This window comes from Nannobrachium achirus (genome assembly GCF_963921795.1).
Source record: "Nannobrachium achirus genome assembly, chromosome: 24".
Classification (NCBI taxonomy): Eukaryota; Metazoa; Chordata; class Actinopteri; order Myctophiformes; family Myctophidae; genus Nannobrachium; species Nannobrachium achirus.
Window position 1 is genome coordinate 30,935,485 of NC_137831.1, and position 144,179 is coordinate 31,079,663.

The 144,179-nt window shown below is 42.6% G+C and overlaps 5 protein-coding genes and 2 long non-coding RNA genes across 7 annotated transcripts in view; 4 read left to right on the top strand and 3 right to left on the bottom strand.

Moving 5' to 3' along the window:
• Window positions 1–4,053: 4,053 nt before the first annotated feature.
• LOC308280023 lies at window positions 4,054–4,901 on the top strand. Its single transcript, XR_013961712.1, has 3 exons — window positions 4,054–4,169; window positions 4,309–4,356; window positions 4,761–4,901. It is a non-coding gene; the product is annotated as an uncharacterized lncRNA (long non-coding RNA).
• A 112-nt stretch (window positions 4,902–5,013) lies between these two features.
• On the top strand, window positions 5,014–20,527 carry LOC308280212 (NACHT, LRR and PYD domains-containing protein 3-like). The gene is made up of 7 exons (XM_080720474.1): window positions 5,014–6,537; window positions 6,642–6,812; window positions 8,678–8,848; window positions 9,510–9,680; window positions 11,813–11,986; window positions 12,169–12,221; window positions 19,591–20,527. Exons 1-7 carry the CDS (start codon window positions 5,033–5,035, stop codon window positions 20,157–20,159), a joined length of 2,814 nt encoding a protein of 937 aa, XP_080576600.1. The 5' UTR covers window positions 5,014–5,032; the 3' UTR covers window positions 20,160–20,527.
• A 13,794-nt stretch (window positions 20,528–34,321) lies between these two features.
• On the bottom strand, window positions 34,322–35,329 carry LOC308280442 (tRNA N6-adenosine threonylcarbamoyltransferase-like; the record flags this gene model as incomplete). The annotated part of the gene is made up of 1 exon (XM_080720709.1): window positions 34,322–35,329. One exon carries the CDS (start codon window positions 35,327–35,329, stop codon window positions 34,322–34,324), a length of 1,008 nt encoding a protein of 335 aa, XP_080576835.1.
• A 12,612-nt stretch (window positions 35,330–47,941) lies between these two features.
• LOC308279960 (transmembrane protein 47-like) lies at window positions 47,942–88,045 on the bottom strand (the record flags this gene model as incomplete). The annotated part of the gene is made up of 3 exons (XM_080720185.1): window positions 47,942–48,120; window positions 57,398–57,538; window positions 87,805–88,045. The coding sequence occupies 3 exons, from the start codon at window positions 88,043–88,045 to the stop codon at window positions 47,942–47,944; spliced, it is 561 nt and encodes a 186-aa protein (XP_080576311.1).
• LOC308279961 lies at window positions 58,745–63,392 on the top strand. The gene is made up of 4 exons (XR_013961705.1): window positions 58,745–59,324; window positions 59,448–59,502; window positions 60,454–60,595; window positions 62,118–63,392. It is a non-coding gene; the product is annotated as an uncharacterized lncRNA (long non-coding RNA).
• Window positions 88,046–104,322: 16,277 nt separating the features above from the next.
• On the top strand, window positions 104,323–104,823 carry LOC308280213 (NADH dehydrogenase [ubiquinone] 1 alpha subcomplex assembly factor 2-like; the record flags this gene model as incomplete). The annotated part of the gene is made up of 1 exon (XM_080720475.1): window positions 104,323–104,823. The coding sequence occupies one exon, from the start codon at window positions 104,323–104,325 to the stop codon at window positions 104,821–104,823; it is 501 nt and encodes a 166-aa protein (XP_080576601.1).
• A 17,904-nt stretch (window positions 104,824–122,727) lies between these two features.
• The window catches only part of LOC308280214 (cilia and flagella-associated protein 47-like), a gene marked incomplete at both ends in the record, with an annotated part of 113,812 nt that continues 92,360 nt past the window's right edge, over window positions 122,728–144,179 (bottom strand). The window contains 9 exons of the mRNA XM_080720476.1: window positions 122,728–122,931; window positions 125,843–126,011; window positions 127,375–127,536; window positions 130,876–131,050; window positions 132,878–133,071; window positions 136,006–136,138; window positions 138,531–138,614; window positions 139,410–139,566; window positions 140,319–140,423. Coding sequence (XP_080576602.1) covers window positions 122,728–122,931; window positions 125,843–126,011; window positions 127,375–127,536; window positions 130,876–131,050; window positions 132,878–133,071; window positions 136,006–136,138; window positions 138,531–138,614; window positions 139,410–139,566; window positions 140,319–140,423 — 1,383 coding nt within the window. The remainder of the gene's footprint in view (window positions 122,932–125,842; window positions 126,012–127,374; window positions 127,537–130,875; window positions 131,051–132,877; window positions 133,072–136,005; window positions 136,139–138,530; window positions 138,615–139,409; window positions 139,567–140,318; window positions 140,424–144,179) is intronic.

Consider the following 144,179-nt stretch of genomic DNA (forward strand, 5'->3'; position numbering starts at 1 on the left):
TGCTGCCAGTATTGCTGAATTATGGGTTTGATGGATGTGTCCAACGTAGCTACAAAATCGCCTATAGATTAAATGTTTGATCAGAACGGTTTACCGAACACGTATCACTTTCCCCTCAAATCTAGCGCATTAGAAAATGTATATCATTTTTGAAGGGCTACAATAGTTTGTTTTGTTATTTTCTCTGTAGCTATTCATTCACATCATGAGGGATTGAGGGTGACTATAATGTGTGGATTGTCCTAAAATTATAGTCGTTCTGTGCTGTAGTCGTTAGTCCTAATTAATTATTCTCCTATTCCACACCTTAAAGGAGTAGTTCACCCCCAAAATGACTTTTTTTCTATTGATTAGTCATGCCATGGAGACTTGAGTTCAATAATTATTCTTTTTTGTATTTGTCGCATTCCTAAGACAAAAAATGGATTATAGTACACTTACCCCCATTGATTCCGGATGGGGACCCGAATGCATGTGGGTCCTGAATCAATGGGGGTAAATTTATTGAAAGCAAATTATTGTTTTAGGAATGCGACAAAAAAACTAAAAATATTATTGAACTCAAGTCTCCATGGCCTGAGTAATCAATAGAACATTTTTCATTTTGGGGGTGAAATACTCCTTTAAAGGACATAGTCCTCACTAATGTTCATGATAAAATGGCAAAAAAAAAAATAGTCTTTGTCTCATAGGAGGGCTATGGGCAGTTCAGAAATCAGTCTACAGAGACATCATTGATGGGGAATCCAAGCTAATAGAAACTGTAGGCTTTCTATTCCTGAAAAGTTACAATATTATAATGGAAGCCATTGTTCTCACGATAATATAAATCGAAATATATACAAATATAAAAGAAAATCATGATGTCACTGGTAGACAATTTCTGAACTCCCCAGAGCCCTCCTCTGAGACACAGCCCGAGTAGATTTTTTTTGTTGTTGTTGCTATTTTATCAAGAACCTTAGTGAGGACCAATTATATGAAGATAGGTTGAAAAGTGGTGAAGTCGTCCATTAAGTTCCAACCGACTGATCCCAGTGCAATGCGAGCCTGGAGGAGGATTATTTCATGGTCACCTTTAAACCCAGAAGCACCTCAACAGCTGATGTGTGCATTAATGTGTGTCTAACAGGTCTTTGTGTGAGACTTGATACGGCTCTGAGTTCGGACACCTGTTTGCACCAATACAGAGTGACTGACACGACTCGTATACATTGTATACAAATATATTCCTTTTATCACAAGATAATTATGCATGTAAGAGTACATGTAAGAGTACCCTTTTCAATTCATCAATACATTAATAAAATAGCAAGCAACCTTTTGAAATCATCAAAGTAACAATGTAAAAACAAGCAACATTCAATATAAAACTGGGAGGAAGGGAGCAAAGCAAGGTTAGAAATACAGTTCAGTCCAGTCCTGCAGGTGACTCCGATCCGGTTTTGTGTCTCGCCACAGCAGTGAGGAAGTGCCCAGTCCAGTTCAGACCGGGGAATCCAGTGCGAATCCAGTGCCAGGCCGCTCCAGTGCTCCGCTGTTGGAGGAGGAGAACGGTATGAATCACAGCACTCTTAAAAACCGGCACATTCAAACTGCACAACACACGCACGCTGGCGTGATAACTTTCCTTTATGCGTTCAAACCTGGATAGTTTGAGGGGCATTTAAAAATGAACATTTTTAAATCTTGTTACAGTAAAATGACCAAACCTTGTGACTGCAGGTGGAGTTCGGCAGTGCCGGTTCTAGGACTCAGGTGGCCCTATGCAATTTCTTTTCGTGGCTCCCCCAATGAAAATGTTATTTTTTTATTTATTTTTTTATTATTTTTTTATTATTTTTGGATACGGGCGTCTTTGAATGACACCTTCTCCCTATGATATGGCTGCCCTTATAGTGGTTGTGGCCCTTGCTTATGCCAGGAACCGGCCCTGGGTTTCAGAACTGTCCACAGCCTTCCTCTGAGACGGAGTGAAAAGACAAAAAGGGTGCCATGCCATCTTATAACAAGCATTAGGATAAATAACAGTATATGAAGATAGTTTGAACAAACTGGTCAAAGTACAGTAGGCTATACACTAGAGATACATTTATTAAAATGACTAGCACAACTCGATCTGGACCCAAAAGCTGTAGCTGCATGAATCCATGAATTTGTGCCTCTTCTGAAAAAAAGTACTGGTGCAGGTGGAGCATCAAGTTGAAGGAAGTGATGGAGGTGACACAATGCAACACTCCTGGTGGAATTTATAAAAAAATGTTTTCCATAAAGGTTCAACAAGCAGTCAATCAATAGTGAAAATAGCAGAGCTGCAAGCTCACAATGCCTCACATCGAGAGCTGTGAGCTTGTAGATCTGTTCTTTATATATTTGAATAGGGCTTTAATTAATGACTGAACGGTCCTGAAGTGAAGAGAGTCTCACACTATATAATTTGAAGATGTTTTGAACAAGCTTGAAATATAAATATGAAGTGCTTCAGCAGTGGTTCTCAACCTAAATAATCATACTTTAACCCCCACCCCCACCCCCCACCCTACGAGCACTATAGAGTTGAGGAATTACATTTTGTGTAACACGGTTCTATTGTGAAAATAGCAGATCTACATACTCACAATGCCTCGCAACACACTTAAACTTTATGTCGGTTTGTTTATTGTGTGAGAAAACAATGTTGCACATTAAGTTAATCATGTGGGGACCCCCACAATAATTTGGGGACCCCCTGGGGGTCCCAACCCACAGGTTGAGAACCACTGTGCTTCAGGACCAGAGGCACCATGTTACACAACCCCTGTCATTCAACCACAATCCATATTTCTAAAGAAATAACTTTGTTTAATCTTTCACCATCTGTATCTTTCTTATTCAAATGTAGACAATGTGCAACATCTAGTGGACATATTGTAAAACTACACCACCTGATCTATGCCCATAAACACCAATTGGAGAAATTAAGTGACTGTTTATGTTTTGATAATCAGCAGCTTTTATCCATAATTATTTATGATGTATATAACATCTATTTATTTCCCTTTTATATTATGTCTAAGAGATCAATGAAGTAAGTAGATGTAAATGTGTATCAATGGGTGACAGAGTGAAGACACGTGACCAGCAGTGCTGTCCTCAGTGGAGATCCTGAACACAATGGAACTTCCTGAAAAGTCAGATGAAGACTGTCCAGGTAACAATGGCATTTGAAAAGATTAGTTTTTCTTTTTTTTTGTGTGTTAACCATTTACTCAATACCTCTGAAAGTTTGTAACATTTAATGGGATAAATTATACACAGCGAGTTTTAACACTCGGGTGACTGAAAATAAATCACTTCCACTCTGACTTTACCCGTCAATTTGACTGATAAATGCAGTCAGTGGTATAATCGTATATTATTTCATATACTTAAGAAACGTTTCAGAAGGGGGAAAAAATATATGTCTTGAGTATTTAGGAAAAGTCATGAAAGGGGAAATTTCTGAGACCTTCACGGGGAGACCCTGGAGAGTTATTGCACTTTGCGATCTCAAAATCGGCCAAAATTACCGGTTAGTCACCCTTGTGTTAAAGGACAACTTTTTTTTTTTTTTTTTTTTACAACAATGGAAATTAGAGAAAAAAGGCTTTCATTTACTGCTTTCTATCGTTTTAGCGATTTTAATGATTTTAATTTCAGGGGGTGGGAGCATGCATACAAGTGGCTAAAGATGTCTTTTTAGACACAATAAGCCCATTCCCAACATGCACTGTAACTTTCATGGGCAGATGTGACTTACGGGTGCCAGCGTTATGCCAGTGTTATTGTTAATAGTAATAAAGAAATTGCAGGCCTATTGTCTAAAAAGACATATTTAGCCACTTGAACGCATGCCCCCACCCACTGAAATAAAAATAATTAAAGTCGCTAAAATGATAGAAAGCAGTAAATGAAAACATTTTAACACTGATCTTTTCATTTCTCTAATTACAATCTAAAATATGAGCCTTGTAAAAAAAACAAAGTTGTCCTGTAACACTGTTGATTGTATTGCGCAGGTCCTTCAGTGGTACCGGCAGTTCCACCAGCTCAAGTCATAGCCCAGAGTGGAAGCATAGTGTCGAATCCTACCATCTCTGGTAACATTGGTTCTGTCAACATCAACATCAATGTCAACTCCCCTACAGACAGTATGTATATTTGTTACCAGGAAAATGCGGTATACTGGTAAAATATGAATGCATTCTCTCTGGATAATGCCAGTAGTCCCACTGCATGAATGTCACGCTCCCAGAGAGCCCACTTCATTATCCTCTTGTCTCTATGCAGGATCTGAACAGCCATCTGAAGCCTCAGCTAACAAGCCTGCCAAGAGCAGTAAGAGAGTCATCATTTACAGATTTGTCATGACAATATCGCAAAGTGATGGCAGCACATGATACATTTGAAAAACTATGTTATTGCTTAGAGATAATTAGGGGGAGGTTTGAAGGCATTCTAAATTTGATCAGTTCTGATATTACTAGCACTAACCATTGTTCCATGGCCATTTTAACCAATTGAAACCTTATGAGATGAACATTCTGTGATATGTTGTGAGTTTGTATCTTTTTTCAGCAAAACTATATTTAGATTAGCCCTTGGGAATGAGGTCAACTAAGTTGCAAGGCCATATGAATACGGTCGACTAAGTAGAGTTAACATGAGAATCACCAACCCTTCTCATTTGTGTTTCATAATTACCATAACATGCCCTTAATGATTGCTCTTTTGTCCTTTAGAAACTCCAGCTGCTGTGTATCAACAACGATTAAAGTCTATCCTGAAGAAGAAGTTTCAGGTTTTGTCTACAAAAAAAGGGAAAAAAACATTTCTGAATGACATTTTCTCAGACATCTACGTCACAGAGGGTGGGTGTGGCGAGGTCAATAAAGAACATGAGGTCAGACAGATTGCACCAGGATCCATGCAACCAGCCGAACCAGACAAGATCATCAGCATGGAGGACATGTTCAAAACGTTACCTGGAGAAAAGGGCCCAATAAGAACAGTGATGACAAAAGGTGTGGCTGGCATTGGTAAAACCGTCTTAGCAAATAAGCGTGCTCTGGACTGGGCAGAAGACAAAGCAAACCAGAATGTCCAATTCATGTTTCCATTCACTTTCCGAGAGCTGAATAAGAAGAAGGACAAGGTTTTCAGCTTGATGGAGCTTCTTCATCAGTACTTTGGTGAAACCAAGATGGAAGAAATCTGTGGCCCAGAAGGGTCCGGAGTTCAGATCATCCTTGATGGATTGGATGAAAGTCGGCTTCCTTTAAGCTTCGAGGTCAATGAGATCTTGACCGATGTGACAAAGCCGGCCTCCTTGGACGTGTTGTTGACAAACCTCATCAAGGGGGACCTGCTACCCTCTGCTCAACTCTGGATAACCACTCGACCTGCAGCAGCCGATCAGAAGATAACTGATTATGTTGACAGGATGACAGAGGTCAAAGGCTTCACTGATGCACAAAAAGAAGAGTATTTCATGAAGAGATTCAGTGATAAGAATGTGGCCAATACAATCTTCTCACAAATCAAGAAATCACTAAGCCTCTACATCTTGTGCCACATCCCAGTCTTCTGCTCTATCATTGCTACCGTTCTGGAGAATGCGTTAAGAGAAGGAAAACAGGATGAGAAAGGAGCAACACCTAACACCCTGGCTGCAATGTTCATCCACTTCACAGTGGATCAATCCAAAAAGAAAGATGTAAAGTATACCAACAGCAACCAGAACAGCGATATCATTCTGTCTCTGGGAAAAATGGCCTTTGACCAGCTGGAAAATGGCAATCTGATCTTCACAGAAGAAGACCTGAAAAAGTATGGCATTGATATCAGAGATGCTGCTGTGTGCTCAGGAGTTTTCACAAATATCGTGAAAGAGGAGTATGGGCTATACGAGGACCAGACGTTTTGCTTTGTCCATCTGAGTGTTCAAGAGTTTCTAGCTGCTCTTTATGCCTATGAGTCATTCATCAACAAAGGTGACAACGTAGTGACAGAACCAACAGCAATCTCCATGTTGACAAAGCTATTCAGAGACAATGAATTTCACTTCTACCAGTGTGCTGTAGACAAGGCCGTAGAGAGTCCCAATGGACACCTGGATTTGTTCCTGCGTTTTCTGCTGGGCCTCTCATTGGAGTCCAATCAGACTCTCTTACGACGACTGCTTGATGTGAAAACAGGAAATAGGTCCATGGCCAATAAGAAGACCATTGAGTACATCAAGGAGAAGATCAGGAAGAATCCCTCTCAAGAGAGGAGCATCAATCTATTCCACTGTCTAAACGAGCTGAATGACCATTCTCTAGTGGAGGAGATCCAACAGTCCATGAGTTCAGGAAGTCTCTCCACAGACAAGCTCTCTCCTGCTCAGTGGTCAGCTCTGGTCTACATCTTGCTGTCATCAGAAAAGGAACTGGATGTGTTTGACCTGAAGAAATACTCTGCTACAGAGGAATGTCTTCTGAGGCTGTTGCCAGTGGTCAAAGCCTCCAAGACAGCCCTGTAAGTGCATTGACAATGAGTGGTTAGATTCAAGATTATGTTGTTTTATTTTAATAGAAAATAAAATACAATAATGTTTTTTATTTCTGTTCTTTTTTCTTCAGGCTGAGTGGCTGTAACCTTTCGGAGAGATGTTGTAAGGAGTTATCGTCAGTTCTCAGCTCCAGCTTCCGTTTGAAAGAAATTGACCTCAGTAACAACAATCTACAGGATAGTGGCATGGATCTGCTCTCTGCTGGACTGGCGAGTAAGCACTGTATACTGGAAACTCTCAGGTCAGTAAGTAGGTGCACTGATAATAACTAGTTAGATGCAATATCATGTTATCGAATTTTATGATCACACAGATGTGTGTGCTGAGATTTAATGTTGGGAGTATTAGACTGCAGGGCAAAGACACAATCTGCACAATACACAACACACTGCAATACACACAAAACATAACACAGTACAATATACTACAACACACAATACACTACAATACACAAAATAAACTACACACAATACGCAACCACCATAGGGAACATGTCAGTGTAGAGGAGGCAGTGTTTATGTACTCAAGTTGAAATAAACCAAAGATTAAAGATGTGTATTGTTAAATATCATACTGTAATACGAGTGGTTTTGGTTCCTGCCAATTCCTAATCATTGTAGCAGCAATATTTACACTAACAAAGATATTTATGAATTATAACTGTAGTAAATTAAATGGTAATGAAAAATGAAGTAATGTGTACATTAATCATAACACACTCTGAGGTACTTAGAGATTCTGTGTGCATGGGTCTTACTTAAAATATTATGCATATTTGTATAGTATGTGTGCACTGTAGTGTTAATTTTGACGACTAAAACTAAGATGAAAAATGTTTGTCGACTACCTGTTTTCACTGACGAAAATGAAATAAATACAAAATTAAAAATAAGCTATGATGACTAAAACTAAGACTAAACATATTGACAATTTCCTCAACAATTAAAAACTACTAAAATGTTAGGGAGGGACTAGTGGAGAAGAGATCCAGTAGAACTAAAAGACAAGTCATTTTAAAGTTGGTTGCTCTCTGTGTTGCACTCTGAAAATAGAAGATCTAGAAGCTCACAACCATAGACTGTAGAAAAATATGGACGATGCAAAGGCATTGGTTTCTATGCAGCGCAAATGGCCCTTTTCTACCCCTTGGAATGGGTGTCGCCATCATAGAATTGTAAATACATCAGAGATGCTATTGGCTGCCAACGGTCACGTGCAACCGCAGGGATACATGGGAGAATGTGGTCGGAGTGGGGTCGGAGCCTCCCGAAATACAGCACACGAAGAAGAACACAGCCGGCTGGCGTTTAGTTTAGTTGGCCACGTCCCCCCCCGCAATTTTATAATTTATTTTAAAATAAATTGGACCACATTTCGACAAAACGAATATGATGGTGATTGAAAGGCAATTTTTAACTAGCGATAGGAACCATACAGTATTCATGAAAATGTTAATTAAGGTTAGAACACGAAAGGGGAAAATGAATGGGATCCAATGGAGAACAATTCTTTTTGCGATCGGCCGGGGGGGAAAACAGCGCAACTAGCGGCCAATCATAGGAAGTTTTACTTCCGTATTGGAGTCATTTTAAATCGGCAGAACTATGCCCCTGCTAAGCTTGTAGATCGTCTATTTTCATCATGCAACCAAGAGTAAAATCAGGCATTACGACACCATCAAGGCCCGCCAACATACATTTAAGTCGACAAAATCAACTGTAGATTTAGTTGACAAAAACTAGACTAAAACCTTTCAGATGACTAAAATGTGACAAAAACTAAATGACTAAGACTAAATCAAAATTTGCCGTAAACATTAACACTGGTGCACTGCACTGCACACATGTGTATCATGTATTATATGTGTGCATAATTATGTTTGTGTGTGTGTGTGTGTGTGTGTGTGTGTGTGTGTGTGTGTGTGTGTGTGTGTGTGTGTGTGTGTGTGTGTGTGTGTGTGTGTGTGTGTGTGTGTGTGCGTATGCGAGTGCGTGCGCGTGCGCGTGCGTGCGCGTGTGCACTGATATGAACTGGTTAGATTCAAGATTATGTTATTTAATTTTAATAGAAAATATAATACAATTATCATTCTATTTTTTTCTCCAGTCTGAGTGGCTGTAATCTTTCGGAGAGATGTTGTAAGGAGTTATCGTCAGTTCTCAGCTCCAGCTTCCGTTTGAGAGAAATCGACCTCAGTAACAACTATCTACAGGATAGCGGAGTGGATCTGCTCTCTGCTGGACTGGCGAATAAGCACTGTGTACTGGAAACTCTCAGGTCAGTAACTAGGTGGACTGATAATAACTAGTTGAATAGAATTCTAGAATAGAATTCTAGAATAGAATCTAACTAGTTAGATTCTATTACATGTCATCGAATTTTATGATCACATGTGTGTGCTGAGATTGAATGTTGGTAGTATTAGCCTGCAGCGCACAGACACAATTTGCACACACTGCACACATTTAACACACTGCAATACACACAAAACACAGTACAATATACCACACCACACAACACAACAGGAAATAGGTCTAAGGACAAGAAGACCATTGTGTGCTAAACTTCACACAATACACAGCCATCATAGGGAACATATCAGTATAGTGGAGGCAGTGTTTATGTACTGAAGGTGAAATAAATCAAAGGTTGACAGAAAGCTGTTACATCTCATAATATGAGTGGTTTTGGTTCCTGCCAATTCCTCATTATTGTAACAGCAATAATAACACTAACAAAGATAATTAAGACTGACCTGAAGAAATACTCTGCCTCAGAGAAGTGTCTTCTGAGGCTGTTGCCAGTGGTCAAAGCCTCCAAGGCAGCCCTGTAGGTGCACTAATAATAACTGATTAGTTTCAAGATTATGTTTATTTATAAAAAATAAAATAAATAAATAAAAGATAGAATAGGCATAATCATAAATCCTTTTCTTCAGGCTGAGTGGCTGTAACCTTTCAGAGAGGTGTTGTAAGGAGTTATCGTCAGTTCTCAGCTCCAGCCTCCGTTTAAGAGAAATCGACCTCAGTAACAACGATCTACTGGATAGCGGAGTGAATCTGCTCTGTGCTGGACTGGCGAATAAGCACTGTATACTGGAAACTCTCAGGTCAGTAAGTAGGTGCACTGAGTTAGATGCAATATCATGTTATCGAATTTTATGATCACCCAGATGTGTGTGCTGAGATTGAATGTTGTTAGTAGCCTATTAGACTGCAGGGCACAGACAATTTGCACAATACACAACACACTGCAATACACACAAAACACAGTACAATATACCACACCACACAACACAACAGGAAATAGGTCTAAGGACAAGAAGACCATTGAGTGCTACACTACACACAATACACAGCCATCATAGGAAACACATCAGTATAGTGGAGGCAGTGTTTATGTACTCAAGGTGAAATAAATCAAAGATTAAAGGTTGACAGAAAGGTGTTACAGAGTGGTTTTGGTACCTGCCCCAATTCCCCATTATTGTAGCAGCAATAATAACACTAACAAAGATAATTATGACGTATAATTGTGGTAAAGACAAAGGTAAAGAAAAATAAAGTAATATGTACATTCATCATAACACACTCTAAGGTACTTCTTCTGTGTGCATGGCAGTGGTGAAAGTGGTTTGAAATTCTTGCCGGAACTGTCGCAAAAAATGGGAGGCTCTAACCCCCCAAAACCCCTGAAATGCATAGAAAACTGCATTTTGGCATAGTTATACACACAATAAAAACACTACAGGTCCTACACCTGAAAGGCAACGGCATTACACTAACTGTAACATGAAACATGATTGAAATCTATAATAAGACTCTTCGTATTGTTCATTGTTCCATACAGAAGGGTAAGCAGTAGGGCTAGCAGAATCACCTAAGATAAGATAAGATGTGTATGGTCACTGTACAACAACATTTTGTTTAGTATATCCACATAAACACATACAGTAGCAGCATCAACAAAGAAAGAAATGCTGATAGAGCAACATTATTCTATCCTGTCACCATATCCTGCTCTCTTATTTGTTGTCTCCCCAGGCCCCCACACACACATGTAAAGCATGTTTGAAAGCTCTATATTCCAGATAATATAATATATTATTATTAATATTATTAGGCTATAACCAGTTATCTAAAGTAAGTAAGTAGTCTACATTTACTAAAGTACTGTATTTACAGGTTTTGAGTATAGCCTATACTTTACTGGGGTATTTCCAAAGATGCAGAATAGATCATTTCAGTCTCTCCTAGAGATGGGATTTATGGCTCTTTGAAGTGAGCCGGATCTCTAGGATCCGTTCCTTTCAAAGAGCCGTTCAAAAGACTGGCTCATTCGAAGGAACGGCTCCCTACTGTGAACTGAATCCTATATCGTTCATTTCAAAGAGCCGTTCAAACGACTCGATTCGTTCACGAACGTCCCACCTACCCGCTCCGTGTCAAACACTGAAACAAACCGAATCGATTACACTGACCTACACAAACCCACGGGAATAATTTAGAAGCACTTTATCAGAAAATATAGTCTAACTAGTAACACTTGTGTAGCCTACTGTATGTTAATGATTAATCTGACTTTAGTATAGGCTATTGTTTTCTTCCTGGACGTGCGTTTGTGGCAGGTTATTTTTAACATGGGATTTTTGACAGCTGGCTTCTCCCTTTCTTAACGGAACTCCGTTCCGGCTCCAAATGTTTTAACGGAACGGGGGTTCTGGCCGTTCCGGCTCACTTTCACCACTGGTGCATGGGTCTTACTTTAAATATATGCATAATGATGTACAGTATGTGTGCACTGCACAGCATGTACAGTGTATATATATATATGAGTGTATGTACATGTGTGTGTGCATAATTATGATTGTCATACAATAGGTAACTCTGTGTGTGTGGCAACAGACCGCCATTCCGAAACACCGCCATTCCGAAAGGGTTAGGGTTAGGTTAGGGTTAGGGTTAGGGTTAGGTTAGGGTTAGGGTTAGGGTAAGGGTTAGGGTTAGGGTTAGGGTTAGGGTTAGGGTTAGGGTTAGGTTAGGGTTAGGGTTAGGGTTAGGCTAACAATGTAAGTCAATGTTCGGAATGGCGGTGTTTCGGAATGGCGGGGTGTAACCGCGTGTGTGTGTGTGTGTGTGTGTGTGTGTGTGTGTGTGTGTGTGTGTGTGTGTGTGTGTGTGTGTGTGTGTGTGTGTGTGTGTGTGTGAGTGTGTGCGCGTGCGTGTGCGTGCGTGCGTGCAGTTTGTCAGGCTGTCTGGTCACAGAAATAGGCTGTTCTTCTCTCGACTCAGCTCTGATCTCCAACCCCTCCCATTTGAAAACGTTGAACATCTGCTACAACCATCCAGGAGACCGAGGAGCGGCGCTGCTGACTGCTAGACAGAATGATCCTCACTGCAGCCTTGAGACGCTAAGGTATTGAGGCACATGAAGCCAATCAGTGCCAATGTACTCTTCTGCTCTAGTAGGTTTACAGTACACTATCCTGTGATGGTGTATAGTATTGTTTAATGTTTAATAGAGTGAAATCCTTATCATTTTGTTTTTATTTTCAAAGGGAAAATACAGGCCTGACTATATTTCTCCCTCACCCACAGTGTTCACCATGCTGGAGAGTGTTGGCTGACACCAGGTTTGAGGTGTACATTAAGTAAGTGTGTATTCTGTTTTATTCATTGAATCTAAACAGCACATACCTCATTTTTGGGGCAAGGCCACTTGGCCTTTAGTGTTGTAAATTTTTTGAGGGCACAAAGGCCAAGTGCCAGGGCAAGAAGGCCATCAATTAAAACAATGATTTTAAGTCCACGCCACAGTCATAATTAATTTAGCTTAAACGTTAAGGTTTAACGTAATACCTTTCAATTAAATAAATATCAAGAAGCTGTTTATTTCTGGTTTTGCCATGTGCAGTGGTGTAAAGTAACTAAGTACATTTACTTTAGTATTGTACTTAATTGATATTGTAATTTTGAGTATTTCCAATTTACTTTACTTCTACTCCACTACATCTCAGATCCAAATATTGTACTTTTACTCCACTATAATTATTTGAAACCTTTAGTTACCAGTTACTTTGCATATATAAATCACCAGTAAGACTCCCTAATCGGGAGATAAGCGACCGTAGGTCTCGCTAGAAGAGGGCCATGTGAGAAACGAGGGGTGGGGTCTCCGCGTTGCCTTGGTGGACGAATAGGTACCGGCCCCGGCTCTCCCGGACGCTCCTAGGCCGAGTTAGGGCATTTTATGTGAGCTGCAGTGGAGGGGGTCCTCCACTGGGGAAGCCACCACTTTTGCTTCCGTTCTGGAGTACCAGGAGTGGGTGGTCCCCGGGAATTCCCCGTGAGCAGCCCCGTGGGGGTGGTCATTTGGTCATTTTTGCACATTTGGTATTTTTTTTACACCTGGGGGTCCCCCAGGGACCTGGGGGTCCCTGGAACTCCGGGGGTCCTTGGAGGTTGTAGTTTGGCAGGCAAGGAGTTTGTGTGGAAATTTTGGCATGGATCGGGCCAACGGTGGCCGAGATATGAGTAGGGGGAAAGTGTGACGTGTATGTGGTAATGTTTTTACACCTGGGTCCCTGGAACTCCGGGGGTCCTTGGAGGTTGTAGTTTGGCAGGCAAGGAGTTTGTGTGGAAATTTTGGCATGGATCGGGGCAACGGTTGTGGAGATATGAGCAGGGCAAAAGTGTGACTCACTGACTCACTGACTGACTGACTGACTGACTGACTGACTGACAGACAGCCCGTGGAGCTTTTGATAGTAAATAAGACCTACGGTCGCAATAATATTATAAAACATACATGAACCACTTTATCCCTATTTAGGCTGTTTGAAAATAGCCAAGCTTGTAGAATAACTAGCAGGTTTACAAGCTCAAAATGTGTTGCATAAAGACGCGCTGTGAGCTTGTAGATCTGCTATTTTCAAACATTTTGTACTTTTACTTTTGGTACTTTAAGTACATTTTGATACCAATACTTTTGTACTAACCCTAACCCTACATTTTGAATTTGAGGACTTTTACTTGCAACTGGAGAATATACATTGCAGCATTGATACTTTTACTTAAGTAAAACATTTAAGTAATTTTACCATCACTGTAGTCCAGTCATTATACGAATAAACCTAAAACAAATTGCAATAGTAGCAAACTCAACTGATTCTGTATCCTCATTATGTCCTTAGTGAGGGAAAAAAAGTCCCAAGGAATCCCATCGGGGCAAAGTTTTGAAAACGACCTACCTACCTTCACTTACTATACACTACTACACTATAAAGGAAAATATGACTCCCAAAAAATCTGCTTTAAGTGGGATGTGAGGGGTCAAACTAGGGGTTTTTAATTATTCTGAATCCATTGCAAGCATTTGTTTTGCATGAAAAACATTCCTTGGGCTAAAAACGGACCCCAAAAGACTGTGAAAATTGATGACTCATCACTAAACCATGGTTTTGAGTGGCCATTTCTTGCCCAAGGAATGTTTTTCGTGCAAAACAAATGCTTGCAATGGATTCAGAATAATTAAAAAACCCTAGTTTGACCCCTCACATCCAACTTAAAGCAGATTCTTTGGGAGTCATATTTTCCTTTGCCCTGATGGGATTCCTTGGGACTTTTTTTCTCTCACTAAGGACATATTGAGGATACAAAATCAGTTGAGTTTGCTACTATTGCAATTTGTTTTAGGTTTAGCCTAATTTTGGCCTAAAATTACTGGACTACTGGTCATGTGCACGCGCACACACACACACAAGCTCCTCCCTCCCGTTCGGTGAAGTGATCCTTTCTCAACTTGGAATAGCCTACTTGGAATAATGAATTTTCTGACAGCGCAGCCTCTTGGGGAAAGAATAGCTTTTGGTTCCCTTAGCATTGCATTTCGGTTGTTGTCCTGAGCTCAGCAGAGCTCCGTTTGAAGGCATTCATTTGCACATCGGGATTTATTCAACAGGCTGCGTTAGATTTAACTCCCATGTGTACACTCTCAGATAAGTAGTGGTACACTGAATAGTGGTATTTGCTTTTAAAAATACTAGTATTCAAAAGTACAAATTACAAAGTACATTTTATTTTTAACATCAATGTGATGCTGTAGTGAATAAAACGTTGTGGGCACTATTTTTGTCCATGCCTTACCACTTATCCGTAAACTCTTTTGTCATTTTTTACTATTTTGAAAAAATGAAGACATTTTTAAATATTTCAAATAGTTGATCTACAAGCTCACAATGTGTGATTTTAAAATATTTTTCAAAGTAAAAAAAAGGCAAAGACGTTTAGGGATAAGGGGTAAGGCAAGGACAAATATATATCTGTAAGTGTCTATGGTTATGTAGGTTCTAAGGAGTTGTTTGATGTAATCAAGCTTATCCAGTTAAAATTCATAAACAATGTCATAGTGAATTAATGGGCAACTGAGCACTGAGATAAAATGGAATGTGCTCAATCTGCTTTGATTGCGACCGTAGGTCGCATTTACTACCAAAACCTCCACCGGCTGTCTGTCCGTCAGTCAGTCAGTCACACGTCACACGTCACACGTCACACGTCACACTTTTGCCCTGCTCATATCTCCACAACCGTTGCCCCCATCCATGCCAAATTTTGCACAAACACTCCTTACCTGCCAAACTACAACCTCCAAGGACCCCCGGAGCTCCAGGGACCCCGCAGGTCCCTGGGGGACCCCCAGGTGTAAAAAAAATGTCCGTCCGTGAGTCACGTCACACGTCACACTTTTGCCCTGCTCATATCTCCACAACCGTTGCCCCCATCCATGCCACATTTTGCACACACACTCCTTACCTGCCAAACTACAACCTCCAAGGACCCCCGGAGCTACAGGGACCCCCAGGTCCCTGGTGGACCCCCAGATGTAAAAAATAACCAAATGTGCAAAAATAACCAAATGACCACCCCAACGGGGCTGCTGACAGGGAATTCCCGGGGACCACCGACTCCTGGTGCTCCAGAACGGATGCAAAAGTGGTGGTGCCCCCAGTGGAGGACCCCCTACACTGCAGCTCACATAAAATGCCATAACTCCGGCTAGGAGCGACCGGGAGAGCCGGGGCCGGTACCTATTCGTCCGCCTCGGCGGCGCGGAGACCCCACCCCTCATTTCTCACATGGCCCTCTTCTAGCGCCACCATCAGGCCGATTCTTGCAAAACACATTTTTGGACACTGCTCCTAAAAATTTTGCCCTCAAATCACGCAAATCGGTACACAGTATGTCTACACTCATCCCATCAACATGAATCTGTCCCATATAGCGCCACCTTCTGGTTGATTTTTAAAAACACATTTTTGGACACTGCTCCTACAGATTTTGCCCTAAAATCACACGAAAATCACTACACAGTATGTCTACACTCATGTCATCAACATGGATCAGGAAGATTTTGGAAAAACACATTTTTGCCCTATTTGTGGAGATAAGTCGCTTATCTCCCGATTAGGGAGTCTTACTGGTTTGTATTAGTTGAATGTGTCCATTAAAACCAGGAAATCATCTTTGTCATTTTATTTTTAAGCCGTATACTAGCACATTGGTTCTCAAAGTGGGGTCCAGGGACCCCCAGGGGTCCTTGGGGGAGTACCAGGGGGTCCCCAGAAAGATAAGTGAATATAGCGTCACAATCAATTCAACCACGTTTTATACTTTGGCTATTAAAAAATAGCAGATATACAAGCTCATAGCGCGTCACTTGGTGCCGCGCTATGAGCTTGTAGATCTGCGATTTCTGAAATTTGTTCAAATCTTTGAATATATAATATACATAATATTTAAGCAATAAACTAAATTCTTTGCTACTGGAATCCGTGGTCACATTCATAATGCCACTGCTATGCTCCATAGCATTGCTTCCCAAACTGGAGGACCACAGTAATTATTTTTGGGGGGGTCCACAGATGATTGGGGGGGGAGGGGGGGGGGGGGGGGGGGGGGGGTGTATGTGAAACCTTGATCAATATGGCTTAAGTGGTGAATGTGTTTTGTAACCAAATTCTACATTCCACAATTCTACAATGCAGTAAATTACAATATTTTCCCCTGAGACATAGTGGAGTAAAAGCAAAACAAAAAACATTTTTTGTTTATTTATTCATCTATTTATTTATTACTAAAATAGTGATTGTTCTTTGGTTAAATATTTAAACCTGCTATTTACAAATACAGCTGTAAAATGACAGAGGTCAAAGGCTTCACTGATGCTCAGAAGGAGTGTAAAATACTGCTGAAGTGGTTGATTCATGTTTTTTAATTATTAATGTAAATGCAAATAACTAGTAAAATTATTTAACATTTAAAATAAAATAAAAAGTATACAGTAAAATGGGAGTAGGCCTATCTAAGTAAAGTAAAAGTACTTCCATATTATACATACAGTACTTGTGTAAATGTATTTAGTTACTTTCCACCACTGCGTATGAGATATGGTCCATTTGGTTACATTTGTACCCTCTCAAGGTCAAATGTGACATGCTTATTTCTCATCTAACTCTTAATGTGGTGATGTGTCATTCATACAGGTTGGTTTTATTCATGGTGAAAACTCAAATCTGTTCAGAAAATGTTTTTGTTTATCGCTGCGTTATATTCATGTTCTGTGTGGATGAAATCATGACATAAACATCAGTTTTAATTCATGTGAATTAAATACCCCAAATCCACATGCAAACATTCAGAGTTATGAATGAATTAGGGTTCATTTGGTTCCAACGACGAGGTGGTTAGGAGTTAGGATCAATTTGTTTTAATTTGTACCCTCTGACAGATACAAATAGGAGATTCAGAATTATGAATGGGCTATTGTACCCACTAAGATTTATAACCCATATAATAATATGCAGGGGTGTCGCACCAAATTCTGGGCCCTGGGTACAAGGATTCACTGCGGGCCCCCCATGAATGTACTTCATAAGGGGAGGGGGTTAACCCATTGAGACTGGGAACGCATTATTACACGTTATTTTGTGCTTTAATTATTGAAAAATAGCAGATATAAAAGCTGACAGCGCGGCACCGAGTTCCGCGCTGCAAGCTTTTAGATTTTGAAAAATCGCGATAATTTGTGCAAGTCTTTGATTATTTCTAATCCTTCTAAGGTTTGTTGACAAACCTATATGTTTCTATGTGAGTGGTGCTCAAACTTTTTCATGTGAAGGACCCCCAAAATGATATGCATTTTGCCACGGACCCCCATCTCAAAATAATTAGTCCCAGGGACCCTCCAGAAGCAAAATTTGAGTTATAAATGTTCGCTTAAAAAACACATGCATTCAAAGATTTGCTCACATTTTTCTACGACTTTTCAAAAATAGCAGATCTACAAGCTCACAGCGCGGCACTCGGTGCCACGCTATGAGCTTGAATATCTGCTATTTCTTTGTATATCTGCTTGTATATGTGCTATTTTTCAATAGCTGACGGCTTCTCATTTTAATTTCTTCATTTCATTTGAAAGCTGGGGATCATAGCTACAAAATGATATATTGGTTGTGGAGATTGACCCAACAGTTTTGAAGATATGGCTTATAGAATGATGCCATGCTGAAATACTACTTTTGAGATATTCAAGTTCTAAATAAATGTCTAACCTGCAAATGACCTGACAATCTCTCACATTAATTAAAAAAAAGTCTTATTTACATGCAGAGTTAAGCTCTGGCGTTTAAGTGAAATGTAGCCTAGATATTTTGAGATGCATTTGTGGCTTTTTTCAATTTAGAAAAAAAAAAAAAAAAAAAATCATATTAGCAGTAGTGAAAAACCATGCCTTCCGAAAGTCACAAATAATTAAGGCCCCCTCCACCTTGGGCCTTAGTAACCCAGTCCCACTACCCCCCCCCCCCCCCCCCTTCTCCCCCCCTTGTGACGCCCTTGATAATATGGGTTACAGCTAGCCTGCTTCCAGACCATAGACCCCACCCACTCTCAGAGTGGACTGTTTCTCTGGTCTGGAGTACATGAATCGGCAGTTATCAGCCAACATTTCCGGCTGCTCCAATGAGCGCGGGGGGTGGGGGTGGGTCTAACGAATATCCAATTGGTAAAATGTGTACCCTTAGGATCATTTTGGTCCCATTTGTACCCTCTAACAGTTACAAAAAGATTAGGGTCCATTTGGTTCAATTTGTACCCATTTAGAGTTACAAATGGGTTTGCATCATTTGGTTACTTTTGTACACTCAAGTAAATGGGTTAGTGTGCATTTGGTAAAATGTGTACCCTCTCAGTTATATATGGGTTAGGACCCATTTGGTTCCATTTGACCCTCTCAGAGTTAAAAATGGGTTAGCATAATATTCATATGCTACTTTTTAGAGTTAAATTAAAACTGAGGATTATACAGTGTGACATGTACTGTAATATGGAAAATGTTGACAATTTACAGAAGGTAGTTCTACATTTTCAGTGTGAAAAAAATACAACAAACAGATCTACAAGCTCACAGAGCGTCGCGGTGTGACGCTCTGTGAGCTTGTAGATCGGCTATTTTTGAACAGCTTAAAGTGAACTTTTGGTCACTTTATCATCTAATCAGGCTCTTTTATGAACACCCTGGACAGTTTTTAATTTACTATATTCAGTATTAACATATTTGATGTAAATGTTGCAGGCTCAGGGCCTCTCCACATACACACCCATTGTAACTTCAAACTCCATTTTAACCATGATAGATTCATTGAAACCCATTTTTTTTTTGGTGACTCATACTACCCTCCTAATATGTGAGCAGACCGTGTTTTCTCAATAACCTTTTCATTTATTTTAATAATTTGTTGGGAAAATGAGAAAAATTAAATACAAAACTAAATTATTACAGTACAGTCGGCTTTGTGTTATGTATCTCATGCATCCTGTGGAGGACAGTCTTCCTGTTTGTGAGAAAAATTAAATACAAAACAAAAAACAGAATTATTATTAATAATAACATCTGTACGTCATTATTACGTTGTATTTGTTTGTAAACTGTTGTTGTGTTGCATCTCGTTCTCTCATCAGGTGCGTGTGAACTCACACTGGATCCAAACACGGCATGGAGAGGCCTCTCTCTGTCTGACAGCAACAGGAAGGTGACACGTGTGGGTGAGGATCAGAAGTATGCTGATCACCCAGACAGATTTACATACTGGCCACAGGTGATGTGTAGAGAGAGTCTGATTGGACGATCTTACTGGGAGGTGGAGTGGAGTGGTAGATATGTTGAGATAGCAGTGTCATACAGATCAATCAAAAGAAAGGGTGATGGTGATGACTGTAGCTTTGGACAGAATAACAAGTCCTGGGGTCTGTATTGTAATGGTGATGATAACAGTTACAGAGTGTGGCACAATAAGAAGCTCACTGTCCTCCCTGTCAGTCCCTCTGGCTCCAACAGAGTAGGAGTGTATTTGGACTGTCCTGCCAGCACTCTGTCCTTCTACAGAGTGTTGTCTGACTCACTGACACACTTACACACCGTCCAGTCCAGGTTCACTGAACCACTCTATGCTGGGTTCTGCTTGGGTTATAAAGACTCCTCAGTGTCTCTGTGTCAGAGAGAGGAGCAGCAGGAGGAGGAGGAGGGTTAGGTTAGGGTTGCCATGACAACGATGATGAGGTGGTTAGGAGTTAGGGTTACAAAACCCTCTGACAAAATGGTTAGGGTCAATTTGGTTTAATTTGCAACCTCTGACAAATGGGTTAGGATGAATTTGGTTTAATTTATGCACTCTGACAAATGAGTTAGGGTCCATTTTGTTTAATTTGCACCCTCTGACATTTACAAATAGGTTAGGATGAATTTGGTTTAATTTATGCACTCTGACAGATGGGTTAGGGTCCATTTGGTTTAATTTGCACCCTCTGACAAATGGGTTTGGGAGAACTTGATTTAATTTGCACCCTCTGACATTTACAAATAGGTTAGGATCAATTTGGTTTAATGTGTACCCTCTGACAGTATGCTTTGTAATAGTTTTATCTGTGAAGTAACTACCGTATAGGGGTGTCGCACCAAGGATTCACTGCGGGCCCCCCATGAATGTTCTTCATAGGGGGTTTAACCCATTTAGACTATGCGTTATTTTGTGCTTTAACTATTGAAAAATAGCAGATATACAAGCTCATAGCACGGCACCGAGTTCCGCGCTGCGAGTTTGTAGATCTGCTATTTTTTTTTAAATCATGAAAGTTTGTGCTAGTATTTCAATATTTCAAATCCTTCTAAGGTTTTTTGAAAAACCCTACGTTTCTATGTCAGTGGTGCTCAAACCTTTTCATGCGAAGGACCCCCAAAATGATATGTATTTATTTGGCCACGGACCCCCGTCTCAAAATATTTAGTTCCAGGGACCCCCCAGAATCAAACTTTGAGTTAAAAATGTTCGTTTAAAAAATACATATATTCAAAGATTTACACACATTTTCACGATGTTTAAAAAAATAGCAGATCTACAAGCTCGCAGCGCAGCATTTGGTGCCGCACTGTGAGCTTGTAGATCTGCTATTTTTCAATAGCTAAGGTATGAAATAATTACAGGCCCCTCCACCTTTGGCCCTAGTAACTCAGTTAGGTTAGGGTCAATTTAATTTAATGTGTACCCTCTGACAGTTACAAATAGGTTAGGATCAATTTGGTTTAATTTGCACCCTCTGACAAATGGGTTAGTTTCAATTTGGTTTAATTTGTACCCTTTGACAGTATGTTTTGTAAAAATGTTATCTGTGAAGTAACTACCGTATAGGGGCGTCACACCAAATTCCGGGCCCAGGGTACAAGGATTCACTGCGGGCCCCCCATGAATGTTCTTCATAGGGGGTTTAACCCACGCATTATTACACATTATTTTGTGCTTTAACTATTGAAAAATAGCAGATATACAAGCTCACAGCGCGGCACCGAGTTCCGCGCTGCGAGTTTGTAGATCTGCTATCTTTTTTTAACCATGAAAGTTTGTGCTAGTATTGAATATTTCAAATCCTTCTAAGGTTTTTTGAAAAACCCTACGTTTCTATGTCAGTGGTGCTCAAACATTTTCATGTGAAGGACCCCCAAAATGATATGTATTTATTTGGCCACGGACCCCAATCTCAAAATATTTAGTTCCAGGGACCCCTCAGAATCAAACTTTGAGTTAAAAAAAAATTGTTTAAAAAATACATATTCAAAGATTTACACACATTTTCACAATGTTTAAAAAAATAGATCTACAAGCTTGTCAGTGCAGCATTTGGTGCCACACTGTGAGCTTGTAGATCTGCTATTTTTCAATAGCTAAGGTATGAAATAATTACAGGCCCCTCCACCTTTGGCCCAAGTAACTCAGTTAGGTTAGGGTCAATTTAGTTTAATGTGTACCCTCTGACAGTTACAAATCGGTTAGGATCAATTTGGTTTAATTTGCACCCTCTGACAAATGGGTTAGTTTCAATTTGGTTTAATTTGTACCCTTTGACAGTATGTTTTGTAATAATTTTATCTGTGAAGTAACTACCGTATAGGGGCGTCACACCAAATTCTGGGCCCAGGGTACAAGGATTCACTGCGGGCCCCCCATGAATGTTCTTCATAGGGGGTTTAAACCACGCATTATTACACATTATTTTGTGCTTTAACTATTGAAAAATAGCAGATATACAAGCTCACAGCGCGGCACCGAGTTCCGCGCTGCGAGTTTGTAGATCTGCTATCTTTTTTTAACCATGAAAGTTTGTGCAAGTATTTGAATATTTCAAATCCTTCTAAGGTTTTTTGAAAAACCCTACGTTTCTATGTCAGTGGTGCTCAAACTTTTTCACGTGAAGGACCCCCAAAATGATATGTATTAATTTGGCCACGGACCCCCGTCTCAAAATATTTAGTTCCAGGGACCCCCCAGAATCAAACTTTGAGTTAAAAATGTTCGTTTAAAAAATACATATATTCAAAGATTTGCACACATTTCACAATGTTTAAAAGAATAGCAGATCTACAAGCTTGCAGCGCAGCATTTGGTGCCGCGCTGTGAGCTTGTAGATCTGCTATTTTTCAATATATAAAGTATAAAATAATTAAGGCTCCTCCACCTTGGGCCCTAGTAACAGTTAGGTTAGGGTCAATTTGGTTTGCAGGCCCCCCATGAATGTTCTTCATAGGGGGTTTAACCCACGCATTATTACACAATATTTTGTGCTTTAACTATTGAAAAATAGCAGATATACAAGCTCACAGCGTGGCGCAGAGTTCCGCGCTGCGAGCTTGTAGATCTGCTATTTTTTTTATCATGAAAGTTTGTGCAAGTATTTGAATATTTCAAATCCTTCTAAGGTTTTTTGAAAAAAAAAACTACGTTTCTATGTCAGTGGTGCTCAAACCTTTTCATGCGAAGGACCCCCAAAATGATACGTATTTGGCCACGGACACCCATCTCAAAATAATTAGTTCCAGGGACCCCCCAGAAGCAAAATTTGAGTTACAAATGTTCACTTAAAAAATACATAAAAGATTTGCACACATTTTCACGTTTCAAAAAATAGCAGATCTACAAGCTCGCAGCGCGGCATTCGGTTCATATGGCGTTTAACCCCTTTAGACTGTGAACGCATTATTACGCATTATTTTGTGCTTTAACTATTGAAAAATAGCAGATATACAAGCTCACAGCGCGGCACCGAGTTCCGCACTGCGAGTTTGTAGATCTGCTATTTTCTTTTAATCATGAAAGTTTGTGCAAGTATTTGAATATTTCAAATCCTTCTAAGGTTTTTTGAAAAACCCTATGTTTCTATGTCAGTGGTGCTCAAACCTTTTCACGTGAAGGACCCCCAAAATGATATGTATTTATTTGGCCACGGACCCCCATCTCAAAATATTTAGTTCCAGGGACACCCCAGAATCAAACTTTGAGTTAAAAATGTTTGTTTAAAAAATACATATATTCAAAGATTTACACACATTTTCACGATGTTTAAAAAAATAGCAGATCTACAAGCTCGCAGTGCAGCATTTGGTGCCGCGCTGTGAGCTTGTAGATCTGCTATTTTTCAATAGCTAAGGTATGAAATAATTACAGGCCCCTCCACCTTTGGCCCTATAACTCAGTTAGGTTAGGGTCAATTTAGTTTAATGTGTACCCTCTGACAGTTACAAATAGGTTAGGAATAGGGTAAATTTGGTTTAATTTGCACCCTCTGATAAATGGGTTAGGTTTTAATTTGTACCCTCTGACATTAACAAATGGGTTAGGGTGAATTTGGTTTAATTTGTACCCTTTGACAGTATGTTTTGTAATAATTTTATCTGTGAAGTAACTACCGTATTGGGGCGTCGCATCAAGGATTCACTGCGGGCCCCCCATGAATGTTCTTCATAGGGCGTTTAACCCACGCATTATTACACATTATTTTGTGCTTTAACTATTGAAAAATAGCAGATATACAAGCTCACAGCGTGGCGCCGAGTTCCGCGCTGCAAGCTTGTAGATCTGCTATTTTTTTTATCATGAAAGTTTGTGCAAGTATTTGAATATTTCAAATCCTTCTAAGGTTTTTTGAAAAAAAAAACTACGTTTCTATGTCAGTGGTGCTCAAACCTTTTCATGCGAAGGACCCCCAAAATGATACGTATTTATTTGGCCACGGACACCCATCTCAAAATAATCGACCCCCCAGAAGCAAAATTTGAGTTACAAATGTTCACTTAAAAAATACATAAAAGATTTGCACACATTTTCACGTTTCAAAAAATAGCAGATCTACAAGCTCGCAGCGCGGCATTCGGTTCATATGGCGTTTAACCCCTTTAGACTGTGAACGCATTATTACGCATTATTTTGTGCTTTAACTATTGAAAAATAGCAGATATACAAGCTCACAGCGCGGCACCGAGTTCCGCGCTGCGAGTTTGTAGATCTGCTATTTTCTTTTAATCATGAAAGTTTGTGCAAGTATTTGAATATTTCAAATCCTTCTAAGGTTTTTTGAAAAACCCTACGTTTCTATGTCAGTGGTGCTCAAACTTTTTCATGTGAAGGACCCCCAAAATTATATGTATTTATTTGGCTACGGACCCCCATTTCAAAATATCTAGTTCCATGGACCCCCCAGAATCAAACTTTGAGTTAAAAATGTTTGTTTAAAAAATACATATATTCAAAGATTTGCACACATTTTCACGATGTTTAAAAAAATAGCAGATCTACAAGCTCGCAGCGCAGCATTTGGTGCCGCGCTGTGAGCTTGTAGATATGCTATTTTTCAATAGCTAAGGTTTAAAATAATTGCAGGCCCCTCCACCTTTGGCCCTAGTAACTCAGTTAGGTTAGGGTCAATGTGGTTTAATGTGTACCCTCTGACAGTTACAAATAGGTTAGGAATAGGGTAAATTTCGTTTAATTTGCACCCTCTGACAAATGGGTTAGGGTCAATTTGGTTTAATTTGTACCCTTTGACAGTATGTTTTGTAATAATTTTATCTGTGAAGTAACTACCGTATAGGGGAGTCGCACCAAGGATTCACTGCGGAATCCCCACATGAATGTTCTTCATATATAGGGGGTTAAACCCACGCATTATTACACGTTACTTTGTGCTTTAACTATTGAAAAATAGCAGATATACAAGCTCACAGCGTGGTGCCGAGTTCCGCGCTGCGAGTTTGTAGATCTGCTAATTTTTTTTATCATGAAAGTTTGTGTATTTGAATATTTCAAATCCCTCTAAGGTTTTTTGAAAAACCCTACGTTTCTATGTCAGTGGTGCTCAAACCTTTTCATGTGAAGGACCCCCAAAATGATACGTATTTGGCCACGGACCCCCATCTCAAAATATTTAGTTCCAGGGACCCCCCAGAATCAAACTTTGAGTTAAAAATGTTCGTTTAAAAAAATACATATTCAAAGATTTGCACACATTTTCACAATGTTTAAAAAAATAGCAGATCTACAAGCTTGCAGCGCAGCATTTGGTGCCGCGCTGTGAGCTTGTAGATATGCTATTTTTCAATAGCTAAGGTTTAAAATAATTACAGGCCCCTCCACCTTGGGCCCTGGTAACTCAGTTAGGTTAGGGTCAATTTGGTTTAATGTGTACCCTCTGACAGTTACAAATAGGTTAGGAATAGGGTAAATTTTGTTTAATTTGCAACCTCTGACAAATGGGTTTGGGTCAATTTGGTTTAATTTGTACCCTTTGACAGTACGTTTTGTAATAATTTTATCTGTGAAGTAACTACCGTATAGGGGCGTCACACCAAATTCTGGGCCCTGGGTACAAGGATTCACTGCGGGGCCCCCATGAATGTTCTTCATAGGGCGTTTAACCCATTTAGACTATGCGTTATTTTGTGCTTTAACTATTGAAAAATATCAGATATACAAGCTCACAGCGCTATAACCACCGTCCTCCACTTCTTGACAGAGTAATCCTTAACTTGTTCTTCTATGTTGAAAGAAGCAAGGAGTCCGTGCTGGAGTACTTGTGGTTTTAATAAACAAAATATATTCCAGTAAGAAAACGTGAGCAGCCAAGGTTCTAACTTAGTATCACTCGTAACAAAATAAAAATAGATCACTGCTTGTAACATCCGTCACACACTGTTCTCTCCCTGACAAGAACAAAACACAACGCGCCAAGCGTATCCCATAATCCCCCTCTCAGCCCGCCAACTCTTAAAGGCAAATTAAAGGTACACTGTGTATACTGTATATAGCATAGGGTTACAGCGCGGCACCGAGTTCCGCGCTGCGAGTTTGTAGATCTGCTATTTTCTTTTTTATCATGAAAGTTTGTGCTATTATTTGAATATTTCAAATCCTTCTAAGGTTTTTTGAAAAACCCTACGTTTCTATGTCAGTGGTGCTCAAACTTTTGTGAAGGACCCCCAAAATGATATGTATTTATTTGGCCACGGACCCCTGTCTCAAAATATTTCGTTCCAGGGACCCCCCAGTATCAAGTTAAAAATGTTTGTTTAAAAATACATATTCAAAGATTTGCTCACATTTTCACGATGTTTAAAAAAATAGCAGATCTACAAGCTCGCAGCGCAGCATTTGGTGCCGCGCTGTGAGCTTGTAGATATGCTATTTTTCAATAGCTAAGGTTTAAAATAATTGCAGGCCCCTCCACCTTTGGCCCTAGTAACTCAGTTAGGTTAGGGTTAATTTGGTTTAATGGGTACCCTCTGACAGTTACAAATAGGTTAGGAATAGGGTAAATTTGGTTTAATTTGCACCCTCTTACAAATGGGTTTGGTTTAATTTGCACCCTATGATAAATGTGTTAGGGTCCATTTGTTTTAATTTGTACCCTCTGACATTAACAAATCGGTTAGGATCAATTTGGTTTAATTTGTACCCTCTGACAAATGTGTTAGTCAATTTGGTTTAATTTGCACCCTCTGACAAATGGGTTTGGGTCAATTTGGTTTAATTTGTACCCTTTGACAGTATGTTTTGTAATAATTTTATCTGTGAAGTAACTACCATATAGGGGCGTCACACCAATTTCTGGGCCCTGGGTACAAGGATTCACTGCGGGCCCCCCATGAATGTTCTTCATAGGGGGTTTAACCAACGCATTATTACGCATTATTTTGTGCTTTAACTATTGAAAAATAGCAGATATACAAGCTCACAGCGCGGCACCGAGTTCCGCGCTGCGAGTTTGTAGATCTGCTATTTTTTATTATCATGAAAGTTTGTGCAAGTATTTGAATATTTCAAATCCTTCTAAGGTTTTTTGAAAAACCCTACGTTTCTATGTCAGTGGTGCTCAAACTTTTTCATGTGAAGGACCCCCAAAATTATATGTATTTATTTGGCTACGGACCCCCATTTCAAAATATCTAGTTCCATGGACCCCCCAGAATCAAACTTTGAGTTAAAAATGTTCGTTTAAAAAATACATATATTCAAAGATTTGCACACATTTTCACGATGTTTAAAAAAATAGCAGATCTACAAGCTCGCAGCGCAGCATTTGGTGCCGTGCTGTGAGCTTGTAGATATGCTATTTTTCAATAGCTAAGGTTTAAAATAATTGCAGGCCCCTCCACCTTTGGCCCTAGTAACTCAGTTAGGTTAGGGTCAATGTGGTTTAATGTTTACCCTCTGACAGTTACAAATAGGTTAGGAATAGGGTAAATTTCGTTTAATTTGCACCCTCTGACAAATGGGTTAGGGTCAATTTGGTTTAATTTGTACCCTTTGACAGTATGTTTTGTAATAATTTTATCTGTGAAGTAACTACCGTATAGGGGAGTCGCACCAAGGATTCACTGCGGAATCCCCACATGAATGTTCTTCATATATAGGGGGTTAAACCCACGCATTATTACACGTTACTTTGTGCTTTAACTATTGAAAAATAGCAGATATACAAGCTCACAGCGTGGTGCCGAGTTCCGCGCTGCGAGTTTGTAGATCTGCTATTTTTTTTTTTATCATGAAAGTTTGTGCAAGTATTTGAATATTTCAAATCCTTCTAAGGTTTTTTGAAAAACCCTACGTTTCTATGTCAGTGGTGCTCAAACCTTTTCATGTGAAGGACCCCCAAAATGATACGTATTTGGCCACGGACCCCCATCTCAAAATATTTAGTTCCAGGGACCCCCCAGAATCAAACTTTGAGTTAAAAATGTTCGTTTAAAAAAATACATATTCAAAGATTTGCACACATTTTCACGATGTTTAAAAAAATAGCAGATCTACAACCTCGCAGCGCAGCATTTGGTGCCGCGCTGTGAGCTTGTAGATATGCTATTTTTCAATAGCTAAGGTTTAAAATAATTACAGGCCCCTCCACCTTGGGCCCTGGTAACTCAGTTAGGTTAGGGTCAATTTGGTTTAATGTGTACCCTCTGACAGTTACAAATAGGTTAGGAATAGGGTAAATTTCGTTTAATTTGCACCTTCTGACAAATGGGTTTGGGTCAATTTGGTTTAATTTGTACCCTTTGACAGTACATTTTGTAATAATTTTATCTGTGAAGTAACTACCGTATAGTGGCGTCGCACCAAGGATTCACTGCGGGCCCCCCATGAATGTTCTTCATAGGGGGTTTAACCCACGCATTATTACACGTTATTTTGTGCTTTAACTATTGAAAAATAGCAGATATACAAGCTCACAGCGCGGTGCCGAGTTCCGCGCTGCGAGTTTGTAGATCTGCTATTTGTTTTAATCATGAAAGTATGTGCAAGTATTTGAATTTCAAATCCTTCTAAGGTTTTTTGAAGAACCCTACGTTTCTATGTCAGTGGTGCTCAAACCTTTTCATGTGAAGGACCCCCAAAATGATACGTATTTGGCCACGGACCCCCATCTCAAAATAATTAGTTCCAGGGACCCCCCAGAAGCAGAATTTTAGTTACAAATGTTCGCTTAAAAAATACATATATTCAAAGATTTGCACACATTTTCACGTTTCAAAAAATAGCAGATCTACAAGCTTGCAGCGCGGCACTCAATAATCATAATTACAGGCTCCTCCACCTTGGGCCCCCCATGAATGTTCTTCATAGGGGGTTTAACCCATTTAGATTGGGAACGCATTATTACGCATTATTTAATGCTTTAAATATTGAAAAATAGCAGATAAGCTCTTTGAGTATTTTGGACCCGATTCTATAAATGTTTTCTATAAAAGTTTTTTTTTTTTTTAAACCTATGTTTCTGTCAGTGGTTCTCAAACTTTTGAAGGACCCCCAAAATGATTGGCCATGGACCCCCATGTCAAAATATTTCGTTCCAGGGACCCCCCAGAAGCAAAATTTGAGTTACAAATGTTCCCTTAAAAATGCATATATTCAAGGACTTGTACACATTTTCACGACGTTTCAAAAAATAGCAGATCTACAAGCTCGCAGTGCGGCAGTCGGTGCCGCGCTGTGAGCTTGTAGATCTGCTATTTTTCAAGAGCTAAAGTATAACATAATGAAGGCCCCTCCACCTTGGGCCCTAGTAACTCAGTCCCACTCCCCCCTTGTGACGCCCCTGGGCTGGAGCCAGACTATATGAGCCAGACTGTATAGAGCTTGTAAATGATGGTTGATATGTTGTTCAGAGCTACAACTATGTGATGTTTGCTGTTTGTTTCACATGTTCACATAAGAATCAAGCATGCATAGAGTCAATAAGACATGTATTATGCCATGCTGTTGCTTTTCAAACTCTGTCATATATAAACTACATGATGTTCTATATAAAGATGCTCTGATTTTTTTCATTCATGTGTGAGTCTTGGTTTTGGATGTATTTTTCCTTGAAGTGTCAAGGACAGTAGAAAATGGTCATGAGTAAATATTGTCTATTTATAGTTGAGTTGGACAAGAATATCATGACTGCTAAAGATGTATGTACATTGTTATCAACTTTAATGACAATAAACGTCCAACTTTCATTCTCTTTGAAAGGCGCGTCTGTTTGTTATTCATATTTTTTAATATAATTATATAATCAATATCCTTCGTCTAGAATTAATTGCAGAGTTTGTGCTGATTATGTCTGTTGATTTAAAAACTTAAAGAATTTGGTTCTCAAAGTGGGGTCTGGGGACCCCCAGGTGTCCTTTTAATTATTAGTTAACATAGTGTCACAATTACCACTTTAAGCACATTTTATATTTGGCTATTCAAAATGGCAGATATACAAGCTCATAGTGTCACGTTGTTCTGTACGTGCCTATAGATCTATTGTTTGCTAAGGAACGTCTCTTGGACATGCCAGAAGGATTCCACTGTTTGGCCCTGCAGGTCAGATCCAGTGTCAGGACCAACTCCCGAACGGCCAGTTCATTCCTGGCCGGTCCAGGCTGGCCATTAGGAAAAAAAATTAAATAAAATGTCGGCCTTCGTTCCATTTTGGGGGCTGGGCGGCCAACAAAGTAAATCGTCTCTGTCGGGCAGAAACCTCATATCTCCAAGTTTCAAATGTGTACATTTTTTCGCAAAGCAAAGCCCTGCTTCATCATACAAGGCCGTCGCACAAAAGTAGTGAAAACAGCAGACCTACAAGCACACAACGCGTCGCGGTGCGAGGCGTTGTGTGCTTGTAGATCGGCTGTTTTCACTAGTTTAATTATTTTTTTAAATGATAAATACAAAACAAACGGTTTTGGACATGCAAGGTTTCCACCCGACAACGACGAAATATAACTCATGTAATTGTCCCACTGGCTTGTCACTTGTCATGATCTGAAATGGCAAATCTTTGAGTAGCAGCAGCGCTATAGAGAGAGATCTCTCTCTACAGCGCGCAATGAGGACCTCTACAACTCTTTTTCCCGGGCTGAATCAGGGGCCCAGCACCTCCCTGTCCAGTGTGAATGATCACACCAGCCTTGGAAGAGTGATCATGTGGCCTGTTATTGCGTTTTGGTACCACTAGTGGGCAATATAACATTGAGTAAATAGTTATACTCAATCACAATCAAAGCAAAACAGAACAGCACTAGCTTCATATTAAATGTCTCATCATATATTTTAGGCATAGGATACTACATATAGCCTGACTTCCGCCAGATGGTGGCAGTAGTGCGTAGCGCCCTACTTTTCCGTCTGAGTTCTCTGGGTAGAGAGTTGATAAGCCCCGGGCCGGACCAATCAGCGGCAGCTACGGGCGGGCTCTGAGCGGCTCTGAGCCAATAGAGTCTGATTGCAGACCACGTGGAAACCCAGGAGGCGGATTCTGGGTGTAACGTCATGCAGACAAGCCAATATGAGTGGTTGGAGTTGGCACTCCAGACTGTGATAGACAGACGGCCCCATCCAATCACCTGCTTAGCAATTCAAAAAATGGCCCGCCCCTTACATCGACTGTGCCGGAGCAGTACCAGATGCTAGTAGGCAGAGCGGACGCACTGCTACTATCATCTGGCGTCAGGTTATACTACATATCATATCATATCATATCACAAATCATATTCTGCTGTTAGAGCACGACAGATCTGTGATATGCTTGTCATAATGTTCATTCAGGGCATGAAGGGTCAATGTATGACCTAGGCCAGTGGTTCTCAACCTTTTCAGGCCGTGACCCCCAAAATGATCATATTTTAACTGGGGTTAGGGTTAGGGTAACCCCCTAACCCCCATCCTGACGAGCACTAAGAGTTGAGGAATTACATTTTTGTATAACACGGTTCTATTGTGAAAATAGCAGATCTACATGCTCACAACACCTCGCAACGCGAGGCGTTGTGAGCAATTTCTGCCTCTAATATTTGACAATTTGGACAATTGTTTAACATGTCATTTTGTAGGTTTAAAAAGTCCATAAATTGTCACTTTAGAAATGTGCAGATACCCTCTATACACTTAAACTTTATGTTGGTTTGTTTACTGTTGAGTGAGAAAACAATGTTGCACATCAAGTGAATCATCTGGGGACCCCCCCAAAATAATTTGGGGACCCCCCTGGGGTCCCGACCCACAGGTTGAGAACCACTGACCTAGGCTAGGCCTAAGGCTTAGCAACATGCAGGATCTGTGGCTTTAAGGGATATTTCACTTTCTAAAGGAACTGACCTCCCTCTACATTTATACTGTTTCACTTCCAATTTTCCAATTTCTAGGTCATCACTTTAAATTTCACCTGTTAACTCTGTATCCTGACTGAGTTCTCTATTCTGATTGGATAACATTGGTGACCCAACCTGAAAATGTGGGGGCCCCGAGCATAATTAATGGCTAATAGCATCACAACCATTTTAACCAACCTTATCTTATGCTTTGGCTATTCAAACATAGCAGATCTACTACTCAAATCTTTGCATCTGGCGGTCCCTGGCACAAAATACTTGAGCTGGGGGTCAGCAACCAAATCCATATAATTTTGGGAATCCATATAAGAATGTGAAAGCTCTTGGCCTCAGAGGAACACTATCCATCATCTAGAGAAAGGCTGCAACTGCTGAACATCACTGCTGTCAGGTGGAAACCTTGTATGTCCAAAACATTTACTTTTCAAGAAATGAAAAACAACCTGTGATGTGATCCAATGGATCTAATGTAGGGCAGGCCCGTTATTTAGTCAAAAGCTCTTGTTAATTCTTCTCATTGGTTAATAAATGCAAAAACACTGACACTCTTATAACCAGTGGTTCTCAAACTTTTTCATTGTACAGTGTTTGGCCGCACACCCCCATCTGAAAAATGTGTTGTGCCCGGGACGCCCAGAAAAGAGGAGAGGGGGAAAAAAGAAATAAGCAGATAAACAATCTCACAGTTCGGCACAAAGTGACATGCTGTGAGCTTGTACATCTGCTATTTTTGAATAACTAATGTATAAATGGATAGAAATGGTTAAAATGTTGGTTAAAGATGGGGTGCCATGATTTTTTCCTCCTCTAAAACATGACGATCAGGTTGTTTGATTATTCTAGGAGGAAGATCGTTTCCAAAAAAGTGTGCAGAAAGTAATGAAATTATGTTTTTATGTGGCCACAACCACCAGTTCATTAAGTATGCCTGGTTGTCAGGTGGGTGGTGACCCAGCTGAAGTTAGCCACACCCAAAGTGTTGGGTATATGGTAAAATGGGAGGCGTTGATTTTATGATGTCATTAATTCAGTGTTTTTCATTTGGTCCTTTTGACTCAGAGGCTTTCAGCTTTCAGGAAGTAACCAAAAATACACAGGGATGATTGGGGTGTCCGCTGGTCTAGGTGCATACCACATAAGCATTGCCACATAGGCATTTATGCCTGACGGCGTCGCCAGTTCGATTCCCGATCCGGGCAACCTTTTTCCGCATGTTGTTCCCCTTCTCTCCCCCCATTTCTGTCAGTCTACTGTCCTATCGAATAAAGGCATAAAAAAGCTGGGGGTCTGTTAGAGTAATGTTAACTCCATACAAAACAGAAAAAGTACAAAACTATGGCACCACCTCTTTAAGATTGTGATACTGTATTAACTATAGGCTATTTTTACTTGTGACCCCCTGGAACCTCTTTCACTTTAACTTGATTGCAGACTTGATTTGATATGTGCAGACTTTAATTGATAGGCAATTCAATGTCACTGTCAAATATTTAGCCCAATCCAGCCTGGCCGATAGACAGTCAACCCCTGACAACACTGGCCACCTTACTGCTACACAAAACCTACTATTGAAAATTGTCAATTCTTGTTTAAGCTTTGGTAATACAAAAGTATTTGTTTGGTAATCATGTAATCAAGTAGAAATGTATGAAATGTATCAATTATTACGCCACGTGGGGATGAGTCCAATAATCTTAATAATCTTATGAAGTCTTTCTGCTGTTTAGTTATTTTATTTATTTATTTCGGCAGCAGGGCGCACAAGTACTGCGTTCGGTGTTTCTGTCGAGTGTGCGTGTGTCTGTGTGTTTACGCCCGCAGCCAAACAGGGTCCAGCATTCTTGGTGACATCACCATCAACAAGTGTGACCTGATATAAATAACACTGGGGAAACAGATACGTGACACACCGAACGCAGCACTTGCCACTTGCACGCTCTGCTGGCGCACAAGAAGGCCATACATGGCCACGAGTACACAAGGCAAAAGTTGGCACCTAAACAGAGTTTATTTATGTTTGACAGGGTCAATCAAAATATATGTATCAAGTTATAGAAACATGAATCCATTGCATTGCATATGGGGTTTCCACATTCCACATGCAGCCAGGTCGGATAAGATAAAGAGAAGATAAATATGAGTTTTTTTGTGGACAACTACAGAAACGTATATCAAATCAAATGAATATGTATTCAGTAAAAGGGATACATACCCTATGTATCTTTTATCTTCTCAGTCCCTCCAGGTCACTTCCACTTCATCGGTTCTGTACCTTTGGGTAATCCACGAGTCCTCTAACTTTGTGACGTGTCCTGACCTGAACATCTCCCAGCCGGCTTGTGCGATCATCGCCCCGTTGTCAATGCAAAATCTCTCGTCGGTGGCGAACATCTTCGCTTTTCTGTCCTCGCACATTTCCGACATCATCTTCTGCAACCTTCGATTACAGCCAACCCCCCCAACGATTAGGACCTCCTGCGAGCCGCAGTGGGCCATGGCTCTCTCCGTGATCTCCACCAGCATGGCGAAGACGGTCTCCTGCAGAGAGAAGCACAGGTCCTCTGCCGTGCACTGCCCGGAGCTCAGCATCTTGTGAGCAGCCTCCTCGATGTAAGATAAAACCCCTGAAAAGGACACGTCCATGCCCTTGACAGTGTACGGTAGCTCCACATACCGGGTCCCCTTCTTGGCCATCTGCTCTATGTTGTAACCGGGACAGGGGTCATTGGAGATCTTGATCACTCTGGCAAACCGGTCCAAGCAGTTTCCCACTGCAATGTCAATGGTCTCTCCGAATATCCTGTATCGCCGCTCGGAGTATGCGATGACCTGAGTGTTTCCCCCGCTGACGTAGAGTACAGTGGGGTTATCGGCCTGGGTGACGAGACGGCCCATCTCGATGTGCCCGATGCAGTGGTTGACGGCAACGAGGGGCTTCCCCCATAGCTGGGCCACAGTGCGCGCCACCAGGGCCACCGTCACCAGAGGAGCACCCATGCCAGGTCCTTTGGTGTACGCCACACAGTCAATATCCTGTGGCTTCACTTCTGCTTCCTCTAGCGCCTCCTTCAGTATGGTCAATATGACGTTGCGGTGATGCCTGGCCGTCTCACTGGGCAGGAACCCTTGGCCAGGAGGTGTGATGTAGGTGCGTCTGGGGTTGGAAAGTACCACCCCGTCCCTCATGATTCCTATGCCGATCTTATTGGCACTGCCCTCGAAGCCAATCACCACGGTCATGACAGAGCTAAACAACTTATCGTCCACCAAGGTTAGGTGGAGGAAACCAAACGCAGACTCGTAGACGCAGTTAGACTCTGTACACTGGAAGCTGAAGCTCCATGTTGAAGAATCTCGATATGAAGTAGTAGAAACTCGGAATGGGATATACGTCTGACTCTGCTGATGTTGCTGATGATGTCACTCTCTGACGTCACTCTATGACATTACAAGTGAAACCGTGTCATCATACTATTTGGAGGCCATCCTATGACATCAGCAGTATGATGACTTCAGGGATCTCCATAAATGGGCATAAAAGGGACACAGACAGACACAGCGTTCTACCTATGCCATATATGGAGATCTTTATTCTGTCTGTCTGCCTACATCCCTTTTATGCCCATATAGGCCATATGGGCATGCCTATATGGGTATATGTATGAAAGGCCCCATTCACACTGGCAGCCAAATCCAGCCTGAATCAGATCTATGCCACATCCAAATTGGAATCCGGTTGGTTTAAAATTTAAATGGTCAGATGTCCACATGGAACAAATCATGATTCCAATATGGATGTGGCACAGATCTGATTCAGGCTGGATTTGACTGCCAGAGTAAATGGGGCCTTTAAATGAGTTTCACTCCTTCAAGTCCCTCACATTCGGTTACTCAGTGATACATGCTCCAGGCTTGAGGTTGATTGGTCAAGTAGTTCTCGAGATACTTGAAAGACAGCAGATACACATTTTGCATAATTTACAGAAGGAATAACCCTGTCATGTCTATTTTGGGAATGTCATTATAGGGTTTAACAAGAAGGCAAAAGGAAGGTTTGGTGGAACAAGTTGGTGTGTGGTCACAGTACAGGCCAGAACTGCAGTCCCCACTGGAACGGATGACAGTGAAGTTATTATGTAATGAAACAATAAGAGAACTGGTCAAATATTGGCCAAATTGTCAAATAATATAAGAAGAGTGAAACTAGCAGATGGCCACTGTCCGGTTACTGAACAAAATCTTATAGGTCGAGGCGGTCTCCTCACAAACAGCTCTTCTCTCTCCAGCTGCCACACCCACACGTCACACGCAGCGCTCTCTCTCTCTCACACACACACACACACACACACACACACACACACACACACACACACACACACACACACACACACACACACACACACACACACACACACACACACACACACACACACACACACACACACACACACACACACACACACACACACACACACAGTATATGCTGGTTCCTGTGTGGTTCTCTTATAACCATGGTTCCAGGTAGCCATAATACATGGTGGCCAGCAGAGGGCAGCATATCCACAGACAATAGGCCACAATTCAGATTGAACCAACAAAACAAATGAGGGATCACAACTTTTGTCAGATAAATGCAAATATGCACACAGGTTTTGCAGGCGTTGTGTATTTTAGTAGATTTCCCATTATGTATCTTCTTTTATAAAATGCATAACAAATCAGGTGATAAAGTTTGCAGATGGTGCATGAAGTAATAGACAACAATATACTGTATAGCCTATTTAACTCCAATAAGAATATCTGTGGGCTACCAGAGCTGTCAATGTGGAAAACAGCAGTGGTGGTGAACAGTAATGCAGTGTGGTGTGCAGTAATTTTTAGTATCTGTAGACTGTAACTTTACTTGAATATTTTGTATTTTTCGATACTTAAGACTTTCACTTTTCATCAGCGGATGTGAGCTTCCATCCTTCCAGGACATACGAACTTAAGGACTCAGATTTATAGCCTATAGAGTCTAGGCTATAAATCTGAGTCTTGGGCCTAGAAGGCCAGGGGTGTCCAAAGTGCGGCCCGGGGGTCAAATGCGGCCCGAGGACACATTTTAAGGCCCACGGCTTCGTTCCTAAATTGTAAACGGCCTGCCAGCACCGTCAAACAAGAATATTTTATAGCCTAGTGAAATTTGTCATGATTCCCTGTTCCCTGTTTTCTCATTCTGAAGGGGTCAAAGAAAGGCTATTTTGTTTACCTCGCACGTCTGGTTACATTTCAGAGCAGTTCAGAGAACACACAAATATTGATTATGATAGTTAAATAAATGTTTTAATTACGAGGCATATGTATGTGTGACTTTGTTACGGTCCGACCGAAAGTACATTTTGTCAGGAGACATTGTCGGCCCTTGGGTGTTTTAATATTTTGGCCCCCTTTGAAAAAGTTTTGGACACCCGGCTGCCCTAGACATCCCAACCAGGGACCGCTCCAGATGTTGTTGTCACGTGGCAAGTGACCCCATTCAGATCCACTGGCAGTAGGCTGCTAAACGAATACAGGTCTGTTCGCCCTCCCGGCCGTTCGCCTCGGGCGTCTATCCGGCGTAATGTTAACGTAATGTTAAAACCTACGTTTTCAAATAATTGTAGCAGAGTAAAAGTACAATATTTGGATCCGACATTTAGTGGAGTAGAAGTAAAAGTATTGCAAATTGAAAATACCCAAGTAAGAAAAGAAAAAAACTCAAAATTATGTTTAGGCTAAGTAGCCTACTTGAGTAAATGTTACTTTACTTTACTGGCTGGCTCGCCTGGCTGGTAACTCTAAACCGTCTAACCCTAAACGTAGGCCTATTTCTCATCTTATCCTCATTAAAACAAATACAATTATAGGCTACCAAAACCGACCCACCAAGCGGTCAGCATGGTGAGCGTGAGGTCGGCGGGAAAAAAATAGGCGAACGGCTGGGGGGGGGGGGGGGGGGGCGAATGGATTTATTACAGTCTACTCTTCTTCTTCTTCTCCCTCTTATTATTATTACTATTATTGTTCTCGTAGAATAATGAGAAACACACACACACACATACACGGGCGTCACACAAATATTTTTTTAAGTATTGAATTAGGCCTACAGTAGGCTATGTAATTTCTTTCTATGTTGAAGTTATCTGCCCTGTGCATTTCTACATCGTTACTGAGGCGCGTCTGAGGCCTGTCCTGGACAGGGGTCACCAGATGTAAAAAACAACAACTGTTGTAAATCCAAGTTTCAAATTTTGTAGTTTTTTTTTTCTCTCTTTTTTTTCGTAAAGTAAAGCCCTGCTTCATCATACAAGACACGAAAGTGACGAAACTAGTGAAAATAGCAGATCTACAAGCACACCACGCCTCATGGCGCGATTTTGAATTTGTTTTTAAAATAACCAAAAAAGGAAGGAAGTAAGAAGTAAAATGCCATGATGTCGTAACAGCCCCTATAGCCACGCTGCACTTTCAGGTCTTAACCAGAGGGGTTTTTACATGTAAGGATTGCAGTCCATGTCCCTCCATTGCATGGATTTTCATCCAGCACCAGGTGCGTCACAAGGGGGGGGACTGAGTTACCAGGGCCCAAGGTGGAGGGGCCTTAATTATGTTATGCTTTAACTATTGAAAAATAGCAGATATACGAGCTCACAGCGCGGCACCGAGTGCCACGCTGCGAGCTTGTAGATCTGCTATTTTTGAAAACCCAAGAGAGCAATGTAGTTTTTATTCAGAACAATGTTGAGTTTTCTGTGCCTCCATGCATGTGAAAAAAAGGCCTGGATCTGTATAAATGATGCGTCAACTATATTACGGTAACAGTTTTGATGTGAAATATTCGTGTTTTCGTATTGTGCATTTGTCATGTGCGAACAAAAAACGAAAAATTGTAGATCTACAAGCTCACAAAGTGTCTCAACGTGACGCGTTATGAGCTTGTAGATCTGACACTTTTGGCACTCAACATCGTTGTACAACAGAGTAGGCCTATAGATTAAACGCACACACAGGGGCGGCCGGCAGGGGGGCTAGCGGGGCCATTGCACAGGGCGCCACTTTGCGGGGGCGCCAGAAGAAGAAAAAGAAAAAAAAAAGTAAAGTGACGGCCCTGCAGAGCAGACGTAAGATCAACAGTCCACTCAGACCGAATACAACAACACCCCCTGGTGGTAGTGATAGAGGCTGGCAGCTCCAGGCAGCCCCCCCCCCCTCCCCTCCTGATGTGATGTCATATTCACGCGCCAGTATTGAAATTGAAAACAACATCTGTTAAAAATAAAGCATGGAGTTCGAGCTCTTCACTACTATGGACGTGACTACCGGTAGATATTATAATATAGCTGCTTGCCCTGAAACATCACATGGAGAGGATCATTTTGTACCTGACTTCCTCTACAAAACACAAACCTCAGGCTCTATCAGCCAGGACTTTGTCTCACTGTGCGTGACTGTGAAAGAACCATTTCCTCCTGACCAGCCCAAGGTAAGACTAAGACAGTCAGATCATGCTTTTATAAACCCTATTATATTAAGCCCAAAATGGTTCTGCCGCCGTGTAGAACCGAACCGCATAATTTGCCCGCAAATAACTTGAAAAAATGCATAATTTGCCCGCAAATAACTTGAAAAAATGCATAATTTGCCCGCAAATAACTTGAAAAAATGCATAATTTGCCCGCAAATAACCGATTTTTCCTTGAGGGGCCGCGCTTCGCGCGGCCATAGGGCGGCGCTATACTACCTCGCCTAGAGCGCAATATACATACCAACCGCCACTGCGCACACAACAGGAGGGTTGGAAAGACAGAATGGAGTGGATCTAGACAAGAACAAACGGGATCAACAGAACATTTTGAGTCAAAAGAGAGCGAAAGCATCAATGACAGACAGACCCCGGCAGACATTTTGTTCAATGCTTTAATCGTGTGCCAAGGTACAAAGAGATAAATGCTGATTGTTGACACCTCTACTATGGCATCTAGAACATGCCAACACACATGCACACAGACACACGGGCACAAGCGCACACGCGCACACACATACACACAGGCATGAATGTATGCGTGTGTACGCACACACACGCACACACATACATTATACCTAGCCTTTAGACTTTCCAAACATACTGGCTCTGTCATTACACAGCACACACGCGCACACACACACACACACACACACGTGCGTGAGCTTGCTAAATTCCCTATGCACATCATTAGACAGTGTTTCTCCAGTCTACTGGGAGGTGATGCATAAAGCAGAACTATCTCTGCTTGTGAGCCTCTATGTCTCGTTAGTAAATTAATTACCAAACAAATGCTAATGTCTACAACTCAGACCTGGGCCAAAATACATTGGAACAAGTAAGGAAGTAAGTCAAGAAGTACAAATAAATCAACAAACAAATAAAACAAAAGACAAAAAAAAAATATACTGTATTATAATACTTGACATAATTGTTTATGGTGAGACATGTAACAAGATTACATCACAGACAAACCCCTATAAATACAAAGATACTTTCTGTGTCTTTACTAATTTCACAGAAATATGTAAAGAGTAGTAATAATAATATGATAAAATGCTTTTGTTAAGATACATGAATGAAGTGCAAAACCAGTTGCTGGATTTGATCGCATTTGTTGCGTTTTGTTGTTTGTGACACTCATTCCACGTCTGGCGGGGAAGTCAAATGAAATATCTGGCAGGCAGGTATTTTGCAGAGAAGTGACACATCGCTCAGGGATATGACATCATTTACAAAGGCTTGTTGTGTCATCAGTCACCTTGCGGTGTCAAAAATGAAAGCACATTGATCACAAAGTGAGATCAGATATGACATCCTATTTCTGTCTGTCTGTCGGGCTATAGTCTCTCTACTATATATAACTACCCACAAAAAGTTTGGAAATGTAATTTCGGTCCATTATATACCCCCTTTAATAATACCAATTGGTATTGTGTTTTATATAATTTTTATTGTTGATTAGTCACCTTTACAATGAGTTACAGCTTGTATGCATAGGGCAACACAAACGTGTGGGTAGCACCCCCTTCAAAAGATTGTCAAAGTGGCCTGCAATACTGTTGTTGGTATTCACCTTTGTTGCTTGGTGCATTGAATGACTGCACTCTGCCACATAGTAATAAGGAAAAGAAAAAACAACACATATTGGCCATTTTCACACTTTCACAATTTGTCAGGGAAGCCCAAAATAATAGTGAATGCCAGCAGAACAGTATTGCAGGCCATTTTGGGGCGGGCGATACCCACATGATTACCTGTGCTGATCATTCCACGAAAGCCTGATGCTTACAAGCTGTACCTCGTTACTAATGACTAATCAACCATAAAAATGATATAAAACACAATGACAATTGGTATTATTAAAGGGGAGATATAATTGACCGTAGTTAAGTATCCAAACCTTTTCATTTATACATATATCTTTCTGTTTTTACATGCAGAGACGCCTGTCCAGGACAGACTTCAGACACGCCTCCTGCAGGCGATTGGCTCAGATCTGAACCCATGTGATTTGGCATTAGGGACTTTAAGGAAGGACGGATATGGCAGTCCGATCCGGTAACCGGAAATGGATCAGTGCTCGATAGATAAACTGCTTGCCGTCGCATCCACGGTAGAAACTACCTTTCCACGTAGAGTCTGCAACGTCTGCTGCATAGACGTATCACCATGGGAACCAAAGAGTTCAGTAAAAGGGGTGGGAACCTGTTGCCGATTTTGACTGCTACGGCGAATGCGTCATAGCAGCTGTACTTCCGCCTAGCGGAGCCGTACTGAAAACCGCCCTGGCTTAAATTCCCTATTAGGAACCTGTTGCGACCGCATGCCCTTGCTGACGTCCAACCCAAGCAGGGTCCGAACCCACAACACTCCGCATGACAGGCACATGCTCGGCTACACTATACTGTAGTTTATATAGTATATTAATATAATCACATACTGTAGGCTACACAGACTTTTTCTTTTGCCCTGGGTGAGGGGAGTGATGAAAGGACAGATGGGGGTGATAACTGATATCACCCCGGCTAGTATCGGACCAATAAACACAAGCTAATAAAGTGCAACTGCGTGCTCAACTGTAACTGTGAGCGACCTTCACTGCAGAAGGAACAACTGCCCGTTTAGTCTCCAACTAAACGGGTGTTTGTGTCGAGCGAACATGATTTTCTCCTTGTCTTGTTGCGAGAGACTAGAGGCTATGGATATAGATATGTGATTAAACAAAATGATTGCCCGGGTCGTTCATCACAGCTCTCGGTATTAAGCAACCTTGACTGCAGCCAATGCCCAGGCGATAATCAATATTCCTAGTACATATCTATACATTAGTAATTATAGGAATGGTTGATGGCTTTTCCGTTGATGTATTTTCCCCCAGGTCTGTTACAGCATTCATTTCTGGGGCTCCTCTACGCCACAAAGCACAGAGACAGTTTCTATAGGTAGCAGAAAACAACCCTCACTGACTAAGCTATGATCACACAGTATTATTAAATACATTAGCGGCCATTCAAATACAGTGTCATACTCGCAAGGATGCAGTTCGTTTACAGTGTTTCTCAGCCGGTGAACAGTGGTTCTCAAAGTCAGGGGTCCCCAGCAAAATTGGTTAATATAGCATCACAATCATTTCAACCACTTTATCCATTTAGGTATACGTTGGCTATTCAAAAATAGCAGGGGCCTGTTTCACGAAGCCTAGATTAGGGATTAAGCCTGGATTTATCAACTATCCTGGCCTAAATTAAATTAGCCAGGATCAGAGCTCAACCAGTTTCATGAAAGCTGAATTATCTCTGCAGATTAGCCTAGCTATACCTGGATATGTTTAGCCTTGACTTGGTTTCATGAAAGCAATCCAACGTTAGTTACCATGGAAATGTAGCTGCTCCCGACCATGCAGGCTATCAGCCAAGCTTTATTAATACAGTGCCTTCTTCTTCAAGTTTTGTGAAATAGCTGAATGCTGCTCTGGTCTTTGGTTATGTGATTGGTCACGATCAAGGAATCGACTCACGACCGCATGGGCTTTTCAAGGAATACATGAACGCGCATTCAGCCTAGAGTTACATTCCTGGCTCGACAAAGTCACTCCTTCTCAGCCTGGCTTGGCGTTAGTGGAACAGAATAAACCAGGCTATAAGGAGGAGGCTTTGTAAAGTCTGGATTTGGCTTAAATCCTAGCTTAGTTCATTCTGCTTTCGTGAAACAGGCCCCTGATCTACAAGCTCCGGGCTTGTACATCTGCAAAAACATTTTAACACAAATCTTCTCTTCCGGGGGTCCCTGGCACAAAACACTTTCAGATGGGTGGTCCGTGGGCCAAATACATATCAATTTGGGTGTCCTTGACACAAAGAGGTTTGAGAACCACTGTCAGGTACCCTATTTGTGACATCAACCCTGTGCTCCGTGTTGTTGTATAGTGGTATTGTTGTCCGTTGGCTCGTGAAGGGAAGCGGGTGGTTCTGTCGGGGAGTTCAGAGGTTGCGGTGAGGCGGTGACATCCTTTGAGAGCGCCTCAGAACAAGTTGGGAGAAGTGTGGGGAATGAGTCATCGCCAGGCCTCTGGCGCGCAACGTCCTTGAGACTTTGACAGTGGGGAGACAAGACATTTGCATACACGCTAATAACCCCATCTTCACCCCGATTAAGGAAATATATCACAAGAACCTTATATTACCTTAGAAATACCTTTTTTCTGAAAAGCTAACATCAGTGATTCTCAAAGTGGGGGTATAGGGACCCCCGGGGGTCCTTGGGTGGGTTACTGGGGGTCCCCAGCAATATTTGTTAATCTAGCATCACAATCACTTAAACCACTTTATCCATATGTTATACATTGGCTATTGAAGTAGCAGTTATACAAGCTCACATGTGTGGGTGCGTTTATATGCACAGATGTATTCCATTTACAGTATATTCGGAATGACTGCTCATTCAGAATAGAAATGCTCATATAAACGTTTAGGAATGGCCATTCCGGTCTGACCCGAATGAATTTTCATTCTGGTCTGAAGAGGTGGTTTATGCCGTTTCAATCGGGATACATTTGTCATATAAACGCTCCATTCGGAATGAACTGCTGTCTGGAATAAATTAATGCTACACATGAATGCCCCCCCCCCTCTCCGACCTGAAGTAGGCCTACTTTGCGCATGCCCAAAGTTCTATTCCGAATGAATCCTTTGGTCATGTAAACGACAGTGGAATGAGGGATACTTGTATTCAGGTCCCATGTAAACGTTTGGGTATGAAGCTCTATTCGGAATAAGTTCATTCTGAATGCCATTCTGAATGTGCATATAAACGCACCCAGTGTGTCCCTTCGTGCCATGCTACGTGCTTGTACATCTGCTATTTTCTATTTTCTGCCATCTTTTTTTTGTTTAATCTTGATCCGGGCCGGGGTCAAATACATATACATTTTTTTTGAGTCCTTGACACGAAAAAGTTTGAGAGCCACACTGTCTGATTTCTTTTGGCATTATTAGTGTGGAAATGCATCAACAACATTGTCCGTTGTCATGTCAAAGAATAAGAACAGACCTCTAGCAAGTATAGTTTTCTGGACTTGCCTGCAGTGTGAACACACAGTTTTAGCCCTCCTTCTCCAGCACACATGACTGTGTTGTTCCTGTACTGTGTGGGCTATACAGTACCTACCTACTGTATATAACCAGGTCCCATATTGCCTGCATGTGTGAACATATGGAGGGCACTATAGCCACTGGAGACAGCAAGGTCTTAGGTAGGAGATAGAAGAATCTAGATGTGTGCCTGCAAGCGTGCGTGCGTGCGTGCCTGCGTGCGTGCGTGCGTGCGTGCGTGTGTGTACGTGCGTGTGAGAGAGAGAAAGAGAGAGAGAATGTCAAAAAGTCTGCAATGATTCACAGCGCAGACATTTGACATTGACTGACATTGGCTGTATGTGTTTCCATTTCCAAGAATCTGTCTCTCGCTCGAGTTCCACGTGAAATGCATACCCTGCCGATGAAGATCCATAATTCAGACTGTATGGCTGCACAATATCCCTGGGAACATTGTTTGTGTTATGAGTACATCCACAACAAATGTGTATGTTACCTGGTGACAAAGAAACATAATATTTTTGAACACGCAGGGGCCCATAAAAAAAATAACAGCTGTCCAGTCCAGAATTGCCTGTGCGAACTGGCGCTGCACCCCAGCTAGCAAATCATGCCAAATCTCTGGCATTCACCTTTGTTGCTTGGTGCATCATTGAATGATTGCACTCTCCCAAAGTAATATGGAAAAGAAAAAAACAACACATATCCCAGCAAATGGAACCCTGGCGGTTGACACTAGAAACACGACGACCACAGAAATATCGTTGCAGTCGGGCAGAAACCTTGCTACCTCCATATCACAATCTTTTATGTTAGATTTTTTTCTCCCATAAATGATCTACTTCATTGATCGACGTCACACAAAAGAAGCAAAAGAATTGCCACAAGCTCACAACATGTCGCAAGTTGTAGATCGTCAATTTTTTATATTTTTGACCGGGGAAAAAACGTGAAAGTGAAAGCGGTTGAATGAGTGAGGGTTTTATAGATATTGAACCCAGAAAATGTATTAACAAGAGCTTGTGTGACTAAATAATAACTTCATTGGATCCATTTCCTGAAAAAAAGAATAACAATTTTTGTACACATACAAGGTTTCCAACCGACGTCAGCAACAATATCGCCACTGTCGGAGCAAAAACTCTTATCTCCATATTTTCACTTTTTGTATTTTTTCATTAAATCAACGCCACTACCTGATCACACCAACGTTAGCGTCACACAAAAGCACCGAAAGTAGCAGAACCACAAGCTCTAAACGAATTTGAATCCTGAAAAGTAACAGTTTTTGGACACAATGACGAATTTCCACCCCTCTCTCAACTAAAGAGACTGGTCACTATTTCTGTTGCGGGGGTAGAGGATGCTCAGTATTCCGGTCGGGAGACTGCACACGCTGCCCAGTACGATTAGACAACGAGCAGCAACGGAGAGCCTTCAAGGTAATCGAACGGTCGACTTTCACACACACCTCCTCCAAGCCACGGCTTAATCAGTCACGACATCCGCATGAGACGTGACGCATGGGGTTGCCACAGTAACAGACAAGGCGGTCGATAATGGACCACCGAGAAGAGAGTGTACTTATTTTATAGATGTGAGTTTTTCACGTCCCAAGAGGAATATCTCTGTCCAAAGGGGAAGGTCCCCGAACATCGATGTAGCGTTTCCTTTCCTTCGCAACAATAAGCCAGATCCCCTGCTTTCATTATTCCCTCGGCAACTGTTAGCAAGTGGATGTCACAATTTGAAATCGGGTGGGAGGGGAGAAGAATTAGCAACCTATCGCGGCGGCGTCTGTGTGTCTAACCCCCGGTGCTGTAATAATAGTCTATTGTTAGTGCTGGGGGATTGATATGCAAATGTTTTATTCATAGCGTCTCCTCGTTATGTTTGTTTGCTTTCGCCATAGTCACCTACAATTTGATTGCAATGAATCACTTTGTTATTGTTTGCCACCAAGATTTCGTGCAATCAAATGCCGTGGAGAATAGTAAAGAGCTGTGTGTGTGCGTGTGTGCGCACTGTGTGTGTGTGTGTGCGTGTATGTGTGCGTGTGCATGTGTGTGAGTTAGAATACGTTACTCAATGAGTTAGGTAGTTTTAGCAGGACGTTACTTATCCGTAGTAGTTTTAGTCATAGTTGATGACAATGGATGCCTCACGCCACCACCCTGTCTCTGTCTTGGTCGACGAGCCTCTGAGTTGCCAGTTCTGGAGCCGCTGAGTTTTTTAGTCGAACTAGCAGAAGTGTTTGTAGCCGGTACCGAACTGCCAGCTCCTCCACCTCCTCCACCATCCAACCCCTCCTTGCCTTTACAGGTCCCCACCAGTAAGAGACAGAGGGGGTTGGGGTGGTAGGGAGGATAGTGGAACAGAACAAGTAGCAGTACTCTCGTAATAGTTCTCCAGGCTGAGCCCCTAATGTCCTCCATCCCGTGATTTTAACGATTCTGGTACCTTAACGATTGATTCCCTCCAAGCGGGCCGAATCCTTAACGGTTGCCTTTAACGATTCCTAGGGAGTTCCAAATGGACCCTAACAGGTCTGTCATGCTAAAAGTGTACAAATGGATCCAAATATTCGGTTCCATTTGTTCACTATCAGAGTTATGGTGGTCATTGTTTGAGAACCTTCACGGTATTGTAATAGGGCTGTATGCACAGCAGCCATTTCAGAGAGAGGTTGGGTCTCTTCTCTCTTCCTTGAAAGGTGTTACTAATGCTACTAATGGAGGCTCTGTTCCATTTCATGTAGCACACCTGGATGGACCCGCACCTTTTAAGGGGTCATTTGGTACCCCCCCCCCCAAGGAACCTTGAGGGTCCCTGGACCATACTTCAAGACCCACTGGTGTAGCAGAGTGTTTCTAGTGAGCCGACATGCACAATATCAGCACCCTGACTCTGTTTGAACAGAATAGAACAGAACCTTCATTAGTATTGATAAACACCCGTAAAGGAAGAGAGAAGAGACACAAGTTATCTCCAAAATGGCTCCTGTGCATACAGTATAGCCTATTGTATAGCAGACGTGAAGTCCACATACCAGCTCTGACCAGTCGCGATAAAAACAGGGTTCCAGAAACAGGGTTTCAGGAGTCCTCAAAGTCGGAACCAGGTTCCGCCGGTTCCAACCCCAATCGCCGTAACACCCTCCTCCACACTCACACCCGCCTACCTCTCCTACACACACTTGGGCTTAAAAGCCGTAAACTAGTAGTAGTCCTCGTAGTTCTTGGGGTTGAGGCAGTAGAGGACGCCCCCGCCGAAGGAGAAGATAGTCCCGCCCCACGCCAGGCCGTAGCCCCAGTTGAACTCGTGGTAGATCCTCAGGCTGACGGTCTCGATGAACTTGATGGGGTAGAGCACCAGGCAGCCCGCCTGCAGGACAACTGGGAGGACAAGGACGACAAAGGGGACACATTTAGCGCCTTTGAACGAACACGTAAGACCCTTTTCCACTACGAGGCGGAACCCGAGCTTTCCAGAACCTGAACCTATTTTTTTTTTATTATGGTTTTGTTTCAGACAAAGCTCTGGGAACCTTCTGCTCATGATGTAATCATGGTCCCGGAACTTCACGGGTTCTTGGAAGTTCTTGGTTCTGGAAAGTTCTGGTTCTAGTTCTGGTTCGGCCCTGTAGTGGAAAAGGGGCTTTAGACTCAACCCCAACCTTTCCAAAAACATGTGAAGAAAGTCACAAACACAATTCAAATTCAACCTTCAAAACTTTAAATAAATCAGACCCTTCCTGACAGTCAATGCTGCTAAATCCTACAGGTACAGTTTCTTGAGTTTTGCCAATTTTAAGGTTTTTAAACAGGTTAGTGTTATTTACAAGACCCTACATGGTCAGTGTCCGCCTCCCCTGAGGGAATTCATGAAAAGGAAGCCTGATAGAGGAATCAGCACTAGGGCAACCGCTAGAGGGGACTGCAAAGTAGAGCTCTTCACAGGCCCAAAAAGATTGACCCGAAACCGAAATGGGACGTAACATTTCTTCAGATTCCGACCTTTTCCGAAATAATAATCAATTACAAAACCAAATCCGACTGGCCCCGTAACGGTCTTGTCCGATTCCGCCCCGTTCCGATGTTCATTCTTTTTTTACAGACCGTAACCCGTGACATTTGTCCCGAAATCCGTTTATTTCCGAGGTTCCGAGAGACCCGACCATTTAATGATTATTAAAGCCCCTTAGTTGTGCGTGCCTTTCATGTGCAGAGATCCACTCCCTCACTGCAGCCGTGCGCTAACTGAGTAATCGAAACAAAAGCCAGGGAGAAGAGATGCTTTATGCTATTTTCTATAAGTCCAGAGGTAAGTCATTTTCGGTTAGTCATGATTATACGCTGGTGCTTTCTCATCAGCCAGGCAGCAGCTTGCGACCTGCCTTGGAGCAGCTACGCATCACGCATGCATTACAGCACGGTAGATCTTTTTTCTCCCCTGTTAATCTGATCCTAGACCAGCATAATCATCACAGTTACACAGCCATTCATGTTGCTGCCTCGCGGCTGACTGACCTGATCCTAGGTCAGCCTAAACGCAGCACACACGTTATACTGCTCTTCAGTCCGTTCATTCTCCTGATCAGAGCGCACGCCAGCGCACACACACACATTGATTGATTGCTTTATTAACAGTTTGCATAAAAAAACAGAAAGTATACACACGTCACACACACAGTACGGGTCCTCTTGGGTCCACTCGGGTAATACACATAATGATTGACAGCCCTGTGTTCCGAGGGAAATGCGACCATTCCGACCCGGCTTCGAGTGATTATGATAAAACACTGACCGAAGCCCGTACGGGTCTCGCGGGTATTCGGGCAATTTTGGGATTGGGGCCTCTGTGAAGACCTCTACTGCATAGTGCTGCACCGGCAAACCGCTGTTGGTAAAAACATCTTCTCAGTTCAGGGCTGTTCAATCTGGAATTACCTACTGTATTTGTATTGCTCTATAAGAAAAAAAAATAAGAAAAAACGCAGCTAAATTATATAGATGCACCTTTGTACTTTGTTCTTGTACGTACTGTACGTTTTTTATGCTTTGTTTCCTAATGTAATGTATTCCATTGTCTGCCTGTTGTTTTATGTTTTCGTGTGGGGACTGCGGATGTACATTTGCATCTTAAATCCGATATATTTACGTTGCATTTTATATAATGTCCATTACTATGCATTGTCCCGTCTAAATAAACACAAAGTAAAAGTAGAAGTACAGTAGTACATGTTTGTTAGATTAAGATTAATGAGAAGAGAAGAGAAGAGAAGAGAAGAGAAGAGAAGAGAAGAGAGCCTATATAAACCTTAATCGAAAAGCAATGGAAAACCTGATAACAAAAAATGCAGGAACATTGACTGGGCAGCAAACCAAGCATCACACCTGCAGGCAGCATCATTTTCTGTTTTGTTTGTTCTGTTTGTTTTGTTGCTTCATAGCAGCAATCAGAAATACAAGGTACATAAATCAAACCCGAGCAGCACCATGGAGGACAAGGAGGGACAGAAATCCAGGGGCAAACTGAGGCTACAGGCGGGAAAGATGGAGATGGGATTGCAGGGGTTGACAGTGACACTAAGGTCTCAGAGGCACTTGCCCGTCGGGCAAGTACAAGTCATGTTCTACTTGCCCAAAGGTCATGCCCACTTGCCCGAAAAGTAAATTGTCCATTATACGACGATACAGTAGGTAAGATTTTAATTACCGCTCAATTTAACACTTATTTCTTTACTTTCTGGGGCTGTGACTTTCTGGGGCCTCCAATTACAAATACCTACATAGCTATATGATTGAATGTCTACCGTTTCACACATATTATTTTATATTAATAACAAGTAAAAAACAGCACATTATAGGTAAACAGTGCTCTTTTCTTATGTTCCGCAGACCAGACCAGACAGAGTACACAGGCCACGTTCAGGTGTTTAGACAGATATCTGGTGTTGTGTTTACAGACAGTTGCATCCCCTCTCAAACGAGCACTTGCCCGGTCGGGCAACCTGGAAGCCAACTTCACCTGCCCAAAAGTTTTATTTGCCTGCCGGGGGCAGGTGGGCAAGACTTAGACACATTAAAGGAATGGGTTCAGATGGAGAGTACAAGGCACGGGTCAGAGGCAGTGGTTTTTACTTAAAGGAGTAGTTCACCACTTTTCAACCTGTCCTCACTAATGTTCATGATAAAATATCACAATTTTTTTCTACTCAGTCCAAGTCTCCTAGGAGAGCTGTGGGAAGTTCAGAATCCATCGTCTTGTGACATCATCATTTCCCCCCCCAAAAAAATGTAATCAATATTTTTGAAAAAAATATTTAGATTTTTATTATCGCGAGAACAATGGCTTCCACTTTAAAATTGCAAATTTTCAGGAATAGAAAGCCTGCTGTTTCTATAAGCTGGATTGGCAATCGATGATGTCACAAGACGATGGGTTTCTGACCTGCCCACAGCCCTCCTCTGAAAAAAATAAAAAATAAATAAAATAAAAATCTATTTTTGAGTGAGGACCAATTATATGAACATAGATTGAAAAGTGGTGGAGTGCCCCTTTAAGTAAAAGAACTAATACTGTAATGTAGAAATACTCTGTTACAAGTAAATGTCCGGAATGAAAAATTGACCTAGTAAAAGTACTACGTTTTCAAAAATCCTTTGAAAACAGCCAATCTACAAGCTTGTAGATCGGCTATTTTCAAATGGCCGCATTCTATATAGGGTTGAAGTGATTAATGTGTGTTTGGCAATAATAATTAATATCAATAATCAACAAAGTAACTAGTAACTAAAGTTGTCAAATAAACATAGTGGAGTAAAAGTACAATATTTGCCTCTGAAATGTAGTGGTGTAGAAGTAAAAGTATTGAGAAGGTTAAGTACTCCAGTAAAGCAGAATTACCAAAACACACAGTACAGTACTTGAGTAAATGCACTTAATTACTTTACATCACAGAGTCAGAGGGAAGGACAGAGTTAAGTGGGAGGGTGAAGAGGAACGGTGGGGTGTTAGGAGAACACAGGAGGTAAATAGGGGGGCACTGGGCACAGTGGGCAGAGAGAGATGGTTTTTTTATTAAAAAGGAGAAAGGGAGAGAGGCATGAATGGCACCAGAACAAAGGATTGAACACATCAATGGCTTTCTTCAAAGGGATTTCATCCTGACGGGGCATAAACAGGCCCAGGCTGGCGCTATCATAAAAGCGGGGGTAAAAAATAAATAAAGGGATTGAAAAAGCATGATGTCCACGGGACGAGCTAATATCAATCAATACAGATGGTCATAGAAACAGCCTGGGAGGGATCAGTCAGCTCGTTAAGGAGCACGTCTGATTGATCGCATTCAGAAGTGCTTTCAGCTCATCCAACAAAACAGACGTGTGTGTGTGTGTGTGTGTGTGTGTGTGTGTGTGTGTGTGTGTGTGTGTGTGTGTGTGTGTGTATGTGTGTGCGCGCGCGCACACACATATGTGTGTGTGCGTGCGCAGTCTGCGCACGTGTGCATGTGTGCATGTGTGCGAGTGTGCGTGTGTACTTGTCTGAGTATTTCCATTTCCACAATATATTGTACTTTTTACTCCAAACAGCTTTAAGTTGTGGCTTTGTAAATTAAGATGAATGCAAAACGTGCTTTAAAGAGGCAGTGCCATAGTTTTGTAATTTTTCTAGTTTTCATGTGTCTAGGAGGTTGACAGTACTTCATTAGACCCCCTGGTGTGGTTGATATGAGCAATTATGTATTGCCTTTCTATTTGGGTTTTAGCTGTAGGCTGCCACCTTGTGGGGTCAAACGTGCCGGTCCAAAAACACAGATACTTATTACATCACAGAATCAACCCCTCCCATAATTACCATTCACCCAACATACGTGGGTGTGGCTAACTTCAGCTGGGTCACCACCCACCATGACAACCACGCATACCAATGAACTGGTGGGTGTGGCCACATAAAAACATAATTTGAACTCTTTCTGTACACTTTTTTGGAAAAAATCTTCCTCCTAGTATAATCATAATAATAGATAATCATGTTTTATAGAGGGAAAAAATCATGGCACCCCATCTTTAAAGGTCATTACACACCAGCGAATTAGCGAAGCGATGCGAATAAACAACTCGAAAATGCGAAATATTCTGCCCGTCGATTTTTTACGAGTTTGTCTATACACACCTACCGCGACGCGAAGTTATCTGTGGTGCGAATTGCTTGGGGCTGGCATCACACTTGTACACCCATCACAGCATAGAGGCCACCACCTGAAGGGTTCCCCAGCAGCAGCCAGGCAGTTAGCAGCAGCCAGTGGTGTGAAGTCACTAAGTACATTTACTTGAGTACTGTACTTGTAGGTATTTGCACTTGAGTAATTTCCAGTACTTTTACTTCTACTCCACTACATTTCGGATTGAAAGATTGTATTTTTACTCAACAATTTTTTTTTCAAAACTGTAGATACTATGGTTACTTTGCAGATATAAATTATAATATTATAAAACATACATCCCATACTTTTACTTAAGTACACAATTTGAGTACTTTTTCCACCACTGGCAGCAGCAGGAAGCCACACACAGACGAGACACGGTCGAGTCACTCGACCATGTTCTCTCTCTCTCTCTCTCTCTCTCTTTAAGTTGGGTAGAGTTAGCTTGCCTCATATGCACACACTAAACACACACTTAACAATAAAAATAGCGTGTGCGCATGACGTCATGAATTTAGAGGACCCACACTTCTAAAATCCATATCACACCACTGCTACTGAGAGAGAGAAGGCTTCGCCTGCGAATGTCTGCAAAATTCTACACCAGAGCGAAAATATTACAGACGCCTTTTCACTCTACGGAAATTTGTGGCCGGTGTTAAAGCTTGCATTGACTTTATACGTTTTTAAAAAAAAAAAGCGAATTATTCGCTTTGCAAATTCGCCCCCGGTGTGTAAAGACCTTTACTCTTTAAAGGAGTAGTTCACCCCCAAAATGACTTTTTTTCTATTGATTACTCATGCCATGGAGAGTAGAGTTCAATAATATTTTTTGTTTTTTGTCACATTCCTAAGGCAAAAATGTTATTCCAGTAAATTTACCCCCATTGATTCCGGATGGGGACCCGTTTCGAAACTGGTCCCCATCCGGAACGAATGGGGGTAAATTTATTGTTATCACATTTTTGTCTTAGAAATGCGACAAAAAACAAAAAATATTATTGAACTCTGCTCTCCATGGCATGAGTAATCAATAGAAAAAAAGTCATTTTGGGGGTGAACTACTCCTTTAAGCCTTATTTTATACTTGAGGGCTTTTCGAAAACAGCTCATCTGCAAGCTCACAATGTGCTTTGTCTTATAAATCAGCTATTTTTGTTTTCACTAGAGACACAGTAAGTGTTTCTTACAATAGTTTACAGGCAGGATTTAATGCATTGGTTCTCAAAGTGGAGTCCTTGGAGGGGTTCCAGGTGGTCCCCAGCAAAAGTAGTTAACCCTTTATTAATAATTAGCCTACGCATTATTTTACTTTAACCATTATTTTATGCTTTGGCTATTACAAAATAGCAGATATACAAGCTCACAGCGTCTGCTATTTTTTTTAAATCGATAAAATGTATGCACGTGAAACATGAAACGTTTCATGTCAAGGATCCCCAAAATGACATGTATTTGGGCGTGGACCCCCTTCTCAAAATATGTTGTTCCAGGGACCCCCAGTAGCAGAGTTTGCTTAGAAAAATATATTGTCAAATATATAATATTTGCAAACATTATCACGAGATCTACAAGGCAAGCGCTCGCAGCCGCATTACAATCATTTTAACCACTTCATCCATGTATGTTTGCTATTCAAAAATAGCAAAACTACAATTCACTTGAATAAACCGTTCTGACTACCACTAGTTGAATAGTACACAAACAACCAACAAACAAAGGAATTTCTGAGTGGAATTTGCATGTTCTCCCTGTGTTTGCGTGGGTTTCCTCTGGGAACTTTGATTTCCTCCCACACCGAAGACATCCATGCTTAGCTACATACCGTATACTCCTGCTACTGCCCTTGACCAAGGTACTGACATTACTAAACTGGAGTTGGTCCCTGAGCGCTGCACTGTAGCTATTTCTAAGCAGTTAGGATCAGTGTAGAAAAAGTATTCAATTTTTTTTGCTTAGGTAGAAGTAGCAATAGTGCAATGTAGAAATACTTTGTTACAAGTAAAAGTCCGGAATGCAAAATGTACTTGAGTAAAAGTATAAAGTCTTTGAATCAAAATGTTCTTAAAGTACCAAAAGTAGAAAGTATGCAGAAAGTCCCATTTCACAAGTCTTCAAATGTATGTAAAATGCATTAAAACAAAATGTGAAAATAGAAGATCTACAATCTACATTGTGAGCTTGTAGGTCGGCTATTTTCAGATAGACAAGGTTTAAATAGGGCTGGAGTGGTTAATACAGATTTTGTAAGAATACCGGTAATCAAAATCTGCAAAGTATTGTAACTTGTCGTTTTCAAATGACTATAGTGGAGTAAAAAGTACTATATTTGCCTCTGAGATGTAGTGGAGTAGAAGTAAAAGTACTGAAAACTGGAAATACTCCTGTAAAGTAAAATAAAAAAGTATAGTATGTGAGTAAATGTACTTAATGTTACTTTCCACCACTGCCCTTGATCAAGGTACTGACATTACTAATGGTCCCTGGGCGCTGCACTGTGGTTGCTTCTAAGTAGTTAGGATGGGTCAAAAGCAGAGGACAAACTCCCCCATGCGGACAATAAAGTATAATTTAACTTGAGCTAAGGTCATTAAAGGTAAAGTGAGGTGTCTCCCGTGTGGTTTGCAGAGATGGGAAAAGTACTCACATTCTGCACTCGAGTAAAAGTACAGGCTATGAAAGTAAAAGTAAAGGTATTTTTAACAGATGTTTCGGTGCAAAGCCCACTGTAACCTCATGTTATATAATTATAAGAACTAATGGGAACTCAAGATTATTTGAAGGATCTTAGAAGATCCGCAACAATACCAAACTGGCTCAGGATTGGTTTCCAAACTGATGTGATGCATCATGCAAGTTGACCCACCTCTTGAAATCATATTTTATTTTAAATATTTTAGAACGGGAAAAAAAACTGCTCCGTTAGCAGTTCCAGGCTCCACCAATCGTATGAGAGGTTGCATTCAGCTCACACTTCCCAATCTTCAGATGCCTCAGCTGCCAGTGAGAGGCTTTTTAGCACTGCAGGACTGATTTTCCACCCAAAAAGGCTACACATTGGGTCAAAGAACTTTGAGAACCAGCTTCTGCTAAAAATATTTTGGTAGTCCTGTAGACTTAAGGGGATGTGTTTGTCTGTGTGAGAGAGAGCATTTTATCAGAATCTGCTGTTCATGGACAGTTCTACCTCAATTCAGTCTATTCAGAAAGTGCCTACATTTTATTTAATTTCATTGAGCAGCTAGCATGGCTCTAGAGTAGCCCTGTAGTGTTTGATACTGTAGTTCTCAGATGGACTCAAACTCAACTTTGCAAGTCTCTAAGGTGCCCTCCACATTAGGCGCGGTTGCCGTCGGGGCTGCCGCTAGGATCAGCGGTGGCTGCACCATGTTGAGACACAAACACACTCGCTCAGTGAGTAAACGTTGTGCGGTATTTCACGAAGATGAACACAATCCATCTCTCACCGCCCGCGTACGCATGCACAAACGAGCACGCTCGCATTGGATTTCACGGGACCGCGCCCGCTCGCCTCGCCGCCCCAAAACTTTGCTGCGCAGCCAAAAAAGGTGCCCGCCTCTCATTGAAAATGAATTGCTAGGAGGCGGTGACCGTGCATAGTGTGGAGGGCACCTAAGAGTGTATTGTAAATTGTGTGATTCGTGTAGAAAATGTACAATATAAAAAGTACAGATACATGTGTTAAAATGTAAAAATCAGAAAAATAAATACTCAGTAAAGTACAGCTACTCGAAAAAATTACTTCATACTTCGAAGTACTTGTACTTTGTTACTTCCCATCTCTGGTGGTTTGTATAGACAACCAGGTCCGTCAAACAATGCATGCGACTAGACAAACCCAAATTGTTTCAGACATATAAAAATGACATTTCCCATTTACTTGGTACGGTGAAAAGGGGGGGTGGAATTGGCTGTCCAATTTCATTTGGGGGAAATCAAACAGACAAGCATGGCCACACTCATCTGACCTTGCTGGGCAGGAGTTTGAAAAAAAGATAATTTCCTAGGAACAAATCTGGGGAAGGCAGAAAGGGGTGTGCATTTCTGTGTCTGTATGTGAACATATTTGTGAGACAGTATGTAGGCTAGGCAACAAGAAAAGGTACACAAGCATATGTGTGTGTGTGTATATATATATATATATATATATATATATATATATATATATATATATATATATATAAATATATGAGAGTAGGTGTGTGGAAGAACACTCAAGTTTCAAGTTTGCGAACAAAATGCTAGTACCACAGGGATTTCCGGACAGTATGGGGAGGGAGTTGGCTGAGAATGCAGAACGGTTGAAGGTCACCGCTTTACGGTCTGTGTATTGGTTCCTTTGGGCCTGGGGAGCTACTGTGCAAGTGTGTATGAGCGCATAAATGTTAGTATGTATGCGTGTGCGTGTGTGTGTGTGCGCACGCACACGCATAGAAGCATACCTGCAGAGAAGAGCATGATTGCGACGGGCGCGTAGAAGCGTCGCCGGGTGCCAATGCACACGGCAACCAGAGCGACCAGGAATGACATCAGCACCAGAGCGCCGCCTCCTAGCAACAGGGCCAGCGTAGCAACGCGCCAGTCTGGACAACAGAGGGGCGGGGGGAGGAGCAGGAGGGGAGAGGAGACGAAGAGGAGGTCAGAGGTAGCCCCGGGGGAGACGCGGCAGTGGGAGAGGTTTGATCGGAGTAGAGGAGCAAAGAAAAGGAAGAAAGGAAAGAAAGAAAGACCAGAATGAGGAGGAAGGAGAGAAGTGAGGAGGAAGAAGAAGAAGAGTCAGTTAGTTACACCAGCAGAGCAGCTTCTGATAGAGAGACAGGAGGAAAATATACAGTCGCCTGGCTCCAGCCCATAGACCCGCCCACTCTCTGAGCGGACTGGTTCTCTTGGTCTGGTGTTGCGTAATGAACCTAGAGTTTCTCTGGTCTGAGGCAAGACCAGGCCAATGAGAGTCGGAGCCTCGGAGGAGGGGGTGGGTCTAGCGAGACAGCAAATCAGCAGAAACAGAAAATCAACAGAAACAGTGGAGGGAGGGGGAGCTCAGCCAGAGCTCTTAATTGCTCCCTTTGACTTCAAAGGGGGTTGTGCACCAAGTGCCAAGTCCTCGTTAGTGATCTCTCTATTCTAATCAATGAAAGCATCAAAGACAACGACCTGTTTGATGCCTGTCATAGAGGGGAGGGGGAGAGGGAATGTTTTTCAAGTCAAACAACCCCTCCCACCAGATCTCTTGTGATTGGGAATTTCAAATCCCCTCCCCTTTGAAATCTCTTGTCAATGGGACAATGTCAGACTCGAGCTCCAGCGCAGTCTGAAATCAGGCTAAATATACATCACTGGTTCGCAAAATTTTTCGTGTCAAGGAACCATAAATTAATATATATTTGGCAGTGGACCCTCAGAAGAGAAGGTTTCAAAAATTCAAAATTCCAATTTTTCAAGTTTTTTCAAAAGTACCAAAAGTAAAAGTGGTAAGTACAAAATGTTTGAAAATTGCAGATCTACAAGCTCAACGTGTCTCAGCTTGTAGGTCTGCTATTTTCAAATAGCCATGGTATAAAATAGGGCTAAAGTGGTTTAGGTATGTTTTATAATAATGTAATTTATATCTGCAAAGTAACTAGTAACTAAAGTTTTCAAATAAATGTAGTGGAGTACAATATTTGGATCCGAGATGTAGTGGAGTAGAACTTAAGTAGAAGTAAAAGTATTGTAAATTGGAAATATTCAGGTAAAGTACAAATACATCAAAATTGTACTTAAGTATAGTACTTAAAGGGGAGCTCCGGTCGTTTTCAAGGGCTTTTGTAATCCCATAATATGATATTCGAACTTGGAAAACAAAAAAGAATTTTATTTTGGATGTACATTTACATTTTTTTGGAAACGCGAAGCTATGACCTCACTTCCTACAGCACCTCCTACAGCACCCATAATCCTTTGCGCAAGCAGCGCTTGGAGAGAGACGAGAGCCAAAGCTAAGCTAACAGCGTAACCATGATAACATCCTCGCTGCGTTGCTGTTTTAGTTTGTTTGTGCTGTTGCTGTTGGTTGGAAGTCACGTAGTAAGAAGATGGGATGTTATGACCGCAGTGATGCTGAGCAGTTGTAGAAGTTTTGAAACGTGTGCAACTGTGTCGGTGAAACAACATGGCATTGTTGTTTTACCGTGGTGTGATGATTGAATGAAGCCGAGCGACGGAGCGAGCCCCGGGTGCTGCTGCACAGAGATGTAATGGCAGGATTGATGGACACAATGCAAAGCTAAGAAAACAAAGACCACAATAAAGGAGAACGCGGTTCCATCTGTATTCCCCCAAATACGGTGAATGGACAACTGCTGCCTTGTAAAAAGAAGCAGAACATAGGTATGTACTGTATGTTTGGAATTAAAATGCCACTCTACGAAACATAATGTATAATGTACAAGCAAAGGTTGCAACTTGATTCATGTTTGTAACACTTATTGTGTTGTCATCTCTTGTCTTTAGAATCATCCATCTAATGGGTGGAGAGGCTTCATATCAAGGTGTATTCTTTCAAGAGGTAGGACTACCTTTAGGCTATTGTTATTGCTAGCGATGCTACTCTTTAGCCTGTAACAGCATTGCGGTTCCAACATTAATGTAAATGTGCGGGGCACCCACAAGTGGTGAGATAAAAGTCAACAGAGGGGACTGTATTATAATGTATATGAATCGACAAACAACCCCTCCCCCAGTGGCTGCACAGTAATTATGATGTAACGTGAGCTATAATAAATGATGATGATGATGATGATGATAATACCCTCTGATTCCTAGTGTAGGCAACCAAACGTTGGGTACTTACAACTGTGAAGTGTGTGAATCACTAGAATATATTTTATTCAGACAAACTCATAAACAAACTGAATCCACATAACTCCACTAAAACACATAGCAGTACTGTAACACTCCCCTTCCCTCATTGACCATACATGAAGCTAGATCGCATTGTTTTTTGTTTTTTTTACTGATTAGGTGCGTGGTCTAAATGTTATTGTTTTTCTAGATTGATATTCCTATGCATTTGTTATATTGTTGTTGATGTACTGACATTATCCTATTATATTGATATATTACCTGCTTATTGTAAATCGCTTTGGATTAAAATCTGCTAAATGCCTGAATTGTAATCATCCAGCACTTTTGCCAGTTACTTTTTATTCTTTTGTACTACACTGTAGTATAAAGTAGGGTTTAAACTTACAAACAAAAAACTGTTTAAATATGGAGATAAGAGGTTTGTGCCCGAGAGCAACCCCCCAACATTACTTGAAAGAAGGTAAAATGCAGTGTTACTGTTGTTAGCTTATAGGTCTGTTCTTTTTTTAGCAAACTGGTTTAGGATTCTCATTATTGCATGGTGTGATTACTAGAAATGGGGTAAAAGCTATGGCAACATTTTGAAATGTCATTGTAAAAAATCTGTTTACCCTGAAACTTTTTTCCTCCTCTTTGTCTATAATTGCATAAGGTGCTGACACATCACATAATCCACCGTCCAAGATGATGTCCATAGCAGTCATGCGGGAAGACAGCGGTACAACTGTCTACATCGCCCTTTGAATGAAGAGATCAGGCATTGACACTAAGGCTTGCACACCTGCCCCCGGCAGGTAAATAAAACGTCAGGGCAGGTGAAGTTGGCTTTCAGGTTGCCCGACAGGGCAAGTGCGCTCATTTGAGAGGGGACACAAATGTCTATAAACACAACACGAGATATCTGTCTAAACACCTGAACGTGGCCAGTGCGCTGTGTCTTCTGGTCTGTGGAATGTAAAATAAGAGCACTATTTACCTATAATGTGCTGTTTTTACTGTTGCTACATTAAAAAATATAAAATAACAAGTGTGAAACCATAGACATATTCAATCATAGCTAAAGTATTTGGTATTTGGATTCGGAGGTATTGAGGTATGACATTTTATCGCACAGCCCCAGAAAGTAAAGAAATAAGTGTTAAATTGCGGTAATTAAAATCGTACCTATCATTTTATAATGGACGATTTACTTTTCGGGCAAGTGGGCATTACCTTCGGGCAAGTAGAACATGACCTGTACTTGCCCGATGGGCAAGTGCCTCTGAGACCTTAGTGTCAACCCCTGGAGATGCCGTAGAAGAAGCAGCTTACTAGGAACTCCCAGGAATATTATTTACTCTCTCGATTCATACAGCAATGTGATCTAATTTTTCAATATTAGACTACTCTAAAGCCTCTTTCAACTCTAATGTTGCCTTGCCTGCTCTGTACACTAAGTCATGAGCTTGTTATTTTAATAAGTCAAATTGGGAAATAAAATAAAAGTGTGAGAATAATTTTCCAATTCCTAGGGAGAAAAATAATCATTTACAAGAATCGTGCAGCCCTTCTGCAGATATAAGTGTCTGCTAAATTTCTAAATTAGATCAGCTAACATAGGGAACATGTCAGAACCCTAAAACATCCGGGACAACCATGTCCTAGCTCTGGTCCAGAGTGTCAGCGATTCTCACTGACACTCTGACAAGCGGCTGACTCAAAGACTAGACCAGGATTTCTATACCCCTACGAGGGCTCAACTTAGGTCAATAAACTAAACTACTTTACTACTCACTTAACCAAAGGTAGTTTTGTGTTGTTGAAAGTCTATTCTCCACGGTGGGAAGCCTCTCAACCCCACCCACTCTGTAAAATACATTATTTTTGTGATGAAATAAAACGCATCCAACTCTGACCGCCGCTTATTTCCAGGTTGTCTGCGGTGGCTTGACGTGGATGCATTTTATTTCATGACAAAAATAATGTATTTTACAGAGTGGGTGGGGTGCTGAGAGGTTTCCCACCGAGGAGAATAGACTTTCAACAACGCAAAACTACCTTTGGTTAGGTGAGTAGCAAAGTAGTTTAGTTTATTTTGACTGAAGTTGAGCCGTCAAACAAGAAATCCTTGTCTAGTCTTTGAGTCACCCGCCTGTCAGAGCATCAGTGAGAATCGCTGACGCTCTGGACCAGAACTACACGTCCCAGACTCTTCTCACTTCTGGCTCCCAAACTGTAGAACGAACTTGCACCTCAGTCTTCCTTTTTCAATTATATTTATTGTATCCTCACCTGTATTACGTGATGTGCATGTTGTTTACATTTATGTTCATACAGGTGCTGTTGAAGCCTTCCACAGTGCTCAAATGCATGCGATTCTGCGCTTCCTGTCCTACATCGCAGTCCTGTCTACATCGCCTTCAGAAGAGATGCGGAAGAAGTGGAACTTACAGTTCCAACCTGGCAGCACACACAATCTTGATGCATACATCGAAATGATCTTGTTTAAAAAATATTAGACTACTAACACTACTCTAACCCCTCTTGCAAATTTAGTTTTGCCTCTGTTGAGAATTGATAGAATGTCATTTGATGGCCGGAGAGTATTGTGAGCTTGTTATTGAAATAAGTCAAATTGGGAAACAAGATGAGAATAGTGTGAGAATAATTGTTCCAATTCGTAGGACTAGGGAGCAAAATAATTATACTTTATCAAGAAGCGTGCCCTTCTGCAGACTAAGTTTCTGCTAAATTATATCAGCTAACAAGGAAGCTGTTCAAACCTTCCCTAATCCATCCAGGACAACGCTCCACAGGTCCTAGCTCTGGTCCATAGCGTTAATGGAGTTCTCCCTAACGTTATGTTCCTCTACCTTCCGCTCCGGCTTGGCAAAACTGGAAAGCCGTCTCGTCTGGTCCCAAAATAACAAAAACTGTTTCGCCCCTCACCAAACCAAAGGTATCAGTGGGGAGTGAAAGTTTACTCTCCTTGGTAGACGCAGTCTGGGCCCCCACCACGCACACTTAATACATTTCAAGGGTGAAATGATGAATATTCCACCGGATGGAGACACTCTTTATGGTTCCAACGTCGTAGAGCTGAATAACACCCAACGAGACTAATGCTCTGTTAATGTGGTCCTCTAACCTGTGCGGAAGTACTGAGCTGGCAATGTGATGGCGAGGACAAATAGTAAAAAAATAGAAATTATGTCTCCATCTGTTGGAATATTTTTCATTTCGCCCTAGAAATATATTTTAAGCGTGTGGTGGGGGCTCAGATTGCGTTCACTAAGTAGAGTAAGCTTTCAACACCCCACTGATACCTTTGGTTTGGTGAGGGGCGAAACAGTTTTTGTTATTTTCTGACCAGACGAGACGGCTTTCCGGTTTTGCCAAGCCGGAGCGAAGTTAGGGAGAACTCCACTAACGCTATGGACCAGAGCTAGTGAGCTACACAGGGTCCCAGACTCCACCTTAGCCCTTGCAGGCTTATGCAAAGGTTAAAATGTAATTTAGATAACATTGTATGGAACCTATGCCAGGTTCATTTGTAGACCTGGCATTGTGTGTATACTTTCAATGTAAAAATGTTTTTGATATATTATACTATTTAGACTGACCCTTACCTTTGCTATTTGAAGTGCATGTTGTGTACATTTATATGTTCATACACGTACCTTAATACATGCAGAGATCCTACTCATCCTACACTGGCATGAGAGAACGAGGCATGCTTGCAGTCAACACATTTTGTCCATGTCTTTGTCAGTAGTATCTATGAAGCTACCTTCCTTCTGTAAAGATACATCCATTCCATTCTACCTGTCCTTTGTATGACAGCACAAACTCTTAGAACAATAACTGTTTCAATTTCAGGTGGACTCCACACACCAAAAAGGCATACTACAGGCGAACAAAGAATCACATTGTGAATAAAAACAATATAGGCTATTACATTGTCATGAGCTTTTTTGGTTTAATCCTTGCAAACTGTCATATTTTAGATGTCATTCAAGTATTTTTTTATGCCTGCCTTTATCACCCATTATTTGCTGGACTAGAGCAGTGGTTCTTAACCTTTTCAAGCCGTGACCCCCAAAGCAACTGAACTGGGGACCCCCACCCTGATAAGCACTTAGACTGTAGGAGTTGAGGTACAGTATTACATCCGCTTGTTTCCGTTCCACAGATAAATATTGTGAAACTAGCCGATCTACAAGCTCAAACTCCCAGACTCAAAGGTTGAGAACCACTGGACTACAGTAATGCTCTGAAACAGAAGTACTCGCCACTGTTTGTTAAACTGCACAGGCTACAATCGACAATTTGATTGTACTGTGTTTACTGTGTTACAAATAGCAGGTTCACACAGCACTCAATACAGTAAAAACAGAAAAGAAGGAAAATCAAATGTATTGAATCTATTTTATTATATATTATGACAAGGGAAGGATCAGATATTTTCACATCTCTATGCATTTGTTATGTATAATACAATATAATGATGCCAGGGTAAGAAGACGTCGACTCTCCACTTGCGACGACTCTCCAGGACACTCCAAACGATACTGCAGTGCCTGCAGTGAGAAGAAGAAAAGACTGTAACATGTTGCATTGTCTCTGTCACTCACAAAGGGTTCATCGCCATACCAGCTTAGCAATTAGTCACTTATCTCCCAGACTCCCTCCCCAGTCAGAGTTGTGCAGGATGTAATTTGCTGCAAATTAGGTGACTTCATTTAATTGACCATGTTTAAAATATATATTTGAAATAAAAATCCTGTGTCACACTTCTGCTAGTGTGCCCACCCTCCCCTGTGCCAATGTTGGCACTCGTGCCTAAGGTTACCTACCCCTGGTGTACATTTTTGTCATGCACATACAAATATTAAATATTACCAGAGACAGATCTGCTAGACCTAAATAGTAGCCTACTAGTGCTCTCTATTTTTTGAGAGCAGTGGTGTAAGCAGTACTTGTAAAATGTTGTACTTTGTACTGTATTTGTACTTTGAATATTTCCAGCTTTCTGTACTTGTACTTTATAGTACTTGTACTCCATTACAATTATTTGAAAATGTCAGTTACTTTGCACATAAATGATTATATTATAAAACCTAATTAATCAACTTTAGCCCTATTTTATACCCACTTACCCAGGCTATCTGAAAATAGATGATCTACAAGCTCACAATGCGTTGATGCGATGTGTTGTGAGTTTGTGGATCTGCCATTTTCAAACATTTTGTACTTTTAAAGTATATTTTGATGCCAGTACTTTTACTTCTTACAGAACGTTTCTATGCAGTATTGATAGCCTACTTTTACTCAAGTATCTTTGTCCTTTTTCCATCTCTGTCAGAGTGTACAAATGGAACCAAATGGACACGTAGGAGGTACTAGAAAATAAAAGGTTTGAGAACCACAGTACTAGTGGACTCCTAATGTGAAATACTAGTAAAATCAGTGCCATCATACATATTCTAAAGAAAACGTACAGGCTTTACATTCAGTAATTGGGATTAAAATAAGAACGTGTATGCCAGGACACATTGATGATGACACACACACATACACAAACAAGTTATACATGAATGAAACATACCATTGTGTTTCGGTTGTCTCCTCCAGTTCAATTTAGGGATCCTAGCAGCAAGTAGTAGTATTCTGCCCAACAAAGGTGGGCAGAATAACTTGGGTGCAGAGAATGGTCATACAACAGTGTGTCTGTATGATGTTAGCGTAGTGGAGTCCCAGCTGGCAGACGCACGTCTTTTCTCTCTGGTTCCCGTCGCTGTTTTTTTTTCTTCTTTTTTTTCCATCTTCTAATCTAATGTATAGCCTACTCCAGTTCATATAAAAAGTAGTTCTAACGAAGATTCTGCCAGCAAGTCCCTATGTCAGTAGAAAACGTGTCTGAAACAACCATACTGTTTGTTGTTGTTGTGTTAATGCTAGCTAGTGTTGAGGGGGGGGGCTACGGCAACCGCACCGGGTCAAATCCCATTGTAGTTTCAGTAGCTTACGGACCATCGTCTAGCTACGTCATAGCTTCGGGAACCCAGGCTTTCCATTGGCCAAAATAGTCTATGACGTAGCTAGACGATGGACCCCTAGCGGCCACAGAACAGTAATGTAAGGAAATAGACGCATTTTAGCATGAACGTAGCTGACTAAAAGAACACAGACTTGGTTGAAAACCGGCGAACTACTCCTTTAAGTAAATGTACTTAGTTACTTCACACCACTGCACTTCAGCCAGCGCTGGTGGCACTGTATCTTGTCCTGACGGGTCAGCTGCTGTATCTGCCTTTGGGCTGATGTCAATTATCAGCCCTAGGGCAGATATGGCAGGCATGTGCACCTCAGTAGCAGCATGTATACGTATAGCAATAAGAAGAAAAGAAGATAAGAAGAAACTGGAGAACATTGGGCAGTTAAAGGCTTTTTATTGTAGGTGCAGACTAACATTTATATTAGTGTAATAATGTAATAATCGAAATGTTAGTCTGCACTTGCAATAAAAAGGATTTAAACTGTGCATCAGTAACTATTCTTCTTATGGCTGAAATGGCTTTAGCACCTTCTCTTTGACGATCCTTTTATCACTCCCAACATGAGGGCAAATAAAAGTTGGTTATGTGATAAATAAAAATATGTATTCATCATTCCATGGCCTCTCCAATGTTAAAGGGAAACTAAGTAACTTTAAGCCCATGTTTTTGGAGCTGTGTGAAACACAGGCTCCCTATACGTGGCTGTGTGGGTCTGTGTGTCTGTCTGTCTGTCTGTGTGTGTGTCTGTGTGTATGTAGCCTGAACTTCCTAAACTTCGGCACGCCACTAGTCCCACAGTTTTGCCACCAAACACTCGCGCCATATGTCAAATCGACCGGCTTACTCGGGAATCGTGGGCTATTACTTTTCTAAGAGAAAGGTTCTATAGTTTAATTGATATTAATTTATTAGTGAATTAATTTTCCCCATTGACTTAGAATGGGAATCGCAAAAACTCACATTCAATTATTTGTCTCTCGCAAACCACAGGGGCTACAGTTTCAAGACTTGGAGAGGAGGTTCATAATGATTTCAAGGATTAAATAAAAAATAATTGTGTCATTTGGCCTCATGGTGGCGCTATAACACCCCACTTTACGTTTTGGCCTGTAACTCTTGAACCGTAGGTCGGAAAATTAAAAATATTTTTTCCCTGGATTCCTTGGGTCATGACGCATCTCCCCATATAGGCCACGCCCATTTGCGCCATGATAGATTTTCCGCCATCTTGAATTTTCTCCAAAACACACTTTTTGCTCCTTTTCCTACATATTTTCTTCAAATGTCACAAAAATCGGTACACATGATCCACACACACACACACACACACACACACACACACACACACATCACACGGGTGTGATTTTTATTTATGTATATATAAATATTTTCAGCCACTATATGTTATTGTGGTTTTGTTCCAAAACCACAAGGTTTGTGCCTCGCAGTGCGAGACGTTGTGAGCTTGTAGATCGTCTTTTTTGACAATGTTTTTCCTCTTTATTGCGTTAACAATTTTGTTCAACTTCGTATTAAAAAAGGTCTTAAAAGTCATTAAATTGTAACTTTAGAAATGTACAGATAGTATACCCTGTATTGGCTACACTTATACTGTATGCTGGTTTGTTTACTAAGAAAATGATGCACATTAAGCTAATCATCTGAAGACTGCCAAAAATAATTGTGCAGTCCCGACCCCTCTAGTTTGGGACCCACTGATCTACAGCGCAAGCTCACAAGCAATGTGTGGCGCGGCGCTGTGAGCTTGTAGATCAAGCTATTTTCGCGGAGCAATTGTGTGCAGGGAGAAAAGGAGGGCTCTGGGGGACCCCAGGTCAACAGAGTGGTTAAGAAGAGGAGGATGTGTTCACAAGGACAGAGAGAGGACAGAGCGAAAAGAAAAAAAGAGGAAAAAAGGACTGTAGAGAGAGAGAGAGAGAGAGATGAAAGCTGTGTCAGGTAGAGAGAGAGTTAGAGAACCAGTAAGACTCCCTAATCGGGAGATAAGCGACCGTTGGTCGCTTATCTCCACAAATATCACAACCTCCACCTCTCACGTCATACGGGTAGCCATAGTTACACCTGGAATGTTGAATCTCCATATATGGAGATAACCTACGCATCACACAAAGTCTGACCTCACCAGCCCATACTTGGGCATGGACGACTTATATCTCCATATACGGAGAAGGCCATATATGGAGATACGATGACATCACAGAGTCCACAGCTGATGATGTGGCGTGATGTCATACAATAAACAAACAAGCCCTATATACTGATGCGATACGATGACATCACAGAGTCCACAGCTGATGATGTGGCGTGATGTCATACAATAAACAAACAAGCCCTATATACTGATGCGGAGATATGAGCAGGGCAAAGGTGTGACGTGTGACCGACCGACCGACCGACCGACCGACCGACCGACGGACGTCCGGTGGAGGTTTTCATAGTAAACTGCTCCCTGACGGTCGCAATTAATCTGAAATCGTCCACGTATCCCCATCTGAAAACATTATGTCAGAGACCCCTGTATGTTTAAAAAAAAATAGCAGATCTACAAGCTCACAACTTGTATTCACAATTGTGAGCTTGTAGATCAGTCATTTTCAAATAGCCTTTGTGTGCATTGGTTTAGAGTGCTCATTCGTCGGTCGGTCACTTCTTTCGGGCTCGCTTTCATAGACCCGGTTGCGTGTTTCTCTCTCGCAAAATCTGGCAACGCCGACTGCAACAGAAGAGAAGAGAGCGCAAACGGCGGAGGAGATGGGAGGAAAAAGAGAGACAGATAGTGAACCATGAAGGAGAGAGAGGAGGATGGAGAGAAAGAGAGAGAGTGGGGGGGGGAGCACTTAGTGTACCTGAGCTGACAAACAAGCCCATTTAAAGAGCTTTTCTGGCACGGTCTCAAAAAGCTGTCCGTGCTTATAAATAGGGAGGAGCTCAGTGGCTCCGCTCTGCACACCGAAATAGCAAGACACACTGGTCTCTTGACACACACACACACACACACACGTGCATGATGCTCATACTATATGCATGTACATGCAACAAAAAACAATAAAGAACATGTGCATGAGCTCGTGCACACACACACACACACACACACACACACACACACACACACACACACACACACACACACACACACACACACACACACACACACACACACACACACACACACACACACACACACACACTTTTGAAAGGAGCCCCCCACACACTAGGACTGAGTTTCATAAACAAGCACGATATGTAAAATAAATAGCCATACAGCCAGCCAGTCGAGAAAAAAAAGGCAGATTAAGGTCTTAACCTTTGCTTTTATGAAATATCCGAGATCATCAGGGTGGAAGATAGTGTATTCTATTGCTAGTTTGGCCAAATACTCTTTCATCTTAAAATAACTAATAACTGAAAACAGGCTATCTGCAAGCTTACAATGTGTTTGGGTGAGTAACACACTTCCATAGACAAATTACTGAAATCAGTCGTGGGGACTGAGAACTTGAATCTACCGTATGCACACGGACGGACGCACACACACACACACACACACACACAAAGAAAAGTGTGTGTGTGTGTGTGTGTGTGTGTGAGAGAGAGAGAGAGAGACAGACACACACACACACAGAGGCAGAACGAACGTGGACACGGGGAAAGAGAGAGAGAGAGAGAGAGTTACCTGCTGGCTGCTTCATAGAGCCACTTGCCTTTCCCTGAAAATGAATGACTAGCCATCGTCTGAAATATCCTTATAGTGTGACTCTGTGATTTGCCGTAACACTTCGACATGTGGATGGGAGGAGCCGGGATTCGAACCGCCGACCACGGATCATTGGGCGACCTGCTCTACCTCCTGAGCCGCAGCCGCTGCTGGCAGTGCACTGGGAATATCTAACTATTAATATAACAATTAATTTACCGAATGTCTGTCCGTCCACCGCCACCGTCTGTCTGCATGCTGACATCACTGATACTACACAGTGTCACCATCATGGTAACAATGCCCAACTGACATCAACAAAGCAAAACTGACATCACTGACTGACATCACTACAGTGCCCAAATTTGGAGATTACAGCACAGACTGGTCTGGACACAGAACAGAAGACCATACAGTATATGGTCACAAAAGAGAGCCAGCCAGACAGACGGATACAACAGGTATTAGACTGGACATCGATAGTGACTATTCTGCCCAACAGGCACCGGTCTGGGTTCTCCAACATTACTTCTGAGACTCCTACATTCAATCCCTCATCGCACACCCCCGGGCACAGGACTAGTGTTTTATAATTGAGATGTTTGATTGTTTGCACAAAAAGTGCTGCGAGTGCTGAAGTTAAATGAATAAACACACACATTAGACATGTGACAAGGTGCTGATCGTTAATCAGTGGCGCAGCAGTGTCAAAGCGTCGAGTCGCGGGCGTCGCCGGCAAATCAAACGACAACTGAACCCCGGGTCGATCGGAGGAATTGATTTTGTGACGGGAGGACGGCGGAGGATCTGGGGTCCTCCAAGAAAATGCCACGTCTCAGGTGTGTGGCAGCAATTTGACTTGCAGGCTCTGCAGATAATGCAGTGCTGGAACAGTGTTGGACAAGGCGGACGTGAGTGATGGCTGCGGCAGTTCGTTATTAGTGGCATTAACACTAACTTTTTCTTTCTCTTTATCGGCAGGCGCCTCAGGGCCTCTAAGAAACTCTTGGCTGTATGGACACTTTTCAAGGCACTTTTTTCCGAAGCGAGGCTGTCGCGAGGAAACCTTGTATGCCCCAAACCGTGTCCCTTTTAGGAAATCCCTGAGTTCCAATGGACCTCAGTATGCACTTAAGATTTAGTCACAGGATCTTGTTAATACTTTTCATTAGTTTAATATTTATAGAACCCGCTTCCAGACTTGGCCTGTCATGGGTTAGCCTGGAATCCAGACGGAGGCGCTCGTTCAGCGTTGTTTTGTTTGTTTGTTTTTTCTCTTCGCTTTTCAGTCTGGCTATCATCCTGTTTGAGCTGGATTTCCAAACGACACCAATAGAGCATCGCAGTGGGTGTGGTTTACTGGTGCCACTAAAACATCCCCCGTTCATTTCCTCATAGACTTTCACGAAAATATTTATAGCAATTATGTTATGCCTAAAAGCCATCCAGGATGCCAGTGAATCATGGCCATGAAACCTTTGTTTCTGTGAAAAGAACATTTTGAAAATCGCTAAACAAAGGGTATTTATTAAATCAAATAATTGTGGGCTCGCCTGGAAGGCGAGCACACGTATGTTATCTTCATTATTTATATACTATACTAGTCAGTATCTCCTCAAAACTTTGGCGCGCTTCATCTCTTAAACGCTTACACCTTTCAACACCATTCAAATTTGTATGTGTTCAGCTTACTGAGGACACGTGTGCTTGTATTCTTGGTTTTGAAATGTTTTGTAGTATAAATATAAAAAAATAAAAATGTTTAACTTTAAGCACCCAATGCATTTCCAATGGGTTTAGTGAGAGTGGAGAGAAGGATAATAGACCCATGTTTATGTTAAGGCGCTGTGGCTGCAGTGTTCACACTTCAGATATGCTATCTATATCATTGCGTTCACACAGGTCTGCTCTCTGATTTGATCCAAATATCTAAGCTTTGTGATGTATATATTCTGAGTTAAAACTACAAATATCTATAAATGTCCCTCTCCACTCTACTGATTGAGACAGCTGTGATTAAAGGCCTGTCTGTCATTGGCTGTTCTGTGGTGCTGCAAAGTAACCAAGTACATTTACTCAAGTATATACAAGTACTTGTACCTACAGTACAATTTTGAGGTACTTTTACTCTACTTTCCATTTTTGTTACATATACTCTACTATAAATACAGCATTTGACAGCCTCAGTTACTTGTTACTTTGCAGATTTTATTATTAATAAAAAACATAGATGGACCACTTAATACTGCTATGAAGTTGATCTACAATGTGCACACGCACGCACGCACGCACGCACGCACGCACACACACACACACACACACACACACACACACACACACACACACACACACACACACACACACACACACACACACACACACACACACACACACACACACACACACACACACACACACACACACACACACACACACACACACACACACACAAACAACTGTTACTGTGTTACTGTGGAGACGTTTGCTTGTATTTGTCTTTGAGACATGTTTTGTAGTGTTTTAGAAATTTTACTTAAAAAGAATAAGGTTTTAGGATCCCGGGCAATGGGATTTACAGTATATATCCTAGAACCCGCAGGGACAATCAGCCGTATTAGTGGTTGTTGTTGGTTTTCAGGGAGATATCACAACCAATGCATTTTCAAATCAGATCCACAAACACAATAAAAGTCATGCTCCACTCCTCAGTCTGGAGTGGCCACATAGAAGAACGCCTTGGTTATAGACATAGTGGAGGACAGATGTGATCTGGGATTGTTAACCTACAGTATATGCACTCAATATACACCTCTAGAACACATAGAATATGTACAGTAAGGTTCAGTAGAGTACAGTAAAAGTACAGTAAGGTTCAGTAGAGTACAGTTAAGTACAGTTAAGTACAGTAAGGTACAGTAAAGTACAATAAAGTACAGTAAAGTACAATAAAGTACAGTAAGGTACAGTGGAGGACAGTAAAGTACAGTAGAGTACAGTAAAGTACAGTAGAGTACAGTAAAGTACAGTATAGTAAGGTACAGTAGAGTACAGTACAGTAAGGTACAGTACGGTACAGTAGAGTACAGTATAGTATAGTACAGTAAGGTACAGTACAGTAAGGTACAGTAGAGTACAGTAAAGTACAGTACAGTAAGGTACAGTACAGTAAGGTACAGTAGAGTACAGTTAAGTACAGTAAGGTGCAGTACAGTATAGTAAGGTACAGTACAATACTGTAGGGTACTGTACCTTACAGTACCTTAAAGTATCTTATTTGTTGGGTTGGAATCGAGCCCACACTGTTTCGAAGGAACAGTATTTCTAGTTAAATACTAATGTTTGTATATAGGATAAAAGGTTTCATGGTCATGATTCACTGATATCCTGGATGGCTTGGTTCTAGGCTTAACATAATTGTTATAAATATTTTTGTACAAGTCAGGAAGTGACTCGAATTTCACAATGGGAGGCTCTGTCCCTTTTCATTGGAAGCCACTGGTTGCGCCCCACACCACAGACCAATCAGAAACTGTGGCCAATTTGTGTCCGTCCCGTCCCTTAGCAATAGGAGGTTTACCAGACTAAGAAAACATGTACATCTAGATTCCAAGAAGCTAGTCAAGGGTAACAATTTTCAAAATCCTTAAAAGTTCTTCCAAAAAGATTTGAAAATAGCATGTATAACACGCTCACAATACAACACGATCCAACACGTTGTAAGCTTGTAGATCGGCTATAATAGACAGGATCAATTTTCAGAAAATCAGAACCCCGAAGGCATTTTGCGAATATTTATTATATACAACTATTCTAGGGGTATTAAGGGATGCTGAATCCAAATTTGCTGTATATAATGCTCAAAAATGTTCTTAAATGGCTCAAAATTGAGAAATCCAACATGGCCGCCACTGCAAGGCTGAAACTATTTAAGTGCAAATCTTTTTGACTAAACAAGGTAGAAACTTGAACTAAATGTGTTTTTCTAGGTTAGCCTAAATGGGGAATTTGAAATTCTATCCTAATTTTAGATCAGACGTGAATAATTGGCTTGAAACTCATACATGTATAGCAGAAAAGGTTCGTTATTGATGCATAATTCGTCAAACAGAAACAAAAGCAGGATGAACCATGGTTTTATTCATCAAAACTCTTTTGATTTAGATTTTTCTATTAACAAGTCATATATGCAAATTATATATAGTCCTTAAAGGGATATTCCACTTTCAACAGGGAAACAGGGGAAGGGCTTCTCTCCCCACACACCCATTGTAACTTCAAACTCCATTTCAACCATTCATTAAAAACACCCATTATTTTTTGTGGTGACTCATTCTACCCTCCTAATACGTGAGCAGGCCTTGTTTTTTTCCATAACCTTTTTCATTTATTTTTATTAATTATTTGGGAAAATGAAAAAAATAAAAAAATAAAAAATAAAATATATATATATATATATATATATATATATATATATTAAAAATAAATGAATTTTTTTATTGAAAAAACACAACCTGCTCACATATTAGGAGGGTAATATGAGTCACCAGAAAAAATAATGGGTGTTTTGAATGAATCTATCATCTATCTATAAATGCGACAAATCTCTGCGTGTGTGTATGTAATCCGCGTATCTCGAGAACCGTTCGTCCCACCGGCTTCAGATTCGGCACGCGCATTCCCCGCCGTGGCGCGGAGTGCAGTGCCGGGCCTCGACCCGACCCGATGTGCGGTTTTCCGAAACCGGCGCAAAACGTTCGGAATCTCCTTATGCAGAGCTGATTGTTGACATCAGGCTGTTCCGGAGGAAATCGGCGCAAGCGCTGACTCATTGTGACATCACTTCATAAAAGGCTCTGACATCACGTACACCACATGACCCCACACTCCTATGACAGAGATCTACATATATGGGCATATGGGCATTCTGACATCACTTCTGCTGACTCAAAGACAAACAGGCAAACAGATGGTCGCTGACTCATTGTGACATAAAATGGACGCAATATATATGGGCATAAATGGACGTATCGGCACAAGCGCTGACTCATACAGAGATCTCCATATATGGGCATATGGGCAGATCTCCATATGGGCTACATATATGGGCATTCTGACATCACTTAAAATGGACGCAATCTCCGTATATGGGCATAAAGGGGACACAGATACAGAGATCTCCATATATGGGCATATGGGCAGATCTCCATATATGGGCATATGGGCATTCTGACATCACTCCTGTACTTTGCACGTGTTGAATCTCTATGTATGTAATCCGCGTATCTCGAGAACCGTTCGTCCCACCGGCTTCAGATTCGGCACGCGCGTTCCCCCCCGCGGCGCGGAGTGCAGTGCCGGGCCTCGGCCCGACCCGACGCACGTTTTTTCCGAACCGGCGCGAAACGTTCGGAATCTCCTTACGCGGAGCTGATTGTTGACATCAGGCTGTTCCGGAGGAAATCGGCGCAATCGCTGACTCATTGTGACATCACTTCATAAAAGGCTCTGACATCACGTACGCCACATGAGTCAACAAAAAATCTCTGTGAATGTGTATGTATGTATGTAATCCGCGTATCTCGAAAACCGTTCTTCCCACCGGCACGCGCGTTCTCCAGATATGGGCATAAAATGAATGCCTGTATGCGGAGCTGATGTCTGACATCAGAGTTTTCAGCAACCGGTACTGTGTGTGCAGAGATCTCCATATATGGGCATAAGGGGACAAAGGCAACCAGATGGTCAAAACGGGGCCTATGACAACAGGTATATTGGGGTTTGCATTAAAGGGTGGGGCATGGGGTCTGCTCCAAAAAAGAAAAAGAAAATAAAAGAGACAAAGACAAACATAAGACAAGCAACAAAGTGTGGGACTGGGAGGATGACATGAATGATGCAGATTTAAGCAGGCTGCGTATTCTGCTTAAAGAAGAAACAAACAAAAAGAGATATCATATATGGGCATAAAATGGACGCAGATAAACAGATATCTCCATATATGGCACATGGGCATAAAATGGACGCAGAATCACAAAGATCTCCATACGGGCATAAAGGGACACAGACAGACAGATACAGAGATCTCCATATATGGGCATAAAATGGACGCAAATAGACAGATATCTCCATATATGGGCATATATGGGCATAAAATGGACCCAGAACTATATCTGCAGTGATCTCCATATATGGACATAAAATGGACGCCGACAGATAGATACAGATATCTCCATATATGGGCATAAATGGACACAGGCAAACAGATGGTCAAAACGGGTCTTATGACAACAGGTATAATGGGGTTTGCATTAAAGGGCGGGGCATTCATTCCCTATTTACATCGTTCCCGAGTTGGCCAGGTCGCCGACTAGACGCTGCTTCTAGTGGTTAAAATGAAGTTTGAAGTTACAATGGGTGTCTGTGGGGAGAGGCCGAGGGCCTGGTAACATTTCAATCTAAATATTGAATCAAGCAAATTAGAAACTGTTCAGGGTGTTCATAAAAGCCTGATTAGACGATAAAATTACCAAAAGTTTTTTGAAAGCAGATGTCATAGGTGCAGCTGCATGCAACCAATTCCACTTTTCCTGAATAGAATAGAATGGATTATAATATAATATAATATAATAGTATTTTACCATATCAATAAAAGTAAATGTACATGGGAATACTTCTTACTGTAATCCTTACTGTGGCAGCTTATTCACATTCTTCCTCGGTGTTCCGGCAAGTGTTGAGTTTTTTGCAGTTGTATACTTCCATACATGCTATATGACTCTTTATGGATAGAATAGAAGAGAAGGGGATACAACGTTTATAGCCAGCACAAGTACATCAGGGTAGGGTTCATCAATCTGTCAACATCTAAGAGTCTATAAAGCATGCAGTCTAGTAGGCTGATATTCTCTAAAATTACCAAATCCCATTAGTACAATATATTATACATACATACCTGCAGCTGCAGTGTTGGCTGAGGCACTCCTTTGTACACCCACATGAAATGAACTCCCTGCAGGCTTTGGGCATAGGTGGTAGACAGAGTAGCCGTGGCACTAACTGGCCTTCCTTGATCATCCATCCCATTTCCTCCACTGGAGGAAGATCAGGGTGTGGCAGGTGAGCTTGATTCCATATAGTTGCTTAATAGTGTGCACGCATGATATGGAACCTCACAGCATCTGTGGTTGGTGGCAGAGTCTCTTGGGGACGACTTTTGCAGAATAACTTTACTCGTGCTTTGTTGCATGAATCAACGTCTGGCACACCATAGATCTTACAAATTAATCTTTCTGATGATGTCACGATATCTTCTGTGAAAGGGCCCTTCCCAAGGCCAGCAAGATCAGTGTGATGATGTTCGAACACCTGCCAGGCTGTCTTCTTTCCGTGGCCGCTGAACTGAGACACACTGTCACATCTAGTAAGGGCATGGAAGGCAAGGAGTGTGTCCAGTTGATCCTCAGACAGTATCCTGTGAATTTCATGCACTGGGAACAACTTTGGGTCCTTTGATGTCCCAGCTTTCATGTAGACATAGGTACATCTGATTTTGTCAAAGTGAGCAAGCAGTAGTAGAAGCACGTCTGTGTCACGTGCTGACACAACTATTTCTCAATTTTGAGCCATTTAGGAACATTTTTGAGCATTATATACAGCAAATTTGGATTCAGCATCCCTTAATACCCCTAGAACAGTTGTATATAATAAATATTCGCAAAATGTCTTCAGGACTTTATACAAGCACATTTTCAGAAATTCTGCCTTGTCTATAATAAAGTATAAAATGACCCATATCAATTCTTTACGGGGGAAAAACAAACTTTCTTTTATTTTTTTATGGAGATAAGATTTCTGCCCAACAACAAAGATATGTTAGTGATGATTCAACAGAAATATGCATTATGCTGAAACATGCTGTTTCTTCCCCCAAATCCATAATCAAAAGTCAAGCATAGGCTTTGACGCAAGCATCAAAGTACAGTACACCTAGTTAAGATGCAAGTCTATTCTGAATTTCTGATCAGCCTGTTTTTCAAAAGACAACAAGGAGGATTAGATTCAAAGTAAAGCATCTGAAATAAAACGACTACTCCAGCGTTTTCTGTTCTGGGCACACCTAAAGTAATTACCTTGTCTCTGCCAAAACCGTATGGTTGGTTTAAACACAAAGCTTTTCGTAAATTAACACCCTTCTTGATCATACTACAGCGTCACACAAAAGCATCAAATGTAGCAGATCTACAAGCTCGAAGTGATATGTGGCTCCTACAATTCCTATAAAACAAACAGTGCTCTAAAGAGGGCCACTGACCAAACTAAAACAATCCATCAACAAACTGTATTAGACAGCTTTCTAATGCTAATGCCTCCCCCTGGCCAGCCGGGGCGCCTGGTGGAGGGGAAAGGAACTGGTTGGAATAACGTGTTCCTTCCACGCGCTACGTCCAAACCAGGGAAATCCCCACTGTCAGGTGAAAAGAAGCAACTTGGACTCCTCGTGCATAGAAGGAAGCATGAGGTCAGTCCGTTGTCTCCCCAGGCGCGGTAGAGGGAGAGCAGAGCCCAGGATTACATAGGCAATTGGCACTGGGTGAAAAAATGGGTTACAAAATCGTGGGATAAAATTATGAAAAAAAAAAAGACATCATCTCATCAGTATCAGTGGTGGCCCTGTGTTACGGCTGGGTAATTAAAAAGCATGGCACAGACGTATTACGTTCTCTTGTTAAAGCCACACCCAAAATGAGCGGATTCTGCGCAGCGTTAGTTCATGTAGAAACGGCCTGGCAGAAAGTAACATGCTATTCGAGTCGAGGGTCGAGCAGGTAACCTGTAATCACATGAGAGCCAACCGCCAAACTAAATGCAATAGCAGTGCAATAAATAGAAAAATGGTTATTCCTGAATAAATTGTTAATTACTTTTGAGCTGAAGTGTCTAAGTGAAAACCAGTTAACCACACCATAGAGATTTGAGATTATAGGCAAGATCATAATTTTTGCTGCGACCAATTACAATACAGTTTAGACACTCTTATCCTCCTAAGTGACTCATTATAGTTTAATTTAAGTTGTGAGATCGGAGTAAGCACACAGCAAGTATGATACCTAGGCTATGATGGTCGGTGTGTGTGTGTGTGTGTGTGTGTGTGTGTGTGTGTGTGTGTGTGTCCGTCCGTCCAAACCTTTCATGTGCAAACTGAGAGCTGGGCAAGCAGCCTATCACAGATTGTGTGCTTGTTATCTCTAAAGAGGGCACACTGTGAGTGTCTGAAAGTTTATCCGCTCCATAATGAGAGAAATCCCACCCAGTGGGAGTGAGCGGTGCTTTTGCACACACGGTACGGTTTTCGCGAGGAAATAAACGCACAATATTGTCAGAATGTGGACATATTTAGACCCAGTTTGCATGACGTCATGGAGACACCACGTGTTCATTTATTGTCCGTTACTTCCGTGCGGAAAATCAGACCCTGTGTGCAAAGGCTTTTAGCCTATACCATACCACAGTCATAGTACATATCACCTCCAACGCATTGTGCTCAGTGGCGCCACTCGATGGTTGGTCACCCAGCGGTATTGCAGCTGTTGTACTGATACGGACAGACAGACATATGGACAGACATACACACGCTGCTGGTCACCAACCATAGACTGTAAGAAAATATGGACGAGTGGAGCCCCTTTGGTTTCTACGGACACGTTTTGAAGCCACTTTTTCTGTGAATTCTAATCCGCCATCTTCGTACTACGGTTCCAAAAAGCAACCGGAAACAAATGCTATTGGCTGGGAGGTTCGGGTGGGTCTTCATTCGGTAGCACCAGAAGAATTAAACACATTTCATCATAATAAAAAAGAAGAAAAAGAAGAAAAAAAAACACACAAGATAGGCCTACTACAGATACTTTAAAATACTTTAGAACATTGTCACATCATGGCTACGGGATTTTCAAATAGTCGATGTGCCCATGTGACCTAATCGCTTCTTTTGGGCTTGTTCTCATAGACCCGGTCGCTTATTTTTCCTTGCACCGATTGCCATCCTCAGAGCCCGGCCGCCCGCTCGGCTCGGCAGGGATAAAAAAAACTCTATTCAAGTATGTCTCCCCCCCAGACGAGACGGTTCTATGTGATCAGCGCAACAACACAGATCTCATTCACTGCAGAGTTATTACCTGTCAGAGGTGCCCCAAGACGTGGCTGTGTGTGTGCTCGAAAATACGATAAGGAATGTACAAAAGAGATAGAGGCACGGGGAGCTAAAATGAATGACAGGGAAGGTACACAAGCAGAGAAAGCAGAAGCTCTCCAGGGATTTTCCACGGTTCACTTCATATATATTTAACCGGTCTCTCAGCAAGGAAGCGGGCTCTCTCTCTCTCTCTCTCTCGCTCATGCTCAGCCACGAAAACCAGTCGAAAATCAAGAGGGACAAAGTAAGGCTTTTTCTGCCATTATCAGGAGCTCAACGTTTTATAGATGACACTGCTATAAACCCCTGGATTTTCACAATGATTTAAATTATTCCTGGGACCTGACCACTAGCTGACTCCACAGCCGATCGAAAAAATCGAAACGTGCCATGAGATTGGATAAGCCTTTTTGGCCCTATACTCATATTTTGTACTCTGTACATTTGTGTCTTACAGAACCTTAACTTTCTGTCCTCATTCTACAATTATAGCTACTGATATTCTGAAAAAAAGACAGCATGGCGGTTTGATTCCCGATCTGGACGACCTTTTCCGCATGTAACTCCCCATCTCTCCCCCATTTTCTGTCAGTCTACTGTCCTATCAATAAAGGCATAAAAGCCCCAAAACAAAGAAAAAAGACTGCATGAGTTTTATATATACCCTACATTTGAACCCTAGCCTGGGATCAAAACAATGATCAGGTTTCTGATCCAGATGGTAGCGGAAATAACTTTGCACATAGTGATGCCACTTTGCACGGAGTGATGCCAATATAATGGGACAGTGTAATTCTTCTGTGCAAATGTTGCCAGGGATGAGGCTGCAATCACCCTAAGCACCTCTGAAAGCTGTTCACTTGCTCAAATTTAACAGCTTGCAGTCTTTTCAAAACAATGGAAATGTTATGGCCAGTGGTTCTAGTATCCCTGCATGTTCATATTTCAGATATGAATGCAATCTGGGTTCAATTTGAACATGACACGGACACAAGAAACACGCAGGGATTTGGATTAAAGTGTTTTCTAACTACGGTGCCCTGCTCTGCAGAGAAAGAAAGAAAGAAAGAAAGAAAGAAAGAAAGAAAGAAGCTGGCAGGGTGTTGACTTCATGCAGTTTCAGCACATGCAGTGAATTCTATTCTCTATTAAGTGTGTGTTAGCATGCGAGCGTGCGTTCACAATCATGCCCCCATCCCATCATGCACCTGGCGCGAGGGGCGTGTGATTTCCGACCCCCAATACCCCCCCTCCCCAATCCATCTCCCATAGAGCTGAATGGCACATCATTTTCCACTATTCATTCAGCCGCTACAAATAGAAGTGAACTCTCCGGAGGGACTACTGGGGATGAGAGGAGAGGAGAGAGGATGAGTGCAGGAGATGGTGAGGGGGAGGCGGTGGTGGAAGATGTACTCACATGTTTTTGCGACCGTCAGGTCGCATTTACTATCAAAACCTCCACCGCCTGTCTGTCTGTCTGTCAGTCCGTCCGTCCGTCAGTCTGTCTGTCACGTCACACTTTTGCCCTGCTCATATCTCCGCAACCGTTGCCCCGATCAATGCCACATTTTGCAAACATACTCCTTGCCTGCCAAACCACAACCTCCACCCATCAATTCACACATGACCCTCTTCTAACGCCACCATGAGGCCGATTCTTGCAAAACACATTTTTGGACACTGCTCCTACAGATTTTGCCCTAAAATCACGCAAATCGGTACACAGTATGTCTACACTCATGTCATCAACATGGATCTGTCTCATATATATATTATATATATATATATTACCGGGTTTTATCACCCGGGAGTGATGCAAGGAGCCAAGGACTCAGTTTCCCATGATCCATTGGGTGATGACGTCATCCGGAAATGCTTTGGTCTGCCCAGACCAATGATAGCAAAATCTGAAAATGGATATACGGTAACTCTGTTTCTACTCCCCAAAATACGCTTTTTTTCAACGGACAATAAGTAACTAAAGAATAGATCGTCGTAGTTACAATTTTAAAGAATTACATTTTCTAATAAAATAAAAAATGGCGGGGTGCATCGCTATTTCTGCACCATTGTAAGATGACCTATGAAATAGGTTTTGCGTATGTGTGTGTGTGTGTGTGTGTGTGTGTGTGTGTGTGTGTGTGTGTGTGTGTGTGTGTGTGCGTGCATGCGTGTGTGTGAGCGTGCGTGCGTACGTGCGCGGGTGTGTGTGAGACAGGTGAAATTTCCTCTGGTGTCGGCCTCAATAGGAATTCAACAGCTGATCCTCTGTGAGGCTGAATAGAAGGGATTTAGCTCTGATGAACTGGTTAGCTTCTAGCTGAGGCAATCTCTCCCCTGGAAGCACTGAACACCTGTACCCCTGTCTGTCTGTCTGTCCAGGGGCGTCAATTGGGTATGGCAGGGGTATGCAGCTGCCATACCCAGGGGGGGGGGGGGGGGGGGGGGGGGGGGGCAATATGACTGGTGTCTTGCACGCACGCCTTCGACACCAGTCATGTTGCCATACCTTAGCTTTTTCCGAACTGGTGCCACTGTCTGTCTATGTGTCTGTCTGTCTTTAACCCTCTTTCTGTCTGTACCTGTAGTCCTGTCTGTCTGTCTGTCTGTCTGTACGATCTATCTGTACACCATTGTGGGTGCCTGTTTGTAGTCCTCTCTCTCTCTCTCTGACTGTACTGACGTCTAGAGTATGTGTCTGTGTTTCTGCCGGTGTCTGTAGCCGTCTCTGAGATGTGCTAGGATCGGAAGCACATGTCATAGAATGTCAGAAGTAATGTCTACTTTAGAAGGAGCGCAGCTATAATTACGTGGCCGAGCTCTGAGGAAGCTGTTCAAACTAAACTAATTGGATGGGGGACATATCAAGACACCCCAGTTCCCCCAGACGGTTTGTTACATAGTAAAGGAGGATCAATTGAACGGTTCTTTAACAGATGCATTGTGAGCTTGTACACTGTACAGTATATGAGTGTACTGTGCAATGTGCATATATATTGTCTCTGTCAGATGGAAACCTGCCCCAAACTGTTACTTTTCCAGATTCAAATAAAAAAAGAGCCAAAATAATATAGGAAATTGACAAGCTCAAATCTGCTATTTTGGATATTTTTGCGTGACGCTGTAGTATGATCAAATAGGACATTCATTTAACACACGCCCCCCACACACACACACACACGCACACACACACACACACACACACACACACACACACACACACACACACACACACACACACACACACACACACACACACACACACACACACACACACACACACACACACACACACACACACACACACACACACACACACACACAAAATCCTGCCATTCCGAAATCACTCACACCCACCCACCTCTAACCCACTTTAAAGCACCCACCTCTACCCAATTTCACCCACCTCCAGCCACTTTCACCCTGCTTCAGCCGACTCAAACGCTGTTCAAGTTGCTGTCCGATCTTAACAGAACAGAATCGTAACTCATACACACCCCCCCTAGTCAATGTGCCGTTTCAGTCCCTCCTTCCAGTCCCTCAGAGCTCAATTCTAATGTAATTTCTGTTTTATGAAATTGTGGAGAAAGCTTTCACTGAAAATAGCTATTTCCCTGCTAAAGCTTTTCCCCACAATAAATACAAATCTTGTATGGGGGGGTCCCTCTCCCTGGCACAAACTATTTTCAGATGGGGGTGTCCGTGGCAAAACACATGATTAACTTTTTCGCCGCCGTTGACGGTGAGGATTGTCATTGAAAGGGTTAATACCATGGCGCCGTTGACGGTGAGGACTGTGAATCTTACTGTATATACAGTAAAGATATTATTACTTACTTAATGTCGCTCCGGTCCCGCTCGCATCGGTAATGTCGGCGATTTGTTTACAACGCACGTTGGGCGTGCACGCGAAGTGAAGCTCCTCAATGTTAAGTCAATGGCGAGGCCCATAAAGAAACTTCATTTAAACAAAATAGCCATTTTGAGACATTTTGCAGCAGATCTAAATGTAAACAAGGCAAAAGGCAGGGCGCAGCCATCTTCATCTTCTTGTCGCACACTGTCATGTGACTAGATGACGTAATCGTTGCCGTCAAGTGATAATCCAAAAAAACAAAAACAACCCCCTTCCGGCCCTTCAAAATAATAGCGGCGGCCGACGGAGGAAACGACGTGGCGCCGAGGCACCAAGCAACCTTCAGATTAAGAGGCAGCAGATGTGTTAATTTGGGGGTCCTTGACATGAACAAGCTTGAGGGCCACTGCCTTCAGTGATTGGCCTGTTGAGATCAAGAGGAAAAGTACTGTCAGCCGGGGCGGACAAACAGGGCTTTAGTCTGCCCTCTGCCGAGATGCAGACCGGATGGAGTTGTACAATGAGGGAAAAGAAGGGATTGCTTTGGTCAGCTAGGTGAGCCCATTAGAGGTATAAGTTGCTAGACAGGACTGATTTATTGTCCAAAAGCTTGTGGCCTGAGTGTGTGTGTATGTGTGTGTGTGTGTGTGTGTGTGTGTGAGAGTGTAAGAACGCGCAAACACGCGCAAACACACACACACACACACACACACACACACACACACACACACACACACACACACACACACACACACACACACACACACACACACAAGTCCTCTCCTTCGCACAGTCCCTGTCAAGACAACTAATTAGGATCTCCTGGTCTCTCTTCTCTCTCTCGTGCGTGTGCGTGCGTGCGCACGTGTGCACATATTGGCGCCCCTAGGAGAGCAGGAGTGATGCAACTACAGCCAATCAAAAAGTGAGACATGAAATATTAAACTAGGCTTCAGAGGAGACTGGCCAGAAATAGGTCACCTCTTTATACAGTTTACTGACACGCACGCACACGCATGTGCACGCACGCAATCATGCGTGCACGCAATCATTTTGTCTCCATTTTTCTCTCTCCTGTATACACACACACACACACAGGTCATCAGTCGCTATCGACTGCAACCACACACACTAACAGGGATCCATGGACGCATGGATGCACACACACACACGCGCACACACACACACACGCACACACAGACGTGGGGCCAATCAATACAGCAGCACTGCTCTTTGCGGGTGGGCATCAGGATCTCGCCATGGTGTTTACTCCGTGCGTGCGTGTGTGTGTGTGTGTGTGCGTGTGCGTGCGTGCAGCTGGATAGAGACACATGCTGTCCAATGGTACAGCCTGTTCAGACAGGCCAAGCGGGAGACATATAGAGCCGTAACAGTTCAGACTGCATTCATTCATTCATTCATAGCACTCACTCAGGTTGTTGCAGCCTCGCAGCACACGAACACGCCCGACAGGTTGGTAATATGCAGCCCGCCACGCTCCGTTGCCCCGGAGACCAGTCTCCCCCCCTCCCCTCAGGGGTGTCGCACCAAATTCTGGGCCCCGGGTACAAGGATTCCCTGCGGGCCCCCCATAAATGTTCTTCATAAGGGGAGGCGGTTTAACCCATTTAGACTGGGAACGCATTATTTGGTGCTTTAACTATTGAACAATAGCAGATATACAAGCTCACAGCGCGGCACCGAGTCCGAGTGCCACGCTGCGAGCTTGTAGATCTGCTATTTTTTTAAAAACATTAAGTCTTTGAATATTTGAAATCCTTCTAAGGTTTTTTGAAAAACCTACCAGTATGTTTCCCATCTCAAAATATTTAGTTCCAGGGACCCCCCAGAAGCAAATAAAAATATTCAATGATTTTTTTGCACACATTTTCACGAATTTTCAAAAATAGCAGATCTACAAGCTCGCAGCGTGGCATCGGTGCCGCGTGTGAGCTTGTATATCTGCTATTTTTCAATAGCTAAAGTATAAAATAATGAAGGCCCCTCCACCTTGGGCCCTGGTAACTCAGTCCCACTCCTCCCCCCCCCCCTCCCCCCACGCCCCTGCTCCACTCCCCATTCTCCATCTGTAAGGGTCCTCCTGAGCCCCCCGCCACGAGGCTGTGCTCTCAATTGGGCCTGCGACGCAACCGGCTCTGTCTAACGTTTTGCCACCATTAGGACCTGCAGCCGATTGTACAAATGGCGGTTTTATGATTTGGCCCGCGAACCCCGCATCGCAAACAATATGTTGTTTTCCAGGGAGGGGGCCACCCAGGGGCAGAAGATTTGAGTTAAATGCGTTATATAATACACTCAAACATTTTTCATAAATAGCAGATCTACAAGCTTGCAGCACGGCAGGAAGTGACACGCTGTGAGCTTGTATATCTGCTTTTTTTGAATAGCCAGCTTAAAAATGGTACCTAAAGTAATTACAATCTAAAGTGACACACATGCTTTCCTGGTTTGACTTTGAATGGGTTAACACTGTACCAAACAAGATGTCTTGACAATACTGGCTGGATTGCCATGGGATTTGTTATGCACCTTCACGAACCCCAGAGGATGACACCTATTGATTTTGGTGAACGGTCGCATGTCCGAGTCCTTTCCTCTCGCGCCACCCTTTGCCAGGTGTAAGCCCGCAGCCTCTGGCTTATTTTGGCAAGTGTGCGACAAACCTAAGGGGCTAGCTTTGTTTGCTGGAAATGATAGGGTTCAAGTTGAGCCTGCTGTTCCCATTAATGACCCAGCATGGCAGCATATGTCACTATTTCACCTTCTACTGGTGACAAGACATTTTTATCTCAATGTATCTGAATTCTCAATGAGGTTTTGGGGTGAAATTTACACTTGATTTTATTATCATGTTAAACCTTTTCATAAACTCTTTATGTTTTCAATTGCTAGATTAAAGTCATTTTTAAATCATCATTATATGTGTTTAGGAAAATTGTGGTCACATTAATTTAAAATCTAGGCTTTCTACTGGTTCAACAGAGCGAAGACCCGCCCTCGCTGCCGTTGCAGCCAAGAGAATTCATTTGATTCATTTCCGTTTTCATTTCTGTACCGGATATAGAAAGGTGACGGATTTGCAATCGATGAAAATTTCATTTACGGTCTGTAGAAACCAATGTCGTGGCGCTGTCCATTCATTTTACAGTCTGTGTGGACAAACCACTATGAAAGTTCACTTGTTAAATAGACCTATAAATCACAATCTAGTGACATTTTGCACAGTCATTTAGGCAAATAATGACAGTGGAAAATGTCACAAGACATTTAAGCCTCTGAAAGGATCTAGGTGGTAGCCTGTTCACATTCGTTAGGACAAGCAGTGATTTACAAAAAAGCAATGAATTTCATTTGAAAAGTTTGCTGAAAAAAGTCTTGACCTTGTCAGTTGGAAACTACAGCTCCGGGACAGCCGAGCGCTTCATAATTATTCATAACAAAATTATTCATAACAAAATTATTCATAGGCTTGGCGTTCTCATACTAAATGCTCGCTGGCGGTCGCGAAAAATCTGTAACAACTAATATTTCATACTTTGGCTATTCAAAAATAGCAGATAAGGGATATATTTTCTTCTTTTATTGTAAGTCTTCAAAACGTTTGGACATTTGTTTATTTTTTTATATTTTATAAATCTTCTCTTCTGGGGGTCCCTGACACAGCCCAGCCCACTGAACCCGGGCAGGCGGCAGGTCAGTGGTGTAAAGTAACTACTTGAGTAATGTACTTAAGTACAATTTTGAGGTATTTTTACTTTACTTGAGTCGCTATTTCCAATTTCCAATACTTTTACTTCTACTCCACTACATCTCGGATCCAAATATTGTACTTTTACTCCACTACGCTAATAGTTACTAGTTACTTTGCAAATTTAAATTATAAAAGGCTATTATAAAACATACATGGCCTTGTTTTATACCGTGGCTATTTGAAAATAGACGATCACAACAGTTATTTTCGAACATTTTGTACTTTTAAGTACTTATTTATGCCAATACTTTTACATTTTTACTCAAAATAATTTTGAATAACGTACTTCTACTTGTGACAGAGTATTTCTACATTTCAGAATTGATACTTTTACTTAAAAGTCACAGTCACAACACCATGCCAGAACAAAGCCAGTAGAGAGCAGGTGTCCCTATGGCTATGAGTGGACGTTAGTGGAAGCATGTACCTGTGTCCATGTTGCTGGAGCACTGCCAGCGGTCGGTGCCGGCCTGCCTCCAGCAGGCCTCCCACAGGGACAGGTAGAACTGGTCGTCGGCCGTCACCCACGCGGGGCTCATGACGGCGCCGGCGTCCAGGCACAACGCGAGAAACACGCATGCCAACCCCACCAACTTGAGGGGCGTCAGCGGAGCAGAGGAGCCGCGCGCCCTCGCCTCCGCCTCCGTCTCGCTGACGGCAGAGGACATGGTCGGTCGGACGACGGCGCGGTGGTCCGCGGACCGGAGTCACCGGACCCCGGGCGGGCGGTCGACGCAACGACAACCGACCATGGACCTGCTGCTGCTGCTCTCCTTCCTTCCTTGTCTTTACTCCTGCTGCAGCTGTGGTGGACTGCGCTGTTCTCGGCTCTCTCCTTCTCCCCCCCGACCGCTCTTCAATATCACATCCTCCTCACTGCACTGACTGTACTGACTGAACTGATGGAGCGACGGTGTCGGATGCTGCTGCTCTCTCTCTCTCTCTCTCTCTCTCTCTCTCTCTCTCTCTCTCTCTCTCTCTCTCTCTCTGCCTGCCTCTCGCAGTCTTTCTCTCTCTCTCTCTCTCTCTCTCTCTCTCTCTCTCCTCTCTGCCTCTCGCAGTCTCTCTCTCTCTTCTCTCTCTCTCTCTCTCTGCCTCTCGCAGTCTCTCTCTCTCTCTCTCTCTCTCTCTCCTCTCTCTCTCTCTCCTCTCTCCTCTCTCTCTCTCTCTCTGCTACATTTACATTGCCAACAGGCTGCAAGCCTGCAACATGACAACATTAAAGGGATATTTCACTTCAAAAAAAAACTTTTGGTCATTTATCGTCTAATCACAGGTAGTCGGGGGCCTTAGGGAGATAGAATGGTAATTTCGCGCTAATTAGTCTAATCAGTCCAAATTTGCACAGATGTAACCCAGGGCATGCTCTAATGATCTAGCTAGGGTGACCGAGTTTGCGGCCTTCGGGGTCGTCACAGCGGCCAAATGAAGTTGGGCTCCTAACGACTTTCTCTACAGGAGGAAAAATAACCAGAAAAACATTTTTTTCCCCCCTGGGTATTTAAGTAGGATGTGAGGAGTCTAATAGAGCATCGCAGTTGAAGCCCCACCCCGTGCTCACTCTGGTGTCGGAAGCGTTTTCCCCATTCATTTCTTCCATAGACATTTCAAAAAGTAGTTATTTAAACGTCTTTTAAGCCAAAAAATAGCGTGTATTGTCATGATTACTCACCAGCCGGGGTGGCTTTGTCAGAGGCTTAAAAGACGTTTAAAATAAATACTTTTTGAAATGTCTATGGATGAAATGCATGGGGGGAAAACGCTTCCGACACCGGAGTGAGGGTGGGCGGGGCTTAAACTGCGATGCTCTGGTGAGAGGCCCTGGGCCTGGAGGGCCTGATAACATTTACATCAAATATACAAAATATGGAATGAAGCAAATTAAAATCTGTTGAGTGTGTTCATAAAAGCCTGATTAGACAATATAAAATGACCAAAAGTTTTTTTGAAAGTGAAATATCACTTTAACAACTTGAACCCTGGCATGTATCCCTATTCTGACATTAGCCGGCAACAGCAGACCTATAGAGCTCACAGCGCCTCGCAGTGCAAGGTTTGGTGTGTAGAGGGAAAATAAACATCAACATGATGAAGACCCCTGCCCTGAACAGAGAGGCAACAAAAGACAGAAAGAAAGCTGCAATGCTCTTCCGAGCACAGGTCCCCGCCAGCCGCCAGGTCCGATTTTCAGGTTATTGTGACCTCCTGGGGCACTATAATAGGCCAATGTGAAAAGGGTGCCATGACTTCTGCCTTTTGGCAATTGGACACTGCATTTTGTTCAAAACTGACCAATCCTGCAAACTTTGGAAGCCGTATAGCCAATCAGGATGGAATTTTTATTTATAATTAGCCTATACCCCCCCCCCCTTTTTTTTTTTTTTTTTTAATTGTTTGTTTGATTGATTGATTGATTGATTGATTGATTGAAGAGTTTATTAGCAGTTTCCAATAGGAAAAAGTACAGTTTCATGACAGTATATAAATCACTGGTACAAGGTCAACTAAAAGGAGATCTTAGTAAGCTTTACGGCTTATTTACATAGGAACCACTTTATGTATCTCATATAACATTGAAAGACAGACGGATAGAACAGAGTACTTTGCATAGGATAACATCAAATTACAAAAGCAGAAAAGAAAAGAAAACATTTTTTTCAGGAGGCTAGGGATTTGCACTCCTTTAAGGCCTGCGGTAGGGCGTTCCACATGTTTATGGTGTAGCTGGAGAACAAATTAGAGCTTTTGTAATTGAAGTTATCCTATGCAAAGTACTCTGTTCTATCCGTCTGTCTTTCAATGTTATATGAGATACATAAAGTGGTTCCCGTGTAAATAAGCCGTAAAGCTTAAACTTAAAGCTATACTGTGTAAGTTGCTCAACTAGTGGTCAGTAGTGGTATAGCAAACCGCGGTCGCGTCTGCTTTTTTCGGCCGTTTTTCGCTGCAGACCGGGCCTTCAGACCCCCGCGTCCGCCTCGCCCGCCTCGCCACGCATCTCGTGTCCCTCTGCGGACCGGCGTTGGGGAGTTACAGGCTAGACTTCTAGAGCAGCGTAAACAAAGCTGTTGAAGCAAGCTATTTCCTGAAGAGAAGCAAGATGCACTGTGATTGGCCGGTAGTGTATCACGTGTGTATGATCCGCAATGTGATTGGCCAACGTATACACAACGTATACGGATGATGCAGATGACGTCATTTTGCCTCGATACCCGCACCTGTCACGGCTAAGTAGAAAACATATAAAGAAAAAGCTTTTGGGGCTGAAATTAACGGAGTGGGGGTTCTAAAACTTTAGCGATTTAATAGTTAGGACAATTTTAAGATATGTTTTATAACAAAAGTTACATAGTATAACTTTAAGCCCTTTGCACACAGGACAGTTGCGTTTTTTCCGTTTGCTGCATGAATAAAGCACATTGGATTTGGTGTGCAATGCTGTGCGGAATCGGCATTGCGGATCCCAAAAGGAGTCATAAAAGGACTGATGAGTTTTTTACCGCATGTGACAAGACGCACAAATCGAACTGGGTTCGATCGAGAAAGAAACGCACGGCCGCAGCCACTCGTCGCACGGCTAATTCGGATCCGGGGTGCATGAGGTCGTAGAGAATCATTGTTTTCTTTAAAAAAAAAAATAATTGTCCGTTTTATCCGTGCGGATAAACGCGCCTGTGTGCAAAGGGCTTTACTGTACTTTTTCATATGGAGCCACGTTGATCACATGACTGTTAAGATACTGTATACCGATTTGAGTGAGTTTTGGACGAAATCTGTAGGAGTAGCCAACTGTCGGCCTTATGGTGGCGCTAGAACAGGCCCATGAAAAATGTGGATCAGAGTTAGGGAGGGACTTCTGGAGAAGAGATCCAATAGAACTAAAACACGTCATTTTATGCTTGGTTGTGTGCAGGACAGGTGCCACTCTCCGAAAATAGCCATTGTACAGGCTCACAACGTGTCTCAGAGCTTGCAGTTCTGCTATTTTCGGCACACAGCTGAGTATTAATCAATCAGGCATTACGATGCCATCATGGCCGGCCAAAATCCTAGATGACTATTTCGAAGTATTTGATGTATTTCCTTGTGTTGTCATTGCTTAAATGGCTAAATTGTAAATTGTAAATGAGAGGGAGGCAGAGAGGGAGGGAAAGCAAAGCATGGCGGCTCCTTGAGTGGAAGTGAAGCACAATGAAGGAGCAGAGAGACGTGTGGAGGGTTCTGAAGCGACAGAACCATTCATCCCACGGCGAGAGAAAAGAAGGGATGAATCGAGTGACAGACAGACAGACGGAGAGTGGGAGAAGGTGAGCGAGGTGGCCTTGATGTTTACTCGTGCATCAGTAGAATAATGAGTGATGGGGGTGTGAGGAAGATTATGACAAAATATATAAAACGTTTTCAGACTTCAGCAGTTTGATGGAGGTCTTGGGAGGAAGAAACGTGAGGTTTATTGCGGCAGCTTGCAACCCCCCTTTTTTTTTACCTCAAGGGTACCCTGACAGACCTGATGAAACCTTCTCTCCCCCTCCCCAATCCATGTTGATAACAGCCATGCACTGGTTCTCAAACGTTTTCGAGCCAAGGACCGGAAGCCAATTCCTCCATCTGAAAATATTTTGTGCCAGGGACCACCTGAAGAGAAGATAAAATTCTTAAAAAGTTATGTTCAGAAAAAGCAGACGTGCATGTTTTTTATTTTATTTTATAGCCAACGTGTCAGTAGCATTTCGGGTTTATGACCCGGTAGGGAGTGGAAACAACCTACAGTATGTCATCATGTTGTAGTCATCAGACTGACTTTGTCTGGAACTATCAAACCGAACTCGGAAAGTTTAAAAATTGTTTAAATTTGTTTTAAATAGTTGTGTTTCTTTTGGTATAATAATCATTTGGTATGTTGTTGACCTTCTATTTCAACGTATAAAAAAATAACATTACGCCCTATAGTTTGTGTAGTCATCAGGAGGCCGGTCTTCCTCTTTCCGTTTTAGGATGTATTAACCATAGAGTTATAATAAGAATAGAGAGGACACCAGATATCCCCGCCCGTCCACTTGCATTGAGTTGCTCACCCAGCGCATGAGGCGTTTTCACCCCTCCTTCCGGCTAGTAAAACCGTGACGTAGTGGGTCTACTGTGACGCGTTTTGCGTCATAGTTTGTGTTCATGGACGCGCTTCATGAACGAGCACTTCCGGTATGAACGCGCGTCAATACAAAGAAGCCTAGACGCGCGTTCATGTGAGTAGACCCAACTGCAGTACCTCAAAACGGCCACCATGTCCATTTGGTTTCAGGGCGCCCCCAGGGTTCTGGGGGCTTGGTATTAACTCATTTTGCTGGGGAACCCCTCCCTGGTCCCTCCCCCCAAGGGCCTAAGCCACACCCACACACGCACAAACCGTCTACTTCAAACACATTCTGTTTCTGCATAACTTGCTATCAATAACATAAAAACATGAATAAAGAAGAGGGGAAAAGAAAGTCCTTAAAATCAGGTAACACACTGGATAAACCCCCCTAGCTCCCCCAACGCCCAACTACCGGAGGGGAAAAAGTCATTATTGAACCAAAGCAATTTTGTATAATTACTTTCTCGATCCTGTACATAAAACATTTATCACAAACACAATTAAAAATTTAATTGAAAAAAAAGTTTCAATTTGGGTTTCATTAATACACAGTGACACGCTGTTCATACCGAATCCCCCCCCCCCCCCCCCTCCACCCTCCACACACACAGACACACACACACACACACACACACACACACACACACACACACACACACACACACACACGTCATTAATTCAAACCATCATGGAGCTATAGGAGCATTTCACAGGTTTTCTCAGGAGCAACTCACCTTATTTAATGTAATCCTGGGCTCTAAACTCCCTCTGCCATCCTGGGGAGAACAACAGACTTAACCTCATACTTCCTTCTATGCATGAGGAGCCCAAGATGCCTTTTTTCACCTGACAGGGGGGAGTTTCCCCGGTTGGACGTAGCGTGTGGAAGGAACACGTTATTCCAACCAGTTCCTTTTAGTCTGGACCCCAAATAACAAAATGTGAATCGTGTAGAGATTTTTGAGGAAAAGTACTTTATGTGTTGTTTCTAAACTATTTTTATGTGCAGAATCCATTTCTGCATATGCCGAGAGATTCGAGTCCCTGTTTTGTCATAAATTGAGAAATTAGCCTAATGAGTTTTAAGTGGGTTGATGGAAAACCTTTGACCTCACCAACGTAAGACTTTACCTTCATCAATAATAATATAGAGCACAGACAAACACACACACACACACACACACACACACACACACACACACACACACACACACACACACACACACACACACACACACACACACACACACACACACACAGTGAGACCCTTAGACAGAATACAGACAGGCAGATACACACAGTGGTGTAGACAGACAGACAATTTATTATATACATATTTTCAATACATTTCACAATATGTTAATCAATAGTAACATTCCCCAAATAGAGACTCCATAGTGTAAGTGGTTAATAAAACTACACATTTAAAGATAAAATAAATCCTTGTTGTAATATTGTAATGAATGAACTGTTTATTTCTACGGGTTCTGGTTGCCTGGTGAGCCTGATAACTATGGCAGAAACCAAGAGTGTGTTTGCTATTATAAAGCAGGGTTGTATAGAGTATGGTGGGACTCCAGATGTGTTCTCGGTCACCGTTGGATGTGTGAAAGAGTTGTGCAGTGACATCCTCATTAGACCAGGGGATAATACTGATATTTTCACAAATTGGTACCACCCAAGGTGACCGTACGTGTTTTACATTTTTGTCTTCCTACATGTCTCTAGTTTATATTTTGGTATGATAACCCTTTCTGAGAAGTAGCTTAATTGATGTTATCACCCGCTAGAGTCAGTGGGTGTCCCAATCTGTCCCATTAACTTTACATTACAGGGAAAAAAAGGTAAAAAATAATCAGCTTTATGTAGCATATGAGGGGGGAATGTTCTTCGTGCAAAACAGATGCTTGCAATGGATTCTGCATTATGAAAAACCCCTAGTTCGACCCCTCATATGCTACTTAAAGCAGATTATTTTTTCCCTTTTTTTCCCTGTAATGTTAAGTTAATGGGACACCGACTCTAGCGGGTGATAACATCAATTAAGCTACTTCTCAGAAAGGGTTATCATACCACAATATAAACTAGAGACATGTACAAAGAAGAAAATCCAAACATTTTACGGTCACCTTGGGTGGTACCAAAATTTGTATTATCCCCTGTACTACATTCCTCGTTGTTACAATGTTCTGTACTGTATTAATATCATTGTTAAATCAACACTGAAGTCAAATACATTTGTATTTACTGTTAAGTGTTAAGTGTTCAATCAATCATTATTAAAACATTATAACAATATATTTATGTGCATCAGTGGTTCTCAAAATGGGGTCAGGGGACCCCCAGGGGTCCTTGGAGGGGGTTCCAGAGGGTTCCCAGCAGAATTGGCTAATACAGCATCACAATCATTTTCACCACTTTATCCATGTACTTTAAAAAATGGCAGATGTACAAGCTCTCAGCGCGTCACTTTGACACGCTGAGAGCTTGTACATCTGCCATTTTTGCACCCTGTGCCGCGCTGTGAGCGGGGACATGTCTCCATTACGACATGTCGCCACTCCAACATTGACTTCTTATTGTCAGAGCGGCGACACTTCCATAGGGGTTAGGTTTAGGGTTAAGCCCTTTGCACACAGGACCGTTGCGGGTTTTTTCGTTTGCTGCATGAATAAAACGCATTGGATTTGGTGTGCAATGCTGTGCGGGATCGGCGCTGCGGATCCCAAAAGGAGTCATAAAAGGAGTGATGAGTTTTTTACCGCATGCGACACGACGCACAAATCGAACTGGGTTCGATTGAGAAAAAGACGCACGGCCGCAGCCACTCGTCGCACGGCTAATTCGGATCCGGTGTGCATGAGGTCGTAGAGAATCTTTGTTTTCTTTTAAAAAAATGAAATTGTCCGTTTTATCCGTGCGGATAAACGCGCCTGTGTGCAAAGGGCTTTAGGGTTAGAGATAGGGTTAGTGTCGGAAAGGAGAAATGTCGGAAAGGAGACATGTCGGAAAGGGGACATGTCGGAAAGGAGACATGTCGGAAAGGAGACATGTCAGAAAGGAGACATGTAACCGCTGTGAGCATGTGTATATCTGCTACTTTTTAATGGTTAAAGCGTAAAATAATGGTTAAATAACTAATGCGTTCCCGGTCAGTCTTAATGGGTTAAAGTATTCAATCAATCCGTGACCCACAAATGGCTCCCGACCAGTGTCTGGGAACCACTGACCATGGACCAAAACATGCTGTGGTTTGTTCCATTTTTGAAGAAGTCCACTTGATTCCCTTCATTATAGTATTATTATCGCTTTTAATGTGAAAACTTGCAAGACTTGACTGCCTCGGTGGCTATTTGCCCTCCAGATACACCCACCCCCTGATGGCAACCACCATCTCTGGGAACAGCTGGGACCGGAGGGCATCTTTATGGACGACGAGGGCCATGTGGGACGTGTCCCCGCTTGCTCTCACCTTGGGCTGTTGCGGGCTTGCACCAGGCCTTGTGGGGCGCTAGTCTGGCTTCGTGTTTCTCTGACCACTGCTTGCAAGTAGAGAAATACAAATTGCTGAAACAAAAAAGCCTTCCTGAGGCAAAGCTGCAATTTTGAAACCAAAATTCTCTTATATGACAAACTTCAATGTTTGTACTGTATAATTAAAAATCAAACCTCGGTTCGAAGTGAAGCGGTGATTCTATGTGTCTATGTGTTCTAGAGCTATGAACTCTGTGTTCTAGATCTATACATTCTTCCAATTCTGAATGAATTAATGATTTTATCTGGAGGGCCGAATTGTCATGTGAAGCTTGACCAATCCTCAATTCTGGACGCACGGGACACACATATTTAAAAACTAGACCAGGTCAACCTGGTTGTGCCAGACCCCGGTTCTGCCTACCCTCTGGGACCCCGGTTCTGCCAACCCCCTGTCTGTCATCATCATTTATGACATCATGCCTTTTGTAGGCATGTCATCATCATGTCATCATCATATATACCCTTTATATAGAAAAGGGACAGACCGACATTTGCTTATGTAGGCCTACCCATTTCATGGGTCTGGCAAAAAAAAAATGTGAAGCTTCAAAGTATGGTCTCATTGGACATTTTTAATCATCCAATCATCAGACCGGGACGGACGGGACACACATATTCTGGATGTACGGGACAGATAAAACCTGTTCATTCTGGACTGGAATGACCATATATGGACATGTACGGGACACACAAAGCCACCTTGGAAGCGGCTTTTCACCGCTTCAAAAATCTTGCACTGCATTGGTCACGAAAAGTGTGAATCACTGTGTTCAGGTTTCAGTATCCAGCACCGGATGAGCAGTGCTATTTATGAGTTAATTTCATCAAGTGTCCTGTGAAGCTTGGCCAATGTAACCCTGGGCGTACAACAAGCAGACGCCAATTGACCAATCACCGTCTGGACAGACGCGGGACAAACGGACAAAGCCAGATGAGAGGTTAGCACCGCTCAGAAATACTTACTAGGCTCCAGTCTCATTTTCTCTCTCCCCCTCTCTCTTCCCCTCTCACTCTCCCATCCATCTGCCTCCCTCTCGCGCTCTCACTCCTTCACTCACCCTTTAACTCCCCCTCCCTCTTTCTCTATCAGTTCAGTGATGCTTGCAGTACACTCGTTCCTAGCCACATCACTGTCGTGCCAATAGTGACAGTAAAGCACGCTCTCTAATGTTATATTGCTTAAATGAACAGATCATTCATACTCATACTTTTTTAAGGGTTGTTTTTTGAAGCGGTGAAAGCCGCTTCCAAGGAGTGGCTTTGTGTGTCCCGTTCATGTCCATATATGGTCATTTCAGTCCAGAATGAACAGGTTTTATCTGTCCCGTACATGTGTGTCCCGTGTGTGTCCCGTTCATGTCCATATGGTCATTCCAGTCCAGAATGAACAGGTTTTATCTGTCCCGTACATCCAGAATATGTGTGTAACGTCCGTCCCGGTCTGATGATTGGATGATTAAAAATGTCCAATGAGACCATACTTTGAGGATTGGTCAAGCTTCACATGACAATTCGGCCCTCCAGATAAAATCATTCATTCATTCAGAATTGAAAGAATGTATAGATCACAGAGTTCATAGCTCTAGAACACATAGAATAAAAGTTCACCGCTTCACTTCGAACCGAGGTTTGATTATTCGACAACCTTATTTCAATCCTGATGTCGTCAAAATAACATGTCCAATTAGCACACCGCGGTGGCACACCAACTTGGGAGAGTTTGTGTATATACATAAATGTTTCAGTGTTGAACTGAACCATTAGTAGCTTTTCACCCAACGCAATATCTGAGCCACAGGAACTCAAAGCTAAAATGTCTAATGTGAAAGCTTTCAGCGTTGGCCTTGTGTCAGCGGCATCAGCACTTATGTTTGGTTACTCTTACATGCAGACAAGAGAGAAAAGACAAGAGAACACCCTCCAGAATGTAATGGAGGACATTAACCACATTTTCATCAAGGAGAAGACGGACTGGGAGGAGATGAAAGACAAACTGATTGAAAGACTCCTTTTTCAAGGAGAGAGGATTAAAGACATGGAGGAGATCCAGAGGACCAGAGATACCAAGATCCTAAAAATAGAACAGAGGTTGGAGAAGGTGGTAGAAGAGGAAAAAAGGAACTACCAGGTGATTGAAGCCCTTGGGGAAGAGAACAGGGAGGACAGGAACACCTGGGAGGGAAAGAGACTCCAACTGATCAGAGAAAAAGAGGCTTTGTCACAAAAGTTCCTCTTTGCAATGCAGAAGATCGAAGAAATGAAGAAAGAGATGAAAGCAACAAAAAACAAGTGCTTCTCCGCTGAGCAGGAAATTGAAGACACAAAAACCCGGATGAGGAGATCAGAGAACAAGTTTCACTCTGCGGAACAGAAGATTGAAGATATGAAGAATGATTGGAAGTCAGCAGAGAACAAGTTCCTTGTTGCAGAGGACAAGCTTGAAGTCATGGAAAACAAGATGAGGTCAAAAGAAGAAGAGATTGACATGATGAAGAACGAGATGAAGTCATCAGAGAGCAAGATCCTCTTTGAAGAGCAGCAAATTGAAGACTTGAAGAATGAGATTAAGACAGCCAAGAACAAGCTCTTCTCCGCAGAGCAGCACACTGATGAAATGAAGAACCAGATGAAGTCAGCGGAGAACAAGGTCCTTTTTGCAGAGAACAAGATTGAAGTAATGAAAAACGAGATGAGGTCAAAAGAGGACCAGATTGAAGTGATGAAGAACAAGATGAAGTCAGCAGAGAACAAGTTCCTCTCAGCAGAACGGAAGATTGAAGGCATGAAGATAGAGATGAAGACAGTCGAGAGCAAATTTCTCTCCGCAGAGCAGCAGATTGAAGGTGTGAAGACCGAGATGGACTCAGCGGAGAACAAGCTTCAAGACATGGAGAATGAGGCGAAGTTTGCCGAGAACAAGTTCCTCTTGGCAGAGCGGCAGATTGAAGACATGAAAAACGAGACTAAGACAACAAAGGACAAGCTCCTTTCAGCGGAACAGAAGATCATAGACACGAAAAATGAGTTGAAGACGACAGAGAGCAAGTTCCTCTTTGCGGAACAGAAGATCGAAGAGATGAAGAAGGAGATGAGGTCAAAAGAGGACCAGGTTGAAGAGATGAAGAACAAGACAAAGACAGCAGAGAGCAAGTGCCTCTCTGCAGAGCAGGAAATTGAGAGCATGGTGAACAACATTAGGTCTATTGAGGACAAGTTCCAGTTGGCAGAGCAGAAGATCGAAGACATGAGGAACCAGGTGAAGACATCAGAGGACAAGTTCCTCTGTGCAGAGCAGAAGATTGAAGTCATGACGTATGAGATGAAGATAATGGAGGACAAGTTCCTCTCTGCAGAGCAGAAGGTCGAAGACGTTACGAACGAGATGAAGTTAACAGAGAACAAGTTTCTCTCCGCAGAGAGGAAAGTTGAAGACATGAAGAACGAGATTAAGGCGGCAGAGAACAAGCTCCTCTTCACGGAGGACACGATTAAAGACATGAAGCACGAGGCGAAGAGAGCAGAGAACAAACTCCTTGCCGTACAGTTGAAGATCCAAGGCCTGAAGAACCAGCTCAAGACGGCAGAGAACAAGTTCCTCTTTGCGGAGAACAAGATTGAAGTCATGAAAAACACAATGAAGTCAAAAGAGGACCAGATTGAGGAGACGAAGAGCAAGGTGAAGTCCACAGAGAACAGGTTCCTCTGTGCAGAGCGCAAGATCGAGAGCATGAAGAACGACATCAAATCGGCAGAGAACAAGTACATCTCTGCACAGCAGCAGGTTGAAGACATGAAGCTCGAGATGAAGACAGCAGAGAACAAGTTTCTGTCCGCAGAGCAGCAGATCGAGGCTATGAGGTCTGCTGTCAGGACGGCTGAGAACAAGCTGCTCTCAGCAGAGCGGAAGGTTTCGGACATGAAGAACGAGATAACGAGGACAGAGAACAGGATTGAAGACATGCAAAGTGAGGTGAAGTCAACAGAGAACACGATTCGGGACGTGAAGAACGAGATCAAGACGGCGGATGACAGGTTCCTTTCCGCAGAGCAGAAGATAGGAGACGTGGAGAATGGGATGAGGGTGGCAGAAGATAAGTTCCTTTGTGCGGAGCTAAAGATTGAAGAAATGACAAAGGAGATGAAGGCAGCAGAAGTCAAGTTGCTCTCCGCAGAGCAGAAGGTCACAGACATGAGGAACGAGATGAGGGCGAAGGAAAGCAAGTTACTCGCCGCAGAGCAAAAGGTTGAAGACATAACCAACGAGATGAAGGCGACAGAGAACAAGATCGAAGACATGAAGAATCAGATGAACTCGGCAGAGAACAAGATTCAAAACATGAAGAATGAGATGGAGTCGGCAGAGTTTGTGTTTATGTCTGCAGATCAGCAGATTGAAGACATGGAGAATGAGATCAAGACGGCGGAGAACAAGTTCCTCTGTGCGGAGAAACAGATTGAAGACATGAAGAATGAGCTTATGACGGCAGAGGACAAGCTCCTCTCTGCAGAGCAGCAGATTCAAGACATGAAGAACGAGGTGAAGGCAGCAGAGAAGAGGTTCCTCTTTGCAGAGAACAAGCTTGAAGTCATGAAAAACGAGATGAAGTCAAAAGAGGACAAGATAGAAGAGATGAAAAACAAGATGAAGTCAACAGAGAACAAGTTCCTCTCGGCCGAGCGGAAGATTGAGAGCATGAAGAACGACGGCAAGTCTACGGAGAACAAGCGCCTCCCTGTGCAGCAAACGACTGAAGAAGACGGGAAGATGGAGACGACCGAGAATAAGCTCCTCTCTGCGGAGCAGCTAATTGAACACATGAAGAAGGAGGTGGCGTCAGCAGAGGACAAGCTCCTCTCTGCACTGCGGACCATCGAAGACCTGACAAATGAGAGGAAGACAGCACGGGACAATGTCCTGGAAATGCAAAATAAGTGTAACGCTGTGGAGGAAGAGAGGAGGGAAGAGAGAAAGACATGGGAGGAGAGACTCCAACTGATTCAGAATAATGACGATTCGAGCAAGAGGAAGACAATGGAAGAGAAGATGGAGAACGTTCAACTGGTGACCAAGTATACAAGTCAGTTTCGCGAACTCACTCTGGACCCAAATACAGGAGACAGCAAATTTGTTCTGTCTGAGAACAACATAAAGGTGATACAGGTGAGAGAGAAACAGACAGATACATTCGACAGGAGGAAACATGCTCTGTGTACAGAGGGTCTGACCGGACGCTGTTACTGGGAGGTCATGTGGAGTGGAGCGGTTTCCATAGCAGTGGCATACAGGGCCAACAGGAAAGGAAAGGTTGATGACAGTCTGGCGACAAGCGGTGACAAGGCCTGGCGTTTGCAGTGTGAGGACGGTTTCCATGGTGACAGGTACACTGTCCGTCACGGCGGGAAATCAACTGTCCTCTCGGTTGGTCCCTCTGACTCCAACAAAGTGGGAGTGTATCTGGACTGGCCCGGTGGCGTTCTGTCCTTCTACAGAGTGTCTGACACACGGACACACCTGTACACCTGGAAGGTGTCCCGATTCCTTGAGCCCCTGTACCCCGTGTTTGCGTTCAATTTTGACTCTTCAGCGTCTGTGTGTCTGATAGAGGAGGTACAGTAGCATCCTGTGTCCTGAAGGAGCACGTGACACTGCTACTGAAATAGTTCACTGTACAGGATCATGAGTGCACGCGCGCACACACACACACACACACACACACACACACACACAGTGTCTTGTATCCCCCCATAACAGATGCAATACCGAAAGAAACTTTAAATGTAATTAATTTGGATTAAAATAATTGCAAGAGCATATTAAGAGCCTATTAGGTCAATACATACAGGTACTTTTTTATTCAATGTAAGACAATGACAATGTTTTTCCAAAATACAAATTATGACTTTATTATTATTTATTATTATTTTTTCCACCTCTCCCTTTTTTCCCCTTTCAAAGCAAACATTTACAAAAGACACTGAGGTCAATGCGGACTCTCTTTCCCCGGTGTTTCTCCCTAGCCTAGCGGGACATGGATTTGAGGTTATGTTTATGCATGGTTTCGATGAGGTTAGGGCTTAGGCTAGGGTTAGACATAGTGTTTGTGAGATTAAAGGTTAGGATTTAGGACGCACCAAAAAAAATATTCTGTGTATGTATTTTTTAGTTTTCATTTCAAATGTGTGTGAAAGTTTATTTTTCACTTCCAATTTGTAGATTATGGTCTATAGAACAATTTTGGTCTGAGTGTCACGAAACCAGATTGAAGAAAAATATATGTTTTGCCCTATATCCAAAATGACCAAAATCGCTATTATTTGAGAAATGTCTTAATTTTCCCACAAGTGCTGTGTAATATTTTATTGATATATCAAGTCAATACTGTGTGAGGACTCAACTGGAGTTCAAATACATATATTTTTTAATATTCTGCTATTATATGATATTTCACACAAATGAGGCAATACAGTAAAATCGAGTTACCCACCCACATATTTAATATGTGGGTGGTTTAGTTAGCTATGAGAATAAAATACCCCACTCCTGTGTTGTATTTTGTACATTTACTGCCACTAGAGGGAAGGCTAGCAGGTGCGTCTTAATTGTTCAGACTTGGTAGCTTGTTAGTTATCAGACAGTTGAGCATGTGCATGAGCTGTCCTGATTGCTCTCTTGTGATATTGATATTTTGAAAGTAAGCTAACAAAGTTAAACATCAGGAAGTATACTAAAGTGTTAATATGAATATGGACAGTCATGTGGGATAAGTGGCATAAGTAATACATCCCAATATTATGAGCTAGCATTAACCTAAGGGTAGCTACAGTAAGCAATCTATCTACCTGGGCCTGCCTGCCTGCCTACCTACCTACCTACCGACTTACCTATCTACCTACCGGTACCTACCTACCTACCTACCTACCACCATATTTCCATCCGTCATCTAACTACCTACCTACCTACCTACCACCATACTTCCATCCGTCATCTAACTACCTACCTATCAACAACCATATTGCATCCCTAATCTAACTACCTACCTACTTACTACCATACTGCATCCCTCATCTAACTACCTACCTACCTACCACTATACTGCATCCCTCATCTACCGGTATCTAACTACCTACCTACCAACTACCATACTGAATCCCTCATTGAACATACCTACCTGATGCAGTGGTTTTAAATATATATATATATATATATATATATATATATATATATATATATATATATATATATATATATATATGTATCAACGTTAAAGCCCCAGTGCATGCAGGACACTCCTGTGAGGGTGCAGAGTGCACTGGACGTGTGTGCAACAGGTTCCAGCTGTTGCTGTGATGACGTTAGCTTTTCGGTCTGCATCTTGGCCAGGCGCTGGCCATTTAAAAATGCTCTGCTGGATATTTGGTTCGGTGGCGTCGCTGTTGGGAGCCTGTTTACACCCGTAGCCAATCACGAACCAGCATTCCAGTTCCAAATGCAGCTTAACCCAAATATGGTGTTGTCTAACCTCAATGTGTTGTCAAGGCATCAGGCGCAAACAAATCAGTCTGCTCCGTATATGGGCACAAAAAGGGGGCATGTCCATATATGGGCATATGATGACATCAGGGATCTCCATATATGGGCATAAAAGGGACAAGGACTGACAGATACAGAGATCTCCAGGGCATATCAGTCGGATCTGTCGCGATGCAATGACGTCACCATCGACCTGATAGCACTGCGTTTGGTGTTTGCCCAGCGTTATTTATATCAGGTTGATGGTGATGTCACCAAGAATGCTGGTCCCTGATTGGCTACAGCAAACAGATATGTGACAGCTACACCAAACACAGTACTTGTGCACCTTGCTGGCACATGTAATATGCTTATATTATAAAGGTAAGTCATTGTTATTATTATCATTATTGGGGGCTCGCCTGAAAGGCAAGAACACTATGTTATCTTCATTATTTATTTATTTATCAAGTTCCACCACAACAGTACAAAGGCAGGGCCCTTAGCCAATGAGGTGCAATTGAGGTGCGGAAAATCTGGGAGTGGTGTTAGCTGGAGTATTGGTTGAGCTTCACATGACAGTTAGCACGCTGCAGAATATAGTCACGAGCGAGCCCACACTGTTTCGTAGGAACAGTATTTCTAGTTACTATTATTATTATTAGTATTATTATATTATTGTTATATTTGGGGGACTACAAGCACACACACGGAACAGACAAGATACTGTAGGTGAAAACACAGTGAACTACTGAACTGAAATGATGAGCAGGATTGCAGGCCTTTTACGGCGGACGTTCGGGATAGTCCGCGAGCACGCCGGCACGGATCACTTGGGAAACAAATATTACATCATCCCTGAGCAGAAGACCTGGACGGGAAGGTTGGTTCGCGCCAAGCGGACGGTGGTGGCGGCCAATCCCATAGAGTGCGAGTACGTGGAGGGCAGCATACCGTCGGAGTGGGACGCCTGGATCAGAGGCAGGCGGAAGGAGCCCCCCTCTGCCGAGGAGCTGCTGAGGAACGAGCGCTACAGGGAGCGGGTCAAGCTGAAGGCCAGGGAGGTGGAGCACAGAGATATGGACCTCCGGGCTAAGGAGTATGAGGAGGGTCTGGCGGCGGCACCTCCTCCCCGCACTGCAGTCAAAGGTCACGCAGTTACGACCGGCTTTGGCGAGCAGCGTGTCGGCCAGGAGCCTGCCAGCACTGCGAAGACAAAGACATTCCTTCCTGGCTCTTGGAGGCCACCTAATGCTAAGAAATAGACAAAGACGTTCACATGAGTAAGCAGTAAATAAAATGTCTGCCGATGCAAACTTGGACACATCATGAGTGTTTTGAGGGTCTCGCAACAGACACCCTCCTCCAGGCGACCCAACCGAGGCTAATCAGACCCCTCCAGGCATACTACAGTCCCCACAGTTATCTTGGGGACAGTCAGTGGGGAAGATGGCTGGTGAGATGCGACCCTTGGAGGCTCCAGGCACTGTGGGTTTCCTCCAGAGGGAGGAGGAACCTCCTCCGTCTGACCAGAAGTGGGCTATTCTTCTGTGCGTTTCGTCGTCGTTGCCGCTGAACAGCAAACAACTCATTGTGAGCTTGAAGATTGGTCATTTTCCTCAAGATTCGCCCGAGACTGCCATATGACAAAGAACAATATAACTAAGTATTATTAATTTAACATAAAGAAATCACACCTAGTGTGAAGTGAGCGGTGCTATTTATGAGTTAATTTCATTAAGTGTCACGCGAAGCTTGGCCAATGTTACCCTGGGCGTACAACAAACGTTGAGCGTCATGCGCCAGAGCCCGGACAAGAAACTTTTAGCATTTTGTAATACTGTATACTGTAATACTGTAAATAATAATTATGTCATTGCTGTGATGTCATAGTGATGAAATTGGCCAACATGCCTAAACTTGAACAAACTTTGCGCACTTTGTTCCACGATTTAAAACATGGCACATTCGTCATATACAGTAAATCGCCTTTGGCCATTTTGTATTTGCAGTGGTGTAGAATAACTACAGTAAGTTGGTTTACTTAAGTACTTACTTAAGTACTGTACTAGGTGTACTGCAGTGTGCCGACGGGCCGGTATTCCGACACTAAAACTAACCCTAACTCTACCCCTAACCCTAAACTTAACCTCAGTAACCGTACCTCAGTAACTATAACCTGCCGACACTAGTCGGAACAGCGGCCCGTCGGGATAGTGAGCGGACCCCATTTATTTGAACACTTAAGTTACTCTGTAGATTTTGATTAGCCTATTACGACAAAACATACATTAACCACTTCAGCCCGTTATACATTCTGGCCATTCGGAAATAGCCGATCTACAAGCTCACGCGCATCGCGACGTATTGCGAGCCTGGAGGCTCGCCTCGCCTTCCCAGTCACATCTGAGCCTCAACTTGGTGGGCGATGGCAGCTATATTGTGCCATACAGTAGCCTATAATCCTCCCTGTTCCATGTCTGGGTGGAGGCTTTTGTCTTGTCTTTCTGAGTGCATGTAACAAAGCAGCCATGCACCACTGCAGCCGTTCACCCGCAGCGCACACACCCCATTATTATCTGTGAATGTTGCTACGCATTCAAATCCGAGCTAATCTCAGAGTTAAATGAATGAACACGATCATGATTTTGAGTGTGTGACTGTGTCACTGGCTCAAATATTGTTTACTGTCAAGTGTCCACATATAAACATCTCACTTTATTACAAAGAACGTTGCATTACTGAATCATTCTGTACATGTCCTTTCTGTGTGTGTGTGTGTGTGTGTGTGTGTGTGTGTGTGTGTGTGTGTGTGTGTGCGTGCGTGCGTGCGTGCGTGCGTGCGTGCGTGCGTGCGTGCGTGCGTGTGTGTGTGTGTGCGTGTGTGTGCGCGTGTGCATTTAAATAATATGCAAATGACACGCTGGAAAAGAAGCTGCACAAGCTTCCCAAGAGGACAGCAGAAATGTATTAATTTCAAGCCAAGAACTTAAGCTTGAATACATAGGGAACCTCTGCTCTGGTGTCTGTTTTTACTGGATCTCAGCGTCGTGCTACAGTCCTGCTAGTGTTGATTTTGTCTAAAAACTATGACGAAACTATGCTATGATGACTAAAACTAAGACTAAACAAATTGACAATTTAGTCGACAAATAAAAACTAGACTAAAATGTTGACAGAGTAGTGGAGAAAAGAGCCAGTAGAACTGAAAGGCAAGTCATTTTATGTTTGGTTGCGCTCAGGTGTTGCGCTCTGAAAATAGCAGATCTAAAAGCTGCGATGCATTGTGAGCTTGTAGATCAGACCTGGGCATTGTGCGGCCCGGCGGCCCTTTTGTTCACTCTGACCGGGTTAATGACAAATTACAAAATAAACACATTTTCAAATGTTATCTAAAGCTGCATTTCTTTTATTTTGAAGTTTTTTATGGACGCAATGCGTACATCAGCACGTGTGCATGATCATTGGATCCCATTTACCCATCTAAAATGGCTAAAGTGGCTAAAAAAAGAAAAGCCAATGACGGGTTTTCAACCAAAATTGGACTACTAAGTATTTATTTACTGAAGTCGGAGGTAAAGCTGTGTGTTTAGTTTGCGGGGTGCACATCTTGCGGGGAGCACTGCCTTTTGGCCTGGCCCTCCACAATATTTTCTGTTGTTCATGTAGCCCCAAGGAAAGAATTATTGCCCACCCCTGTTGTAGATCGTCTATTTTCAGCATGCAAGTGTAAAATCACCATCAAGGTCTGCAAAAACAAAATCAACACTGCTGTAGAACTCACTTTGGTTCCAAATACTGTTACCAAACAGGAAAAACTTAAGATTACGTAGACAACGTAACAATGTAAAATCCAGATTGTGTGGAGGAACGAGAAGGATTCGCCTGTATAGGTGAAGATTGAAGCAACATACAGATAGAAGCTGCTTGACAAACTCTACCTTGCAGGCATGGGAGGTTCAAGAAGGTCATGGCTGCAGTGCCAAATAAAACATTCAATAAAGATGGTATGACAACAAAAGCTGGGCAGGACAAAACAGTCTGCCCATTTCATGAGCCGACGGACAACATCCTCAGTTACCACAGCAACGAACGCAGATATTGCCAAGTCCAAACCCGCGTAAAGATCTGATTTGAGAAACAAATCTGATTTTCCAGCAGCCTGAAGAAAGATTTAACCACTTAAACCCTACATGGTTGAGTGGAATCCCTCAGGGCTCTATACTAGTTTTGTTTCTGGTTATTGAGGAGAAAGCTTTTATTGAAAATAGCCGGTTGTGAGCTTGTCTATCCGCTATTTTCTGCTAAAGCTTTCCCCACAGTACGGATGCTGGGTTTAAGTGATTAAAGGAGAGGTTTGCCCAAAAAATGACTTATTTGTATCAATTACGCAACACGTGAAGTCTTGAATTCATGGATATTGTTTGTATTTGTCGCATTCCTAAGCAAATAATATTATGACTGGGTCATCGGTCAATAGGAGACTGGCGGTCATCAAATTATTGGCTCAGGAATGCGAAAAAATAACAATAAATACACAAATTCTCCATGAATTCAAGGCTTCATTTTTGGGTGAACTACTCCTTTAAGGCCGTCCAAACCAAGCACTATAACTATATTGTTTTACAAATTGTTGTGGTGTAAAAAGATTCTACACCACAACTACAGCATGGGACTAAGGACAACAGAGGTGAACGACATAGATATAGTCTATTGATTGCTGTGAATGGACCATGGCCAGCTGGGCATGGAAATGTTCTGGCTAAGTACGGGGATATATTATTATAAATGGTAAATGGTGCATTTATATAGCTCTTTTTTGTCCAAAGCGCTTTACATGATAGACTGTGCATTACATTCACCCGTTCACACACAGATGGCGGAGGAAACCATGCAAGGCACCAACCTGCACATCAGGAGCAATTAGGGGTCAGAGTCTTGCTCAAGGACACTTCGACACTAACTCGGGGGGAGCCCGGGATTGAACTGGGAACCTCACGGTTGCCATCCAGCTGCTCTACGGGCCACTCTACCCATGAGCCACTGCCGCCCCACTATTATGTACTGTATTACAACTCATACAAGCTATCCTGTTCTAACAGACTTGTATTAAAGGTGTATTCAGTGATAATGAAAGTGGCCGGGGGTCATCTTGTCCCTTACTGGCCTTATAGCATGGAAATGTTTAGTTTTTTATAGATTTTTTACACCATTATTAAGTTTCTCGTTTTGATCATTAAACCCAATCACTGAATATCTGTAGGCCTACGTCTCCAGCTTTAGGATAATTATGTATGATACTGATTTACTACGAGACTGTGGCATTTTATGAGTTCAGTAGTTTACAATCTAGGCATTTAGCAGACGTTCTTAATTCAGAGCGATTGTGGTTCTCAAAACCTTTATTTTGACCATCATAACTAAACATCATAACATAACTACGGCCATACTCTACCCTGATTGGTCGAGGACTGGCTGGCCACCTCTGAAAACTGAATCTAGCTATGCTCGTAACACGGGCCATGGTGGAAGTCCTTATATGGTCAGCACACATACTAGTGAGGAGAATGAATGGAAAATGTACCAATTATATTTTTATTTGAATGAAATACAATCACTGAATATACCTTTAAGATCATCTGGCAACAGTGGGTGGCCATCATACTAGTACATACTAGTCAGTGTCATGTTTTAAACAGCTTCTGAACTACTAGTAAGACGCCTCAGGGCGACATTCGACCTCACCCTAAAGGGCGAGGTTCCGCCAATTCTTGGCCATCTGGCCAGTGATGTATATTGGACCAGTTACATTATATGGTTTACACAGTGTCATTTGTTTGCTTTGTATGATTTCCACAATCACATAACAATCTTATTCTCCCCATGTTCATTATGTTTTATGATTGTTTTGTGGATTTCAATCGCTGCCCCTTTGTTGTGAGGCACGTTTTAACACTTCTTTTGAAAAAAGTGCTCTATGAATAAAGTTAATTATATCGTTACATCCGAGAATGTGTGAATGGTAAAATAAATCATAATATCTCAAATCTCTATAGCGCTTTTTGAAGTACTGGGGAGGGAGAAAACCAAATCAACTTTATTATGACAAAAACAATTATATACCGATATTGTAAAAATGTGTACAATAAATGAAGAAATTAAACTAGGTGAAAGGCAGTTTCTCTGATCACTTTGTTGCGGAAGATGACTGACTGCCTTTAGGTGTGAAAGGGAAAGCCTGATAGGTCTGAGTGAAAGCTATTCATGTCAACTTTAGCTTCTTTTTTTATCGCAGCGTACGGGCGATGGCGGGTTATTATGTTGGCTCATTAGCATATTTCATATCCTGCTGCTGAGGACTTCCAGCTTCCTATCTGTCTCCATCGATGCCAGAGACAAGACACAGGTGCACACGCACACACACGCACGCGCACGCACACGCACACGCACACACACACACACACACACACACAAACTATATATATACATCACTTGTGGGGACATTACATAGACTTCCATTCATTTTTATGCAAGTCCTGTGGCCTTACCCTAACCTGGCTCTATCCCTAAACCTAATCCCTAACCCTAACCGTTGTGGGGACCTACTATTTTGTCCCCATACTGTCAGAGATCCCCTGCAGGTGACTGAAGTATAGCTAGACAAACTCTCTCTCTCTCTCACACACACACACACACACACACACACACACACACACACACACACACACACACACACACACACACACACACACACACACACACACACACACACATGTATAACTAGCCTACTGTATAGACTACTACTAAGGACATCAACATTTTAGGATGTTTATTTTATGTATTTTTTTTCTCGTCTTTTTTGTAAGATTTATTTTGGGTCTTTTATGCCTTTAGGACAGACTGACAGGAAATAGGGAGAGTGATGAGGAGTGACGTACGCAGCAAAGGTCTCAAATTCTTCTATCTATGCCTACTTGCGGGGACACATGGCCCTCGCAAGCATAACAATGCAAGTACAGAACAGTCACGCACGCACGCGAACACACATACACACACAAAGTTAGCACATTCACGATATTATAACCAGCGATCAGTTCCTCATCAGATTGTTTTAATATGAGTTTCACACACACACACGCTCGCACACTTGCACACCGACACACACACACACACACACACACACACACACACACACACACACACACACACACACACACACACACACACACACACAATGCGAGAGATGATTTCCAGCATGTCAGGTATAAAAAGAGAGAGGGTTTCACACATCAGCAGGGGAGAGAAGGGATGAAAGCCGAGTTGAGCTGCTTGTTCTTTCTGCCTGTCTCCTCTTGACACGTTCGGCAAGGGAGTTTTAACACACACACACACACGCACGCATGCATGCACACGCACTCCTCAGTCCTCACAGAGGTAGCACTGTTAATTACTTTTTACTTCAAAGCAGGCCGACAGTTGTTTCGACGATGGGGAGAACGCGGCCCGAAGCGATTGGCTACACCCACTCTAGCAGGTGATGGATTCTGGAAAAAGTACTGACATTTAAAGTATCAATACTGCAATGTAGAAATACTCTGTTACAAGTAGTCCAGAATGAGTCCAGAATGAAAAGTACAAAAGTATTCTTATCAAAATGTACTTACAGTACAAAAGTAGAAAGTACTCATTTTCAAATGTATAAAAATCTTTTGAAAATAGCAGATTTACAAGCTCACAATGCGTCGCATCACAATTAAGGCATTGTGAGCTTGTAGATGGGCTATTTTCAAATGGCTGAAATGTACTGTAGCCTACTGGACCTGAAGTGGTTAATGTACGTTTTGTAATAATAATGAAAATCTACAAAGTAAATAGTAACTAATGTTTTCAAATAAATGTTGTGGAGTAAAAGTACAATATTTGGATCTGAGATGTAGTGGAGTAGGAGTAAAAGTACTGGAACGCGAGGCGTTGTGAGCAATTTCTGCCTCTAATATTTGACAATTTGGACAATAATTGTTTAACATGTAATTTTGTAGGTTAAAAAATTCCATAAATTGTCACTTTAGAAATGTGCAGATACCTCTATACACTTAAACTTTATGTTGGTTTGTTTACTGTTGAGTGAGAGAACAATGTTGCACATCAAGTGAATCATCTGGGGACCCCCCAAAATAATTTGGGGACCACCCTGGGGGTCCCGACCCACAGGTTGAGAACCACTGCTTTACACCACTGATTCTGTGTTAAGCCCGATGGCACTTTCTGTTAGTAGGGTTCTTCTGCATCCCCCGGGGCAGAGCGGCAGAACGAACACCCCCTTCGGGCATCGGAAAACGACCGCTCGACACCCCTGCACTGGGTGGTGATTGGCACACGACACACTGCTAAATGCTCATCATCACAGAGGCTGTGATATCGTTATACCGTGTCCAGGGCTTCTCAAATAGTTTTTAATTCCAACGAGACCCAGTTTGCTACGCCTAAGGGCCGATGCATATTCCACTTTTAGAGACGAATTTATTTCGGTTTGGTTCAGGGGGGCCACAAAATCTCTGTAGCACCGAACAGCCAAATTAATGGCGGTACCCGCCCAACCGAACCTGATTCTGAATGGCGACATATTGTAGTTTGAGACAAAGATAAAAAAAAATCGGCTTTAAAAGTTGAATATGCATCAGCCCTTAGGGCCCACGCAGACGAAATGCGATATTGCATCAGATCAGATCTCGTGCCCGGGGGTTTATCGGTGTTCATTTCAAACGACAGCGATCCTCTGCCTTGAATTCGGGCCCGGTATATCCCGCTGTGCCAGTGAAATATCTGATACCTTTTCAATTGAGCCAGATATCCTGGATGACCACCCCTAGCGATCTCGGGACAGAGTTGAGTGGGGAAAAAGTTTAATTTTATTTTTTCTGGCAGTTGATTGAATAAAGAAACAAGGCTCCAGCCTCCACGGAAAGACAAAGTGGCAGCGGTTCTCAAACTATGTGTCCCGACCCAACTTGGGGTCGCAGAAGGTGCCATGGGCTCGCACATTGCCGACCATACTACTGTGTATAACGTGTATTTGCCCTTCAACTATAACATATATATTGTTTTTTATGAGACAAGCATTGTAATTAGGCTATGCTCCCAAATCCATTGTATTACCTTCTGTTCGCATAGTCAATGAGTCCCGCAGTGCAACACCAAACAAAACAAGAAAAAAGAAACTGCGTTTGAAATTGCCTACTTTCCAGTATGATTTCAGTTACTTTACATTCCGTCCGTCTTTCAGGAGATTCTCTAGTCTCTCCATCCCCGCACTCTTCTGGAATGGTGCAGATTGTGGGCAACTCCAATATTTGTATTTACATTATAATAAATATTGGCGTTGTGGATTCTGTGTTTCTCGAACATTTCAAGGTCTCCCCCTTCAACTCTTTACAGTGTAGGCCTACAAAATACTATTGCAATGTGCATCAAATGACAGCTCCGTCGCGCGCTGGTCATCAACTGCTTTTTTTTTCCTTTTCTTTTTTTGCGCAGCATCTCTACAAGGCACGCATGGTGCTTTCATCAGTGCTGCCAATTAAATATTATATAAAACGGCGAAATTAAACAAATATATTCGCTATAAGAGTCTCTCTCTCTCTCTCTCTCTCTCTCTCTCCCTCTCTCTCTGTCTGTGACATATTTGTAGCTATAATGCAGACAGTATTGATACTTTTACTTAAGTAAAGAATGGGAGTACTTTTTCCATCACTGCTCAAATTAACTGTTCATCAGCGTGAATGCTTTCAGGTGTGTATCTGATCAATAGGAAATTGCCCATTACATTCTGAATGACATCAAAGCGACATGTTGTGATGTGAGCGTCTTGTGAGCATGCGAGAGAGTTTGAACTTGAACGATGTAGTGCGCTACAAACTAGGTCAGATCAATAATTAGCGCATCAGTTCCAGCTGGTGGTCGCTGCAACAGCTGACTGGAGTAAAACAAATTTTCAAAAAGTTTGTCTGCATGACTAGGTAGCCTATTAAGTCAGATATTGCATCTGAAAGGGGCAGTGGTTCTCAAACTATATGGTTCCCGAGCCAACGTGGGATCGCGGAAGGTCCCATGGGCTTTGCCGACCAATATAAATAAATATATTGACAATGAGGGTGTCCCAGGTGATTCCCAGCTTTAATGATGGAGATGGTAACCAAATGGACCCTATTAATCTTCTTGAGGGCGTAAAATGAAACCGCCGTATGGCTACATTTGGTTTCATAATTCATAATCATGCGTGTTGAAATATTAGCGCTCACGACATTTTGATCTTGTGTTGTATGTCTTCCATTTCCGACAAGCAAGCAAGCGAGACATCTGGCTCTGCATGACTCCTAGATATTAAGTTAACTATAAAAATAAGAACAGATATTGCATCTGTGATAAAAGTTTAAAGTGGAAAGGATCCCAGCGCGCGTCTCGCTCCTCTGGTAGCCGGTGTAAATTGTATAGCCTACCTTTTACGCATAGTTAAGAAGGGCATAATAATGCAGTCGTCCAGTATGATTTCATTCACTATACATATTTTAAAAGATTACAGTCTCCATCACTGCCACTCTTCTGGAATGTTGCGGTTTGTACGCAAACTTTCGCAGTGTGCAATGAGAGTGTCGCATCTCCAATATCATTGATTTAATAAAATCCATTGCCTCATCCAAGCCTTCAATCAACTGTCCAAAAAGGAACATTTACCTGTAGGGTTCACTTGGTTCCATACACTGTCAAGTTGCAGAGAACAGATCTGTTATTTTGGGAACATTAACCATGCTGCGCATTTTGATGACCAAATAATCCTGTGTGCACTGTAATATTACGTGGGAATGATATTTGAACAATAGCCTAAATTGCGTGGTGTTAATGAGTTGTACAACACCAAACAGAACAAGAAAAAAGACCACACGTAGTAAAAAAGAAGAAAAAAAATCCCAAGGAATGTATGTCTCTCTGACTTTGAGTATGATGACATTATATGAATAATAATGTGGCATATAGCATCAACCAGCATTTTAACGGCAACCAGCCAGACATTAAACAGACATGAGCTTAATCAGCTAATAGCAATTATGAATGTCCAAACCTCGCCGTTGTGTGCGTGCAGTCGCAGAAAAAAAAAAGTTTAACCCTCTCGCTTTTTTTTTACTGTCCCACCACCTCATCCAAGCATATAGAATAGGGACAGGCCTAGGTTCCTCAATATCATTTAGCTGGGGACCCCCTGGAACTCCCCAAGGACTGGCGGTCCTCTTTGAGGACCAATGAACAAACTGACAGCACGAGAGACGCAATGACGTGCCCGCAGCCCGCGCGTAAAAGTAAAAAAAAAATAAAGGAATGCAATGGAATGTCTCTTGAGTATTACATTATATGAATAATGTGGCATAGTAGCATCAACCACCATTTTAACCAGCAACCAGCCAGACATTACACAGACATGAGCATAGGCTATGTCTATATAGCAAGATAGAGCAGAAGAGAACTTCAACTCCGCCAAATGACTGCACAGAAGAAAAAAAAAAAGGAAAAAAAAGAACGCTATAGGCTATAACGTTTTTGAACAAGTGATTAGACTACAACATTTTAGGGAGAAAGTAGGCTAAAGTAAAAAGTAAGTAGGTAATAATAATAATAAAAGTGTAGGCTATTCTATTGTGAGGTGTACACTCTGCGCAGCCTAAAAAAAAGGGAAGAGCTGGCTTCATATAATCTGAAGCAATCCCGTGGGCTCATTCAGACGACATTAATTGTAAAGGATTCCTACCCGATGACCCGACAATATCAAGCTTTTTTGATATTATCGTGAGCGCTCCCGACGAGTCCCGATGTCATAAAAAACTAATTAACATAATCCGTTCGTGTCGGGGTACCGTTCAGAGTGAAGACCGATTCCGGGGCCGACGGAACGATTTTCCCGGGGATCATCCCGACAATCGGCCCCGGGGGAATCGGCCCCGGGATCGGCCCAGTGTGCACGGGGCTTTAGGCCAGGGTTACTCATGGTGCATGCCCCTGCTACTGAACATGCACTCTATTGGGGCAATAATGCAGTCTGTACGGGTGTGAATAAATGAAGAATCCGCGGCTTGTGATTGGCTGAGCGGAGGTCGGGAGCGCTCTGCTGTGTTCACTTGGGACCATGCAGAGGTGCCGAAAGTCGGGGGGACAAAGATTTACTATTCTGTCCATAACGGCAGACAATAACCTTGTGTTAGAAGCTGTTCCCTTATAACAAAGTATTAACGCTATTTAAGTTCTTCTCTCCTTTAGACGTCTTTTTGGCCAGCACTGTCCATGTTTGCAGTAGTGTGTACACTATGGCAGTGTGTAGTACTTTCCACTGACTGCTGTACTAACCTTGGCATGCCACAACCGTGAAAGCTTGATAACACGCTCTAGACCAGCAGAAAGGTTCCATAGAGTTTGTACCTTACAAGATGTTGTTGCATGCATAGCGGAGTGGCTCAGAACCTCACCCTAAAGACCCAAAGCCTAATATCTCCTCTGGTCAAGGGGGGATTGCCTCTTAGGCTAGAAGTGGTACAAATCTTTGGCTGTCCCTTCCCGTGTGGGAGAACCAGGTTCGAATCGAGGTGGGTTACATTTGGTGCCGTGACCTGGATGGGGTTTCCTGGTGGTGGGGGGGGGGGGGTTAAAAGGAAGCACAGTTGGCTCAAAGCCGAAATGGCTGATCTATAAGCCGATTTACAAGCTCACAAGCTTGTAGATCTGCTATTTTCATGAATACTTTACTTTTGGTACTTTAAGTACCGTACATTTTGATGGGCATATTTTGGGCAGAGCCTTTCTTGTATTCATCTTAATGTTTTAATTCTCTCTCTTTCATTGTTTCTTCTCACTCTCTCTCACTCTCGCACTCGCACTAGCACTCACTCGTTGCATTTCCCTCATGGTATCGGGCTGTCAAACAATCTTGTGCATATTTCAGGGAGAAACAGCCCCTGCTTAATTACTGCCGTACTAATTGAATCCCAGTGCGAGTGATGTATGGGGGTAGGGGTGTGCATGTGACAGAAAGAAAATGAAATAGTATTAAGCAGCCGCAGAGATAATCCATTTAGGAATGTCTGGGAAATGAACAGGATTAGCGAACGCAAGCGCCATATGGCAAGACTGTCGGATGAGTCATCTGAGATATCAAAAATGGTGTCTTTAAACTTGGAAAGTTCGCAGATGAACTGAACAAATGCACCCTTTAAATTAGAATGAGCTAAATTAGGACGTGTTGTCAGTCATCTGTGCCTGGATTAGGAGACAATTCAGTAAGAGCTTATAGACGTCTATAAGCATGCCTGTCAAACGCACACCCACTGGAAAACGCTTGGGAGAACTGCCTTTGCTCAGTGTTTTTCGGTGTTTTTATTTATTTTTTATCCTACAATTTCTTAACCTCTGGTGCCAATTGCCTAAACTGTAATCATGGGCGCTACTCTCCCTCTGCCAAACTGGGGAGAGCCCCGAATTGAGCTTGTGCTGCCTTCAATGCATGAGGAGTGAACAGGCTGCTTCTCAAATTATTCCAACAGAACTTACCACTCACACTTTCGGACTGTAGGCGAATCCCGATTTGTTTCTCTAAAGGCCCTCTTACATCTAACAACTTTGAAAAGATTTCTCAGTCGTAATAAAATCGGGGCTATTTGCGGCGCGCTCCCGTGACTCAGCTGGTTTAATATTTTCACAAATCGGGGCTGAGTCTGAATGAATACAATGACGTAGCCTAGCCTACGGCCCTACAACCAAAACAGAACAAGCCAAAAGCCAAGCCATTTATTCCTCAAAAGACGCTGCCTGAGCTGCCAGCCTGGTCGTTGTTGGTGCGGCTACTACGACAGCCCTTTATTTCTCCACGTTTCCATTATTCCAAACATTCAACGTTGATAATAAGTTGATAGGATTGATCTGCGCCGGCTGAGAGGAGAAAACTAGAGAGGAGAGGGCTGGGGGAGGAAGGCGGAGCTCGGTGTGTGTGTGTGCACTGTGCAGTGATGTAAAAAGTAATCAAGTAAAAGTATCAATACTGCAATACTGTGATGCGACGCGCTGTGACTGAGCTTGTAGATCGGCTATTTTCATTTATGGTTAGCCTAATGCTTTATAATAATATTATAATTTATTTAGGAACATATAATAGGCATATTTCAGCAATTAAAAGAGAATCTTGAACCAGTCTTTACAAAATCTTTAGAGGCATACACATCTAACAACTGAAATCTTTGAAAAATCATCCTACAGTCTTTGGGGAGTCTTTTCCAAATCTTATAGTGTGAGGGGTAGTCTTTAAGAAATCTTTCCCAAATCTGTCCACAATCTTACCAAAGTTGTTAGGTGTAAGGCTAGCTTAATACGATCTTTGGGACTGACCGTACACTTACAAGTGATCACTTCGCACCTGTGCGTTCAGAGTTTCAGACACGATGGGTTTGTCATGACGGGGACGATGTCATCATTGTGTCTCTTCGTCAGCATTTCATTTTCATCGCTCTGACTTGGCTGTGATCTCCCGTTGCCGCCAGCGACACCACAGAGCCTCATCCAATTACGGCTGGCTCGGCTCATCTGTTACCGGGGCGACGGGGCCCGCTGAGGCAGGCGATGTGGAATCTCATTTCCGCAGGTAATCTGTGTTCGGAAATCAACAACATTGCGTATGCATGTATACTGTATGCATATGCACGACATACAAGGAGGCTCTCTCCCTCTTTCTCTCTCAAACGCACGCACCAGGGGCGTCAATTGGGTATGGCAGGGGTATGCAGCTGCCATACCCTGGGTCCAGGGGGGGAAATAAAAGTTACTTTTAAATATACATTTTTGTCTATCTGTGCTGGTTATTAAGTTGTTAAATTACAGTAAAATAACTACAAAATGGTCACTTTAACAAGGTATTATAATTATATTCTCCACACTTGTATTCTCCTCATCTTGACAGAATGGTATGTACCCAGGTTCCGCGGGTCAGCTGCACAGGTGCAATGCATTATTGTTAATTGTGGCACGGTTTACTAACATGCCAAGTTTAGCTGCACTTGAACAACCGTTCCAGGCTGCCATATCCAGCCCGAGAAACCGTAGAAACGGGGGGGAAAATAGAATGGACTTCTTAAAATAAATGTATCATGCCTGTTGCTAAGGTATGGCAACATGACTGGTGCGTGTAAGACACCAGTCATGTTGCCATACCTTAGCTTTTTCTGAACTGACGCCACTAGCGCGCACGCACAAACGCACACACAGTCACAGTGGTGTAAAGTAACTTGGCACATTTACTCAAGTACAGTACTTAAGTACAATTATGAGATCACTCCTTTTTACTCTCTTCAGTATTTCTAATTTTCAATATTTTTACTTACTCCACTACAACTCAGAGGATTGAACATTTTATTCCACTACAATTATTCAACAGCTTTGTTTAATACTTTTTAGTTTTTAGATTTAGATTATGATCACAAAACATACATTAACCACTTCAGCCCTATAAATATTTCGGCCATTTGATAATAGCCGATCTACAAGCTGACAAGGTGTCACCATGCAATGCATTATGAGTTTGTAGTGAGTACTTTAGTACTTTAAGTAGGTTTTGATACAAATACCTTTGTACTTTTACTATTACAAAAGGTAATTTTGAATTCCTTTTACTTACATAACAGAGTATTGCTACATTGCAGTATTGATATATACAGTATGGTATATGGTACAAAATGTGAGTACCTTTTCACTCTCTCTTTAATCTTTCTTCAGAGGTGGAAAAAGTACTCACATTCTTTACTTAAGTAAAAGTATCAATACTGTAATGTAGAAATACTCTGTTACAAGTAAAAGTCCGGAATTCTAAATGTACTTGAGTGTAAGTATGAAAGTGTTGGTTTCAAAATGTACTTAAAGTACCAAAAGTAAAAGTACAAAATGTTTGAAAATAGCCACAGCATAAAATAGGGCTAAAGTGGTTCATGTATGTTTTATAATATTTATATCTGCAAAGTAACTAGTAACTAAAGCTTTCAAATAAATGTAACAGAGTAAAAGTATAATATTTGGATCCGAGATGTAGTGGAGTAGAAGTAAAAGTATTGGAAATTGGAAATACTCAAGTATACAAATACCTTAACATTGTACAGTGCAGTACAGTACTTACGTAAATGTACTTAGTTACTTTACACCACTGTCTTTCACCAACATTCAATACAAAATACATGCAAGGATTTCTTTTTTTTTTTTTGCTATTTGTTATGTCCATGAATTGAATACCAAGGACTTCCGAAGGCCGTAAAAGGACTTATTTGTGACACTCTTTTTAGGCAGGGTGTTTAACTGTACTTGTACTTTTATTGTATTGACTATACTTGCACTGTTCTCCATTTTTGTCTAATAAAATATCAATCAATCCAAGGGAGAATCCTCCTCCATTCAACCTTTGATCTAAACCTCAATCTACACTACTTGCATCTTCTCTCGCTTCTTTCCTTCCTTATCCTCTTTCCCTCCACTCAGCCTCCTCTCCTTGAGTCTCTCTCTCTCTCTCTCTCTCTCTCTCTCTCCCTCCCTCTCCCCCTCTCTCCCTCTCTCTCTCTCTCTCTCTCTCTCTCTCTCTGTCCTTGGTGTCTTGGCTCAGTGGGTTGAGGATGACGGTTATAATGGCAAGATAACTGTCTCATGAATAATTCTGATGCTCCGGGGTGAGCCACAGGACAACCGCTCAACGCACGCACGCACGCACCCGCGCGCGCGCGCACACACACACACACACACACACACACACACACACACACACACACACACACACACACACACACACACACACACACACACACACACACACACACACACACACACACACACACAGAAATTGCTGATCTGCAAGCATCCAACGAGTTGCTCTCGGAAACGTGAGTTTGTAGATCGTTTTCCGGCCCATAGCGATAACCATTCCATCTCTCCTCTCATTGGCCAGATGTCCCACTGGTTATCAAACTGGAGGATCAGGGACCGGTTTAGCGGTGGCGCGATCTGGATCCGTAGCGTGTCCAGGCACATCCCCATATACACGTCCTCAAAGCGGAAGTAAGGAACGCTCAGAGATGCTCCGTAGATGTCTGTCGCCAAGTGTCCGGAGAACACGTAACCCAACCCAGCACAAAGCCGAAGGCTCGCTCGGGTACTCCTCCTCAGATACGTACAGTCTGTGGTGATAAGCTATCACTGCGGTGTAGTCATTTAAAGTCAGAAAACTACAACATTACGTCATTAGTCGCGGACCTACAGTAGACATCTCTCCTCTGTTTTTACTTTCAGACATCTCCCCAGCACGCGTTCACTGATTGGTCGATCTTGACCAATCAGTGTGCCCCTTGGTTTCAGAGTCACAGACTCACGGTTATAGGACTTCACCGTGAGTCTATGATGGCCTCCACTTGTTTTAAATTTTTTAGGCGATAGCTTATCACCTAAAAGTTGAGGTGATAGCTCTTCACCTCGCACTATGATAAAGCCTTTACTGTCTTGGTTTCGGAACGGCGTGTCTCCCCAAGTGAGTTTGGTCTGAGCAGCTTGCGGACAAGGTACTCGGTGTTGCTAAAAACGTCACTGTCGGTTTTCATGACGTACTGTCGCTGGCCCGCGGGCAATGCCTGGCCACCCAGTGCAGGCCCATCAGGTTCTTTGTGGTCAGGCTGTCGTGGGTGTCCAAAAAGTCCTGCTGGAGGCTATCGTGGTGCCTCAGAATCTCCCGGCAGCTCGCCTTCCTTCTTCTTCACCCCCAGCAGGAACAGCCACACGACCCGCAGGCCCGGAGCCCCCAGGCTTTCGTTGCCCCACATATGCCCCACATCCCATATAGCATTGCGGTGCGCTACCTCAGTGGTTCTCAACCTTTTCAGGCCGCAACCCCCAAAATAATCATATTATTTTGGGGGTCGCCCACCCTGACGAGCACTAAGAGTTGAGCCATTACATTTTGTACAACACAGATAGATAGATAGATACCTTTATTATCCCAAGGGGGAAATTCAGTAACACAGTTCTATTGCGAGCATGTAGATCAGTTATTTTCACAATTTCTGTCTCTAATATTCGACAATTTGGCCAATGTTTAATTTGTCATTCCCGTCAGTGCAGCTGACGCCTTGGACCAGAGCTAGGTCACAGACACCTATGCTTTTAGTGCTGATATAGGAGCCCCAGGCTTTTCTTTCTAATGCCTGGCGTTTATTTAGAATACCCCTTTTTAATGCACAGAGAGTTCCATGTAAAGTAGGAATGGTTACAATCTGGTCGTTTCTAAGCCTAAATGTAATAGTAATAGTCCATTCACAGAGTTAGAGCAAGTCCTTCATCAATCTTTGAGGTTTGTGAAGTACATTATTTAATCATTTATTATTCATCAAAATGTCATATCTTTAACACCCCAACTATCTTATAGAACAAACTCTTAAAGCCCCCTCCTTCTGGAGGAATTATTATTAAAGTCTCCCATTTTCAACATATCATCATCTTCATATGGAATTGGTCCTCACTAATGCTGGTGATAATATGGTACAATTTTTGTCTACTTGGTCAGTGTCTCAGAGGAGGGCTTTGGACAGTTCAGAAACATGCCTACCAGTGACATTATCATGGGTAATCCAAGCTGCACAATTCTTGTCATGCATTCTATTCCTGGAAGGTTGTTTTGCCATAATGGAAGCCATTGTTTTTTGTTTTGCTTTTTTACCATTTTATCATGAGCATTAGTGGGGAACAATAAAAGATACGTTGAAAATGGGTGAAGTCGTCGTTTAAGGTATAAGATATAAAAAATAAAAAATAAAAGTTGCCTTTTGAGGTGGACACGAACCACTGAAATGCATAAACTAACGCAAACCCTCAGGCAGAATGACATAGAGTATATCACACAGAAAAGAAGAAGGGAACTTAGTAACCCTGTTTTAATGGTAATATCCCAGAGGCTACATGTCCCTGACATTTTATTCCCAACATTAAAGTTTTGGCATACTGCTGTATATTATCAACAAAAAAAAAACTAAAACTAAAAAACAACCTAACACTAAATCTCGAAGTGTCAAGTCATCACTTCAAGTAGGATGACACGTAGGGTAAAAAAAAAAGAACCCCATTCAAGTCTTTTTTCTTTTATCTGTGGACTTGAGAGGTGAGGAGTTTGCCAGGGCAAGAACCCTGAGGTTCCGCACCACAAAGTTCCTCCGTTGGCTGGTGGCGGGTTTGAGCGCAGAGGTACTCCCAATGAAGGACCTGGCACTGGGCGGGGAGAAAAGCGGGGTGATCCCTCTCACCTCGTAGGTCCACTGCATGTTCGCCGTCTAGCCAAAAAACACAATCAAGCCACAGCTATATATTTGTTCAATTTATTTGGCTACGTGCAGTATTGACATCGTCGACTAAAACTATGCCGAAAAATGTTCGGTGACTACCTTTTTTCACTGACGAAAACAAAATGAAACTCTGTACGGTGCCAACTTGCGTCTTGTGCACAAGTAGGCCATGTATAACCTACTTGTGCACCATCAGAGCGCGCCATGAGGTGCGCTCACCATTGGCATCACCATTGGCGATGCCAGTGACATCACCACTGTGGCCTCACCAGGAATGCTGGTCCCTCATTGGCTGTTAATGATGATGTTGCCAGAAATGCTGGTCCCTGATTGGGCTAGGGGCTCAAACAGACACAGACACCAACATACCTACTGTACATACGCAGCCGAGCGCAGTACTCGTGTGCTCTGCTGGTGCAGGTAATAAAAACGAAGCTTTGATATCATACAATTTATATTATTGCGACCGAAGAATCCCTTTTATGCCCATATATGGAGTTCCCTGATGTCATCAATATTAATGATGCCCTGTTAGAGAGATCCCTGTGATGCCAGGGGGAACAAATCCCTTTTATGCCCATATATGGAGATATGGAGATCCCTGTGATGCCAGGGGAACAATCCCTTTTATGCCCATACATGAAGATCCCTGATGTCCATATCACTGTGGCGCGAACTCCCCTTTTATGCCCATATATGGAGATCCCTGATGTCCACAACCCGGATGTCCACAGTCCTGATGTCCACATCACTGTGGCGCGATCTCGTCCTTTAGGGCAAGGTCGCTTGTCGCCCTGAGGCGTCTTACTAGTTATAATATAAATGGTAAGACAGAATTCAGTCCCCAGTGGATTCCACAAGGCCATTATCATTCCATTCCATACCAGTCCACAAGGCCCAAGCTGGTATAAAAGGACATCGTTTCCCATGATGTAATTTCTTGTTTACCCGCCAAGTGAACCTGCTTTTTAGCTTTTTGGTCATGATTTACACACTGTTGTCACTCTTCACATGACATCCCAATACATATACAATACAATATATATACTATATATATACTATATACTATATATACTGTAATATAAATGATAAGACGGAATTCAGTTCTCACGACTCGCGTCAGTACAACCACACTTAAAATTTCCCAGAATTGCAAGTGTGGTTGCTTCACTTGACATCAAAACTTGACATCACAATATATAATGTACCGTATTTTCCGGACAATAAGGCGCACCGGACTATAAGGCGCACTGTCAATTAATGGTCTATTTTCGAACTGTTTTCACATATAAGGCGCACCGGACTATAAGGCGCACATAATAGACGCTACCGTTGCGTTATGCATCCAACAGATGGAGCTGTGCTTAAGGGAATTTCAATGTCAATGAATGATCCATATATAAGGCGCACTGGACTATAAGGCGCACCGTAGTTTTTTGAGAAAATTAAAGGCTTTTAAGTGCGCCTTATAGTCCGGAAAATACGGTACATGGTTGCTATAGGCAACACACTATTGTTCTAGGTCAGATAACCTATTGTCAGTTAAGTGAACCTGTTTTTTGTAAAGCTTTTGCAACCACACTTGAATTTCCCAGAATTGCACCTTTCTAGTTAAGATTATTATGATTAGTATTGTAGACAGTTCCACGTGTGAGGGGCATAGTAATGAAAGGCAGTCGTAACGCTCAGAATTAACAGTGGGGAATTAAAATTAAGTTTAAAAAGCAAGTCATCTTGTAAACGGGTACGGTGATTGCAAACTTTAAGCTTTGATAAGTGGTTAAGATAAGTAGGCAATCTATTAAGGAAGGCTTTGTAGATTAAAAAAACAGTGCAGTGCTGTTCTCTGCTAAAAAAAGAAGGTTATAAACCGAAGTGGTAGACTGCATCGGGTGGCTTTAGTGAGGAGGGAGCAGAGTGCATGTAAATAATATCGCCATAATCTACAACTTTAATTAACTGGTGAATTAACAAGCTTTGTTTCTATAAAGAAATGCTAATTTTGGTTTTTGTTGTTTTAAAAGACAGTTTGTCGTCTATCCATTATATCCAGGTATTTGCTGGGAACTCTTTCAATACGAGTCCCCTCTGTTATCGTGTTATGTTACCCATAGTTGGAGTAGCATTGTTTTCTTGAGAATACCTTCACAATTCTTGTCACTTTCTTACATTATTTGGTCCCGATATATATATTTATTTAGTTTTTACAGTATGTATTGAGAGTTTAAGAGGGTGAGGAGTCTAACTGTCTATCTATGTCTGTCTGTGCGAGGCCCCTGGGAGATGGTTTGCTGAGGTGGAGCACACCTCACCTACCATCAGCTCCCAGTACTTTCTGCACAACTTCTCTTACGTATTAGGCTCTCAATGTATTAAACAGAACCATTGTAATTGAAGGCGGCATAGTTTTCTAGGATTTGCCTCGATTTCTGGGCTTTTTGAGACCTCCTCCATCTTTGCCTCTGGTTACCATGTGCAACTTCCTGCTACTCAGATTCTGAGCTGGGCTGACTTCCGGCCCAGAGATATAATAGTTTCTTCACAGAAGTTCTTCTCGCCCCCCAAAAAAAAGAACTTCTGGGATTAGAGGCGGCATAGCTGAAAGGTTAAAGAGCCCGCCTTGGGAGCATGGGTCCCCAGTTGCCACTGGTTCGATGAAATGATAGTTACAGTTTCCTTTTTTCTTATCCTTCTTTCAATAAGGATTTTTCACTTGCTTTTTCTATCAGTGCCGCAGTGTGAGTTTGTATATCTGCAATTTATTTTAATAGTTAAAGCCAATCAAGTAATAATGTGTTCCAACCTGTTCAACCCCAGTGGAAAAGGGGCTATAGTGCGTTCATGCGCCCGTCGGCGAAACTCCTTACAGCGGCTATGCAAGTCGGTGTGTGTATTGTACCTGGACCAGCAGTCTGGCCGCGTGCTTCTTGCTGTACATGGTGGGGGTGAAGGACAGGGTGATCAGGGCTCCGGTGGAGCCCAGGGGAGGCAGCGTGCCGGAGGACGGGGTCACCCCGAACGCAGCGCCGCTGCCTGGGAGGAACGTGGCCGTGAAGCCCTCTTCAGACCTGGGACACACCAAACATTCCCATTATCAGGCACGTGCACACATACACATCAAAGGGGGCTTGAGCCCCTGCCCTTTTATCTGTCTGTAAGAAATTGCCCTCTCCATACCAGGAATGTAGTTGTTACTATGGTGAAAGAAATGCAAATGCCCTCTTTCCATGCCATACCTGAAGGCAGCATTCAAGAGAATTGCCTCGTCCAAACTCTCCTGAACTTGAATGCAGCATCTTATGTTGAAATAATTGCCCTCTCTAGAAATCAAGCATCGAAAATAGCCGACCTCCAAGCTCACAACGCGTCGCAGCACAACGCCTTGTGAGCTTGGAGGTCGGCTATTTTTTATATTTTCACCAAAAGGCCCTTTTAGAAATTTTCCTGCCCATTATAACCCATTCACTCCAGGAAAGCATCTGTATCATTTTAGATTTGAGCTGTTATCCTGTATAAGGCAACAGGTTTTAATGGATTAAAAACACCAGCAAACCTCATGAATACTGTTAAGTCAGGTTGCTGACATGCACTGCCCTTGTTGCAGTACCAGGGGAACCCAGAAGCACAGCTGGGAAACTCTGCTCTAACTACAGGCACAGTGATGGGCTCTGAATAAGCACAGCATGCATTTTAATGTATAATACCTCATTAATACAGTATGTTGTTGTTGTTTTTTTCTTTTCTTTTTTTCCCCTGAATTTTTACTAACATACTAAGTTTATGTTTCCTTTTGAGCGGTGCTCCTGGAAGAAGCTCCTACATCTGGCTTTGTCCGTTTGCACGCTCAGGGTCACATTGGCCAAGCTTTGCGGGACGCGAAGCGTGGCCTACATCTGGCCTCCATCTTGGCACAAAGCGCTCAAAGTTTGTTGTATGCCCAGGGACACATTGGCCAAGCTTCGTGGGACGCTCAATGAAATCAACTCGTAAATAGCACCGCTCACTTCACACTGGGTGTGATCTTGTTATTTAGTTTACAAATTTCTGGTGCTGTTGGGCGGAAACAAATATATAGCAGAGCTACTTTTTTTAGCTGTTTGGAAAACGTTTGGAAGATTTTGAAAATCGGATATCCAGGTTGGGTTTTATGAATATTTAACGATTGACAAGTATGAAGAAGACTCTGCGACCAAATTATAACTCCATTAGAACATTGATTTTCCATTTCCTGAAAATAACCGCTTGGACAAACAATGTTTCGACTTAAACTAACTGATATCTCTTGAGTCAAGTCATAGAGGATGACTACAAACTCAACTTCCATGAGAACTCAGTTCTAATACGAAGTGAATAGCTGGAGTAAAAGAGAGAATTAAATTGTGTGCATGCACTATATACACGCACAGCACACACACACACACACACACCTACCTGGTGGTGCTGGTCAGACGGAAGCCCACGGCAGAGGTCTTGCCCAATCCGACGGCAGAAATACGGATGACGTCATCCGCCTGCGGCTCCGTGGCAACGAGAGTGAGTGGAAACTTCCACAGTCCACCAGCCACAGACTGCACAACCAGGACCGCTGTGCACCTGCACGCACGCACACACGCACACGCACGCACGCACGCGCGCGCACGCACGCACGCACGCACGCACGCACGCACGCACGCACGCACGCACGCACGCACACACACACACACACACACACACACACACACACACACACACACACACACACACACACACACACACACACACACACACACACACACACACACACACACACACACACACACACACACACTCCTTAACGACTGCATTGCTACACAAATACCCCAGTTTTACAGGGAATACCTGCTTTATGGGAATTCATGTGTTTCTAGGTGATAATGTGACTATTTATCTTTTATATTATTATTTTTGGCATTTCTGCTTTGGGATGACATACAGCAAAAGAGCCTCTGGTTGGATTCAAACCCAGGCCAGCTGCGGGAAGGACTTTAGCCTTATTTATGTGGTACTGTACTGACACACCAGTGATCCAGTTTGCAATAAGTACAGGTGTACAGTAATGCTAAACGGATCAAACAAAAAAAGCCATGAAGGCTTGTTTCCATTGTGGTCCGGTGTATTCAATTCAACCAATCATATAACAGTGGGGGTAATTTCTTTAGGCAAGTTAGATAAAAGACTTGTCTAGGTCGTACTGCAGGTCCAGTTGCAAATTGCAAGGCATTCCACATTTTGGTGGCATAATCAATCAATCAATCCATCAAACAGACGTTATTTATAGAGCACATTTATATACAACCAATTATTACATTAAAAACAACATATTTAAGGAATATGGCCTACTGGCAAGCGCATACCACTTAGGCATTGCCACATAGGCATGAATGCCTGGCCTCGTCGCCGGTTCGACGACCTTTGCCGCGTGTCGCTCCCCATCTCTATCCCCATTTCCTGTCAGTCTACTGTCCTATCAATAAAGGCATGAAAGCCCCAAAACAAATCTTCAATCTATCAGGGGTCCCCAGCAAAAGTAGTTAATATAGCGTTTCAATCTTGGCATGCAATGTGATGTGAGTTCATGGTTCTTTGGTTGTGCCAAGGATTGACCCATAGACAACACAGCGGCTGGGCTATGTTGAAAGATTCAACTATTAACTCCCTTACAAAATGAGTGAACTATTGAGCCAGAAGGTTGACAAGTAACATAACACGGAAGCGATGGAAGAAGATTAAAACATCAATCAGTCTGATTCTTTGCATCGTTCTAGTTCATCTACTAAAAAGTGAGATATATCAGGGCTATTATCTCTTGTTTAGGAGAGAGCCATAACCATTCAAGCTTTTCATAACATGTTACAGGTGACAAAAACAAGGCCGGGGGGGGGAAACAAAAAACATTAAAAAAAAAAGAGAATTGTCTGTACAGAAACAGACACTATAATTTCAAGGCTATCCTCTATCCGTTTGAAATCTATCATGTTGCTGATATCATTCAGATGTTCTAATGTATCTCGAGGAGCGATCGTTTTCCATCGGCCTCATTTATCTTTGTCACGTCGCCGTTCGAACTAGGTTCCAGTTCATCTTGAAAACATTACGCCAAACTGTAATCTCCCTCTAAGGCGCGCGCGCGTGTGTGTGTGTGTGTGTGTGTGTGTGTGTGTGTGTGTGTGTGTGTGCGCGACGTGCGTGCGTGTGTGTGTGTGTGCGTGTGTTGGTTGTTTGTGTGTGTGTGTGTGTGCGTGTGTGTGTGTGTGTGCGTGGGTGTGGTAGGAGGAGGGGATAATGGAGGAAGCCATTAACTTCCCCCTCCCCTCTTCATTTCCTCACAGTGGAGTCATGGTTTCTCTGTGGTATCGATTGTGCCGGGGGCACGCCTCATTAATGGCCTCCCTCAAGATGACGCCGTCTGCCGGTGAAGGAGAGAGAGCGCCGTTTACTCAGCACCAACCGCATCGTGGCGGATCTCGGCGGGGAACTGGATTACGCGCAAATCTGATTAGTAACGACAATGATGATACTGTGCTGTGTTTTTAGAGCTAGAGTGAGCTAAAAAGAATCTGTGCACAGAACAATCTTTATCAATTCTTTAAGGCAGTGGTTCTAATGCCTCACCCCCTACACTTCCAAGTGCTTGTCACGGTGGGGGTCACCAGTTCACATATGATTAAAATGTATTTTTGCAAAGATCTAACCTGCTTGTGAATAGGGTGGCTTTTGTTGTTTTTGGCCTAGTCGGAATATGTTTGCAAAGTTTCACGGAAATTGCACGCAGCATTCATGATTTGAGGTCCTGCAAACATTGGAAGCCAATGTTAGCCAATCAGGATGGAATATGGAACATCCGTTGATCACACGACTATAGAGATACTGCGTACCGATTTGTGTGACGTTTGGAAAAAAAATGTATAGAAGTGATGTTTTGCAAAAATCGGCCATAGTGGCGCTATAACAGACCAATCTGAATAATTCGGGCAGAGGCTCTGAATTGGCATCCAGGAATTGTGTGAGGCAGCCAGGCACAGTTTGGCAGAAGGACGGAGGGACAGACACAAGGATGGACAGGATACAAAACATAGTCTCTGCCATTCTTTCGGCCCGGCTGAGATAAACAAAAGCGAGAGACACACAGACAGACAGAGATACAGAGAGAGAGGGAGAAGGAGAGACAGAGGGAGAGACAAATGATAAGTAATCAAGACAAATGAGTGCACTGTGTTCACTCTGTGACCATCCAGTGGAGACAAAGTGTATCAACACATCAACACAGTAGAGAGAGAGAGATACTTCTATGCTCTTATTGTTCGATTTGATGTCTCTGTGAGTGTTGTTTCCCTTGTGTGTGTGATTGATTCTCTGCCTTACGAGTCTGAGCTCAAGGTTTCTCCTATACTGTACTTATTGTCTATGTTGAGAAGCTCAGGTGGCACTGGCTGCTGCCATAGCACGGTGTGGGTGTTCACAATATTGGTTCCTTTGGAGTATAAACTGGCCAAGGACCCCAGTGATCACCAGAAGAAAAATAGCAGATTCACAAGCTTGCAGAGCTTGACAATACAAATGCTGCATAGCACGTGTCATGCTTTCATTTAGAGATCAGAAGTGTGTGTGTGTGTGTGTGTGTGTGTGTGTGTGTGTGTGTGTGTGTGTGTGTGTGTGCGTGCGTGCGTGCGTGCGTGCGTGCGTGCGTGCGTGCGTGTGTGAAAAAGAATTTTAGAAATCCTACGGAGGTACACGCCTCATACCACACTATCAGGTCTTAATGGGACATAGCCTACCGGGAGCGTGTCGCTGTTACTACATGTCATCTTTTCGACACCCGACTCTAACCCTCAACCTTAACCTCCGCGGAGCGAGTCGCTAACCCTCCGGTCGAAATGATGGGCGTTCGCAAAAGCGAGATTTCCCCCAGCCTACCTGTGTGGCGTGTGGGGGTTGAAGATCAGGTTCAGGTTGAGCGTTACGATGCCAGACTGGGGGTCTCTGGCGGCTGCCAGGACCCCCACAGACACGCAGCCCTCCACCTCCTCAGACCACGCTGCGTCTTCACAACGCACCTCACACAGGAAGTCCTCCAGCAGCACCTCCGACGCTGTCAGAGAAGAAGAGAGGCAAGCAACAAAGATGGGATGAGAGAAGCTCCATACTGTATACCAGGGGTTTTCAAAGTGGGTGACGGGGCACCCTGGGGTGCCGTGACAGCAGTCCAGGGGTGCCGCGAGATAACTTGATAATATTTGGAATTTATTTGGACATATTTACTATCATTTTAAACTTGAAGTACAAAGTTATTTTCAGTCAGTTCTAACCAAAATGGCTATTATCTCAAAGTTTTCCTCGCAACATAATCACTAAAATATCGTCACTGTCAGGCAGAAACCTTGTATCTCTAAGTTTCAAATGTATGTCTTTTGCCCTGCTTCATCATACAAGACCGTCGCACAAAACTAGTGAAAACAGCCGATCTACAAGCACACAACGCCTCGCAATGCGAGGCGTTGTGTGCTTGTAGATCTGCTGTTTTCACTAGTTTAGTACATTTTATAGAGACAAAAAGGTTTGGGAACCCCTGCTGTATACAACACATGCACGCACACACACATGTGTACTGTATGTGTATTGTATGTGTTCAAATGTGTATGTGAATATTTGAACAAATCTTAAATTTATATATCTACCGTATATATATCTAGAAAAAAAAGATCTAACTCAAATCTTTGCTGGAACAATAGCCTACTGGGCTTGACGTTACATTTTTGAGGCACGTTGTGCTTTGGACAAGTACATTTCCCACTCATTTGTCCAGGCACAAAAGTAAAAAAAATGACATTTCACAGTCATTTCTTGTGCTCCTATGCATGCAGACATTGAAATAGAATGAATAAAAAAGGACTGCTAACGACCCCCCTTGCTCCCTCCACCCTCCACTCCATAGTATGGGCGGTCCATAGTCTGCATAACAGCACAAAACTGCTATAAGCGTCACAGAAAAAGTGAAACCAAGAGCCACTTGTCCAACGGACAAGTACATTTTTAATTAGCTTGTCCGGAAGGATTTATTACTTGTTCCGGACAGCAGGACAAGCCTTAATGTCATGCCCTGGTTTTGAGATGGGTCCCAGTGGCCAAATTACATACCGGTTTACTTCTGTGGGTCCTGATATATGGTAGCAACATACCGGTATGTTTCTTTCAGAACAATTGGAAGGCATTCATAGAATTGGTCCAAACAAGATAGCTTCTTCTCATTTGTACAAGTGGAAGTAGAGAAGAACTGACACCAATGTCTGCACCATTAGCAGAAAGCATGATACTGTCAGACAAGAAACTGGGCTTGCCTTATTTTAAGAGAATTGTGCTAGTAGTTAGGCTGTATCTGGGACAAGCCTGGAGCACTTTAAAAAAATAGCTTTATTCTTTTTAGTATTTACTTTATAGGTTCTGCCTGCGATCTTGACATTTTGTACTTTTATAGCCATTGTTTTCTGGCTTGAAGCGAGCCCACAATTGTTTCGAAGGAACAATATTTTTCTAGTTATTGATAGTTCCTCCCTAAGTCTTTGAATACATTGACCCAATTCTATAAATCTCTTCGAAAATCCTTCTTCGAAATCAGCGGTTGTCAGCGATGTCAAGGACCCCCAAAATTACATGTATTTGGCCGCGGACCCCCATTTATGTTGTTCCAGGGAGCCCCCAGAAGCAGAGATTTGAGTTACAAAAATTGCTTTGAAAATTATATATTCAAAGATTTGCACACATGTTCACGATTTTTCAAAAAAGAAATAGCAGATCTAGAAGCTCGCAGCGCAGCACTCGGTGCCGCGCTGTGAGCTTGTATATCTGCTATTTTTCAATAGCTAAAGTATAAAATAATTCCAGCAACTTGTCATGATTTCAAACGTGGATGGCGCCCCACCTTGTTGCCCGCTCCGGGCCTGGTTCCCTGGCACACATCCGGTGAGCTGAACATCCAGCCTCTCCTCCAGACGGCGGCCGGTGTCGCACTGCAGCGTGCCCAGCTGGGAGGCCTGGCCGGGGGCCTCGGTAGGAACCCCGCGGATGGGATACACCCATGCGATGGCCGACTGCTCCTCATGCTCCTTCTCTGACCTGATGAGAGGTAACATTAAAGGTGATACACCTTTAATACACCATGCATTTAAAAAGTATTTATGTCATATTGTTTATGTCCATGACGCCAGCGACGGCAGCAAATCTGGACAGCCTGTTTTGAGAACCTGTGGGATGCTTTTAACCTCGGCCTTCCCAAAACCAGAGAAAGACACAATGGTCAGAAATGGGACTTTGTGAGGATAGAAGGTGCTAGTGGGACCCCAAAAAAAGGTTTTAAAATAGGAAAAGTGAAATTTCATGGTGTATCACCTTTAAGTTATACTGTGTGGGCTGTTCATGAGTGCCCTAGAGCAGTGGTGTTTCTTAATACCACTGCTCCTACAACATAACCATCAGGTATTATGATTATACTTGGAGGAAGATATTATTTTTTTTTTTTCAAAAAAGTGTACAGAAAGTGTTAAAATTATGTTTTTGTGGGGTCATTAACTCATTCTGTGCCAATCACGAGTATACACGTGATATATTAGCGCATCCCACAGTGCCAATCACGTGTATACTCGTGATTAAAAAAAAAAAAAAAAAAATTTTTGATTTTTTTTTTTTTGGACCCCATCAAAACTAGTGAACATGATTTCAATCGCGATTTTGCATGTTTAACCCCCATACAACCCCCATACAACTCAGGTAGCAGACCTCCAAGCTCACAACAGTGTAAAACATAATGGCTATTATCTCAAGAATGCCTGAACGGATTTCCAATCGGATTTTTTTGTTTGAAAGCTGTGAACAAACTGCACAAACCCACAACAATGCAATCCAGGATTGCATTGGATTTTTTAGAGCTCATTCTTCTCTGTTTTTTTCCCATGCATGAGGTGTGCAAGGTTTAATCATGGCTAAGTTGACGAAAATAAGGCTTTTAAAATGCTTGGTAGCCAATAGCTAACTTCAAGCTAACTTCATCCTCTTCCTGTACATGCACAAAGGAAAGTGTTTAGGCAAGTCATGGCTGCAGGGCTTCTGCATATACCAGCATATCTCTATGGGATTGTCTGTGGCACACTTGGCCCCCTCTAGTGGTGAAAGGGTGGCATTAAATGAGTTAAGTATACCTGGTTTTCAGGTGGGTGGTGACCCAGCTGAGGTTAACCACACCCACAGTGTTGTTGAATGGTAAAAAAAAAAGGGGATCAGGTGATTTTATGATGTCGTTATATCAGTGTATTGGGCCTTTTGACTCAGAGCTTTTCAGCTTTCAGGAAGCAACCAAAAATACACAGGCCAGGGACATATTTGCATATTATATCCCCAGCTAAAATATGACTATTTTGGAGGTCGCGGCCTGGAAATGTTGAGAACCACTGCTCTAAACCAGAGGTCTTGAAAAGGGAGTCCTGGACCCCCAGGGGTCCTTAGAGATACTGCAGGGGGGCCACCAAATCTTTGCGTGATTTTTTTTTTTTACATTAACCACTTGAATCCTAGCAACCCTATTCTGGGGGGAACATTAGCCGAAAATAGCAGATCTACAAAGCGACACATGAGCTTGCAGATCAGCTATTTTCTGCAAAGAGGTTTGGTGTACAGTGGGAAAAGAGAGCATACCAAGTACTGAGCCAAAGGTCAAGTTTACAAAGTATTGAGAGTTTAAGTCATTCAATGTCAGAAAACACACATTTAACATGAGTCCTTGGCCTGAAAAACGCTGAAGAAACCTTCTCTACACTTTGACGTAGGCCTAATGCATTACGTGAAACCACATTTTCTTTTGTATGGCTTGTACAAGGCTAATGTAAAGGACTAGTGTCAGAGACCAATAGCGATCAATTTGTGTGTGTGTGTGTGTGTGCTATAAGTAGCAAAATATGATACCATGCACAACATCCATTTGCAACCATGCCAGAACTCTATCCAAAGCCACTTCATTGTTCCCACACTGAGATATAACATTTCTAAAATGGAGAAAATGGATTAAATATCAATCACTTTAATCTAGTGGCTACGTGCTAATGGCCTGAGCCGAAGTTACACAATAATGCGATGACGGTAATTTAAACACCTTACTGTGTGGCATCTGCATCCTATATGTTATTTTAGTGTTAGTTTATAATTATCATCTAGTTTCAAAACAGCAGAAGCAATGTCAAAGTGTGTGTGTGTGTGTGTGTGTGTGTGTGTGTGTGTGTGTGTGTGTGTGTGTGTGTGTGTGCGTGCGTGCGTGCGTGCGTGCGTGCGTGCGTGCTTGCGTACGTGCGTGCGTGCGTGCTTGCGCGCGCACGCGCGTGCAAGGGTGTGCGTGTGTGTGTGTGTGTGTGTTCCCAAACAGCCACTCTACATTCTGAGCTAAAACCGCCCCCATATTCTTCCACCGAGACATTTAGACCCTGGCATCAGGTAGGACACCTAATTGGTTGACAAGTAGCACTGACTGAGGCTCATAAGCACAATACTGTATCTCCCCTGACCAAAGAAGGGTCCTGACCTACAGTAGTGATAGATTATAGCCCGGTAAACCATCCCGGTCGCATGAATTAATTCAGTCTTCTGCAGACCAGCGTGGGTGGGTGTTACGCAGAAAGAATAAAATAAAATAAAATGGAAGAGCCAATCAGCATCTTTTGAATATCAGTTTTAGTCAGTTGATTTTGTCCAAAGAAATTTTTGGCGGGCCTGAATGCCTGATTTGACACTTGCTGAAAATAATCGATCTACAAGCTATTTTCAGAGCGCAACACAAGAGCCTAACCAAACATAACATGACTTGTCTTTTAGTTCTACTGGCTCTCTTCTCCACAAGTCCCCCCCTAACATTTTGGTCTAGTTTTTATCTGTTGACGAAATCGTCAAAATACTGTAATTAGCATTAGATTTAGTCATCATAGCTTATTTTTTAATTTTTTTTCGGCAGCGAAAAAAGGCAGTCGACAAACATTTCTCATCATCACGCACGCACACACACGCACACACCTCTTATCTGTGCCCATGTTGGACGTGGCATGGCTGTCCAGGGTGAGGCAGAGCCAGGCGCGCTGCAGGCTCATGGTGTCGGGAGCAAAGACCACGGGCACGTCCAGACTGGCACCCGCAGCCACACGCACGCCTACGGCACATGTGTCACACAACATGAGGGCGTTTTCACATTTTCACAATGCATTTATGCATCATTAGACATGTCTTTGGAGAGAGAATCGCCTGCTTGGTCAGTCACAACAGCCATTAAAGACAGCTTAAGAGTCATCCATTTCCCATAGAAATGTGAAACATAAGCAAAGTCTGAGTTTGGTCTGAGCTTTAACTGCTTTTGAGTAAACGCGACAGGGTTGGAATACTGAGCTCTTGATGTAAAATGCATACAATATGATACACACAATGCTCAACTGTGCCTTGTTTTCGACAGGGGAGCTTTTCTAGCGTGACTATGTGTTCCAGTGTCTTTGGTGGGTCCCGGGTCCACTCTGCATGGCTCGCATCTGCTGCGTTTTAATGAGACTGGATAACAGGGTGAGAGTCTACTGTAACTGTCTCACTTGGGGTCCAACACAGAACCCTTTTGTCAGACGTACTCATAAAACTCTTGAGAGTGAAACATTTTTGCGCCTCCCCCAAAAGTGCTTCAACCAATATACAATATTAATGACTATGGACTTATTTCAATTCGGGTTTTCACTCCTTGCAACAAAGTTTGATAGGCCCAAAGCTCTGTTTTACTGACTGGAATTAAAAAAAGTGCCGCTTGGCGTCTCTGGTTTTATTAAACATTTAAAACGGAGTACGATAAATCTATTGGGGCAAGAATGGAGGCAGTCTCGAAGCTCTGAAGTAAATCTTTAAAAAAACTAAAAACTTGTTTTCATTATGAGAAGTTTTGGAGAGTTCCATTGAGATTTTATCCATAATGTGAATTGCATATTGTATTGTTGTAACGTGCGTTTTGTCAAATGTAACCACATATTTGAATTTACATAGTGTGCAAAACAGCTTTGAGTTTGTAATATTCTTTTGACTTTGTTAGATTATGTTAGATAGACAAGTGTAATGCTAATTCTGGGCTCATATTTCATTTTGATTGATTATGACAGGACAGGTTAAGTTTCACATGTTCTAAGAACTCATGACACGTACAGTAGCCTATGCATTTACATTTCATGTATATTCACTTTCAGTGAATCTCTAACAACCTTTTTCTTTTCCATGCACAAGGCTAATTAATCAGGTGCCTAAGGTTTCATGTATCATTTTCAATTAAAGCTTCAAAGTATGTTTAACACCTAGAAAAAGCCGCGGCAGAACCCTCTGAACAGAGGTAGCGCCGAAGAAATAAGCCATTTATTTACAAACATGTTTTAAAAAAACAAAGCCCACATGATAACAACACGTAATGGAGTGCTCGATACAGCGTACATATTCATCCTGCAGAGGTCGGCGATCTTACTTTGGCGAGGCGGAGGGGAGATCAATTCCATTCGTTTACGTGCGGCGAAGCAGGGAAAGGAGCGATAGAGAAGCGGCGCCCGAACATGATTGAGACCGCGATCCACGAACAGAGACAAAGAGCAGCCATGTTGTGTGCCCTTCTTGTCGAGTTTCAACAACGTGGAGAGTAGGAGGCCACTCCTAGCCACCCATCCATCCAGAATGTGAGTCAACGGCGCGGCCTGCTGGATACTACGAGCATCACACCCAGTCCCAGAAAATGACTGAGAGAGGATATTAACCGTTTCAGATGGCTCCAAAATGACACAGAGAAGAATGGCCGATGTTTTTTTTTTTGATTATTATCATTTATATCAAAAGTCCGGGAATAGACGTGTGGCTGATTGGACCAAGTAGGAAGTCCGAGGGAGTACGGTCAGGCTTAGAAGGTGTTAAGGTACAAATCCAGGGTTTGGCACCAACTAGCATCGCCAGTCTTGGTTTATTGCTGCCCTAGGGAATTTAGCTCAGTAAGAGAAAAGTTTTCACTTGTGAACAACGTTTTATCTTTTGTGTTCTGCCTCATCTTTCACCTTAAAAACCAATTTAGGCCTAGAATTATTGAATGCTTTAACTATTGAAAAATAGCAGATATACAAGCTCACAGTGCGGCACCGAGTGCCGCGCTGCAAGCTTGTAGATCTGCTATTTTAAAAAAACAAAATTTTGTTTTGCCAGTCTTTGAATATATCTTGCAAATCAAATATTTGCTTCTGGGGGGTCCCTGGAACTAAATATTTTGAGATGGGAGTCTGCGGGGGTCCTTGACAAGAAAAAGTTTGAGAACCACTGATTTAGAGGAAGGATTAAGTCGGGTCAAAGATCGGGTCAAAGATATTCAAAGACACATTTCGAAAATAGAGATCTACAAGCTCGCAGCGTGGCACTCGGTGCCGCGCTGTGAGCTTGTATATCTGCTATTTTTCAATAGTTAAAGCATAAAATAATGGTTAAAGTGGTTCAAATCAAACGCGACGCGGGCGCGTTGCCCGGTCTTAAGGGTGTAATGACGAACAGACCTTGAGTGCGTCGAAGAGGGACCCAGAACACTCCTTTGTCCCCGGATGGTTCTTGTCTGCTCGGGGCACCACTCGGGTCCTCATCTGAGACGTGAAAACCAGCATTAAACATTTTTGGATTGATTGATTGAATACTTTATTAGTCAAACATGTAAACAGCGTGTGTTAACGTCAGACATTAGGGCTAAAAGCATAACACAATAAAACGGACATGCCTGGGGACTTATTTCCGTTGGGGTGGTATGTATTCCATGAATCAAGCATAACAATAACAGAATAAGTAGTCAGTCAGGTATGAGGGTATTAGTCAGGTATGAGAGTTTTAACTCATTTAGTGCTCCTGAAATTAATGGATTAAAATGTCCAGCGTGCCTCCCGCAGGCTGCATCCACGACCGTTGTCTTATTTTGAAGGCCAGAAGTCCATAGCGTAAACACTTCCGGTTTGACGTCATCGCGTCATTCACAGGAAGCGGTCATCGTCAACATGTGGTTGTGTAATGGCGGATCGGTGCTTTTCAACATGTGTTATATAAGCGAGAATCTACTGCCATCCTCCCTTTAAAAGTGTTGTTTTGAGATAATGGACATTAAAGATGAGATTCCCCGTCTGCCTCAATGTTATGGGATTACTATTTTGTGCTCGTGGATCAGTGATGATGATGAATCGGCGAGGGCGATCGTGTCAGGACCTTCCGCGCACCAACAGGTAATAGAGTACCGCCGTTAGAGTACTTTTCACGAGTATACTCGGGATCGGCAGCATGTGCTACTCGAGTATTTTTCACGAGTATTCTCGGGATCGGCGCTAATTGAGTTAAGTGTGTAACTTTGATGCATGGGCGCGCGTGTGTGTGAATGAGATTGGAGCGCACGTGACCTGTGAGCGTTATGTCGACCAGGGCCGGCTGTTCGGTGGGGTTCGTGAAGGTAACGATGACCGAGCCGTGAGAGCCAATCACAGAGGAGACGCTGACTGGCTCCTCCCTCTCTGGCATCAGGCCACGCCCACTCAGCAGGAAACACCATTCCTTTAACTTGGAAAGAAACCGTGCGAAAAAGGCAGAATGCATGGAAGAGAGAGAGAGGGAGACAAAGAGAAAGAAACAGAAGGAGAGAGGAGGTCTGTCAGTCAGTGTATTGAGTTCGCAAGATAAATAAGCGACTAGGTCTATGAAAACAAGCCCAAAAGAACCAACTATGCCACATGAGCATCGGATATTTGAAAAAAAAGCATTTATATATATATATATATATATATATATATATATATATATATATATATATATATATATAACCCTAACCCTATATATATATATATACATATTTCTTTTCACATTTTAACAACAGAAATCTAGTAGGGGGGGGTCACAAAATATCTTTAGATCGGGAGTTTGTGGTCAAACACAAATTCATTTGGGCGTTCTTGGCATGACCATGTTTGAGAACCACTGGTTTAAACAACTTTAGGAAGCAAGCCCAAATAAGCAACTACACGTAGTCACAGTACCAATATTTAGCGACTTTACAGAAAAAAAACAAGCCCAAAGCTTCTAAGAACAGTATGCCTCTGAATGCAAAGCTTTATTTAGGCCAATGCAGCGTGTTTTATACGTATCGGTTCAAATACATTAAAGCATGTGTATACATGCGATGAGGGCATTAGGGCAGATACGGTTGATTAATGCGATAAGGTTTCCCAATAAACATTGTGTTTGTGTGTGTGTGTGCGTGTGTGCGTGCGTGCGTGCGTGCGTGCGTGCGTGCGTGCGTGCGTGCGTGCGCGTACCTGGGGGCATGTGAAAGTGATCCGTGCACTGTGGTTTCTCTCTCCCAACGCAGACGGACTAAATCGTACACCGAGCTGTACAGCGGAGTGGGGTGCCACTGTGACCTAGAACACACGTGCATGGCCATCAATATCAATGCACACACACACACACACACACACACACACACACACACACACACACACACACACACACACACACACACACACACACACACACACACGCAAAATGTACAGAGAGGACACAGCTATTAATGGCAAAGAGGAGAGGAACTGCGGAGAATCACAGCGTGAACAGAAAGACTAATCTCCCATTGCTATGAAGCCGCCATGCAGGCATCTCCACTATAGAGGGTATGCGCATGCATGAAGTGAATGGCATATCGAGTGGCAAATCGAGTGGCAAAGTGAATGGCAAAGTGAGTTAAACATCATTTAATGCAATCAGATATGACTTTTCTGTTTGGATGTATGGGCTGTCAAGGCCAGAAAGTAGTGTTTTGCCACTCAGTAGGCGTTCCCGCATAATTTCCAGGTATGATGATGATGTCACACGCATACACTCTATACTATAGGACAAGAGTTCAGGGAAAGGCCTTCAGGGACAAAAAGAGAGAAAGTAAAAAGTGTATAGGCTTAAAACACAGTAGAATGATAATGACAATATTTATTATATGTGTCCCAGCACCCCCAGCAGCTAGTCATCTCGGGGACTGTCATTATTCCCTGTAGCCAAAATGATTTTTTTTTTTTTTTTTGCTCTTTTTTTTTTAATGCCACAACAGCATCTCATAATATCTAGGCTACATTTCACTTAAACGCCAGAGCTTAACTCTGCATGTAAATAAGACTTTTTTTAATTAATGTGAGAGATCGGTACATAATTCTGTTAGTCCTCCCAGTTTATATTAGCTAAAATGCTAACTAGCCAGCCTTTGTTAGCCGTTTGTAGCCAAATGCGGTAATATCGGGACTCCATTACTTAGCGAAGCAACCCACAGTATTTATCCCATTAATTTAATGCCACGTGTGTTCCAAATGAACAATTATTAACCACGTAATGTATGATTTTGTGTATTATTATTTATTATTCTTCCGCCGTTCTTCCGCTGTTTCTTCTTCTACGCTGGTGAAATGATCCGTTCCTGCCTGGAGGCGTCTGTGACGTATGCGTTTGTCTTCTGTGAAGCTCCGGTGCGGAAGCTTCCTTTGTCACTGAGTTAGCTTAGCATTGAATAGATCAGTGTCGTCCTAAACTATCTAATTCTAACGTTCAGGGTGTTTGTTTTTTTGGACAATAAATTGACAGCCAAGAAAACATGGATGGAATGCAATCGTTCACTCGCCGTCGGAAAGTTGACTTTAGAGTAGACTATTCTGGTTGACTGGCTATGAGTGGCTAACGGCTAACGCTAGCTAGCGTTAGCTAGCGCTAGCTGCAGCGCTAGCTGCAGGCTATAAACAAATAAAACGTGACCCAACTCTATTGTTGCTCTCTTCTACAAGCTCACAACGCGAGGCGGTTAAGCCTGTAGATTGTGTTTTATTATCAGGTCAAATAATCCTTCTGACTGAGTTACACAAACACTGATTATGCTACATTTAGCACAGTTAGCCCTGTTGCACACGTAATACATTCACTTCAACCTCGTGTTGAGCAGTTAATCCTATTTGCTACGTACGTCTACAAAAACCTTCATATTTCAAAGATAACGTGCTTACTGAAGTCTCACAGATGTCACAGTATGGTACGCTCAAGCAGAATTACCCGTATCTTTCGTATTGTTTAATAAACTGCATTTTAATCCGATCAGATGCCATTTTCTGTTGTTTTTCAGCCATGCGACCCCATCGGTTGCGAGGTGTACTGCACTTAGATACATTAATACCTTTTTAAGGAAACGACGACCGATCGGATTAAAATGCTCCTCATTAAATAATACGATCATTACGGGACATTCTGCTGGAGCGTACCCTATGGTGACATCTGTGAGCCTTCACTAAGCAATTTATCTTTGTAATCTGACCGTTTGTGTAGACGTATGTAGCAAATTGGTTAAACTGCTTCACGGTTGGCGCACTGTAGCGTCTTTACATTTAGCCCAATAATGCTTGAGATGCTGTTGTGGCATTATCTTTTTAGAGAGCAATAACTAAAGTTTAAAACATACATAAACCACTTTAGCCCTATGTTATACCAAGGCTATTTGAAAATAGACGATCTACAAGCTCACAACGCATTGCGGTGCGACGCGTTGTGAGCTTGTAGATCTGCTATTTTCAAACATTTTGTACTTTTACTTTTGGTACTTTAAGTACATTTGGATACCAATACTTTTGTACTTTTACTCAAGTACATTTTTTATTCTGGACTTTTACTTGTAACAGAGTGATTCTACATTGCAGAATTGATACTTTACTTTATTATAAAATGTTGGTACTTTTTCCACCACTGTGTAAACGTTTGTGTTCTCATGCCAATAAAGCTTCTTTAAATTGAAGATTGAATTGAAGATTGCTCCCCATGTGGCGGAGTCAGGTCATTGCAGGTTAGAAATTTATTTAAAACTTGAATATCTCAAAAGTACTATTTCAGCATGGCATCATTCTATAAGCCATATCTTCAAAACTGTTGGGTCAATCTCCACAACCAATATATCATTTTGTAGCTATGATCCCCAGCTTTCAAATGAAATGAAAAAATGAAAATGAAAAAAATTGCAATGACTGGCTCCTGGGGAGATTGGGACACATATATATATATTTTTTTTTTCTTTTTTTTTTACAAAAAATGTATCCCACGTTTTTGTAACCCATTTTTTTCACCCAGTGTCAGTGTCACCCAGTGTCAGTCTAATGTAATCCTGGGCACTACTCTCCTTCTGCCAACCTGTGGAGAGCAAGGGACTGAGCTCATGCAAACTCCTCACAGAAAGGCCCTTTCCCCAACCCCACCTAGGGTATGGGCACTGATGGCGCGGGGAAGAGAACACGCCCCCAGCGTCCCCTACAGGAATCAAACCCAGGACCTTCTAGTTGTGCGGCAACAGCACTACCGACTGTGCCAATGTATCCCCCAGAAAAGATGTATTACTAATACATGTATCATTATTTATTAAAAAAAAGTACAGCCTGAAATCTAACCATACTGAGTTTACAGTTTTTTTGGGAGGAGAAATTACTGATCCTGAGGAAGTCCAAGGCCGAATCTCGGATAGAGCAGAGAGAGGAAGGGAACTACTACTGTCAGTAGAATTGGAGAGCAGGGAGAGCAGCCTCAAGCTAACACAGAGGAAAAAAACATTCCCACAGTGGACGGGGCGGCACTCGAACCATTGGGGCCAGGACTGCTTCGACGGAACAGGACCTGAAGATCCGGAGGGCACTTGACTGTGTGGAAATTACTAAGAATGGCCCTGGGTGTCACATGGACGGACCACATCAGAAATGTGGACGTCTAGGGGGACCTACAGTACCACGGGTCACAGACAAAGTCAGAGATAGCCCCATATAGAACCTCACCCGTCACTGAATACTGTTGTGCTCCGAGATGAGGTCCTATAAATGTACCCCAGCGCTGGCCCGGACCGCCTCCACGTCGAGTTGGAAGACACGCGACTATCCAAAAAGTAAAGGTAGTTCCGAGCTCCTACTGTACATAAAACATGCACCACGGCGTTGGGAAACCGGTTTAAATCGCTTATTTAGTCTAATTAAATTCAGAAAAGCCCCTGGCGTAGTCTCGCGTGGCCAGACTGTTGCCTAACGTGATTTGCAAATGCTCCCTGGCTACGCGAGACTACAGTACTGGCAAAGCTTTATTTAGGCCAATGCAGCGTGTTTATACGTATCGGTTCAAAT

Coding starts and splice junctions, on each gene's coding strand:
- LOC308280212 (XM_080720474.1), top strand. CDS start 5,033: ATGACAAAAGGTGTGGCTGGCATTGGTAAAACCGTCTTAGCAAATAAG. Junction 8,849..9,509: donor TGTGTACTGGAAACTCTCAG/GTCAGTAACTAG, acceptor CCTTTTCTTCAG/GCTGAGTGGCTGTAACCTTT. Junction 11,987..12,168: donor TGCAGCCTTGAGACGCTAAG/GTATTGAGGCAC, acceptor CCTCACCCACAG/TGTTCACCATGCTGGAGAGT.